Genomic DNA, 133,350 nt, shown 5'->3' with positions numbered 1-133,350 from the left:
CTCATAGACACATAACCAAAATTTAAATTATCCTAATTTCCTCAAAATGTTTACTCTGACCTTAAACAAAACTCCCATAGAAGTAACATGAGCTATCACAACCTCCTGGTTATGACATTACCAATAATGACACCTTTCTTTCTATAGCTATTGCCTAGACGTTCAGCAAGAACACTCCACTTAAACTGCTGCTATTCTGGCCTCCGCATGACCTTACAACTTCCTAGCCAATCAGCCTCATACAAGTACACTTAGGCAGCGCTGCCACCCTAAAGTAAATGTGAGTTTCACACTGTGTTTCCTCCTTCATGTGTTCTGGGTAAATCCAGCGGTACCTGCTGAGAACTGAGTTTCTACCACTTTGGCTTTGAAGTCTCCCTGTTCATAAACAGTTTATTTCTCGCTGAACAAGATATTCATATCAAACAAAGCACCCTGAATTTTCTTTTGACACTATAACCTCCCTTGCATCAAGAAGCCTGGGGTCAGGAAGCAAAGGTTCAGAGTGGGGGGGGCCTGAGTGGGGTGGGGGCTGCTGTCTGGTTGTGCCATGACGTCCCTAGCAGGAGCCCGAGGCGGGGGCAGGGCAATAAAGCGCCACACACACAGGGTGTCTGAGACACAGTCTTATACTGGTGACATTTTCTACAGTGAGTGTGCTTTATTGAGATAATGAGAAAAAAGTCTTCCTTCATTGTTGGAAAAAATCATCTATTCGTGGAATTCCTCCTTTTAATAGATTAGAGGAGAAAACGTATGATCTCCTTAAAAGATACAGATGAAAGATTTGGTACAAATCAACATCATTCATGATTTTTCAGACATAAAACCCAGGGAACTTCATTAACATAATAAATGTTGTCCTCTAAAAGCCCACAGCACGCATAATACTAAATGGAGAAAAATGACGAAGAAAGGAAAACGACAAAGCTATCTGCTACCACTGTTCCCATTTAGCATTGAACTGAGAGTATAAACAGTACAATAAAAGCAAAGAAGTTAAGTGAAAGATCTATAGTGATTGGAAAGGAAGAAATAAAATTTCATGTGATGTGATTTCTATATGGAATATTCAATAAATTTTATAGGTAAATTGATAAAAGAATTCATCCAGTTTATACTAGATCATGTACAAAAAAGACATTATACACCAACAAGAAAAATTTAGACAGGATCATTTAAAAAATATGCCATTTGCAATATAACAAAAATTAGGAATAAATCTGTTGAAAAATGATACAAGAAATTGTCTTTCTCAAGATCTTTCTCTCTAGTTGGAGTGATAGCTCCAAATAAATACTCTCGTTACAGTGGACAGAGGTCACACGAGTCACCATTAACCACCTCATTATGACATTTGCCAATAGTAATGACACCTTTCCTTCTATGCTTGGTGACTAGATCTTAGGCAAGAAAACTCAGAAACTTGTGGAGCTTCATGTATTACCTTTTCCCTTCTCCTCCTCTCTCTGCTTTCTTTTTACAGTCTTCAATTATTCAGTTAAAGTTCACTGCAGTTTTTTTAGTTACATCAAAGTAAATGAAAAGAAAAACCTGAAGCAGCTTATGAATGTAAACTGGAGAAATCTTGCAAAATCACAAAATAATTCTTGGTACATCCAGGGACAAAAGGCACTGAAATAGACCCATGTCCTCTCCCTAAGACAGTGAAAGTTGACAACCTCTGGAATTAAAGTGGACATTTGCCACCTCTTATCTCCTCAATTCCAAATGCTTTTGTCAAATGTAATGAGACATTGGTATCTTTTTAATTGTCTCATGAATACAACTCATTAGCCAAAGAAGAAAGAAGTAAAAGTGTGTGTGTGTGTGTGTGTGTGCATGCGTGTGAGTGTATGTGTGCTGTCAAGAGACTAGTGATGCTCTCTGACGTGTGTACAGCTCCTTTTAAGGTTTCAAAACCTATTCATAAGCATTATCTCATTTGATGCTCACAGTAATTTTGTGGAATCCATACCTGGGAAAAGGCTAGGAGGAAAGTTTCAATTAGCCATTTCTTCAGGGGCAGCAGGGTGATTGGAGGACAGCAATCTTCATCAGAGTGAAAAGGAAAATAATGAGCCAAATAAAAACAAACTTCATCCACGAAGAGAGGATTGATGAGCTGCATTTCATTACAATTAAAAACTTCTGTGAAAGACAAATATAGAGAATAATGCAGGCCACAGATTGGCGAAGAAATATTTGTAAAAGACATACCTGTAAAGGACTCACCCGAAATATACAAAGGACTCTTAAAATTCAACAATGAAACATGCAATCCTATTAAAAAAAATGAGCCAGAGACCTTAACAGACATCTCACCAAAGAAGATATACAGATGAGAAATAATCATATAAAAAGATGCGCCACATCATACTTTGTCAGGGAAATGCTAATTAGAACCACAATGAGATACCTTTGCACACCTGTTAGAATGGCCAATGCTGGGGAGGGTGTGGAGCAATAGGAACTCATCTATTGCTCGTGGGAATGAAGGAATGAATGGTACAGCCACTTTGGAATGCAGTTTGATGGCTTCTTACAAAACTAAACATACTCTTACCATAGGATCTAGCAATCAGGCTCTTTGGTATTTACCCCAAACAGTTAAAAACTTATGTCCACATAAAAACCTGCAGATGGAGGTTTACAGCAGCTTTATTCATAAACTCATCATTGCCAAAACTTGGAAGCAACCAAGATGTCCTTCGGTAGGTGAACGGAGAAATAAACAGAGATATATCCAGACAGTGGGATGATTTAGCACTAAGAAGACATGAGCTATCAAGCCATGAGAAGACAAAAAGGAACCTTTAAAGCGTATTACTACTAAGTGAAAGAAGCCAGTCTGAAAAGGCTACGTACTATATGACTCCAAATGTATGGTTGCTAGAGGTTAGAGGGGAGGGAGGCAGGGAGGCACAGGAGGAGCACAGAGGATATTTAGGGGACTGCAGCTATCCTGTGTGACACTATAATGGTGGATACATGTCATTATACATTTGTCAAAAGTCATAAGATGTACACCAAGAATGAACCCTGATGGAAACTATGGACTTTGGGCGATCATGATGCGTCAGGGTAAGCTCATTGGTTGTAATAAATGTACCACTGTGAGGGCGTGCTGACTATGGAGGAGGTTGTGTATGTGGGAGACAGGGTATATCGGAACTCTCTCTACTTGCCGCTCAATTTTGCTGTGAACGTAAAACTGCTCTAAAAATAAAACTGTTAATTTGAAAAGTAAACTACAACAAAAAATCCTCAAGATTTATAATTTTAGTTAAGAGACTTTACTTGCAATAACTAGGGTGGGTTCCCTTTAATTTTCTGAGAAAAAAAATGTAACAAGTCGATTGTTTACTAGTCCCTTCTCACAACGTTGGTAGAAAACGCTGAGTGGAAATTAGAATTCAATCGTCAGGTCAGTGCAAGTCAAAACCCTGAATTGCAGGGTAGCTTAAGTGCTTTACACATGTGTCAAAGATCAGCTGACGTAGTTATAGTCTTGGTTCTCTGCCCAGCACAGCAATAACCATGGTATTATTAGTGGCACCGATGTGGGATTACTTTTTCACTCCAGACATAGAAATAACTCCAGGTCTTGGAATAACAACACAGTGACTTCTCCCAAAGGAAAGGATCGCAGCATGCCTCAACACATAGACAATCAAATCGGAAATACTCAATTACACATATGTGCAAAATAGCAATCTTATCTTACAGTATCTTTTTGAGAAGCTCAGGATAAACAGGAGACAACATGCAAATGTCACACTACTTCCATTGAGGAGAAGACTAATGTGATAAAATGAGCATTTCATGAGACATATCTGTGTCCCCTGTCCCCGAATGTGCTGCTTCTACTCTGCAATGTATGCTGTTATTCTAACCACTTCAAACCTTCAGCATGTCCCTCTCCCCCCCCCCCCTCTCTCTCTGTCTCTCTCTCTTTCTCTCTCCTGGCACAATGAAAACTGTGGGCTCATAGATCATTATAAATGCATTAACTCCATCAAACTTATCATTTTATTTAAACTATAGCTCCTCCTTATAGATATTCCTTATGTAGAGTCTAACTTTTCCCATTTTCTTGGTTTAATTATTTTACAAGTGAAAATTGAGCTAGACTTTTCATTTTTGCAAATAACTGTTGTCTCTTTTTTACCCAGATAATTCTTATTATTTCCTCAGCGCAGCTCAGGCATCACTGCACCAGGAGCTCTGGAACCCCTCTGAGTAAATACCCCTCTTCCATACTTTTCAGTTATGGTTCAGTTTAACTATCCGAGATTTCGTCTGTCACTCATCACCCACTGGACTGTGAGGAACTTGAGAGTTGAGACCTGGTATACTTATTGGCATGGAAAAGATGTTCATTAGTGTTTAATGCATAAATGAATGTGTGAATCAATGATGAGAACTTCTTTTCTTATTTCTGCAGAATCCAGATCATACAAGTTTAAAAAGTTAATGTAGATTAGTTTCTTTAGACATAGAGAGATTGAACTACCATTTCAAGTTTTCTCAAGCTTCTGTGATGTATCAATCACTGTTTCTGACCAAGATTAGTTCTTTGTTGGTTTTAAAACATATAGAAAGTTACAAAACTAATATAATAAACACCCAAATTCCCACCACTAAGAATTTAACTTAACCTTTTATCATATTTTAAGCTATAGATACAAGGACTTTTCAACAGGTACAGGGTACCCATGATGGGCTTCCAGCCTCTCAGCTCCATGGTCACCCTTTTTTCCCTGCTCTGTGAAACAGATGTGGGTCCTTTTAATAGTGTTCCTTTGTCAGCTGCAACAAGACTGAGCGCTGTCAGTAGAGGGTGCAGGACAGGGTTTTGTCCCCAGGGTCAAAATGGCCTTCCCCAGTGTCCAGATCCTGAGAACACATGGCTTCCCAGAGCCCAGCTGCCACAGAGCTTGCAGCTCCCCTGTGCTCTGCGTGTTTCAGTACATGGCAGCTAGCGGCAGCCAGCGACGGCATCTTGCCCCCTCTCCCACAGCACTTAACAGGTTAAAATCAATGACCAAGAATTAATAGGCGCATTTACAAAGTGGTGGAGGTGTAGGGGTCTCTCTGGGAAGATGGTGACCTGAATATGACCTTGACATCCTCCTCTTCACCTTCTTTTGAGCAAAATAACTGCTGGGCTTCCAGACTTCTGTGGTTTACCAAAGAAACTTGATCCTACGAAGATACTTCGGGATCCGTCTGGGAGAGAGAGACTTTGCTAGCAGTCAGCGAGAGTGCTAGATGGACTGGGTGACCAGGGGCTCATGGCAGGGGCGTGGCTTGTAGAGATCCACAGATTTGAGAGGGGGCAAGATTCATAACTTTTCTCAGGATTATCTGTTCTTCTCTCTGGGTGCTGAAGACCTTTGGAGAAAGAGAACAGTTGGGCCGAATCCTCCCGAATCCCAAGGCTGGGAGAGCATTAGCCATTGTAGCTGAGAAGAGGAGGAGAAAAACTCCCCATCTTAATGGCCAAATTGCTAGGCAAAGAAGCTACCTTACCTCCTGCAGTTCACAGGATTTACAGTTGCTTAAGGTACTTCATTAGCTGGATCTGAGCCTCTAAGGATGAATAGAGCCACAAATAAACAAAAGAAAACACCATAGAAGCAGCAGCCAGAGAGGGAAACAACTACCAGAACATACTACGCCTAGTGAAAGGGAGCTACTTCTAAAGAGCACAGATGACAATTTGAACATAAGTGTCTTCCAAGTTTCTCATCTTTCCCCTCATGATTTATATCTATTTTGAGATTATCTTCCACTTGGTCTCCTGGGCCACAAATATGTGCCTCAGCAATGAACAACCTCTTGAGTCTTTTATTTCTTAAAAATAAAATAATCCTGGGGCCGGCCCAGTGGCTCAAGTGGTTAGAGCTTCATGCTCCTAACTCCGAAGGCTGCCGGTTCGATTCCCACATGGGCCAGTGGGCTCTCAACCACAAGGTTGCCAGTTCAATTCCTCGAGTCCCGCAAGGGATGGTAGGCTCCGCCCCCTGCAACTAAGATGGAACACAGCACCTTGAGCTGAGCTGCCTCCCGGATGGCTCAGTTGGTTGGAGCGCATCCTCTCAACCACAAGGTTGCCGGTTCGACTCCCGCAAGGGATGGTGGGCTGTGCCCCCTGCAACTAGAAAACGGCAACTGGACCTGGAGCTGAGCTGTGCCCTCCACAACTAAGACTGAAAGGACAACAACTTGAAGCTGAATGGCACCCTCCACAACTAAGATTGAAAGGACAACAACGTGACTTGGAAAAAAGGCCTGGAAGTACACACTGTTCCCCAATAAAGTCCTGTTCCCTTTCCCCAATTAAAAAAAAAAAAATCTTTTAAAAAAAAAATAAAATAATCCTCATGCCAGAGAGATAATTTTGCAGAAGGGCTGTGGGCCAGCGTCGTGGACCAGAAGCAGCCCTCCCTGCCCCGCCACTTTCCAGAGCGAATCTCCAAGTCTGAGGATTCTCAATTTGAGCCTGGGCTTGCAGTGCATTGTGAAGACTAATTGTCACTGTGAGTTAGAACATCTTATATATACTGCTTGTTAGTTTGATTTATAACTTTTACTGGTTTAGACAAACAGCATGTGGGTCTCCCTTTGTATTCTTTCTCTGGGCTCCATAAATTTCAGGGCAGCATTTTACATGGCAAACGATGAGCCATGCATCCAGAGAAGAAAGAGGTCATTGTGGGTTGGTGTGAGAATTCACTGCAACTCATGATATTTTAGGCTAGAAGAAGACTGTTGAGTTGATGCTAACTAAAAAGTCAGAAATCTTTATTTAGGCTCTTGGATATAGATAGAGAAAATCATTTACCTAGTATAATACTCTTATTTTACAAAAGAAGGCCCAGAGAGGTTTGGCAGATAGCAACAGAGCTGAGCCTGACCCCACGTCTGTCCCCTGGCTGTCAGTGCCATGCTTCTCCACTTCCTCATTCACTTCAGCTGGCCTGGGAGGAGCAGCAGCTTCGGCAAACAGGAGTGTGGCAGAAGTTAAAGGAGGGGCAGAGAGGAGATCAGAGCTTCAGAAACTTTTCTAACCGGAGGTAAATGAATGCCTCTCCTCTACGTTTGGAAACCCAGCGTGAAGTAGTTACCTTTGAAAGCTCATGCCTGATTGTGGGGACAGAGCCCCAGAGAGCAGTTTCCAGACTCTTGGCCTCACGTGGAAAGGTGCTGGCTCTGGTGGTAGATGGCTATTAGCTGTGACTAGTTGGCCATCAGCTGTTACCGGTTAGCCATTAGCCACTGAAATAACTGCTGTGGCTGAGCTAGCAAGCGCGGATTGCAGTTAGCAAGGGGTTGGTTGGTTGGCAGAGAAGCGGATGGCAGATTGCGGATCGTGTGTCTCCTGCTTCCTGTGTCTCCAACCCAGCCACCAGCGAGACTATAGTGGTATGAACCCCCTATCCATGGCTCCCGTGGGTGTTCCTTTTTGGCCTCACCATGTCCTGCATTCTTATGCGGGGAGCGGGACCAGAGACCCTGATGACACTGATCTTTAAAGGTAACGTGAATTGTATATTCCATTTGCTAGTAAGACTTGGGAATTAGACCCACGGTGGAACTCAGGTGCTGCTTCTTAAACATTTTTTGCGGGAAACGAGTAAACTCGTCATATCGCTTTTTATACCAAAGCGCGGGAGACAAGAATAACACATATTTTGCACCTCTTTTTAAACTAAAACACTGAAAGTTTCATAGAAAAATATCAAATAGATCGAAAGATATGAATATTTTACAGAAAGTCTAATTTTGGCGAGAAAATGTCAAAAAAGCCCCGCGTTACGATGCGATTTGGCGGGAAAATGCCCGCTTACAAAGTAATTAATTGGTGACTTTGGGCAAGTTATTGAACCATTGAACCTCGGTTTCCACATCTGTAAAACAGGAGTAACAATACCAGGGTCAGTGTGAAGAGTAAGTGATGTAATGTATACCAAGCATGTTAGTGCTTAATATTAGTGTCTGGTGAGCAATCCCTGGCATATGTGGGAGCAGACATTTTCTAATGAAAGTGTCACTCGTGGTATGGTCACATGGCTTTGCTTTGTGTATTGGGGCAGTATTATTTAGTGTTTGGAATGTATGTTGCAACTTCTCGTATTTGCTCCCTTTGGAAAATGATACGCCAGCAACAGCTGAGTTTTGAAGAACTTGTGACGGATTAACTTAGAATGAACACAGAGTAATGTTGAGGCCTGGTAAATTTACTGCGCAGCGGTTCACAATCATTTGAGATTTTTGGATGAAAATTAAGTTTTCCTTTCCAGAATTCCAGCCTATTTTTGTCAGCAAGGAGAGCTGTTATGGCTTATTTTGTAATAATTCTTGTAATCCTATGATAATATGCATGTTGATATGCATGTTCTAAATCTATTAATGAGTTGGTTAAGATGTAGTATTCTGTTTTTCTGGGTATTTAGAGGGAATATCTGAGCTCCTGGAAAAGCCATGGGATTGTTGTGCAGAAGGGATCAGGAATAGATAGATAGTTGACAGTCTTTAAGGAGAACTAGCAGACATCTTATATATGAAATTTATGAGTCTTAAAATGAAATTAGGAAAACTATAGGAATATGACTTTGGTGGTTAAGTATGTTCTCCCTGCAGAGGACGATGAATTCTAGAAGAAATGGAATGCTAATTGTGTAGTGCTATCACTGGCTGCAGCAAGTAACACAACTGCTCTCCCCTCCCCTCTCTTCCTCTTGGATTGTTTTATGACCCCCTGGACCCATTTTGCCTTCCCAGCACCTGAGGCAACCACTAATGTATTCTCTACTTCCAGGTGGTTTTTTGTTGTTGTTTTTGTTTTTAAGATTCCACATATAAGTGAGATTACATAGTACTTATCTTTTTCTGACTTGTTTCACTTAGCATACTTTTTGGTTTTTCAGCAATTGATCCATTTAATCTAAATTGTCAAATTTATAGAGATGTTTGTCGTACCACCTTATGTCTTTCAATGTCTCTGGCATCTGGAGTGATATCACTTTTCCTTTCTGATATAATTTGTCTTGTCTCTTGTTTCTTTGACAGCCTAGATAGGGATTTATCAATTTTATTGAACTTTTTATGTAACTCACTTTTGGTTTGATTGATTTTCTCTATTTTTGTTTTATTTTAAATTTCATTGATTTCTGCTCTTGTACTTATTTTCTTCCTTCTGCTTGTTTTGGGTTCATTTTGCTCTTCTTTTTTTAACTTTTTGAGGTGGAAGCATTTATCTGAGACCTTTCTTCTTTTCTAATATAAGGATTTAATGTAAGTTTCCTTCTAAGCACTGCTTTAGTTCACAGATTTGTATATGTTGCATTCTTATTTTCATTCAGTTCAGTGTATTTTTTTTTTCCTTCAGTCTTCCTCTTTGACTCATGGAGTATTTAAAAGTGTGTTATTTTTTTCAAATGCTTGGAGACTTTCCCGTTATTACCCTTCTGTTATTGATTTCTAGTTTTATTTTTCTTCCCATTATTGTCAGAAAACATACTCTGTATGATTTCAGTTCTTTTATGTTTGCCAAAAATTTTTTTATAACCTATGATATTGTTTATCTTGGTGAATGCTCAATGTGCACTTGAAAAAAATATATATTTTGCTATTGTCAGAGTGTTCTGTAAATGTCAGCTAGATCTCATTGGTTGATGATGTTCTTCAGTTATTTCATATCCTTGCTGATTTTCTACCAATTACTGAGAGAGGACTGTTGAAGTCCCCAAATATAATTGTGGATATGTCTGTTTTTCCTTTTGGTTCTGTAAGTTTTTGCTTAACCTGCTTTGAAGTTCTGTTGGTTTTTTTTTTATGTATACACAATTTAGAGCAGTTTTTCTTTTTAGTGAATTGGTCCTTATGTCATTTAATCCCACTCTGTACCTGGTAATTTTCTTTGCTTTGCAGTCTACTTTGTCTGATATTAACATAACCAGTCCAGCTTTCCTTTGATTAATGTTCATATGGTATACCTTTTTCCGCCATTTCACCTACTTATATCATATTTAAAGTTATTTTCTGATAATCAGTATAATATTTATCTACTCTGCTAATATGGCTTTTAATTGATGTATTTAAGGTAATTACTAATGTTAGGACATAAGTCTACCCTTTTATTATATATTTGAATGTTTATTCCCTCTGTTTTTTGTTCCTGTTTCCCTTTTCCTGCCTTCCTCTGGGGGGGTTACTTGAAATATTTTTGGTAATCCATTTTGATTTCTCTAAAGATTATTTTGAGTATTTTATACATATTATATATAATATATTAATATATAGGGTTGCTCTAGTAATATGCATATGTAACTAATCACATTTCATTAGTGTAAATATTTTATTACTTTACTATAGTTTCAGGATCTGAATCTGGGTTGTATTCAACGTTATAGTTCACTTCTAAAATCTTTTGTTGTGTTGATTCTAGGTGGTTTCATGCATTGGTCACTTGGGAATCTCCCTAAAACTTCATAAACATATTTAAATATTAGTAAATAGTGGAATATAGAAACCTTAACATTTAGGTCCCTTTATAAATCTCCCTTTTAAAATACACTTGTGTTAAATATTTCCTCTACCTACATTGAGAATCACATCAGAAAATGTTGTAATTCTTGCTTTCAACCATCAAAGGAGAAGGATAGTCGATTATATTTTCCATATATTCATGTCTTCCATTGTCGTTTCTTCATTCCTAACGTTCTAAGTTTCCTTCTGTTATAGCTTCTTTTCTGTTTGAAGAAGTTCCTTTACCAGTCATTTTAGGGAAAATATACTGGCGACAAATTATTTTCGTTTTCTTTCATCTGAGAATGTATTTCACCTTCATTTCTAAAAGGTATTGTTGAATATAGAATTCTGCACTAAAAGCTCTTTTCTTTCAGCACTTAAAAAACATAGTGTCACTCCCTTCAGGCTCCATGGTTTCTGATGAGAAATATACTGTCATTCTAATTGTTATTCCCCCATAGGTAATATGCCATTTCTCTCTGAATGCTTTCAGAATTTTTTGTCTTTCATTTGAAAAAATTTTGTGATGATATGTCTTGTCATGAATTTCTTTGGGTTTACCCTGTTTGAAAATTACTCAGTTTCTTCATCTGCTTTCAAATTCACAGATTTTTTTCCTTTGTCATTTCCATTCTGCTATTGAGCCCATTCAATGTGCTTCCTAATTTAAAATTTTCAGTTTAGAAAAATTCAGTTGATTCTTCTTTACATTTTCCATTTTTCTGAGACTTCATTTTTTTTATTTGTTTCAACTGTGTTTATAATTGCTCATTGAAGCATTTTTATGCTGACTGCTTTGAAATCTTTACAGATTCCTGTCTTTTCTTATTGGGGTGAAGTATTCCCGGATCTTGGTATGATGAGTAATATTTGATTATATTCTGGACATTTTGAGTATTTTGTGAATCTAGCTCATTAAATCTTCTAATTTGGCAGGTAGTTACCCTATTTGGGTTTAGAATATACATTCTGGTCCGGTTTTGCTTTTCTTTTTTGTTGTTTTTGTTGTTGTTATTTTTGTTGATATGTCAACTAAATTTGCAAAGCAAATTTGCAGTGCTATTCGCGTCTACCTCATTTCTGCTACTTAGAGGCCTATTTGAGTCCTAGTCAGCATTTCACACTGTCGTTCACTTCTAAAATCTTTTGCTGTTTGGTTCTGGTCCATTGCATGCATAGCTCACTTGGGAGTCTCCCTAGCACTTCATATACATACATGTAAAAAATAATTTTCTCTTGTTCCTTTCTCTAAGTAATCTTTCCCCCATTTTCTATGTGAGAGAAGCATTATCTCATTACTGCAAGGTGGCAATAAAAGTCTGGACATCACCCACAGTCTCTGTGGACACCTCACATGTGAGCTGGTAGGAAGAGGCATGTGTGTCACTTCATTATGAGGGTACAGGGTTGGAAGTTAGGGCTCTGTCCACACTGTACTGGGAATAATACCCCGTGAGAAAGGATGGTTTCTTTGTGGTATTTCTCTGGAGTTGGGCAGATATTATCAAAAGGATTCTGTCCAGCTCTGTACTTTCCCCTTTCCTGGTCTTTTGGTTAGAGAGCAGTCTTTTCATGGGAATTTTATTTTGTCTGCTTCTTTTGCTACTGTTTTTGGGTTCTGGCATTCCTCAGTCCCCAGGGTATATAGATGGGAAAATAAAACGAGTACTTACCTTCATATCCTTTTTTTAGTCCTGACGTTCCTAGCTAATTTGCCTTATTTATTTCCGCCTTTCAGTCTTCCAATATTTGTTTTACGTATTTTGTCCAGGATTTTTAGCTATAGTTTTAGCTATACAAGAAGAGATAGGGTACAATGTGATTATTCCATCTTGTCTGGAAACAGAAGTCGCAAACTCTAGGTTTTTTATCTGAACAGCTGGAAGGATAGAGTTGCCCTCAACTGAGATGAGTAAGGCTCTGGATAGAACAGGTTATTGGATGAAGATCTGTACTTCAGTTTTGGTGATGCTGAGTTTGGGATATCTATTATTCAATAATTAGGTCTATCATGAGGGCAATTAGATAACCACGTCTAGAATTTAGGAGAGATATTTGGGTTGGTGATATAAATTTGGTGTAATCAAACATATGCATGTTCTTTGAAGCCATGGTATTGAATGAGATGACCAAGAGGGGAAGGAAACCAAGTACATTAAGAAGGCAGGGAAAGGAGAAAGAACCAGCAAATGCAACGAGAAGTAGGAACCAGTGAGGCAGGAGGAAAACCAGAAGTTTGTGGTATCATGGAAACCAATGGAGGAAGAGCATGTCAAGAAAAAGAGAGACATCACCTGTATCAAACACTGCTCATCGAAGACGAGTCTTGTGAATTGGATTAGCACTGAATTTCACAGTGTAGAGGTTACTGGTGACTTTGGTAAGAAAAGGTTAGGTGGATGGTGGGAGAAAGCATGACTGATGTGGATTTATGAGACAATGGAATAGAGGAATGGGATCATGACTAAAGAGTTCTTTTGAGGACTTTTGTTGCAGAGAGGAGCAAATCAATAGGGAAGTAGTTGGCAAAAGAAGGGTTAAAGAGATGGTTTGGGGGTGCGGTGTAACTTTTTTTTTTTTTAAGAATAATCTCATGCGTGCTGTTAGGAATGATTCAGTAGAGAGAAAAAATGGTGTAGTAGAGAGAGAGGAGAAATGTTAAAGTGATTCCTTGACTAAATGAGAAGGAATGGGATTGAGTGCCCAAAAGGAGGCATTGGCTTGAGATAGCAGCAGGAATTGTTTATCTGTGGTAATAGGTGAGGAAGTAGATACATAGGTACAGATGTGAAGAGAGTGTGAAAAGTCTCTTCACTTCTCTGAAGTACAAAGCATGTCATCTCTTTGTGAGGAAGGTATTTGAGGTTTGAGGACAGAAGTGAAGGTATGAAATAGCCAGAGTTGGGAGTGAATGAAATATGGAAATGTACCAATGCCCACCAGAGTTTTGTTGTCACAAAATTAAAATGATTCAATTAGAGTGACTATGTGTATATAGGGTAACCTGGTGGGAGAAAGGAATGAATCCAGCTTTGTTCTCTCACTACTCAGTTGTTCCTTTGCCCTGCTCACACCACCTCTCATCGTTCTATTGTTCTTGAAGACCTGCTCTTGAACAAACTACAAGAAAAAAAAAAAAAAAAAGCATTGCAACAAACTCAAGGTGGCAGCTCCAAACATGTGCTCTGTGGCCTCATAGAATATTTTCAAATTGTGAGGGAAACACAGCGACATCTGTTGGAAACTTTGTGAACTACTGGCTCAAGGTAGTTCACAGTTTCATTATTACACAGTGAAACATTCCTTTCCATTACATAATTTCATTGTGCGGCTGAGTTGATTAGCTGTTGCTGAAATAAAAGCGAGTACTACACAAAAATCAGTGTGGGGTGTCCAATCTGATTCTCCAAGTTTGAAAGTTTGTGCAGCACCCAATATGCACACGCATCCCACTAGTGAGGAAGTAATTGTGGATATTTAAGAATGAAATCATCTTTTTCTTTCAATTTATATATATTTTTCAAACAACTCCTCAGTTGGTAAGATATAAATAATAGTTAAATTATTTGGACCTAAGCTACTTAATATTCAGAATTGTTAAGTGTTTATTTTGGTCTAGGGATGCAATGAACAAAGTAGAGATACTAAGAGCACTGAGAAAATTTGGAAACCTCAGACTTACGGATGAATTCCTGTTGCTTTCTCTATTTTTCCAAGTAATGGAAGGCCCTTGAGGGATGTAGTTGTGTGCAGAACTAGGAAATCCTCAGACCTCTGTCTAAATCTTGCAGGGACTAGCTTTTGACACACTTTCCATTCTGTCCTCCCAAGTTCCTTCGTATCCTTAAAACGTGAGCCTAAATCTCTCTCCCCAGTTTTAATGGCATATGGCTACACCATCAGCACATGTTATAACTTGGGTATTTAAAGTCAAGAGGAAACACACACCTCTCAGCTTCCTCAATCTTGTGTCTCTGAAAGAGGCCGGGCCACGTAAGTCACCAGAAGGCTTGATTTGGATGTTCATTTTGCCAACATCCATTCCAAATGGGTTATTCTTGATACGTGGCTTAAGCCAGATAACTTGGGCCTCAGAACTGCTTTTGTTTTCTCCAGTAAAGATACCGGTAGCGTATGCATGTGTGCTGGGGAAATGAGATGCCACCGGGACGTGCTTATGTATATGTGCATGAGCCTGAGTGTGTTACATGTTGCAGGAATTTGTAAAGCTTGTCTCTTCTTGATCTATACTATGAGCTTCCCAAGTTAAGATTTGTGCTTTGTTAATTCGTGTTAGGTCTGGTACCCAGGACAAGGCCTTACACATGGTAGACAGAGAGTAAATATTTGTTGCTAGAGTCTGAAAATTAATTAATGTTATGTGATTTGCATAATCAGATGTACCACAAAAGCTAAAGAAGCTTGAGCTTCAGGGCCCCAAAGATTTGTAAAAGTGAGCTATTTGAACTGCAATTAATTAAAAGTATTATCTCTTTCCACTTTGACCTATCCCCCATCACATCTGACTACATGTTTGGTGAGACGAGAGAGGCTACAAACATTTTGGGGATCAGGCTCAGGGGAAGTTGAGTTAAGATGCATTTAATTTGAATTTAGAGAGCACAATGTTTATGTGATTGACATTCACAAATTTAGTGATATTTCTGTTGACAAAGATATTTGATGTTTCAGTGCTAGTTCTTCCCAACACAAGAAAGAGTCACTCAATCCCTCCCTAGCACTTATGGTAAGACATTTTGCTATTTCAGCTCTAACAGCTCTAACTATATAACAACTGTATATAACATATGACTATATAACATCTCTATAGCTATCACAGCTCAGTTTTGCAATTCCAGAAGTGACAGGTAATCGCTGAAACAATACATTTTATTTTAAATGCTGCACACTGTGTAATCTATTTGAAGGTCTTTAAAGGAACAATTAGGAATCCAAAGTTAATTTCAATCAGCCAATAGGGACACTACCAGCAAAAAAATAGGTTGTAGGAAACTCTACAAAATGAAGAACTTGGGTTCATCAATTTGAAAAATTGCATGAAAAAAACAAGTGATAGAATGGGAAGCCTCCGGATTTAAAGAGACTTAAAAGAGGTAGCACAGTGTGTGACTCTCTTTATATCCCAATTCAAGCTATTAGAAAATCATATTTATGAGATAGTTGGAAATCATCTGTCTGAATATTTGATATTAAGAAATTACTTTTTAGAAATGAGATGGTTATAATTGTTAACTTGTAGAAACATATACAATATTTATAGAGAAAATTATGTAAGTGTGATTTGCTTCAAAATACTAAAGGAAGAGAAGTGGAGAAAGTTGGAGGGCTGGGTGAGTTTCCATCACACTATTCTGTCTTTTTTGTATGTATGTTCAAAATTCCCCATAATAAAAAATATGAAAATACTCGATTTGATGGTCAGACCCAAAGGACATAACTTATAAGATGCCAAGATCATCATATTGATGACAGAGTCATTATATGGTTGTAGTTCGTGTCTTAATGAGTTAAAGTCTTATTATTACAGTAATATCAAGAAGTAAAAATAATTTCACTGTTTCTATTACTAAAATAAAAGTTACATGTAAATTGTATATAAGATACATTGCTTAGTAAAAATAAAATAGAATGTTGTATCCTTTTTATTTTATTAAGCAATGCCCAAATAGTCCAAGCATAGTAAATACATGTTTTTGAAAGAAAAAGTAGCATTTATAGTAGAAGAAGTATTGTTATCCCTAGCCTGAATGTAAGATGATATGAAAAACTGTCATTTGTCACTGTAGGAAAGATGGTGAAGAAAATTTGCCTTCATTGGTTGATGTGAGCTTTTGTCTATTAGCTTTTATCTGTTCCTGCATGTGAGGTGATTTCTGTGCTGTCATCAGGGGTTGAGTAAACTCCCCCTTTGGTCTCATTCTCCCGAGCGGGGGAGACATGAGATGAGGTTTTCTGTTTGGTCTCATTCTCTCGAGTAGGGGAGACATGAGATGATGTTTGTCGTTCTTTCTATGTTGTGAAGTGATGGTGAGCTTAGGGTTAAAGAAATTCTTGATCAGGGATTGAGAGAATTCCCTCTTTGTTCTGTCTGTTTTGCCCATATCAGCAGATAAAGTGAAGTAGCTAAGTTATATCAGGACGACGTGACAGGCACGTTGCCAGGCTTTGGAAGACCTTGTGCTGATGGTCTCAAGCAAGAACAGTAGACATTGCTTATCCGGATGAATTGGCCCTTTGGCCGGATGGGCAACATTCATATCAGTAACTGCTGGACCCTCCCAAAACTGGCCATTCCCGGAGGGGGAGGCAGGAACAAGAAACGACTCTAAGGTACATCTGATAAAATATATACGATAGACCTCAGTTGGCAGTATAATTATAATTATTATTTCACTATCTGGTCATTTTGTCATTGGTGATTTCTCGTCATTCTATCATTTTGAAGACTTCCAGTAACATGCAGCTTACAACACCAGGGGATGTCATGAGTTCTAACAACAACAACGACAACAGCAACATTCTTCAGATTGTTAACACCTTGAAAATTTATATGCAGCTTGCAGCTTATAGCATCAGATGACGCCTTGACTTCTAACAACAAGAGCAGCATTCTGGGGTACTAGCAAGCAGCGGTGTGGGAGACACCTGAGTTTCTCTCAGCTACAGACCTGGCAAGGTTTTGATTTATGACTTTTCCAGTGCTGTTCTCCCCCAGTTTGGTGAGCTTTTGACATCTACTGTAATAGTTACTATCCTATAGAGCTTATTACTGTTTTTGGATACTCCTTACTGATGTTATTTGTGTATTTAGCCAAGTGATTTTTGATCAATAGTAAACATATGTTGGGATCTCTTAGACATATATGTATGTGTACTCTTTTGACATGACATTGTTAGGTCAAATGTATATGTAATGTATATAGCTTAGTCTTAACCACCTTTGCTTTCTGTCATCAGCACATTCTATTAATTGCCCTGTCTTTTGCTATTGCACATTGCTAAATAAATTGATTAGCTATTGCTAACTAAATAAATTCATTAGCCCCATTCTAGCGTGTGTTCGTTCTCCTTCCTTTCCCCGCTCGTCATTACAGTCATTATAATAATAAAACAATTATAGAATTTGTATGAGCGAAAATATTTTTTTTCCAAGTGAGACCAATACTTTATAACATACTAGGAATAAGCCAGTACAAAAGTCATTTTTTTTAAAATTCCCTTAGTGCTAAAAGTTCCACCACCTGCACCCCCACCCCAAGCCCATACTTCTGTGTTGTTCCCCCGACAGTGGGCAGCAGAGGGTCATCAGCCCTGAGGGCAAAGGTGAGGGTGTACTGCTCTGGGTCACACTCCAGGGTCACAGCTACTTCTGCCAACAGGCGAGCCCACCCTGCACGCCAGGGGCTGGAAGCCCAGGGTGGTGAGTCCCGTGCTGGTGGTAGTAGGACAGGTAGTACACTCAGAGGTCGTGCCCTCCTGCTTGGCAGCCCCACAGGATGGCTTCCTGTCCCTCCTGGAGATGTTCCTGAGCAGCGACAGATGCTCTGGGGTGACGTCCCAAAGCAACTTGATGCCCTGGTGATGGCAGATGGCAATTGTGTACAGGTGATCGAGCTGCTGTGGGTTCCACTTGAGGTCAGGGATGACAAAGCCAGCAGCAGGACCTGGGTTCTTAAGACCAGTACTTACCCCTGTATTTTGTTATGTTTGACATTGTCCAACCTTCACTGCTATTTGGAACTTTCCCTTTGGTCTCTATGACCTCTAACTTTCTGGTCATTTTCTCTCAATCTCATTTATAGGCTATATTTTCTCCAATTGATCCTGCAGTCATTGATGTGGGGGTGGGAAGAGGGTTCTGCATCGGTGGTCCTCTCATTTTGGGATTACGAGGAGGAAGCATAAACTAAAGGGAGATCTCATTTATGGGAGGACCAAACCCAACCATCTGCTTTCCCACCAGAGCCTACCAGAATTACAGCGTCAATCTTCTGCAGAAATAAAATATGTCCGTTTAGAAAAAAAACTTCCTGAAGAAACCGTTTGACTTGATATGATTTTATTTTTCACAGAATAGCACAATAACAAACGGCTTTCCACTTCAGATGAATATAGATATGTGGTAATATCAATTTTGATGAACTGGGTTGAAAGCCTCTAAGAGCGACCCCAACATCTTTCTGGATGAACTCCACATATTGCAAGAACTTGAAATTTTTGCCACTAGGGGAACTCTGAAGTTTCTCTTCTTTAAAGTTTTTTGGGGAATAGTCCAGCGAATGGTTTTGGGTTTAATCTCCAGTGAGTCTGCTGGTATACAGACATAAAAAAATGGCTGGTTTTGTTTTCTTTCAGAATGGAAGTTGAGATTGTCTCGATGAGGTCGTGATGCTGACTTACGTTTCCTTGGAAAATAATCTGCTGTTTCTGACTCATAATTACACACGTTCTTCTTTCTTGTGCATTTCTCTTTACTCGGTGTATAGCTATAATCACGGTCCCAATGAACATTCTTTGTAAATAAATCAAATTTGGCCTTCTTTCTTTTTTTGCTGTCTGGGTGTCTGTGAGGTTTGTCTTGGCTTTTTCTAAGATGTAATTTAATATTTGATTCTGTTAAGGGAGTTAAAGAGTAATTTGCTCTGTTTCTTGTAATCCATGAAAGTTTCTCTTCATTGAATGAAACGGAAGATGATACAAACGGAGCTTCTACAGTATTTAGTGAACTGTAACACAGCCAGTCAGGAGATCGCATTTTGGAGGATGACCTATGTTTCCTGCTTCTGCGGGATTCGTAGGAAGGTGGTGTCACAATTGAGGAATGTTTTCTACAGCTTCTACTATGATGGGAACCCGAATCTTCACTGTAAAATGGTTTCAAATCAGTGTTGAGTTTTTTCATCTTGTAAAGATTTTCCAAAGGAATGCCTTTCTGTAATTCAAATAGAATGTTTTGTGATTCCTGACTTAAATAAGGGTTGGCTTCTAAAATCATACATTCTTCACTCTCATGTACTTCAAGAGCTGAGCTTGCCTCCAAGTCAGCTGAACTCTCAAAAAATGTCTGACTATCAGTAAAATCTTCAGAAATCTGAATTGGATGAGAATTAACTAAACTAGGGACATTTTCCCGAGTCTTTAAATCAAAAGATTCATGTGTATTTGTTTCGTGAAACCATATGTGACATTGTTTATCTTTTTCTGGAGTCACATGAGATTTTAACACTGAAAAGGCTGTAGTGTTTTTCTTTACTGTTCCATGTTGTCCAGTGTCAGATGCACACACAAGGGTTGGTTCCAGGAATTTTCTGATCAATGATGAGTTTTCATGAGGACTTTGGTTTTTGAAAGAGGTATGTTTTTCTAACAGTTCTTTATCAATGGAAAGACTATCACTTTCTTCACTATTATCTACTTCTTTACATATTGCAACTGTGTTTAATTTAAGAATATGTTTGGGAAATGTATTTGGCTTAAGGGACATACTTTCTACAGGAAGCCCCAGGAAAAAATGAATGTTTTTGTATTGTAAATCAAGATTTATTTGATGAAGAGGTTTTTCCTCAAAAAGTAGCAAAATTCTGTTTTTTTGTTTTGGTACTTTGACACCAAAATGAATATATTTAGATAAATATTTCCTTCTATCCTGAGCATTGGCCATTGCGTAAGATTCCATTACAATTCTGGGAAAGGCTTTCATTTGAATCTCCAATGTTTTCACAGAGAAGTGTATGAGAAGTTTGTCTTTTTCTTCTACTGGATATTTCTGGAGAATATGAGACAATGGCATCTCATTAGCAGAAGTCATTGCAGATGTTCCACTTTCTAGCTTTTTAATACTCTTCAACTTTGTAGTATTCTCCTCGCTGCCACTTGAAACATTAACAATCAGTGTCTTCATACAGCTGATAGGAGGTGAATCTTTTTGGTATTTGTATTTTAAGTTAAGATTGACAGTATCAATCCCTTCTAGAGACGAAAAGTACATTTTTTTATGTCTTGGATAAAGCCTCCAACTCTTATCTTCTGAAACAGCCAGTTTGGGATACAAGTTGAACGTTTGGAAGGATTGTTTTGCCATCTCTGGTATCAGATTCAGTTTTATTTCAAGTGTTTTTAATTCTAAATGATTAGCGAGCTTATTTTTTAATTTGGGAGAAAAACATTTTAAAATGGGTTTTGGCTGCAATTTATGATGTATTGTTGTAGATGTTGTATCTGGACCCCAAGCAAAAGGTGGTGACTTCCAATCATCAGATTTATGGACTTTTACTTTTTCCAGTATATCAGCATAAACTTTGTTTTGGGTCATACTTTTTATCTGGGATTCAAAGACATTTTTAATTGCTTCATAAAGAAGAAGTAAACTTTCTGCATTTGTACTATCTGCCACTATTGTTATTTCATTATTTTTAACTTGGGGTGGTAGGGGTACAGTTCCTGAAAAAGTTTTTTGTTGTTGGACGTTTTGTGTGGTTGTGTTGTGCATGGGTTCACTCTGATCCCTATGCTTGGGTAGTGAGGCATACTCCATGGTATTGAATAGACGGATCTCAAGTTGTGGTTGTACTCCTGGAGGGGCAATACTCATACTTAGGGTACTTTTCATGTGGGTTTCCACATTTCCCTTTGGATCTTCAGATATGCATGCACACTCTGTGGGTGTCAGAATGGGTTTTGGCTCCTTTTCTTCTTGCTCCATCATAAGCAAGTCAGGTTCTTTTATGATCCTTGAGATATCATGCCCTGCAACACCCCTTTCTTCTGTTTCTGGAGTTAAACTTTTCTCAGTTATTTCACTACTGGGATTTGCTTCTGATTTGACCCTAGGAAGTTTTTGCTTTTGCTGTTGGTCCACCACGAAGGGGTAGGGATCTTCTGGAACTATGTTTGTAAAATTCTGGTCCCCTTTTTTTACAGTGCTTGAGTTGTTTCTCTTAGTACTTTTATTAGCATTTGGTGATTTCTCCTGGAATTTAGAAACACAGATTCTCTTTCCTCTTTTTAGATTCATCTCAGATTCTATTGTTTCTTCAGTCTGAGATGGACTCATCATGGAAATAGAAAGACTTCTGATAAATATTCCTGAGGCACCTTCACTCCACAAAGATATTTTTTTTGGTTTGTTGTAGTCATACTCTAATTTCTTTCTATTGCTTGGAGTCCCATGTCCTGTGTCACCAAGAATCTGTAAGACTGGATGCTTTGGGCTTTTCATAGTAAAAAATGTGGGGCACAATTCTCTCTTCAAATCTGCTATTGTTAATCTGCCTTTCCGGCCTTCAATTTTGTGAGAAAGAGGAATATAGGCATACAATGCATCTAGAATATGTCTCTGAAACAATTTTTGTGGCTGAATGTTTTGTTTTGCATTAGATACTTCTAGTTCCTTTTTATGTTTTTGCTTGATTGGGCAGCTGTTTGCCATCTCAGTGATTACCTGAGTCTTAACTTGAGATTTCTTTGCTCTTAGAGAGGGAACATTCAGGTTTACAATATTGCTTGTGTCCATTTTTATTTTTTCCTTCTCCAAATTGACAATGGTGTGTTTGTGCATTTCTATGTTGTCCTCTTTCAGATGGACAGCTATGTTTGTGTCTATTTTTAATTTCCCATCTTCCATTTCTAATTTTTTTTGCGTTGCATTTATAGTCGTGCTTGTGTGAGTTTCATTTTTTTCTTTAAGTTCTCCAGACTGAGGTGGAAAAGTCCAACAGAGGAAAGGAGACTTTTGAAGTGATTCTAGAATGCGTTCCTCTTGTTCTGGAATAAACACTGCCTGTTCTTTCTTCCCTTGTATGGTATCAAACTCTGTGAGACTCGTATGTGTTCCTGGTAGCATTTGTATTCCAGGGTACACTGTAGTTTGCTCGTGTACACCTATTTCTGAGGGTGTCTTCTGCTTTCCATTTTGAAGTGGAAACTTAAGAGAAAGGCTAGAGTTCAGTCCGGTGTTGTGCCCACTCTCAGCCCGCTGTACTGCTTGCTTTTTCATGGCAATTTCTTGTTCTTTTATATTTTGGCGAGTATTTGACTTTCTGATATTCATTTTCTTAAGTGATCCCTTTATCTGTGGTGCTAATGCTTTGGAAGAGAATATTTTGCTCATTTTATCATTACATTGTGCATCTGTCTCTGGCTCGTCACATTTCCATGAATCTGCAGATCCGGGTGATGGTTTTGATAATGTTTGGTGGGCGTCTTCCTCAGAGACAGGAAATCCTCTTGAATTTACAGGGGTGCCCCATGTGACATATAGTTCCTTGGAGATTTCCTTTGGCGGTGAAACTAAAGTCGGAGGACACATTTTATGGTTTAAGTTATACATTATTTCAGTTTCTTTCTTCAGATTTTCAATTTTAGTTGGATCCATTGTGGGGCAGGAAAGAAATGTAGTAAAAGTTTCTGTTTTGTACTTTCCTGGCTGAGCTTCTAGCCCTGTAAAGAAACATGCCAGGTTTTTTCCACTTCCTAGGGTATCAAATCCTGTGAAATAAATGTCCTCATGCTGTGAATTTACAATTAACGGACTCAAATCTCCTTCGGATTTGACTTGTGGAGTTTCATTCCTTCGCTGTACACTGATCATAAAGTTTGAGGTCCACTGTTGTACTTCCTCTTCTTGTGGAACAGTGTGCTCTGCCGTTTCAACAATGACTTTGCTACCAGAAACTGATTCTCTAATAGCTATTTTCTGGGTATCTAATGATTCCTGGAGATTTTTTCGCGGACAAGCGGATCCTGTAACTCTTGGTGCACCTTTGTCTGTTTTGCGCCCTAAATCTAGATAAAGGGGAGGTGCTGATGGGATGGAAAGAAAAGTTCTTGTCAGAACCATACATGGTTCATCATTACCTTTGTGCACTTTTTCCTTCAGCTTTTTAATATTCAACATAAATTCCTTTGTATTAAATATATGTGAAATTGGCGAAATCCTTGCCTCTTTGTGTTGCATCCTGATCCTCATATCTACTTCATACATTTTTTCTTTCTGTGATAGATATTGTTTTCTTTTTCTTACATCACCACCAATCGCCTCTGTGTTTTCTATCTGCTCTGCATCTGATAATGCTGAAAGCCTTAGTGGAAATAGACAGGGACTTTTCATTCCAAGCCGTTCTTCATCTACCTGTGTACCTTTATCCAATTTAATGTTAGTTGGAGGAGGTTTGGAAACATACACTTTTCTTAGCATCATACTGGGCGGTTTACCTTCACCTTCACGCGTCTCCTGTTCTTGCCTTCCGATGTTCAAATGCAATTCTGTTCTGTGGAGCATATATGAAGGAGGTGATTTCTTTGACTTCAAAGTTCTATCTGTGGTCTGCGTCAAACCTCTCACAGCTACTGGTTCTTCTCTGTCCCTCTCTTCTTTCTGAGGCATGCATTGTTTCTTGTTTTGAACATCTTTCATGATATCACCACTAATTGGCTCAGTATGTACACTTTCCCCGGCATTTGATATTCTCTGCAAAACAGACCTTTTAAGTACTAGCATTTCTCCATCTACTAGTAGTTCTTTATCCAATTTGACGTGAGGGAGAGATGGTAATGAAGTAGAAGATTGGGTCAGGAGCACACCTGGGTCATCGTTACTTTCCTGTATCTTTTCTTGATGTTTGGGGAACATGAGGTTTATTGTCTCTACTCCATCCTCTTCCTTGCTCTGTGGCATACACTGTTTTTCTTCTTGTGGACTGATCAAAATATCACTCATACTTGGCCCTACATATGCCACTTCCTCAGAATCTGATCCATGGACGTGTACTGGGGAAGCAGAGGACCTTGTTAATGTCAGCATGCTCTTTGCCTTGATTCTGGTATTCATGTTAAGGTGCAGTGGGGAAGATGTATGAGTACAAGTCTTAGTCAGCACTACACCCGCTGGCTCACAGGGAACTTTCTGAACCTTTCCCTCTTGCCCTTTGGTTTCCCACTGCAGGTCACCTAGATTGTATGTAAGTAAAATAGATGATTTCTTTGCATTTGAATACATGTCACTGGCATCCACTATACCATTCACATCCACTTTTTTCTCTCTATCCTTCTCTTCTCCCTGTAGCATGTGTTCTTTTAATTCTTTTATATTATTGGAAGTTTCTCCATCAGTTGTTTCTGCATATGCTGTTTTCGCTGCATCTGATAATTCCTTGGACTGTAGCTGTGGGAGAGTCAATTTAGGAATTCTTATCACGTACCCCTCTTCTTCTGTTGCATCGAATTTAAGATATGGTAGGGTAAGTGAAGTACAAATGCTTTTCACATTTGTAACTAGTTTATTTTTATCTTCCTGTACTTTTCTCTTTTGCTCTTTAATTTTCCACTGCAATTCTGTGTTATTGAGTATACGTGGAAGTGCTAATTTCTTTGCCTTCAGATCCATATGTATTGGGTGTATGTTGTCTTCAATATCTATTTTGAGTCTATCTTCCTCTTTTAACATATGACCATCAAATGACTTAGTATATGTTGTTTTGCCTGAATTGGATGGATCCCGACTCTTCAGTGCTGGAAAATAGGATTGTGTTACTCCTACTGTGTCTTCCTTTCCATTCATTCTAGGGTCCTGTTTCAGGTGAGATGGAAAAGGTAAGGAAGCAGAAGTTTTCCTCAGGACCACTTCTGGCTTACCTTGGCCTTTATGTGCATCTTCCCCTTGCTCTTTAAGATTCAAATGTAGTCTCTTTCTACCGAGTAGATGTGTAAGTGGTGATATCCCTGCTCTTGAAGTTATTTGGGGGAATATTCTACCTTTCCCATCTTCTACTTGTACTTTGTCCTTTGCCTCTTTACACAGCATATGTTGATTAACTTTTATTATTACATGACATGAGCTAATACCTTCATTGGAATCTGCAGATTTGATTTTCCCAGCACCTGATGACTCAGGGAGCTGTAATTGTAAAGGAGACAATCCTGTAATTTCAAGCAAGTCTTTGTCTACTTTGGTTCTGTTTTGTACTCTGTCCTTTTCTTTCTGTGGTAGCTGTTGTTTTCCTTTCTCTACATAGCTATCAACGCACTTTGTAGAGGCTGTTTGCCCTGAAGACAATAACTGTTGGAGCTCAAGACATGGCACATCATTTCTTATTATTACTGCTTCACCTTCCTCTTCTTTTATTGCATCCAATTTAAGCTGAGTTAAGGAAGTAACAAAAGGACAAATTTCACTGAGAAGCACAATTGTTTCCTTGTTACTTTCCTGCCCCCCTTTCACTTGCCCTCCGATTTTCACTTGCAATTCTTCTGTTTTGAGTATATGGAAAAGGGGTGATTTCTTTGAGTTCAAAGCTACACCCATGGGATGCATGATGTCTTTCTCAAAAACATATGCTTTATCCTCTTCTTTCTGCATCATGTATTGTGTTCTTTTTGAATCCCTTGAGACATCATTCAAAGGTGACACTATGTATTTTAATTTATCTGCATCTGATGATTCCCTCTGCCTTGAGCATGAAAGAACAGGTCTTGTTATTTCTCGTTTCTCTTCCTTGCCTTCTCTACCTTTGTTTAATTTAAATTGAGGTAGAGAAAGTCTTGTCAGAACTTCATCTAGTTCACTTTTCCTTTCCTGTATGTGTCCCGATTTTTCTTTTACGTTTGTCTGTCCTTCTCTAAGTTGGGGGCCACAGCCTCTATGGGTACTAAGTACATGTGGAAGTGGTAATGTCTTTGCCTTAGAAGTCGTGTCTTTGCAGTACTGTCTATTTTTCATATTTACTATTTTTCCTCCATTCTCTTCTTTCTGTGGCTCATAGTCTGGTCCTGTTTTTGCATCAGTTGAGATGATATCACCCCCGAGTGACTTTGTATATTCTCTTTTCCTTGCATCTGATGATTTCTGGTGTGATAGTTCTGGAAGAGAGTATCTTGTTACTTCAGTGAAATAGTCTGCTTTTTTAATTTTTGTATCCAATTTTAAATGAGAAGCATCAGGCATGGGAATGCTGGTATTGGTCAGAACCACACTTGATTTACATTGAAATTTTTGTATCTTTTTCTCTTGCTCTTTGATGTCCCATTGGATTTCCTGTGAAATTGGTGGTTTCCTTTTCTTCAAAGGTATGACTTTTGCCAGTTTTATTCTCTCATCTTTTTCCTGCATTATATGTTCTTTGGCTTTTTTCACACTCTTTGTGATATCACCATAAATAGACTTTTTATATGCTATTTTTCCTATACCCAATGACCCCTGAAATTTTGGTTGTAGAAAAGAGGATCTTGTTTTTATTAGCACAGCTGCTTCTCCTTTTATTCTTGTATCCACTGCAGAGTAAGGTGGAAAAGAGACAGAAGCACGAAATTTGCTCTGAATGCCAACCTGTTTATCTTTATCTTCCTGTGTCTTTTCCTCTTTTTCTTTGATGTTCAATTGTAATTCCTGTGCAATTGGAGATTGCTTCGCCTTCAAAACTATTCTTTTGGGATGCCTTATTTCTTCCAAAGCCATTTCAACTCTATCTTCCTCTTTCTGTGGCATATACTTTGCTGTTTTAATACTGCTTAAAGTTTCATCAGTTGGCACCTCACGTGTTCCCACTGCATCTGTTAATTCTTGGAGTGTTGATGGAAAACAGAATCTTGTTATTCTTTGCATGTATATTTCTTTTATTCCAGGACTCCATGCCAGGTAAGGTGAAGAAGGAATGGAAGCATAGGGTTTATTCTGAACTACATCCAGATCACTTTTATCTTCCTGCATCATTTTCTCTTGTTCTTTATTGTTCCACTGTGGTTCTTTTCCATGCAGCATGTGTTTAAACGGTGTCTTCGTTCCTTTAAAAGTGATACATTTGACACCCATTATGTCTTTCACACATACAATATTTTCTCTGTCTTCCCTCTTTTTCTGTGGCAAATATTGTTTTGGTTCTATTACATTGCTTAAACTATCTCTATTAATTGACTCTGCAAATGATGGTTTCCTAACATTTGATGATGCCTGGAGCTTTAGTTGTGGACGACAGCTCCTTGGTATTCCTGATTTATCTTTTCCTACTTTTATTCTTGAATTCAAATTAGGATGTGATAGAGATGGTAAGGAAGTACACAAGGCTGTCAGTTTCACACCTGACTTACCTTTACCTATCTGCACCTTGCTCTCGTGCTTTATTTGCACAGGCAGCTCCTTTCTATTAAGAATATGTGACAGTGATGATTTCTTTCCCTTCAAAATCACATTGAGATCCATTATTCCTTTCATATTGACTCCTTTTGTTCTGTCCTCCTTTTTCTGTGATATATGTTGTTTTGTTCTTTGTAAATTATTTGCAATAATCCCATCAACTGTCAGTTTATTCAATTTGAGGTGTGGTAAAGAAGGGATAAACTCATGTATATTTGTGACAACCAAATCAGGTTTACCCTTTCTTTGTTTCTTATTTACCATTTTCTCTTTTATGTTGCACTGCAGTTCTGGTCTGTTGCCTTGGGTACCACAATCAGTGATATCGAGTATATTTGGAAATACCGATTTCTTCAACTTCAAAGTTCTTCTTTTGGAGCATATTATGTCTTTCTTAACTCTTTGTTTTATGCTATTCTTCTGTATTTTACTATCAGGCAAAAGAGGCATAAAGATAGGAGAATGTAAAAACCTTCCAGGTAAACACACTTCTTTTTGCACCTTTTTATCATATGCCTTACATGATTGCACCATCTTTCTAATTCCTAGCTTGGAGGAGCTACCATTAGATATTAAATCAACTACTTGTACCCTATCTGATGATTTCTTCCCTTTTGGAAATGAAACATTCAGATACTTTATAGTTTTACTGCACGAGTCTAAAGGCAGTGTTGTATTTTGTTTTTCCATTTGCTTTGGAAGAATCGAGGGCACAATACATTCCAGTCCATACGCACATACAGTATTTGGCTGATCTTTAGAAAACAAATCTAACCCTTTTGTCCTGCTGGACACATTACCTATTTCTGCTAATGCTTCCTTTGTCTGAGGCATTAAATGTTGCAGGAGCCAGGGATCATTTTGAGGGCAAGACATATGTCCCAGAAAATTCTCACAGGGGATCAACAGATGCTGCTGTTTTTGTTCTATACTGCGTAAGTTTTGTCTTTTTTCACTTTTTTGAGTATATCCATCTATGTCATCCATTCCTTTTAATGGTTCTTTAGCTTGTGAAGTTAAATATTCACAAAGCATCATGTCTGTGTCATCTAATTTTACTTGTTGCACGGGGGTACTAATTTGAAGTAGACTTGTTTTGGAGTGGGATGCAGGCTTTGGAAGAGCCTCACATGTACATATTTCTTGCTGTTCTCCTTTTCTTGTAATAAGTGAGCCAGTTCCTTCTGCACTTGGAGTGTAATCCACAGTGCTAACCACTTCATCCAGTATCTTCTTTTTACATGGCACCTTACTTTGAAATATTTCCTTCAAAGAGTGAGCAGCAAGCTTTGTAAAAGTCTGGTGCATACATTCTGGTTGTTCTTTCTTTCCTTCTGTATTTGAAGTGTAGTATGTTGGACTATCTACGACCTTTAATGCTTTCTTTACCCATGGAGACTTAATCTGAAGTATATCCAACGAAGAATGAGAAATAGATGTTGGAAGAACCTTGCATATACTCTCTTGTTCATGTTCTTTTCTTCCTCTAATATGCAAATTAATTCCTTCTGAGCACGGAGGTTGGTCCACTGGAATCCCTGCTTCCTTTGATGACTTCTCTACCACTGGACTTAAAACTGTTGAACTCATTCCTTTTGCTGAGACTTCCTTCTTCAGCTGTTCAATATGGAGGTGATGCAATATGCAAGAGGAAATGGATACCAGAATATTTTCTTTATTCTGGCTAGAACTATTGAGTTCCTTTGCCCTCGTTTTTTTTGAAAAGTTCATTTTCCGTCTACTTGATTTTAATGGAATATCAGTTAACTTTAATTGCTCTTTTTTCCATGGATTTACATCTAAGCTTATAGGTATGCTAACATTTTCTTTCCTTGTTGCATTTACTGCCTGTTTTACATGAAGAGGTTCCCTATTGGGGCTAGATACAGAATCCAGAATACTTTCAGGGCCGTGACCTGGTTTCACTGCAGATATATTATGCTGTACTTCTAGATTTATACAGAGAAATTTCTGTCCTTGTAAGATATCAGTTTCTTTTAATCCTTCTCTTCCCAATAGATGTGAAATATTTTTTCTGTTAATGTACATGTCTTTCTCAGTTACCTTTCCTGTGTTTTCCAAATGAGGAGATTCCATAATGGAGCAGGCAGTAGACTCCAGATTTGTCACTGAAGTACTTCCTTGTTTCAGCAGTTCTTGCTCTTTGCGTATCTTCTGTTGAGAAGCATCCAACTCTGTAAGGAACATATTCTGTCCTTTTGAACTTAATGAATTATCAGTTTTCTCTGATGCTTCTCTCCCCCATGGAAATGAAACTGAACATTCGACAATGTCTTCATCTCTACCCTTTACTCTTGGTGCAGTAAGGAATTCCATTTCTGTATGTGTTCTCATTTTGGGGATGTCAAACCTAGTGTAATTGATTTCCCTCTCCCATGAAGATGGATCAAGGTATACTTCTCTTTCTAAATCTAATTTAACACCGTCAGCCTCCTTCTCCACTTGTTGGCTAATCACTAACTGATCTCTACCTTGTGAGAGAAGGTCTAGTAAAACAGTTTGGTGTTTTTCCTTTTGCTCTCTAATACATTGTTTCAGTGTTTTAATATTTCTTGATATAACACTCTTATCAGTGGACTGTGAAGATGACATTTTTCTTCTTAGTGATTTGTTCAACGTTAGCGGTGGAGGAATGTGTATCAACTTTCTCGGCTTGTCTGTCTCTCTTTTTACTACCGCAAAACCTTTCATTTGAGATAGAATAGATCCAGAGTCACAAATGGTGCTCAAAACTAAATCTGCTACAGTTTTACCTTGCTGGAATGCCTTCTTCTGTGTATTAAGGTTACATCTCATTTCCTTTTTGTTGCCTTGGGTTCCATACCCTGTAGTATTAGGCAACTGGGAATCAAGTGGTTTCTTTGCCTTTAATTTTGCCTGTTTAGTATGTACACTGTTTTTCACATCTGCTGCTTTTGCCCTGGCTTTCGGTTTTCTGATTTTAGGATACATAAGTGTGTCGGCAGAGGCAGGACTCCAGGTAGTTCCTGAGGCACGTGGTTCTTGCTGTTTGTTGTACAGGACAGGCTGCCCTCGCCCTCCTAGCTCCATTCCTTCACTTTGCTGTAATGAAGCATCACACTCTATTGTATTAACAGAATGCACATCAGCTAATGATTTTTCTGCCTTTGGAATCAGAATCTTGGGATTTGCTATTGTTTGCCAGTTTGCAGTTTTACATTTTGTCTTCTGCGTTTTGATTTGAAGTAGATGTATCTTAGAGAAAGAAACAGACTCTGGACTAAACTCTTCCACAGCTTTTATCTTTGCTTTTTGATCTATTAAATCAATGTCTGTTTTCTGAGAAGTGATGTCCTTGGGGCACACTGTTTTAATTAAGGGTGCTTCTGATTTGAAAGGACCTGGCTCTCTCATTTGATCTGCTCCAAATTCAAATGGCTGGATATACTGTGGAGTTGTTCGAAATAAAACCTGTTTTTCACACTCTTGTTTCTCCCTAACTGTTGCTTTGTTTAGGGCATTTCTGTTTTCAGAACATTCTTCATAGCTATCCCACGTATTAGGTGAATGCTCCATTTTTATGTGCAGTTGAATAGGCATAGAAGCATGTCTAAATTTTAGGTCTGCACTTAATTCAGTTTTATGTTTCTCTATATCTATCTTCTGTTCTTGTTCCTTATTAATGGATAAAGCAGAATGACCTGTGGCATTAAGTGATGGTGAAATCTCCGGCCCTTTAATTGGTAAATCCATTTGTATTGGTTGTATAGGACTAAACTTTGATACTCTGTCTATCTCTGTTTCCAATCTGCTTTGCCTTTTAATGTCAGAGATATTGAACGTGAAGTAAATGGCATTTGGAAATGTATCAGCCACATTTTTACCTCGAGGCATCTCTTTGATTTTGATGTGTAAATTGGATCTAAGTTTTTCCCTGTGTTTTGTGGTAAACTGCCTATTGATTTTAAGTATTTGTGAAATTGGTCTCTCCTTTTTCTTCAGTGTTAAACATTTAGGATTCGGTGTGATTTTCTTTTTTGATAATTGTACTGTGTTTATCTGGCTTTCAGAGTCAGATAACACAGGAAAGGTAAAATCTAAAGGCCCCCAGGAAGTTGTGGTTAAGTTTTCCCCTAATCCTGCCATTTCTTCTGTAATATGACGATCCAGACTGTTGTGAAGTGTTCTGTTATACAGAGCGCCCCTCACTGTTGAATCGAATGAGTATTTATCACTCACGAGTTTGGGTGGTGGAATCTTAGCTCCCTCAGTGGCATGGAATAATGGCTCTCCCACACTTTCATTCGATTGCCTCTCTTTCATCTTGTACTTAAATTTGTCCTGCTTTTTCTTTTTATGGCTTCCTGTAAGATACCCTGTGATATTAAGCAAATGTAAATTTGGTGGTTTCCTTACCTTCAAAGTTACATCCTTGGGGATCATTATACGTTTCTTGGCTACAAACTCTGATGTGTAGCTCTGGTTTTCAGCTTCAGAGGAATCAAGGCTGGAAAAATCTAAAGGTTTTAAGAATGTTATTGCTAAGTCATTTTTATTCCATGCCTTTTTCTCAGAAACAGGACTATCCCATTTCTTCCTAGGATTTCCATCCCAGAGAGTGTCACATTGTATTAAGTCAGTCTCTGATTTCCCTGCTTTTGGAAATGGAGTCTTTAGACTCCAAAAATACGAAAGATTTTTCCTTTCTGGAAATTTTAATACATTTTTTTGCCTTTTAGACTCAGATAAAACAGACTTTGTAGACATGGTTAGTAAATCTCTTTGCAAGGCTTCGTGTTTCTTGGCAATATGACCACCCATTTTCCTTCTACAGCTTTTATTACATGGATCTCCAAGCACTGAGTTCCCTGACTTGGCAGGTGGGATATTTTGATCAACTGTGTATTTTATTGTTTTTATGTCTTCCTTTTCTTCTTCAGATTGTAGGGAAACTGCACTGTTAACATCCAACTTTCTTGTAGGGCTCCCATCAAATGTAGTTTCATCGATTAAAAGATTATCAAACGTTGCTTTCCTTGATTTTGGACATGGAATCTTTTCACCAATTCTATGTAACATGTCTTTTTGTGGTGCGATACTCTTCTGCACATTTTTAGTTTGAAATGGAATCAGTGGAGAACAAATCGACTCCAATATATTTTTTGAAACCAGTGTTTTCTGCTGTACTTCTTGCTCTGCAATAAGCATCTTTCGATCTTTTCTGCTTCCTATACTATTCAAGACTTGTAGACGTGCTTTGAAAAGCATTTCATTGCCCTCTTCTTCTTTTTCATTTTGCCATCTTGATTCTGATGTGTTGTTTGAGGTACTCCATTTATTAGAGGAATATGTATTCAGTCTTTTCCCTTCATCTTGTTTTAGCTGTGTAATGTTGTTTTTTCTTAATGGACCTCTCTTTGCTTTTAATTTTTTATGTGTTTTAATGGCAGTTGAAACAGGTGTAGATGAGACAAAGGTATTTATAAATATATTTGACATACCTAGAGGTATTTCTTTGGTCGTATTTTCCAAGATGCGGTCCTGTTCCTTTCCACAGCTAAGGGCCCTAGACCTAGTGATGTTAACTGTCCTTGAAACTGATGCCATCTGTGCTTCCCCAGGTCTAGGCTCACGGATTTGTGCTGCACTTCCCTGCCCTTTAAACTCAGATGAAGCTGGCATGGAGAAATCAAAAGACTCTGGGGGGCTCGCTTGGAAATCCTTTTGTGACCTTATCTCTCCCTCTGGAATAGAACTACCAACTTCCTTCCTAGGGCTTTTTTCAAACGGGATGCCCCTCTGTGCTGTAACAATGAAAGATTCACGAATTGACTTCCTGAGCACTGGAGATAAAATCTTTGGACTCCCCATCACGTTTAATCTTTTTTGTGGTTTTGTTCTTTTTGGTAGCTTCTCAAATGGAAGTAAATTCAAAATAGAACAAGAAATCGAATGTAATACACTTTGTGTGAAAAGTGTTTGTTGCTGCAGCTCCTGCGCTGTGGTAAGTGATTCTGGGATTTTATTCCTTGCGGAATTCTTCAGTTCTAGATCTGATTTCACAAAGTGAGGCTCCTTCAACTTATGAGCATTGAAAGTAAAGTGCTGAGAATTCCAAAGGGCTTCTCTACCTCGGACTTCGACTTCCTTTGTGCTATTGGAGATGCTGCCCCTCTGATCACTGGAATCGGTACACCAGGCTCTCTCTCCATATGGTGATTGCTCTTGCTGTCTTGCCTTCAGTTCATGACTGAATCTCATTTTCCGTGGCATGTCTCTTTCTCCTTTTGTTCTACTATGCACTTTCATGTCAAGTGAAACAGGCATGGCAGAGGAACTTGCATTTAGAATGATATGTGCCACAGGTTGATCTTGCTTCATCATGGTTTTGAAGTTGCATTCAAATTGACTTCCATGGATTGGTGTACCACGTTTTGTGATATTACATGTCTGGGAAATTGGTGCCTTCTTTGCCTTCAAAGTCACATGTTTGGGACTCATTTTATTTTTCTTGTGTATAAGTTTTAAATTGTTACTCTTTGATGTAGGTAAAGCAAGTGTTGATAAATCTAAAGACTCGAGAAGCATTGCTGGTAATTCTTGTGCTAATCCTGCCTTTCTCTCAACTGTAAGATCTTCCAGTACCACAGAATATTTTATATGAATTAGAAAGTCAATAATCTGTGATTTCAGGGTCTTTGAAGGTAGGTTTTTTAGACACGCATTCCCTGGGATATTAAATATCTTTGAAATTGGTGTCTTCCTTGCTTTCATAATTATACCTTTGGGACACATTTTGCTTTTTAAGGCTGTACATGTAAATGTCTTTCTCTGCCTTTTAGATTCAGATGGATCAGGTGTGGTGACATCCAAAGACTCCAGGACAGTTGCTTGTTGATCTTTTTTAAACTCTGCCTTTTCCTCTTTACCACGACTATAAAATTCCTCCATAGGGCTCCCATCACTTGGGTGACTACATTTCATAGTATCTATTAACACTTCACCAATTAGTGATTCCTTTGACTTTATTATAGGAAGCTTTGAACTTGCTGTATATATTGTGCCATTTTGTGTCTGGTGGCTTCTCTTTGGTTCCTCTACCTGCACTGGATCTGTAGGCTGCATTTGTTGTGGGACGTCTTGTTCCGTAACAAACAGAATTTTCCTACTTCTTTCGTTTTCTGATTTGTGAAGATCAAGCTCCTTCCTCTGGTCTGAACAGAATATGAAATGTTGGCTCTGTTGTAGAACTACTTTTAATAATGTCTCCTGGTCATTTTCTTCTTCCTCTTCACCTTGATGATTGGATTCTTTGACATTATCTGAAGTAATATTCCCTTCATGTGATATTGCTTGCCTTACTTGTTTAGAACTCAGTCTTTTTTCTCCTACCATGTCTTTTCCCCTTCTTATATCGTTATACATATTAATGTCATGTAGAATACTCATGAAGGAGCACATTTTCTCTGCCACTTTTTTATCTTGATGCACCTCTTTCATTTTGGTTTTCAAGTTAAATCCCAATTCTTTTCTATGGCGTGGACTAGTACCACCCTTGATATTGAGTATGTATGAAATTGATGGTTTCTTTGCTTTTAAAATTTCACATTTGGGATTCACTAAAGTTTTCATGCCTAAATATTGTTTGAAGTTTCTCTTCCTTTTGGATGTAGAACAAGCAGGCATGCAGCAATCAAAAGTTACTGTCTCTTTCTTTTCAATATCACCAGCCTGTTCCTTTGGATGGTTTGCTTCAGATGGAACACCACACTCTCTTGCAGAACATATGATTTCATCAGTCTTTGCTTTCCTTGACTTTGGACGTGAAAAGCTAGCACAGTTTCCTACATTTCCAAATTGAAAATGATCCAATATGGGGCATGGAGCAGCATCCAAAATAGTTTGTATAAGATGTATTTGTGGTTGTACTTGAATATGTATATTTTCTGGTTGTTTCATTTCCTCATCTGATTTCCTCATCAGAAGGTCACAGTTCTCCTGATATGCATGGAATATGAAGTTTTGGCTATTCTCTGGAGCTGGTAGAGCTTCGTGTTCCCTTTCCTCCTCCTTCCCGGTTTTCACACTGTTAGATAAACTCACATCAATAGAATCTGGGCAACATACTTTTCTTGCATTTGGCAGTTTCTCTTGCATTAGCTGCATATGATCAAGTCTTGTTATCCTCTGCATGTCTGTCTCTATGCTTAGTGTGTTACTCATTTTGATGTTGGGAAAAATAGGCACTTTGGAGTGAATGGTATCCAAAAATGCATCTGCTACATTTTTATTTTGCTGTGGATTTTTCATCTTTTTCAAATTGCATCGTAATCCCTTGCTTTGACTATCATTAAGCATGTGTGAAGTTGATGGCTTTTCCACCCTAGGACAGTGAGTTCTACGACTCACTGTTATTTGCTTCCTTGATGTTCTTGATGTGTTTTTCTTTCTTTTAGATTTAGAAACAAAGGGCTCGACAGAATCAGAAGACATCAGGAATGTCCCTTGCAAATCTTTTGGTAACTCTGAATTTTCCCCCACAAAATAAGAATCTAGTTGCTTTTTAGGGTTTCCACTGGATGGTAAACCACACTCTGTCGTCATGTCCAAATGTTTATGAAGTGATGAGTTCTCTGCTTTGGCAGGTGGAATCTTCAGACCCATAGGAGCTGTTATGGCATTTTCTGTTTTGTTGGTTTTCTGGAGTTCCTCAGCTTCTCTAGGACCCATCTGGAGGTCAGTCTGCAAAGCAGTTTGTGTAAAGCATGTTTGGTCCTGTAGCTCCTGTGTTAAACAGTTCAGTGCTGGGTCTGGTTTGTCAAGATGGGTCTCCTTCCCTTGACATGCATCCCCTGAGAGGTATCGTGTATGCTGTGGAGCTGCTTCTAGCAAAGGTTTTTGCTCCACTTCCTCTCCATCTTGCGCTTTTGCTTCTCTGTTGTCGAATGCACTACTCTTATCAAAGAAATCAACATACCGTGGTCTCCCTTCATCTGTTAGTTCTCCTTGCTTTAACTGCACATGACAGAAGCCGTTTGCCTCTACTTGTAATCTGCTATGCATGGGAGAATAAAGGGCATTTAGAAATTCATATACCAATCCATTAGTTTGGTTGATCTTTTCAAACTTGGTCTTAAAGTTGGATTCCAGTTTCTCTCTGTGACCTGTGACATTAAATAATTGTGAAACTGAAGGTTTTGTTGTCTTTATATGTATAGACTTGGGTCTCTCTGTACAATCTATGTGTGAGAATCTTACCCTATTTTCCTTCACTTTAGAATGAGTTAAACCAGGCATATGACAATTAAAAGTCTCTGGAAAAGTTGTGGGTAAATCTTTTGGTAATTCTGTCCTTGTTTCTGCAAAACAGTAACCCTTTTCCCTTGTATCTGAAACATCAATTTCTCTTGTTTGGTTTAAAGTGTCTCCAATGAGTGATTTTTCTGACGTTGGAGGAGGTATCTCAGAATCTGCAGTGCATTTTAAGTCTGTTTGTGTGGTTAGGCTTTTCTTCATATTCTCAACATGAGATGGATCCATTATGGAGGAGGAAACAGACTCCATAATGGTTTCTGCAGATGTGATTGGTTGATGCATTTCTTCCTCCGTTTTAAACTCCATCTTTGGATGTGCATCCAATCTGAGATCCCAACTATCATGAAGGACTGTTTTTGGTGGAGTTTCTTTGTCCCCTCTCAATTCCTCTTGCAATTTAGCTTCTTCTAGTGTGTTTCCAGAGTCTTTTATTAATTCTTTATTAATGGAATCTGAACAGTTTTCTTCCCTCTCAATTTGTGATTTCTCTTGTTTTAGCTTAGTATGATTGTCATTCTCTGCATTTAAGCTGCTGTGTGTTCTAATATGAGGCAAACTAGACATGTGAGGGCAAGTAACATTCAGAAGCACATCTGCCATAATTTTATCTGGCAACATCTGTTTAATTAGGATTTTTAAATTGCCTCTCAATCTTTTTCTATGACTTGGAGTACCACGTCTGTTGATATAAGGCATCAGTAAAATTGCTGGCTTCTTTACTTTCATGTTTACACATTTGGGATTGAGTACACTTTTTGTTCCTGATATTTTTTTTCTGATTTTCTGCCTTTTAAAATACGATAAAGGAAGCATGTGGATAATGAAAGACATCAGGGCAACTGCAGGTGAAAGTCTTTTTAAGTCTTCCTTTTCTTCTGCCATATGATCATTCAGTGTCTTTCTGAGGCTTTCACCAAACGGGGTACTACTTTCTGGTGTCTCAGTGAAAACTTCACTAGCTGGTAAGTTCTCTGGCACTGTAAGGTGATTCTTCAGATCTGCAATTTCTCTGACTGTCGGTCTGCCTCTGCTTTGCTTCGCCTTCTCAACTTGAAATGGGTTCATTGTGGGGCATGGACTAGTCCCCAAAATCGTTTGTGTAGAAAGAGTTTGTGGTTGTAGCTCTTGCTCTTTATTTTGAGTTTTTCTACTTCCTGAACTGCTCTGTCCTATTTGAAATTTGATATATTTGGGCTTCTGCTTTAGTTGTAGGCTGGACCTGAAATCTTCTGTAAGCTGTGAAACTGCTTCTTGCAGAGTTTGTTCCTCTTCCTCTCTGTTATGTTCTTGTGGCTTTTTAAATACACATTTCTTCTCAATGTACTTTGCATTCCATATTTTCTTTTCATCTGGTAATGTTTCTTGCTTTACCACTGAATGACTAAGCCCTATTATTCTTGGTGTATCTGTTTTGGCTTTTAATTCGCTATGCATTTCTGTATCAGGTGGTTCAGAAATTGTAGTGTTGGTGGCATTGTGTAATGCATCAGGTATTCTTTTATCTTCCATATTTTTAATGTTGCTTTTAGTATTGCAGTCCAGTTCCTCACTTTGATGTAATTCTTTCTTCTTATTGTTATACTTGCATCTTAACTTGCAATGTTTTGAATTGTGACATACTGTGATTTGAAATACCCATGAAGTTGGTGTTTTCTTTGACTTTGGAGATGGACCTTTGAGACTAAATTTACTTTTACTGTGTAATGCTTTTCTTTTGGTTTTCTGCCTTTTAATGGCAGGTGAAAGAGACACTGAGTCATATACAGAATACTGGTTTAATTTTGATGTAGCAATTTGTTTCTGGCCCTTTGGCTTTGTACTCTTTAGTTGTGGCATCCCTTCAGCAACTGAATTTGGACTCAGAGTTAAAACTAGAAATCTGGCATTCTTAAAAATAGTGTTTTTCCCCTGGAGTGAATAGTTGATCTTATTTGAATCTTCAGACCAAACAGAATATTGGATCTCATCTCTGGGATTTTTATCACACTTTAGGCCTTTGACTGAACCTCGAGTCTCAACAGAACATGGGACTTTGACCAAATGTTGGTTTCTGTCCATATCTTGGGTGTGGAAGGGGTCTTGTGTGCTTCTGGAAAATGGTTTTCTCCTTAAATCTTGAGGTAGAACAAAGTGTCTGGACTCAATATTAGTCTGGCTGTTGATTAAGTCTTGGTGATTAACAAATTGTTGAGCTTGACTAGTAAATTGGGTTTCATAAAAACCTTGATTCTGAATAGCACTTTGTCCTGGAAAAGAATCTTGTGTTTGCGCAGAAATATCCATTCTAACAGAATGTTGATTCTGAATCAAGGACCCTTGAGATCTTGAGCACAGAGTTTTACTCTGTAATGTAGCATTGGGTTTTAAAGGAATTTGAGTTTTCACATTTTCTTCCAGAAGTTTGACTTGGTCTCTAGAAAGAAACAAATGGGCAGGAGGGCATGGTGCCACATCTAGATCTTCACTTTCCACAGTGATTCCAGAAGTTCTTGGAAAGTTAAAGTCAGAGGAAAACATTAAGCTTTTATTTTTGTTGGTTTTCATTATTGAAAATAAGTTCTTTGATGAAAATTGTATTTTATTTTCATTTTCTGGATACCCTCTGTGGCTTAGAATAATTTTCTTTATTTCTGAATGAAACAGTGACAAAGACGAGCTAGTCCCATTTGAAGATGTCGTACGACTTTCACTGAAGTAACATACTTGATGTTTACTTTCACTGCTACCTGCACACATTATTTCATCTGCTGGAGAGGCTCTTTTTTCAACATTACCTTCACTTTCTTCAGATGTAAGTGATGAAGTAATGGTTCTTTCTGAAAAGTTATCAGCTCTGAAATACAAGAAAACAATGTGTAAATGAATTGTCACGTTTATCACTTAGAACATATTTCATACAAGAATATTCTTCTAGATTTAAAGAAACCCAATATGGCACTGAAAACATAACTCAATATAAATTGGAAAGCCATGTCCATATTATAAAATAATTCATTACTTGGTTCCATTCATTTAATAAATTAATCCACTGATAAAGTGAAATAAATCACTTTCATATCTCAGAGAATGAGGGATTTTCACCTCAAAAACCTGTCCAAAAATCTGTTTTAAAGCAATGAATCAAAGTTGCAGGGTAAGATTATACCTTTTTACAAGAAATATCACTTTGTTTCTGTTCTCTGTATGAAAGTTTTGACAAGAATAAAAATAGTCTTATGGAAAGTTGGTAAGTACAACAGAAGAATGTCCAATACCATTAAGTACAGCTTTCTATAAGTCAGTTCAGATTATTTTAACAGCTGTTTATTTTTGATCAAGAAAAAAGCCTATGTTTTAGGGCAGTGCTTCTAGAGTAATGATCATGAAAATGGACTCTCCAGTATCTTGTCTAACTCAAATGATCGGTGTGGTCTAAAAATACTCAGACCAAATACATCAGCATCACCTGGAAAATTATTAGAACTGCAAAATCTCATTAATTTGGAATCTGCTAATTAGAATTTTGAATATTTTATTATTTGCTACCTTTTTTTCACAGATAACACAAAAATGTTGGGTGAATATTTAAAATGTGTTAAATAGTTTTCAAGTTCTCATAAATGTTATTTATTAGCATTTAATATATAGGCTACATACATATTTTTGTAATCTACTGGGGTAACTGTGTGTGTCACCTGGACTGAGCTGAGGGATACCCAGATAGCTGGTGAAACATTATTTCTGGGTGTGTCTGTGAGGGTGTTTGAGGAAGCGATTAGCATTTCAATCATTAGATTAGTAAAGAAGATCACCTCATCAATGTGGGCAGGCATCATCTAACCCATTGAGGGCCCAAGCAGAACAAAAAATAGAACAGTAAATTCTTCCTCTTTCTTCTTGATCTGGAATGTCCATCTTCTCCTGCCCTCAGACATCACAGCTCCTTGTTCTGAGGCTTTTAGATTCTGAAACTCACACCGGTGTTGCATCCCCCACTCCCACCCCAGACCTTCTGCCTTGGACTGAATTATAGCACCAGCTTTCTTGGTTCTCCAGCTTGCAGAGCGCAGATTGTGGGACTTCTCAGCCTCCATAACCATGTGAGCCAATTCCTATATAAATCTCCATATCTATATCTATTATATAACTATCTCTATCTATATCACCTGTATCTATATCTATGAGGTCTGACAATTTCTCGAACTTGCCACCATGCACTTACATTGGCAGCACTGTACAAACATCTCGGTAAGGTTTCACAAAAAAACCTTGTTATATCAGTGTCTCACAGCTGTGTTTGTGTGGACATGTGGTGGTGTCTTCCTGCATGGCTTTCATTATTGTTGCACGTTTTTGTTTGCCATTGTGAGAATGTCTGAGCTTGAATTAGAGCAACGAACAAACGTTAAATTTCTTGTTAAACTTGGCAAGAGTGGAAGTGAAATCAGGGACATGTTAGTCCAGGTTTATGGGGATAATGCCATGAAGAAAACAGCAGTGTACAAATGGGTTAAACATTTTTCTGAAGGAAGAGAACATGTCAATGATGAAGAGAGGTCAGGATGGCCAGTAATGAGTGGAATTGATGAAAACATTGCAAAAATTCATCGAATTGTACGTCAAAATCATCAGCTGACTGTGAGAAGCATAGCAGACCAAGTAAACATTGATAGAGAAACAGTTAGGAAAATCTTAACTGAAAGTCTTAGCTTGAGAAAGGTGTGTGCAAAAATGGTCTTGAAGGACCGCACCGATGAACAAAAGCAAAGGAGAGTCGAAGTTTGCCAAGACCTTTTGGAGAGGCAAGATAATGTTTTGGGTTGTGTTATCACTGGTGATGAAACATGGGTGTACCAATACGGCCCTGAAACAAAGCGTCGAAATGCACAATGGAAGTCAGCCAATTCTCCACGACCAAAAATGTTCCGACAGTCCAAATGAAGAGTCAAAACTATGTTGCTAAGCTTTTTTGATATCAGAGGGATTATTCATTATGAATTTGTACCAACTGGACAAAGAGTTAACCAAGTTTACTATTTGGAAGTGTTAAAAAGGCTGCGTGAAAAAGTTGAGACGACCTGAACTTTTTGCCAATAATTCCGGGCTCTTGCATCACAACAATGCACCAGCTCACATGGCACGGTGTGTGAGGGAGCTTTTAGCCAGGAAACAAATAACTGTATTGGAACACCCTCCCTACTCACCTGATCTGGACCCCAATGACTTCTTTCTTTACCCAAAGATAAAGGAAATATTGAAAGGAAGACATTCTGATGACATTCAGGACATCAAGGGTAATAACGATGACAGCTCTGATGGCCGTTCCAGAAAAAGAGTTCCAAAATTGCTTTGAAGGTGGACTAGGTGCTGGTGTCAGTGCATAGCTTCCCATGGTAGTACTTTGACGGTGACCATAGTGATATTCAGCAATAAGGTATGTAACCCTTTTTCTAGGATGAGTTTGCGAATCTAATTGTCAGACTTCGTAAGACAGAACATATTCTCCTCCACAAAACTCTACAGTGATTCCTCATTGCTACTCAGAGTAAAAGCCACTGTCTTTAACATGGCCGATAAAGCCCAATCATGATCTGGTCACCTATTACTTCTCTGACCTTCTATATGTCACTCCCTTTCCCTCTCTGCATCAGACACACTGGCCTTTTTACTATTCCTCAGACATTAGGCACACTCCCCACTCCTCCATAGAGCCTTTGCTCTAGTTATTCCCCCTGTCTGGGATACTGTTCAATCATACGTTTGGTTATCTCCCTTATCGCTTCAAGGCTTTAGTTAAATCCCATATTGCAACCTACCTCTCCTCCCCTATTTATGGTACCCTGATTCCTCTTACTCAATTCTATCTTTGTTTTACCCGAAAACTTATCACCTTCTGACATATTATATAATTTACTTATTTATCATGTTATGGTCTATTATCAGACTCTCCTCTAACTAAAAAGTAAGGCAGTGATCATTGTCCATTTTGTTCACTGATGTATCTCAAAGGCCTACAAAAATGCCTGGCACATAGTGGGTTCTCAGTAAATAGTTGCTGAATGGCCATCTTTGCCTCTAGGTTGGTGATTGCTAAAACTTGTGCACAACAAGCTGACCCAGACGTACAACCCAACCCTTTCTTCAAGTTCAATGGTGGGTGGGGGGAGTCCACATACACAAACTACTCATAAACATAACTGACTTTAATGAAAAATTGGAGGTAGAAATCGAAGGGAGTTGACTACAGCAATACAAAGAACTCCCACTTAAATATTAGGCATGTTGTTCCATTTCTGTAATGTTCTCTGGCCTCTCCCCACTGGGAAATCTCAACTGGCTTTTGAAAATCTAAAAAGAACTCCCCACACTATTAGGAAATGACTGATAGTTCTACAGCCATGGTACAAGTAAATACCAGAAGTGGTTGTAAATCAATTAAATCAATCAATGCGTATAGCATAGCCCTAGAGTCATAGTACCAAATGAACACCAAATCCGCTTTTAAACAATTTTATCTATCAATGATAACTCACTTCAGGAAATATGCTTCTGAAACCAACCATCCAGCTTCAGCCTTTGAAAGTCATGTAATTTGTGGCACTCTCTCCCACATTTCTAAGGGTGAGGTCAACCCTGAAAGAAATCTTTCCCCAAAACCTGAGCAGCGGTTTGCTTTGGTCCCTGAGACTATGGCCAGCCAGCATGGCTCTCCCTGATTTCAGATACTGAGTGTCTCGCCTTTGATGTCCTTTAGGCCATTCAGTCCTGCTCCTCCCTCCTCTCTGTCCACCCTTCCACCTTTCTCTTCTCTCCCATTTCATAAGCGAGACAAAATCTACTCTGTCTCTGAAATGATACAATATTCAAGCCCTTTTTATTTCAAGATAATTTAAGATGCTCTCCCAAATATAGTTCTGTCCCAAAAAGAAATTCTGGTGTCAGGGTAAAATATTTTTGCCTTGTTTCACATATAATTTTAACTCATCTTCATGATATTCCTCAGAAGTAATTCTAACTGCTATTTTGAAAGTAAGGAAATGTAGGTCTATTGAGTTTAAGTCATTTGTCCAAGGCATTAAGAGGCAGAAATATGATATAAACCTAGACTTTTTTAAATTCAAACTTTGTGCTTTTTTCACTAGAATATGCTGCATGATAGTAGCCATATTTCTCTTCCCTATCCTTTTCCCTCAACAACCCTCTGCCCCATCTCCTCAATTACTTTTCCCGAATGCCGCCTAGAAAGGTGCCACATAAGGATTAAATTCCCCCTAGGCAGGAATGAAATAATGGCACACAGGGATGGGGAAACTCTGAGGTCGCCTTGATTCTGAAGTTGAAAATCCTTTTCTCCCCATTTCTTCTTGTGGCTTCCTCTCTTGTCTACCTATCTTCTGGTTTTTAAATGTTACCAAATTTCAACCATAAAAAAAAAAAATCTGGTTTTTAATTACAGACAGTCCCTGACTTGTGAGAGTTCGACTTATGATTTTTAGACTTTGCAATGGTGGGAAAGGGATATCCATAATTACAAGTATTCAACACTTCATTATAAAATAGGCTTTGTGTTAGATGATTTTGCTCAGCTATAGACTAATATAAGTGCTCTGAGCACGTTTAAGGTAGGCAAGGCTAAGCTATGATGTTCTGCAGATTAGGTGTATTAAATGCTTTTTCAACTTACAACATTTTCAGTTTACAATGGATTTATTGTGACATAACCCCATCATAAGTAGAGGAGCATCTATACATATGTGAACCTTCAATACAATGCACACCTAATCCCTGTGTACCTGAAACACTGACTCTGGGCCTGTCCAATTGACTTCTGGGTAATCACTTATTCTGATTGCACTACTGAGGTGCTCTAGTGTTCTCTGCCATTCCTGTTCCCAACCAGCTCTGACCAGCATTCTACCTACCCGTACCTCCAGATATTGTTATTGCTTCCCAGGGCACCCACCTTACAAACTGGAGTTGTTAGTACCCAATGTGAAAATTGAGCAACCACATTAAATGAATAAAGCCCCTTTATACCTGACAAATGAAAGACATTATAGTCAAGTAATTGCCAGATTCATTTCCCACACAGCTAATAGTTATCTAGCAGAAATACAAAACTGTGTCACTCCTACACTTAACCACCTTCAGCGGTTACAAACTATCTACAGAGTAAAATCCAAGCTTATCAACAGGGTACAGAAAGTCCCCCATGATCTGACTCCCACCTATATCTTCACATTCATCTCCCACTACTCCTTAACTCAATCTTAGCATTCCAGCCACTTTGAAACAATCATAATTTATTGCACATACTTTGCTGTTTTTGTTTCCTTGCCTCTGCACATGTCCTAAAAGGCCTTACTTATTCTCCTAACCTGCTGTCTTTTTCTGGCCAATTTTCATATACCATTTAAAATTCAGTTCCAGCATAACCCTCCTTGTGAAGCCATCCCACTACCCCTGTGCTGGCTTAAGTATTTCCTAAACATTCTTATAATATTTCTATCACTGTTACCATACTGCGAGGCAAGCATCCTTTAAGTATTATGTCTCCTCCACAGGAATATAAGCTTCTTGAGAACAGACTCTCTTATTGTTTGTATCCCAGTACCAAACACAATTTCCATTGTATATCTAATGATTGTTGGATGGATTTTGATGAAAACAACTAAAATATCGGTAGCAACAAGAGTAGCGATGTCAGTATTTAATCCCTTGTACTGATATATCATTACAATGCTGATGAATTCTGATCGTACAAACTCCTTTTGTGTCACTCCTGCAGTACCAAGATCAGGGTTTGCTTGGTTCACAGTAGTGTTAAATGAATATTTTTCTAACTGAATTATCAGAACTGGAGATTACTACTACGTTGTGGGTACTGGAGAGAGAGATTGGGGCAGGGAAGCAAATCACTTTAACCTAAGCATTCCTCATTTGTAAAAACAGCAATAATACTACTTATTTGTAAGGATAATTTTAATAATGTATGAAAAGCCATTAACACACCTTGGAACAAAGCAACCATTTAAAATCAATGTTAGATTGAATTATGATGTTGAACAGCTGTGGTCCTCTATACACATGAAAACACCTTCTTCTAGTACTCAGATACAAATTAAGTTTTGAATAGAACAAAACAACCTGTTTCATTTAATTTCAAAATATAACACTTACCTTTCTTCTGAAGATGAGTGAATTGACCAATTATCTAGAGATAAATGTGAATAAAACAAAGTCAGAGCACCAATGGGAGAAGCCCAGGCTGAACAAGTTTTATGTTAAAATATGATATTGTATATTTACCAAATGTCAGGCTTTTCAGGGAACTGTCGTCATTCTATTTCAAGGGAGACAATAAAACGTTAGAGAAGTAATCCAAATATCAAATTTATTCTTATGTGTGATTTTGAAAAACAGTAGAGAAGGAAATCAACCATTGTTTCTTACCTCCTGGGAATCTGAACTACTCTTTTCTGGAAGTGCAGGCTTTTTCTGAAAGGATGTACAAATCTTTATGAGTATGATCTCAAAAATAATTCCTAGGAAAATTATAAAGAAGATTGCCAGCCAATCATTTTGAGAAGTCCAGGACTCTAGAAAGTCCCATAAGGTAAAAAATATATTATCTTCCACTTCACCTCTCACAGCTTTTTTAAATAAATGTAATTGTTTTGACATTTTTATATAATATGTGAAATCGATTGATATCTCATTCTGAAGTCGATTTTGGATGCCCCCAAAAACAAAAAGGTGACCATAGCCACATGCAACTCTCTGCCAGAAAATTTCCAGTGCTGCTCAGTGTCTTACGAAGGGCAGCAGTGATTGCTCTAGGCCTAAGTAAAGTGACGTACGTGTCATAATGGGTGTTTCAGTGACCTCATATCAACTTACTTTAGCGATAATGGAAGTTCATTTGTGAGTCATGTATGGTGCTGTCCTTTTTTTAATTAAAACATTTTTAAATAATCTCTTATTAATTTCACAAAAAGAAACACAATTCTATGAACAATCCCTTAGCATAGTTGGATTATCACTGCTCTGTAATTTGAAAAATGTAGAACAAATTTGACCTGGACATAACCATTTCCTATTTCCACCAGGAATAGTACATTTATGCTTCTTTGTGAGCAGGAAAACATGAATGTAAAGTTGTCAGATTCAGAAAACAAAACTAGCTGTCTCCGTTTAATTTGAATTTTAGATAAACACCAAATAATTTTTTAGTATAAATGTCCCATTGTTACTATATAGGACATATGATAGCTTGTCTCTAAAGGCCTGCCTGATTTTTTTTTTCCCCTTAAAATACAAAACCTCATTTTATATTTCTTTCTGCTAGATGGATATGTTGGCAATGTTCTTCTTCAACAATCTACTGTTATGCTGAAAACCAAAGTTAGATTTTGCAATGGTCTGGTGAATTTCCTTTTCACTGTCTCTGGTGATTCCAAGGGGTAAGAACTAGGGTGGGGCAGAGCCAGGTTTAAGTCCTGCTCACTTTCCTTCGCAGTCTACAGAGTAGTTTCGTCATGAGTAGACAAGAGTCTGGACTACTAATGAAAATGTGAACACTGCCTTGGATTTAGAGTACTTTCCCTTTGAAGATGTAATTAATACTTCTTCAGTTATTCAAGGTGGATTGAGAAAAAAATATTATCTTTAAACCAGAGTTAATGGTTCCAGCCTCTCCAGTCACGTAAGTGTGACTGAGTGCAAGGGAAATTTATGGGACTCTTACTTTCCCTGAGTATTGAACAATGAGATCAAAGACACATCCTGAGTGTCACACCAGTTTACTGGACCACAGCCTACACGTGGTTTTGATCTTGATTTAGGTTTAACTGTGATTACGAAGTTTGTCTTTGCAAAGAATAGCCTTCCAGGATGCATGGTAGGCACAAATTAGATCTAGAAAAAACTTCAGCAATTCTTCTGGATATGTCTAGGGTAAAGTACACCCTCCTCTGAGACCCCCCACCTACATACACAGTCGGGGATTTTATTCTGCTGTGTTTTCCTATAAAACTTAATGCAGCTGGCAAAACGCTTAATTTCTCTTGCCTTATGGCAGTCATTCTCTAATTCATTTAATGTTTACCTTAAAGGAGATTCAGTGTTTTAACATTTTACTCTCTAGTTCCTTAGATCTTTAAGAGCTTTATGGCACTGAATCCCTAATTAGTATACCACTGATTAGCTCTTATAAGAACTGAAACGTAACTTCTGTATAACACTCCTGCTGACAGTTGTTTGCAGAGGTGAAGAGTATCCTCTCCAGGGCTTTGTCATGTTTGTTACTTTGTACTTGGCTATTAATAAAATTATACAATTACCTAGTTTTCAGCATAGACACGTCCATCCTTTACACTAGGAAACTCTTATATCATTCTCAAGTGAGCATTAAAAGTAAATGCTAAGCTAGAGCTTTAAAAATCACGAAGACAAAAGCAATGAACACCAGAGAAATCCCATTACTAACAGTAATACAGACACTAAAAGAAAACACTCAGAAAAAAATTCTATTGAAGTTTTAAAAAATCTATTACTTTTACCAATATCACATTCTTTGAACTATTCGGACATTTTGAACTAGGTTTTTGTTCTTTATGTATGAGAAAAAATAATAGGTGCATAAACAGCAATACAAACCCGGGATTGCTCATTGGTGAAAAACTCTTCTGTAAATATCTTAGTTCAATACAACAAATATTTATTGAATAATGAAGGCATGGCACTGAATAGTAACTAAAAAGTGCTTTATGGATACAGAATAAGTAAAAACTATTCCCTGACTTGAAGGAGTATATAATTTAAGTGGTATGGAGCAAATATGTCAATAACCTTGAGAAGGCAGAGTGCGCTTAACAACAAAGAGGAAAACACTATGTGGGTTTGAAGGATACTTGGTTGGGGTAATACAAAGAAAGCTACAAAGAAAAATAGAATTTAAGGGCCTTACAAGATGAGGAGGATTTGGTAAGAGGCAAAGACTAACAAAGAAGAAAGTTTCAGGAAGAGGAGACAGACTTGTTCCATAACTCTGCGTAGTCCATGGTAGCTGGAGTATTGTATACTGATTCAGAGCATAGGGGAAATGAGGCTAAAACGTTGACAAGGCCTATTGTGGAGAACCTTGAACAAAGGGCTTTTATCTTAATAGTCACCTTTGGAGATCCATCAATAGTTTTAGAGTTGGAGGTATCAATTGGTTTATTGAAGCAAGAAGACAGTAAAAAGGAAAATCAATTAGGCTACTGCAATTATACAGATGAGAACTGATGAGGGCCTGAATTAGTGACTAAATTTACTATGGTAAAACAAGTGTTATTTTCCTCTATTAAAGATGACTCCTGGAAAACTAGAGTACTTTCTCAGTTGCACCGCAATAAGACAAAAGTTCCACTGTAACAAAATTCCAAAGTTTATTTTTTTTCAAAACTTAACTATATTAATGAAAATAAATTATATTTAGACCATCTTCAATATTCGTGCATCATCTTTATAGAACTATGCTTTATGCTTTCAAAAGACATGTTGTAAAAGACATCCATTTCACAATTAAAACACGTATTAAAAATCAGGGAACACTAAAGAACATTAAATTAGTCAGAAATATATCTCATAATGCTGAGATTTATGCTGTTCTTTATCAAATTAACTATATTTGTATTCAAAATAACATGGCTTTTAACTAAAGACAATTATTTCTTGTTCATTTCAGTGATTTCCTGGATCCAATACAAAATCTGTGTATTTATTTCTTTGAAAACATCATTTGTTGACCGTCCTTTCACTGCCATGGAATGATTTGCCTTGTCAATCCAGTGGATTTTATTAGGAGCTTGCATTTTCTGTGCCACTTTCTCCAACAAGTTCTAAAGAAGGAAAAAAAAAAGGATACCAGACTAATGCTTTACTAATGTCCAATAAACATCCTCTCTCCCCAGTCCCACCTATACTAACATCCATTCACTAAATATTCATTAAATACCTATTCTACAAACAACTTTTGAGGCAATGGAACGTGCAAGGAAATGTCCACAGAAGAGGCAGGCAGTCCACATCTCTCAGACACAGCCATACTACAGAACAAATATTCATTGTTGATGATAAAAATTAAGTAAACTGGAGAAAAAAAATTCTTCTAAAACTATTTTTCCCAAGGAAATTACATGCTCTGGGAAATACACTAATGTTTACTAATAGGTACAAGTCACTAATGTTTTTTCAAGAGTCAATTTTATAAAAAAATTAAAAGATCTGCTTGAATATTGAAATGCTAAATCTAATGTACAGTCTGGTAATCCCCAGATCACAAGATTCAGATTAATCCTTCATTTCCTAATAAGAGAAAATCTATTTACCTGCTCTCTTTCCAGAGAGATGAATTTTGTCATTATGCTTATATTTTTAGGTTTTTCCAAAGCAATAGGGTAGCTAAGACACAAAACTAGCATTAGTCAAATCAGCATCTTTTTAAAGACTGAATGCTACAGGTTCCCAAGATATTCTTTTTCCCTGTCTTTTATTCATTCTCTCTCATTCACATAAATAATCAAGTTGTGATTCACCTTTTCACACATTTCATCTGCTGAGCCTGACACAAATAGTACAGGGTATTTTATACGAAAGAGATCTTCATCTCTAAGTTTATGCTGCTGCTTTGGATGGTGCAGTGGATAAGAAATACAAATGAGACCTTGAACAAAATCATCAGCATCATCTGGCTCAATATGACACATTACAGAAGCAGCTGCTCTTGAGCCCATTGAACGACCTAAAACCAATTAAAATTAAGTTCAGTTTGAAGTATAAACATTCACATAAAGTAACAGTGATAATGTGGCAAATTAGATTTCATTTACTGTTCATCATATTTGTGTATCGACAAGTTAGTTTACTCCACAAGGTGGCAATTAACAAGTTGCAATAGCCATAATGGACACCTACAGTCTTGTGAAGTAATACAAAAGAAACCTAAGTCAATTTTTTTTTTTCCAAACGGAATTATTTTTCTGAAGGATCATGAGGACAATCCTTGTGAAGGGATTAAGAAAGGGTGAACCAGGGATATAAATAAAAGAAGTCTTTGGGTTACAATACATATGACATTTAAATTTGCTTTAAATATGTAAAGTACCTTGATGTTATACAAGGAAATGACTTAATAAAACAAAAAAAAATCCTTCAATTAGCTTCTTGTCATCAATAAATTTTAATTTTCAATTACCTGTTCCTATACTACTAGTAGCAGATTTAAAAACAAGTCTTCACAAGTATTGCACCTTACCTCCAAGGAAAACACCGGCAAGTCTGTATTCTCCTGAGGTCTTTAGGTAACTCTAGAAAAGTCAACCAAAAATTTATCAATTCTTCTCCTATAAAATACTCCACTGGAAAATCAACATATATTTCTCATCATTACTGAAATGTAGGAAAATCTTTGCAAAGACAACCACAAAATCTTAAGGGATTCTTCTTGAAAGAGCTAACCAGTTCTTTGCTTTTCTGGTCATGACTTCACTATCAAATCATATGTTGGGTAATACAGACAAATATGTGAGCAAAAAATCAATTCACCTGTCTAAAAAATTCAAATACTAAAATATTTTTAAAGAACAAATTACACTACAAAAATAAAAAGGGCCAATAAAAGATTCCAAGTAATACAAAACTTGATACTACTACTACTCACATCTAATTTAGAGCTCTGAAAAACTTAGCAAGCTTGAAGTAATTTGAATTTAAAGAAATTTCAGATTTGCTTTATCCATGGATTTTACAGTTTCTAAATAACATATATAGAAATCCAAGCTATATTTGTATATTCATACTAAGCAAAATATCCAGAACTGTATTCTAAAGTAATATAATTCCAATAAGAAAATTATGTCATACATGGCTTCCTTGGCAGTATCATGGAGGAACATTTATGCTGGGAGCATTCATCTCCATGGAAACATCATGTACTGCTGAATTTCTAAGAATACTCATTAAAAGATTTTTAAATTAAATGACTTCTAACATTTGTCTTAAATTTATTATGAATTTTAAAACAGAATTCTATTATAAGTAAATATAAAGAAATTTTCTTACCAAAACTGATTTATATGCCTTAATTCTATGTACAATATTAAGGCCTTTACAGGTAAATCTCAGGCAAAAAAACCCATGAGATGCAAGATGGGATGCCAGTGACATCAAATGAGGAAGATTCATATCTCCTGATGCTCCATGTGTAAGAATTACTCCATATTTTAAGTTCTTGTTAGGTACCAAACAAACAGCATCTAGTAACTTATTTCCAAAAGGTATTTTTAATTTAACCTGGAATTCAAGAGAATAAAGGGATCAAAAATTACTTCCTTGCCTATTCAGACAACTGAATAGCTATATGTCTGTTCTGCAAGGCCCATGAATCAAGTCATGGCCTCCAAATAAAAAGCAGTGACATTAATAATGGATAATATTTAAGAAGTACTTATGTGTTAGGTACTATTATACGTTCTTTATATGTATTAACTCAATTAACCTTCCTAATAATTCTATGAAGCAAATACTATTATCTCCATTTTATAGATGAGAAAACTGTGGCACAGTAGGTTAAGTAACATGTCCAAAGTTATATAGCCACTAGCTAGGATTCAAACTTGGGCAATTTGCTTCAGTCTTACTCTTAACCACTAATGCTATACTTGTCTCTCATAGTACAAGTTGAAAATAAGAAAATTACTCTGGAGTCATATACCTACAAAAAAAAAAAAAAAAACCCACAAAAAAACAAAAAACTCTGAAGATGCAGAACATACGAAAATATGTATTACCTCTGTATGACTCATTTTCACTGTTGAATAACAAACTTAAAGTGCATTACATCTGAGAAGCAAAGGACATCTCCCTGAAAAGAAGACTGTTGTGAAAGATGGGTTGGCAGACATGGATATGATACAAGAACTATGAACATATTCAGTAGCTTAAATAAACACATTCAGAACTACTACTCTAAACTAATATCTTTACATGTGCATTATTTAATCAATTATTTTCAAGGTTCCTATGGGCACTGAAAATTGGTTATAGAGTGAGATGTGGGGCTGGCAGATGTCACATAATATAAAGTCAATGTGATACCTTAATATGGAAACCTTAAGAAAATTCTTATCTAAGTAGGATGTTGTATGTTGGCACATACATACGTAATTTTTTTCTACGCATCTTTATTCTCATCCAACTACACTTCACTTAATTTCACAGCATCTTTTTATTAACCCATTTCCTTCATTATTGTTTTCAACTCTTTCAACCATGCAATAGGAGTATACATTCACACCCTTTGTCATGTGACTCTGCAGAGCCTCCTAGTAGGAGGAGTGTACATCCCCACCCTATTAACTTTGGATATGGCTATGGGACTTGCTTTAACTAATGGAATATACATAAAAGTTTCAGTGTGCCACTTATGAACAGAGAGGCATGGCAAATTTACAGAGGCCCTCTTGAACTCTCACCCTCAGCCATGAGAAAAGCATGCTGCAGATATTTTTGTTTTTTCAGCCTGGGCCCCAGTATTAAGACACATAGAGCAGATATGAACACAACACTAAAGTATGGAGTCCAGTCAAAATCTAAACAATTGAAGAACCATGAAATGTTGACCTGAAGAATCAAGAGCATGAAATGTAAGTCACTGAGATTTCGTTATACAGCATTCCTTAATACTGTAAGAAATCTTTTATTGTTCAGGATATTGTCAACATCAGGATCTCCGTCATTCATCTATTTTTCCCATTAACATTCTATTCATTCATTGAATAGATAACACAATTCAAAGTTCAAAAGGTACCAAAAATATACAGTGAAAAGTCTCCCTTATTCCATTTTTGCCTTGCCACCCAGATCTCTTGTCCAAAGGCACATTACCTGCTTCTTGCATATCTTTCCAGATATTTTATAATATATATGTGTATGTACACACACACACACACACACACACACACTTTTTTTTATAAACTGGTGATATTTTTTCTGACCCTTTCCCCCCACTTAACATATATCTTGGTGATTGCTCTTTTCTTTATACAATGAGATTTTGTTTTTATGGCTGCAGACTATTCCAAGGAAGGATTGAACATAGTTTATTTCACCATCTATTAATGAACACAGAGACTGTTTCCAATCTTTTCTAAAACAGTTTTCCAACGAGTGGCTTTGTACTTACATCATTTTCAAATGTGTATAGACATATATATAAGATAAATTCCTAGGAAAGGAATTGCTGTGCCAAAGGATACTCATATTCACTTGTGATAAATTTTTTAAGGAATACATTTCATTTTTCAATGAGCAATATATGCACATGGTACATTTTAAAAGAACAAATTGTAAATAGATAAGTATCTTCAGATTCTTTTCCCCCAGCCACCAAGTTCCTTTCCCTTCCTATAAGCTACCACTGTGATCAGCTTACTGTGTATGTTTCCTTCTATGTGTACGTGTGTGTAGAATTCTCTTATTAGAGTCTGAAGGGTATTAGTCTGGCTGCAAAAGTTCTGGGATTTGAGTGGGAGGAGGATGAGGGACTTCAGCTTCAGTGTCCATTTTCATAAATGTAGCCCTATAATTAACTGTAACTGGGGTCCCCCGTTTCAAAGATTCTTTTTTTAAGTTCTCAAGAGAAAAACAGCCTCTAGTCTTCTACTGGGAGAAAGGCAGTCACCTACCAGTGTGAAATAGGGAAGGAGATCTAGCTGTCTAATTATTCATTCCTCAAATAGATTTCACCTAAGTCATCTTTATTGAAGCCCTCCACATCCATCCTTAGCACCATTACCTTCATTGCCAGTTCCCAAGTGTCCAGTGCTGCTGCTTCCTGTGCATTTTGAAGATTCGGTGGTTTACATAGAATTGTTGCACAGTATTCCCTGCTGCTGGCTCAGAATTAAGCTAAGATTTGCTAAAGACATTTGCTTTCAAGTGCCCAATATTTTATTGCTATTGTTTCCTTCCAATTCTCTCCATTCCTGTGGGTTTATATCTTTTAAAAAATCCCTTTGGTATAATTTTAGTGCGATTTCAGGAGGGAGTAAAATTAGACACACGTATTCAATTCACTATCCTTAACCCAGAATGCTCTAAAATTCCTCAATTATATGGGTTTTTGTTTGTTTTCAGGAAAACTCTTCTCCTTTCCAGACTTCACGATGAACAGTCTGTGCTTCACATCTGGTGTACAAGTTCCGGACTACTTGGGAAACACTCAAGTCGTTCCTACATATAAGCCTACCGCAACCTGCTCTAGGAGTCGGGGTTATAATATCTGGCTTTGGATTCCTACAGAGCAGGGTTTAAAACCTGGCTCAGCCTCAATATCTTCATCTGCAAATGGAGAAAACACCACCAACTCAGAAACGCCGATGATCAGGTGATAATCTCTATACTGTAGTAGTGTCCCCACGTCAGCATTCGAGAGTGATTGTTATGACTACTAATACTCCGAATGCCATAAGCGATCACATCAGATGCTGAAGGATCAAACTGCCACAATCACTGTAACTTTCAATTAGAAAAACGTTCGTGAATTATCTATTACTTCGACAGCAGCATGCGGGAAATCACGGGGCAAACAAAAACGTCAGGAGTTCAGTCTTTCAGGGCGGTGGATACTCTGGCCCGGGTCAGCAACACCAAACCCTAGAGTAAAATTGCGAAGCGGGGTCTCTCAGAAGTTCGGGATTCAAAAGCACCTGAGAAACCGCTTATTTTCGCTCAAACGATGCGCGTGCGCCGGGGCTGTGCGGCGGCCGTTCTGAGGACCCCGGGCGACCGCTCAAAGCTCGGAGGCTGTTTCGAGCCGCCGCCTGTGACAGGCTCTTGGGACCCAGGCTGGACCTACTCAGCTTTCGTTACCCTCACCATCCCCACAGTCTGGCCTCCTAATTACCCAGGTGGACGAAGCCCCAGCGGCGGGTGCCCGTGAGCACTGAACTTACACCGAACACCTCAGGAAGCCGACCAACTGCCCAAGAGGCGACGGCCGGCCGGGAGCCCGAATTACCTCAGGCGGGGCCAGCAGGCACACTAGCAGGAGCTTGGGAGACCACTCCCCGCCTGGTAGCGCCAACCGCCGCCGCCGCACTTACCGGGGAAGGGAAAGTGGCCAGAAGCACCTAACCGCCCTCACTCCCTTCAGAGAGCAAACTATCACGCTCGAAGTGACCGCCTTGCCGTACAGCCAGAGCGTTCCGCTACCCCGCATGCGCGCGCAGGCCCCACCCCCGAGCGTGCTGGCCGGCGCGCGGGGCACGCTGGGGGCGGGAGTTTTCCTGCTACCGTCCGCCGTGACAAGGCCCGGTCGGTTAGCAAACATGGATGGCAGACGAGAAAACTCCGGTTGCTGCCTCGCTGCCAACTTGTTCCACTCTAGGCCCTTCCTCATCGCGGCCACTCCATTCTCACAGTTGCACAGGTCAAAAAACGTGTGATCAACGCTGATTATTCTCTTTATCACACCTCACAATGAATCGTTCCCATTGGTTCTATTTGCAAATACATATAGAATTCAACCACTTCTCATTCCAGGCCGGTCAGAGCCCCATCATCTTTGCCTGGATTACTGAAATAGTCTGCTAGATGGTCCCTTGTTCCTTCCCCCAATACAGTGGGCAGTTGGACCCTGTTGAAATATAAACTCTTTGGCTCAAAATTTCGCCCATAATTAAAGGCCAAAGGCCTTACCAAGGTTTTATATAGTCGGTCCCCTTACCTCTTATCTTTCTATTTCCTATTATTCGCCTTGGCTCCTTCAGCTCTAGGCACCCAGACCTCACTTCTAGTCTCACACCCAAACCCACCAGACATGGCCCCACTACAGGGTTTTTGTCCTGGCTGTTCCCTCTTCTTGGAGAGATCCCAGTGGCTAGCCCTACATGTCTTCACTCACATGTCATTTTCTCAGTGAGGCCTTCCTAATTACCTTACTACACTTCCTATCCTTCTACCCTAACCACCTAATATAATATGAAGTGTCTTTGTCTCCTCACGGGACTGTAAACTCCCCATGAAGGCAGGGATTTTGTTGTTTACTTTGCATCTCCTGTGCATGGACTAATGCCTGACAAGTCAATATTTCTTGAATGAATGAATCTTCCCCAAGCCCAAAGCAGTTGGTAACTGCCCACTTTTCTGTCACAGCACATGAAAGGAAACACAATCCAGAAAACCACTTGCTATTTATCTCAATAGTTTTCCTGAATTACAAATCTGAACATTTTTTGTCTCTTAATTTTCTAGCTATGTTTTTAAAAACAACCTTATTTACATGCCATAAAATCCACTGTAAGAGTACCATCCGATTTTCAGTAAATTTACAGTCAGCTGCACTGGAGGATGGGGGATTCCTGTTCAAAGGACTTAACAGGCTTCTTGCTGTAACTGGATTTTGTAAGTGCACTGAAGTGCCTAGAAGGTTCAGGAGTCTGACTAAAGTTTGTCAAGCAAAGAATCTTTGTTAGTAGTTACATGGGCGTTTTCTTATAATTGTTTTTAAACTGCAGGTACATATTTATATATTTCTCTATATAAGATAAAATCCACAATTAAAAACATTTCTAACAGACTATTTAACTGGAAGATGGAATGTAAAGGACCAGAAAAAGGACTGCTTATTTGAGCCAAACTGATGACATATGAAAGGGAGCTAGATCTCAAATGTTCCTCCCAGACTCCCTCTCTTTTTATTGCTCCATGGTCCAAACACAGCTAATAACTAGCATAACACAGGTCTTTAAAATAAAAATGGTTTTATTATAAAATTCTAAACATGTGCTTTACATGACAGTCATGGGAATACTGCATAATAAGAGGAAACATATCTTCATAACCCAGACAATCACATAGCAGATTTTATATTGTTCATGGAATATTAAAAAAAATACAACATTCTTTTTTTCAGTTAAGAAGAGTCTTCAGAGCACCATTATTTGAAGGGAAGGTATTTTGCATATCAGAGTTCATCTTTGGTCTGCAATTAAGAAGCAAAATATTTAGAGCCATGAAGAAGTCATCTATGAGTCAGGAAGACTTACATTAATCTATTAATTGTTTTCCCCTAAAGATGAAAGAAGGAAAAAAAAAAAGGCAAGTTACTGCTAGAGACTTGTAGGATCCAGGATTATTTTTGGAATCACCTAAGGGTAGAGTTACATTGTGTTTTATAGGGGTACTGATGTGGAACCCGAACATCTAAGGGTCTGTGTTTCTGTAAAGGGCCTTGTGCTCTGAATGCTATCAGTGAGGGGCTACGGTAGACAATGAGGAAGAAATAAACAAAGCTGTCATTCTAGCTCCTAATTTCTACAAATCAGTGGAATCATTTGGCATCCCTTGAAATCACTTCGACAAAGATAAAACATAAAAAGAGGAGTGGAGAAAGGAAGCTGCCCAGTTTCATTTGGAGCCCACAGAAGCATTCTGATATCAAATCATGAACTTTATGAGAGGGTACCTTTCAGTTCTGGCCATTTGTTTCGTCACTGGCTTTAACTATTTTATGGCACTGCAGCACTGACAGGGGTTCAGGTTGATATGTTCCACTTTTGAGGGCTAGTTAGTAGCAAATGAGTTCACAAAACAAAACAAAGCGAAAACAAAACCAAAACTCTAATTTGTAGCATGTGCTGTTGTCATGGTATAAATACTTCCATCAGGCGGATTCCAAGCTACCAAAATTTAACAACTATGTAAAATTTTAAAATATTTAACAATCAGTGAGCTTGTATGAGCCGGTTCCATCATACCACTGGGCCTATGGTTACCTTATTCCTTTTAAACCCCCTTGAGAGGCAGACATATAATTGCAAAATCTGCCTTCTCATTTTTGGTTATAATACTACAATTTTGAGTTTATCCATTCAGAGACATGATGCTGCTTAAAAAATGTCAAGCCAGCACATTATATATATAATCAAAATATATATAAAATCACAATTTTATACAATATACGTTCCTACAAACAGAAAACAACTATAATGAAAACAATCGTCCCCTGCTGCACTGTCTTCATACACAACTATACACACAATTTGAAGAGGAGGCATTGGTTTTTGGTTCTTGCTTTGCTATAATCCAGACAGATGATTCTGAACTAAGTTCTCCTTTGGGTTCAGTTTTGTTAACTGAGGCACTTACTGGATGACCTCGAAGTTCCTTTTTAGCTTGCCAAGTCCATATGTGAATCTGCCTTTTACAAACAAAATCAGTACAGAGTGCTATCAACAGAGATTGCTTTTCAATGAATAATCTGTTAACATGAACAATAATGGTTACATATTTTTTCATCTCTGAATTGGAATGATAAACTTTGCCAAACCTTTCTCACAGGGAGATGAGGCTATTATATTAGGTGATGCATGTGAAAATATTTTTCAAACATTAAATAGCTATTCAAATGCCATGTGACTGAATTCTCACATTAAAAAGGCTTTCCTCTACTTTGCCAGAAACTCTTCTCACTTAACTGAATCTTAGCGCCCTTTTTTTTGCCTTATTATCTCCTGTTCTGTCTCATAGAATGAAGGCTCCAGGAGAGACTCAACTAGTTTTTCCCTGACTGAATGACTAAAGGAATGAATGAAAACGTGGATCAAAGTTAGTTCTTACTCTGACACTGGCCAGTTACCTTTTTCCTAAGGCACGTGCAAGGAAAGAGGTCATCCTCCGTCTGTGGTTCTACCCTCTTCATGCCCTCTCGGATTTGGGGCTCACTCTCTTGTAAATTGGCATATTCCTACATAGGCAACAATATGAAAACATTCCTTATATAATGCTTAAAGTACAATTACTAAATTAGACATGTTAGAATTTGCTAGAATATGGTCCATTTAACTCACACGTATTAAGATACGACATGCAAAGTCCTCCATGTTCCCCTTAAACACCCAACAACAGAGCTTCTGAGAGGCAGCTGTTCTTTGGACCCTGATCACCTATTTCTAAGGGATCTCTGCTTATCCATCCTTCATTTACATGACTTGTGTTTATTTAGTTTTAATTCCCTTTTGCCTTGCAGTGAAAATAATTACATGATCTTCCCTAGACTGAGAATGTGAGGACAGAAATGATTTCTGCCTTATCCATCATGGCTTGCACAGTGCCAGTAACCATCTTCTTTCATTATGTGCTCCCTTTGTGCCAGGCTCTGGGCTAGGTGTGTATGCTCTGGTATGTGTGAGTTGAATGAATGAACATTACCATGCAGATCTTTTGGAATTTAGATAGAGAATCCTTCCTGCTCCTCCAGTTTACACACTTCACTCTCTCTATCCCTTCACCACTCCCTAGGAAAGGTTATAAAGGGGAAGGGGCCAGTGCAGACCAGGACAAAACCCAACATCTTTTTGTGGCAGAGCTTAACATATGGTGCTCAATATCTGCAATTCTGAGATTTAAAAAAGTTTAATTTAGATCTAGTGCTATTACTAGCAAATTACTTGTTTATTATTGCATTTAGGGATTTCAATCCCTAAATGTTTAGGTCCATGAAAACAATTTCCAAGATAAGTCATGGATCAGCACAATAGTTATAAACATACCTTGCACAATGTAGACAAAGAAATACTAAGGCAGCAGCAATATTGTACTAAGAGAAAATATACGTATAGTAACTTTGCAAAATCAGATGCCAATTTCTTAACTACTCACCACATAGTTCTAACATTAATACTTTTCCCTTAACATTACAGCATTGTCCATTAGCTAATCTTTGGTTTTCTACTATTTTTATTATTATTAAACATTTGTTCTTGATTTTTGCCTACAGTGGTGTACATTTATCTCCTTATTATACTTTTAACAATTGTTAAGTGAAATATTATTTGCTACTAACATAACCAATTACAAGTTGAGTCTATTTTCTTAGAAAATACTGACCTGGAAAAGTTTAAAATAGTAACAGAATATGTCATCGCCCATGAGATTATTTCTTGCAAATTCTTGTCCTGTTTTTGCTATCTTCTTTGCCTAAGGGAACAACAAAAAATCATTTAATGAAACATATTTTTTTACATGCAGACATAGGAAAACAGATCTTCAGAGTACATGTTAGAGGGACAATAGTCGGAAAAACATATTTGGGGTAGTCTTTTGTGGGACATTTAACAGGGTATGTTTGTTTGAATTAAAGGGAGGTTTTCAGGACTTGAAAGTTTGAGAAGTCATATTAGACTGTCTAGAATTAAGCCTCTTTTGGAGAAAAGGTACACATTAAATGAAGTAACAATGGCCTTGTAAAGTAAAGGCAGGATGAAGCTTAATGCATTGCCTTAAAAATTTTCAGCAATTAGTTCAAAGTTTATGTCATGTAATCTCTCATTTTAATCCACAGGACCTCCTCCTTCCAGGCTGGCTATTTTAATTTTCATGTTCCTAGTAGCAGTGAGGGAGTGCTTGAGGCTCAGATCTACTTGACTGAAAGAGAGAGCATAGTCAAGGCCAAGGTTTAGTTTTTTTGTTTCATGAACAGACTGGACAGTTAATCCAAGTCGCAATGCCTGCGTTCATCCTGAAGGCAACTGTGCTATGCATGGGGAGGTGGCTTCCCATTGGCAGGTACGAGTCTCCATCGGAAGGCTTTCTGAGCATCCTGAATGCTTTCCAGGCACAAGACATTTAACATGAGCCCATGATACTGGGGTACAGGAGACTGACCTTACCTCTTCATCGTGATCTTTCGCCCATTTAAGTTTTTCTAGGAGATCGCTCAGGTTGCTTTTAACGGGAATGTAGTGTTTCCAGGGCTGCAGCTCATTATAAAAGTGCTCGTAGTAGATGGAGTCCTGCTTCAGCACGACACTGTCGCCAACAAGCAGGTACGGAAGGCGATAGGCCGCGACGGTGCCGTCAACGTTTATCTGATACTTATGCTGGGAGACAGCGGTGAGGTGTAAGCATCGCCATTAAATTTCCTGCTTTTCTATTCTCTTTATTTCTCCTACCCTTTCCACAAAAACAGCCTCACTGTCCTCAGATACAAACTAGCTAGCTTTTGCTCTCCACGTTCACCATTGAGGAAGTGCTGTTATGTACCATGCTGGCCTAGAGGAAAAGGCTTACTTTGATGCTCTCCTCACTTTCACAAAGGGGCCACAAGTTTGATGTTGAAGCAGCCAGTAAAATAATAAAACTGTTGTCCTCAGGCTACAACCTAAGGAGAGATAGATTTCTGGTGACTTTGTAATCCCTCTACTACTTTACTGGCCACATGTGAACACCTGATGATGGCACATTCTATGCCATGTTAACCATATATGTAAACATCAGATGGCCACGCTCAAGTCTTAAGGAAATTAACAATGTTTGAGACAAATACGTCTATGAATAAAAATATATCACTGTGGTAATCAGTAGTCTTTAGTTGTAGCAAATTCAACAGGGAGGAATAAAGCAAAGGCATGACTGAACACCCTCTGAGGAGGGATGGTTGGCATCAGCTCTCCTTGGTTTTAACCATTTCTTTAAAAAAAAATCTTAGCGATATGCATATGGAAACACTGACGATTGAACTCTGGAATTCCTTAGGGGTACCTGTTGCCATGTACAGGTACCCATCAAAAAAACCCCACCAAAACAAAACAACTTAGCCATATAGAGCATAGACAGAGCTCGCTAATCACTTGCCTTCCCACCTATAGGACAGGTGACTACCTCTTGCTCACCTTTCTCCCCACCACATGGGACTTCAAAAACTACTCTGTGGTATAGAGAACAGGGCAGTGTCCTACTGCATGAAAAGTGGAATTCTTAGGAAAAGGATCACTCCCCGGGAAACGTGAGCAATCCACATTCTAGATATAGAAAGCACTCCCTAATCCCCAGAATTCCCAAGCAGACCATTTGTATGGATTTCACTTTATATCCCCACCAGAAGGCCTGATAAGAGACACCTGGTTTATATTTCCCGTTGTCTATTGTCATGGTATGGCTCTGGGGAGAAGTACTAGTAAAATCACTTACATGTATTTATCAATAAAACAATGCTTTGGAGCTGAAATGTGCTTGAGGGTCAACTGGGGAAAAAATTATAGCTCTCTGCGGGCTCCAAGGTCCATGATGTATATTTAATGCCAGGGGTTGGGTACTGAGTACAGACCCAGGTTGCCAAACCAATCCTGGGGGCCCCATGTCTTGGCAGTCACTAGGTTTTGTGCTCACCTCTCCTACCCCCTGTAATTTACAGGCCTCTATTTTCCTCTCCCAAATGAGATACAGCCGACCCTTTAAAAACATGGGGTTAGGGGCACTGACTCTTCCCACTTCCCCGGTGCAGTCAGAAGCCTGCATATAACTTTTGACTCCCCCAAAACAGATGTCCCTCGGTATCCAAAGGGTATTGGTTCCAGGATCCCCGCAGATTCCAAAATCTGCAGATGATCAAGTTCCTTATTTAAAATGGCACAGATCAATGCACATGGTCAGCCCTCCACATCTGTGGATTCCAAACCTCGGATGAATATACCCTTGTACTGTTTTTGATCTGTAGTTGGTTGAATCCATGGATGTAAAACCTGGGGATATATAAATAGAAGGCTGACTCTATACCGAAAAAAATCTGCCCTTAAGTGGACCCATGCAGTTCAAACCCATGTTGTTCAAGGGTCAACTGTATTTGGAAAAATGAAAAAGGATTGGCCATGGATGATGTCATACCTTGAAGAAATCAAAAAATGAAATGTGTTTCACAATGGGACCATACAGGCTTTCATCATGTTTAAAGAAGAAAAAGTTGGTAAAGGCAGCATCTATGAGTTCTGGGTGTTTTCTGCTGAGTTTAACCAGCTCGAGTCTCTCTTTGCGGCTGTCTCGCCCTCTCCAGACAGCTGTCGAGTTTTTGCTTTCCCACGGAGGACCCGTGTTAGCTTGCACAGACATCATATCCAGACTTACTCTGGAAGACAGAAAGTGCAACAGATTTTCCTCCCAAACCATCACATTGCAAAGGTTGTTGGGAAAGAACTCACCACAGAAAGAAAACCAAGGCTGTGGGTTATCTTTGACCCATCTCTCACCGGCCCATGGTTTCTAGAACAGAGTCAGTAAGGTCGTAGGTAGGCATCACGATATCCTTGGAATCCGTGGAGCCACACCAGGAAAAGATTGGATGGATGTGTGAACTGGATTTCTTTTTTTCCAAAGGCCAATCTCCCAAATTAACAAAAAATTCCACATCTGGCATCTTCACCTAGAAAAATGAAAATAAAGAGAGTATTCATATTTTGCACTGGATAATGCCTTCTATTGATAAATGTGTTGGAAAAGGCAATCTCCTACAGGCAGTATTTCATGGCCAAATAAGAATAGCCTAGGGGTGGCCGGATGGCTCAGTTGGTTAGAATGTGTGCTCTAACAAGGTTGCTGGTTCAATTCACGCATGGGACCGCCCCCAACTAGATTGAAAACATCAACGGTACTTGGAGCTGAGCTGCGCCCTCCACAACTAAGATTGAAAGACAATGACTTGACACATTGTTCCCCTTCCCCAATAAGATCTTTAAAAGAAGAATAGTCCAGGGACTGGTACATTTCCTTACCAAGAGATAAAGAGCCCTCCTTCACTGGCTGGGTTTATCTCCTAGTGAGGGAATATACTTTTTCTGTTCTGGTTAAACACAGGCGTCAGTGGCCCTCAGGCATGCCCTCAGCTTGCTGTGTCTCACACCCCAGGGAGCTTCCACTGCAGCAGAAAGTGGGACGTGTGATTGGCTGTAGAGTGGACTGGCTGGCCCTGGGAGAGGGACACATTGAAAGGGGCTGAGTCTTATGCACATTCCTCTGCTCTAAGTAAATGCTGGACCACGTGAGCGTGGTGGGCCTGTTGTCTGTTCTCAGAAATCTGAAACCATGTACTGGTCTCTTTCCTGTGTGGCACTTACTGGCCTTGTAACCTTGGCCACACTCATGTCATATTCTGTCTTGCAGTACAACCTGACCACCCAGTGAGCAAAGAAACACAATAAAAATTAGAAATTGTACCAAAGGAAAGGCCAAGCTTCAGGTAATGATAATTACCTTGATTTGAACAGTGGGCGGTAACTTTTCAGAATATTGTCATATGTGTAAGCATACTAGATTTCCTTTCTAGGGTGCCCAAATGGGCCAATTGACTTGCTTCATTAGGGATGAAATGACAAAGGTAATCTCTGTCCTATTGCCAAGAGAGTCTAAGATGATCAAGGACAGAAAGAGACTATTAGAAAATAACTACAACACATAGTACTTGGAACTCTTAACTCTAGTTCCTGGTGAATAAGCCAGATGCTTCTATTTAAAAAATACTCCCCAGGTATGTGATGGGATTAGGATTTGAATTTAGGAAGCCCAACACTATAGCCAACACTAGTAACTTCCAAGCTAGACTGCCTCCACTGGCACACACAGGTTGAAAGAACATGTTATATGTAGGCCTGGGAAAATGGGTGGGGTATTTGTAAAATAAGAGATATATTTTTTTAGGCAAGAATGGCACTGGTTAGTTTGAGAAGCATCCTGAGAAACTGGAGTCCTGAAGAATACTTTTATTTTCCCATGGTCTGACACAGCTGAGCAAGAAAAACTTGCTTGAGTTCTGGTGTCTTAGCTTAAAGAGGCAGAATACTAATGCTATATAACTACCCATGTTTGGAAATACTCACTATAAATGCTTTGCAATCTTAAGAAAGGTACCATGATTTTCCACGAGTAAGTTAGCCAAGCTATGCACACAGGTTATTCAATAAATAGCTAATGAGCAATTAGTAAAAATGATGGTATAGTTTTTCGTATCAGCCATTTTACTATCGCTGTCAAGAACTCCACTAGAATCCTGTTAAAGCACATTATACCAAGGAACAGGATTCAGAACATGACAACTCTTCTTTGGGCTCAAAGTACCTGTAGTACCAAAATAATATTATTATAAGGCATTTTCTTCTCTAAGGTATTGTTATGGGTTGAGTGTGTCCTTCAAAAAGATAAGCTGAAGTCCTAAACCCCAGTATCTCAGAATGACCTTATTTGGAAATAGGGTTGTTGAAAAGATAATTAGTTAAGAGGGGATCATACTGGAGTAGGGTGGGTCCTTAATCCAATATGACTTGTGTCCTTGTTAGAAGAGGTGAAGACATAAAGACACACAGGGATAGCACCATGTGACGACGGAGACAAGAGACTGATACACAGCTGCAAGCCAGGGAATACCAAGGATTGCTGACCACCACCAGAAGTCAGGAAACGCCAAGGACGGCTTCTCCCCTCCAGGTTTCCGAGGGAGCACAGCCCTGCTGACACCTTGATGTGGGACTTCTAGTCTCCAGAACTGTGAGAGAATAAATTTCTGCGGTTTTAAGCCACCCAGTTTGTAGTACTTTGTTATACCAGCTCTAGTTAATTAATATAGGTATCCCACTTAAAAGTCCAGAACAGTATTTTAATAAAGCTTCAGAATAGAACCCCTGATAATGTTATTTTTATTTTGAAAAAACTATTTTGTAAAACCAGGGCTTAAATTGTCTACAATACATAAGAGAAAAAAATACTTACTTTTCTAGTCAAAGAAAGTAGTATGGCATCCATGAAAATTCTGAAACCTACATGTTCACCATGAGTCTTGATATAAACCTAAAAGAGAATTGAATGTTTATTACATGAGTCTAAAAGTACTAGCAGGCTTCTCTGAAGTCAAGCTTATCATAATGACACTCACCATGATTTTTAATAAAGGTTATGTTGCTAGTTGTAGCCAAATGACAAAACAAAACAAAAATCACTAATACAAACAAGTAAATCTCAATTATGAATTGTACCTTGTTATCCTTCAAGGTATAGTGACACAAACTCTGCCGTTGTCCAAATCTCTTTGGGATTTCTGTTGCAATCTTTTCTGGATTAATGGTAGGAAAATGTGCCAGGTCTCTCTGAATCTGAGCAATGGTTTCTGGGCAGTTCATCTCCTGTAGCCAGGCTGCACTATCTTCCAAAGGACAGTCACAATTCTCATGGTAAACTGGTCCTAATTACACACAAGTAACAAATTACACAGTAGCAATTTCACTCAGCATTTGAAACATGTAACAAATATCCATAATATGGCTTCATAAATTTTGCCTAGGTAACAGGAAGGGCATTTTGATATAAAAATATTTTAAAAGAAACATTTTTTTATTACATTGGGGTATGACTTAGTAAGTCAGTATTTTGTTCTGATAGTTCTTCACAGTAGAGTCTTTTTTCAGAGTCAGGCATGCTTTGCAGGAGTTCAGAAGAAAGCCAGTGGGTACTATGTATTGCTCACTGTGGCTATTATACTGCATGATTCTTTATGTTTTTTGTACTTAAGAATAACCAAACATTGGTAAAAGGATATCAGAGGAGTATACTCCTTTTACCGAAAGACAAAAGTGATATGAGATTATTATTTCAATGGTCTATTATACAAACAGGTTCTTAAAGGGTCTAAGGTATTTCCCTCAATGAGTAAATCATCATCAATAACAATACAAGTAAACAAAGGACCCCTGCTATGTGTTATTTTTTAAAAGAATTATTTTAAAAAGGTAATCTTCAAAACAGTTCATTAATATTATAATGAATTAATTATATGTGTACAGAAATAATACTAACAAAGTATCGCAGAATCTGAATTGAGATTTTACTGTCATTCCTTTCTATAATTCTCAGATTCCTACCTCACTCATGCAATAGTAGACAATGGAATATTTTTATAAGGTTTCTCAGGTTATATTGTATCATGTGGTCCTGGTGGAATGTGGGAAAAGCACCTAGACACTTGTTAAAACGTTTGCCTTTCTTGGAGGTGGGGAAAAAGGAAGATTTGTGTCTCTGTATAATATACTGCTTTACCACTGTTTTAGGGTACTATCTCCACTGAAAGGGATGGATATGGCTCTAGGTAACAAAGCCTCTCTCATCCTATATAAGCAAACACCAGAGAATTTCCCTGGAAAAATACTATTGGAACGAAGACCAAAAAACAATAGTCAACTTCCTCCCTCAGCATTAAGCCCTCTCTCTTCCTGAAGTGATGAATTTCAATAACACTTATCAGTTAAGTCATATACCTCCAATTAAGAAAGTGTCATCTATGACCATATATAGCTTGATTAATATTGCTAATGTTGTGTCTTAAGAGAGCAAATTCTCTATTAATATGTTTCTTCCTCTTTAGCAAATTATAATTTCCATTCAAATCTTGCATTTCTCTCTAGGACTCTCAATTTATCTTTTGGGTAGGAAATATCTCTTTTATTTTCTTTCAGTGAAAAAATATCATGCTAATTTGTTTTTATCGATTGAATAACATGTATCATTGTATTCAAAGAGTTGTTTTAAAATATGTTCTAAATTACCTTTTAAAATATATGGAGATTTGGCCACATGTTGACCTTGGAATTTAACTTCTACTTTCAGATTTTTGTAGCTTGCATACATTCTGTATCTTACTATAAAGGACCCATCCTTTCGGTCCAAAACCTGGACTCCAACTCTAGTGAACTGCTCATCTGGTGCTGAGATTTTAATCTGGAACACCTTTTCACCTGGAGAAGATGTGAACCTGTGATGGGAAGAACAATCATATATAAAGATTATTTGAAGGAACAAATGCACAAAGATTATGCTCTCCAGTCTGTGATCTTTACTATTCTCCATGTGCCCCCTTCCCCTGCCCCAACATATACTTGCTTCTTCTCTCTTATGCTTTTAGTACCAGTATACGATGGGTCAGAGATTTTTAAAAAGATGATGACAATGGCCAAGATAACATAAAACAGTTTCATTAGAAAATTGCAAGAGAATAGATTCAGACTACTGATTTATGTAAATATTGAACATATTTATGCATTCCATAAATAAGAATATAAAAATATTCTTGTCAACCTACTACTTATTCCATGCCCATCACATCTAGAAATCTGTGATCAAATGGTGCCTTTAACGATCTTTTGAAAAATCTCTCAATGATTCTTTTAAAAAATCAGTAGTATCAATCTTGCCCAGCCATGGGCAAAAGCCAGTACGTAGTGTATCATTCAAATGACACTATATAAAAGTTTTTTTGAGTGAGTATGCTTGCTATTAAGATTGTTAAGGTGGTATTTCGTTTCCCCAATTGTACTATTTATAACCTCCCTTTTCTTCATTTTGGAAAATTTATTCCCAAGATTTTTTCCCCCACAAAACATACATGGTCAGCATCTATCAATAAATAAGACAATCGTTTCAGAAGTATGTGAGTTCTAGAAATAAGTTTTGCATATAATTTCAATTGTTGAACTGAGTGGGAAGAAATACACACATTCGTTGCAAACACATAGGAGCTTCATACTTTGATACTTTCCCTCTAAATTCTAGTTTCAAATAGTGCTTGACTTTTATTTTCTAGTTTCAAAGCACACACGCTTACCTGCAGATGTCTACCTGGAAACAGTGCAGCACCAGAACAAGATGAAACCAAGTTTCTAACAACTGGATTTAAATTCTTTATAGCAGCTTATGCAAAAGCAGTTTGAAGTGGTACTTCCAGCAAATACTGGGGCTTTGTTTTTCTAGTTATGGGAGGATCCCTATCAAATTAGCTAGAAGAGCTAATTCGCAATTATTTCTAAAGCTACAGAGACAGATTGGTTGGTTGGGACGGGCAAAGACTATTACAACCAGATGTGGATAGCACCAAAATATGTGGAATTTAAACTGCTGTGGAGAAACGAGTTCTTGGGTGGATAAAACTTGAAGGAAGAAACCAGTAAGTTTAACTGCATCCCAATATAGTTAAAGAGCTGTTTCTTGACTTACTTGTCTCCTGACGTATCCACCGCCTGAATATAGAAATAGCGCGCGGGAAGGACAACAGCTGCTTTTAGCCCAGGTCCCCATATTTCGCTCTTCTCCGGGCTCAGTTGCCTCTCTTCGCCGGTCTTGGCAAGTGCTGGAACTGGCCCCAGAAAGAAGCAGTAAAGCAGCAAAATGCTAAACATTTACAAGACGGACTATCCAAATGATCCACGTATAAATTAAGTGTGAGAGGTGGATGAAACGAGCCGCGGTTTGGGCAGGGGCACGTTGGCCGATTGCAGCAGCAAACACGGTTCCAAGAGGTGTTGCTTACTGTGCTGGGCAGGCGTGCTGGTCTCCACTTGCCCCAGAAAAATCACAACCCGAGCGCTGGTTTGTATAGCTGAAGGAAACCAGTCGTTCTGCCGAAATGGACAAGAATCACGCTGCTCCTCTTTCTCCGGACAATGATAAATTTGGGTTGCTCTTGCAACTGGAGCATCATTGGGGGCGAAACCGTCTCCGGTTCCAGCTCAAGGTGCGAGGCAAGGCGATTGGCCTTGGGCGTCGGACCGGGCTGAGTAAGGCTCTCTGCAAGTGGATGCTGGAGTGGACATGCGTCCCAGAGCCAAAGCTTCCTGGGACATGTAGTTTGCGGCAGGACTAGCGGAAATCCTGCCAGGTTTTGGCATCTCTCATTTATTTACGTTGCGGTCACCGCTTTCAGAGAACAGATTAATAAATACTAGGTGCCCGATTGCAGGGCTGGCGGCTCTGGAGGCACAGCTAATATTTTTATCCAAATTGCTACAATATCCTCCACACGTGCAGGTATAAAACACAATGAAAGGAAGGTGTTAATGATATCTGACGACGGGTCTCCGGCCACAGCCGTCCAGCGCGCTGCCCCCGCACGCTCCGATGGGACTGGAGACGAGATCCCCAGGGTAACCCAAGGAGTGTCTGGGGCCGCGCGCTGGATGCTGTGATCCGGGTCTGGGTTCCGCCGCCGAGTTTCGTCGCGGCACTTGCGACCCGACCCCTGGACAGGCTTGGAGGTACCTGGGGCTGTGGGCTGGACCGAAGTGGCGGCCCGCAGCTGTGCACCCTGCAGTACGGGCCTTGCGCGGAACCCGGGCGCCGCAGGCCGGGCCTAGTGCGGCCCGCCTGCCTCAGGCGCCCCCAACGCTGCCTAAGCTGCCAGGGGCCATGGCCGCTCCGGAGCCCTGTGGCAGTCCGAGTGGAGGCTACTGCGTCGGTAACCGATCTTCCGGGGAAAAAGTGGGCTGAAGAGTTGGGCCGCAGGATGGAGGGAAGCACTAGGGAGACAAGGGACGAGTCCTCCTGGGAACAAAGCCTGATTTGGAGGCGCCCGCGCCGATTCTGGTGGCTACTGTCCGGCGCGCGTCTCCCGCCACGCTCACCGGGGCCCGGGTCTGGAGCGTGCCGTTGCCATCCCCTTGCCCCTGCTCGTCAGCCCCGGGGCCAGGGCGGTCACCAGTAGGAGTCACGGTCAGCTCCGGAATCAGACTCGGAGCCTCCCTCCCTCCCTCCCTCTCTCGGACCTTGCCAGCTGCCGCGAAAACCCAGACAGGCCCGGTGGTTCCGCGACCAAAAGGGGCCAAGGCTGGGACCACGGCGAGGGTTTCCTTTTCTGTTTTCTTATTTGCAATTGTCATTAATAATGATATGTACTCGTGCATTCCAAAGCTCGAATCGGGGCTCCCTCTTCTCCGGGGGAAAACTGCCCGCGTCCCACCCGCCCAGGCGTCTTGAGCACCCCGAACGTCCCAGGGCTGCTTGGAGGAGGCCACCGCGCCAGCCTCCGCCCACTCCCCCTGGCGGCCAACTCCAGCTTCCGGCCCGGGAGGGAGGACTGGGAGAGGGACCAGGACGCCGGGCTGCGGGGAAGCAGCGGGACGCCGGGCCCTGGGGAAGGAGGGCACGCGGGCCAGTGTGGCGGCCGGAGGGGTACGGACAGTGGGTGCAGCTGCGCTCCTTCCTCTCGTCTGGCGCCGCTTTCGCACCGCACACACCGGCTCAGCACCGCAGGTGCTGGTCTGCGCTACTGCCTCCTCCATCCCGGAGGCCTCCAAGCCCGACGGTGTCGCGAGCTTCGCAGAAGAGGGCAGTGGGAACTCCGCTCTCCTCCCCGGGAATTTAGGCTCGACACTAGCCGGTCCACGGGAGGACCCTTGGTATCTACCCGAGGCCTGCGGCCTCTGCCGGGCGAGAGGCTCAGGTCTGATGGAGGAGGAGGCCCGGGGGGCTTTGGGAGGGGTCGGGGGCGGACGGGGAGTGGGGGTAAGGACCGAGACCAGACCCGCTGGGGCTTAGAGCATCTGGTCTGGCCCTCAGGCATTTCCCCCTCAGTAAGTCACTTACCTGCTCCTGAGTTTCAGTGGCCTTACATACAGAGTATAGATCATAATAGTCGTCATATGTGTAAAGCTTTACTGAAGAGACTTTTTAAGATGTTTAGTTCTCTAAGCAAACTTGATCCTTAAAAATACTGATTTAAAATGTAACTGGAAAAGAATGTAACCTAGGCAATGAATATTGACTTTACAAATGGAACATTTGTTTTGCAAAACAGCTCCTGTGACTTTTAGAAATGGATACTCTAGCGGGGCATTTAGAGCTGGCTATTTTATGAAATTTTGTTTGCGCACAGTTAAACAACACTTTTGTTGCTTGTCCCATGATCCTATAAATATATCATTAAATTGAGCCATAGGTCCCGTAGTCATTCTTATTAGTAAATCTTAATACAGCGTTGCCTCTCCTGGATTAGGGAACCTCAATTATCACAGGTGAGAACTAGGGAGAAAACTAGGGAGTAGAAGAAGAGGGCCTCTGGCTAAAACTCCTGTTCTTGATTTTTAAGGCCACTCTTGGTAAGCCCTCCTGGAATCTAGGCTCTTAAGCTTGGGTTTACAACAATGCCTGGCATGATGTAGGCACTTAAAAATACGTATTTGTTGATGATAGTGATAGGTTGGCCGGTAAAGGAACACGCACGGTCAGGCAAGTTAAGAAAGTTTTTATTGTAAGAGACAAAGGTTTATCAGGCTGAGCAAAAGATGGCTACAGCCCAGGCTGCAGGCCTAAAGGAGACTTGCAGCCCCGAAGGAAGGGTGAGGAGGGTGTTATTGGGGCTGTGCTGACAGGGTAGCATTGTTTGAACAGAAAATGCTGACTGCCTGCAAGCTAGTAGCTGTTTTGTGGTGTTTACTGTTATCGCAAGTTTGGCTCTGTCTACAGGTGCAGGCCAACAGACATTTTGTTGTTTTCTTGCAGACATGGCTCTGCCTGTAAGTCAAGGTCTCTGAGACCCAGCATTCAGAGACCTAACGTTAAGTCAAGGTCTCTAACATTGAGAAACTTAACAGTTCTACAAATACTGGGCCCTATGGTTACAATAATCAGGAAAAACAGACTTGCAAGAGGCAGACATTCATATATACACACATATAAATATAAAATGGCACCCTGGTTAAGACCTGAAAGAAAGGTACCTGAGCATCTATACAGGGTGACCTGGTGTATTTTGAGGAGCAAAGAAAGTATCCCCAGAAAGTGAAATTTGAAGGATATCTGAAGGATAAATGAAAATTAACTTAAATAACGGTGGGTGAGTGGGAGTAGATGGCATTCAGAGAATGGAAAATTGGTCAGGTTGGGGGAGTGCAGAGGGAAAGGGGAGAGAGGGGGAATGATATGGGGCCAGATAAGAGTTGGCTTTTGGGTCTAACAGCAGAGAGTTTTAGGCTGAGGAGTTATACGATCATGTATGTATACATACTTTATTTTCTAATATCTATGCACAGGTCAGATTAGAAGTGTCAACTCATGGGAATGAAGTGAAGGGGGGGCAGAGCTAGGATTGGGAATGGTATTGGGAATGGTTTATAAATATAGGGACCAAAGAAGATACAGGCTGTGACAAATTGTGAGAGCTGAGGGCTGTGTAGTAGAGGAATAAACTGCTTCTCTAGCACCTCGCTATTTCCTGAGGCTATAATTATAATATAATGCAATAATTTGCGTCTGTAGTGATTCTTATCAGTAATAACTTGTGCTTAGTTCACTGGTAAGAAAGCCTGAGGATACAGTAATTCTAGTGCCCTTGGCCTCACGAATATTTCACTGAAGTGGGGAGGAAAGACAAGGATCAGACAAATAACCGTAGTATGGATTAAAAAAATAACACTATAGCAGTGTTTGGGTCATGGGATTTAGATAATTTTCACTTCTTCTGAAATATCTTTTGGTACTTTGCAATATTTTCTGTAATTTATTTTTACTTTTGTGACAAAATATAAATATTACAGTTTTTCAAAGAGAAATTTCCGTAAACGGTTCAATGAGAAAGTTTTCATCCCGCTAAGTTTCCTCTTGGGTTTTATTGACCATCAATATAAAATATGCTGTTATGTTGAGGATCTTCACTTTTTGGTAAAAGTGCAACCGAAGGGATCGTTCTTGGTCGGTGATCCCTATTTAAAAGCAAAGAAACCGAAAACAAATGAGAAAATGAAACTGTTAAACTTTTTATTAATCAGGTGCTATGTTCTTTCTTGTCTTTAGCTTCCAGGAAACTTAGCCCCTTTTGTGTACAAATGCAGTAATTTCCCTTTGCATATGTTTTTGATAGACATATTCTCCTATATATGTTCCAAATGAGCATCTTTCATAAAATCCCCACACTGCCACTCAGGGAGCTGGTCCCACAGACAAAATTCCATTAGCTCGGAGGAAGGAAGCTCTGGTAAAGTGGAAGCTAAGCTTGAGATGAAGAGACAACTAGGGCAGCCCCTGGAACAGTTCTGTCTCCCCCACCAGACGAACTCCTGAACCCTTTGCTTATTGCTCTACCATGACCGTACAGTCTTTCATGCCTCATCCTACTATAACCGATCCACAAAACCCCGATGCTACAAATAATAAACCACACTGGTTCTTAGAGAAAGGCATGAGGATAACAGATATGTAGAAAATGTTCCTTTAGGACATCTGCTCAGAATCAGAAAAAAAGAACTCAGAAAAGCCCCGAGTTTGGTCCGTACAACCTTAGATGCTCAGCTTCTCTTTGCGTCTTCCTCCTCTGGCACCATCATACCTGGAGATGAGGAAGCAGGAGAAAGCATAACAGATTCCTGTCTGGAGATCCACTATACTTACTCCTGGGATTTCTTGACTAAAAAATAAAGTTTCCAAAGTGAAACCATGAGAGGTTCCATCTTTGGCGGTGAAGCTCCTGCCGAGCAGAGCCTCCTGCCAATAACTATAAACTCTGCACAAATTACTAAAAAATCACTACCTGAAGGTTATAAATAGAGAGCATTTACGCATTTCTTAAAAAGAAAGAAAATGGAATCTGTTCTAGGATATGTGGAGTCCTCCTCGTATGAAGGTCTATTTCCTTAAGTTACATGGAGGACATGCAGGACTTTTCATTAGTTTGTTCTCACACACTCAGGGTAATCATCTTCATAGGTTTTTGCCATTCAATATTTGTATGATGGTTTTACATAATTGTTTCCTGTAACCTGTGAAACTTATTTCTAATTTTTTAAAGTAAGCAAATGAGCAGAGATATTAACGGGTAAACATCAAACTGGTCACCCGGGGTGAGCTGAACCTCTTGAGTGCTGCTCCCTCACTAAAGCCCTCGATGCTTTGCTCTGGCATCAGGTTGCCTTGTATATCACCTGTAATGGGTTCCTTCACCAAGGTCTTTCTTTTGTGTAAATCTTCAGTTTCCTTGGTGCTCCTGGCTGTTATTTAAACTTTTCTCTCTTTTCTTCCCTAAAGGAATCAATTTAGACTTGAAATTCAGTTTTTCCTGAAACTGATCAGAAGTTGGTGACAACCTGGATTGGATCCTGTTTTTTGTCAGGTGACAGATATTTAAAACATTTAAATTCTGTATTTTTTTGTTGATTTAAATCTGTGCTCATTATCCATTATATATCCTTTATGCCTGTATGCCTTTTAAAATAACCTTGGATTTATTTTTCTAGACAGCTTAATTGAGATATAATTCACACACTATACAATTCACCCATTTAAAGTGTACAGTTCATTGGCTTTTAGTATATTGACAAAGTTGTGCATTCATCCCCACAGTCAATTATAGAATATTTTCATTACTTCAAAAAGAAACCCATCATCCCCCAACCTCCTCTTAACCTCCACTCATAGGTAACCATTACTCTACTTACTGTCTCTATGGAATGGATTTCCTTATTCTGGACACTTCATATAAATGGGATCATACACTATCTGGTCCTTTGTCACTTAGCATAACACTTTCAAGGTTCATCCATATGGTATCTTGGGTCAGTACTTCATTTATTTTTATTGCCCAATAGCATTTCATTATATCGATATGGTATATTTTATTTATCCATTCATCAATTGATGGATGTTTGGATTGTTTCCACTTTTTGGCTATAGTGAATAATGCTGCTGTGTACATTTGTGTAGAAATATGTTTTTACTTCTTTTGGAGATATACCTAGAAGTGAAGTGGCTGGATCATATGGTAACTCTAAATAAATATTTGAAGAACTGATTTCCAAAGTGATTGGACCATTTTGCACTTCCATTAGCAATTTATGAGCATTTCAATTTCTCCGTATCCTCAACAACCCTTATTATTATCTGTCTTTTTTATTATAGCCATATTGGTGGGTGTTGGTTGGTATCTCATTGTGGTTTTGATTTGTATTTCTGTGATGGCTAATGATGTTGAGCTTCTTTTCATGTTTTTATCTGCCATTTCTATATCATCTTTGGAGAAGTAGCTATTCATATTCTTTGTCAATTTTTTTAAAAAATATTTTTTTATTGGGGAAGGGGAACAGGATTTTATTGGGGAACAGTGTGTACTTCCAGGCCTTTTTTCCAAGTCAAGTTGTCCTTTCAATCTCAGTTGTAGAGGGTGCTTCTCAGCTTCAAGTTGTTGTTCTTTCAGTCTTAGTTGTGGAGGGCACAGCTCAGCTCCAGGTCCAGTTGCTGTTTTCTAGTTGCAGGGGGCACAGCCCACCATCCCTTGCGGGAGTCGAACCGGCAACCTTGTGGTTGAGAGGATGCGCTCCAACCAACTGAGCCACCTGGGAGCTCAGCGGCAGCTCAGCTCAAGGTGCCATGTTCAATTTTAGTTGCAGGGGGCGCTGCCCACCCTCCCTTGCGGGACTGGAGGAGTTGAGAACCGGCAACCTTGTGGTTGAGAGCCCACTGGCCCATGTGGGAATCGAACCGGCAGCCTTCGGAGTTAGGAGCATGGAGCTCTAACCGCCTGAGCCACTGGGCCGGCCCTCTTTGTCAATTTTTAATTGGGCTATTTGTCTTCATTATTCTAATACACTATTTTCAAGTAATTTTTTGATAGGACAGACGGTCATTGATCATAAATCTAGGCATATAGTACATATAGTACTTGAAAAATAAATGCTTACTGAATGAAGGCATATAAAGCACTTAGTGTATTTTTTCAGGTTGTTTTTAGTATCTGGTGGATTGTTGATCTCTCTTCTCTCTCCCTCTTTTCTTAGACCATTTTTCAGCTCTCAAGTTTTTGTAGAATGCTATAAACAGTTGTCACAGTTATTTTTCAAGAAACAGAGAGTTGCAACTTCCTCATCGTAACAGAACTTTTATAATTGCATTCAATGCCTAACGTTGCAGAAGCAAAAAGGGCAAATTATTCTGGAAATGGTGAGCACAAATCTGAGAGGAAGTCTCCTGAAGAGAACCTACAAGGTGCTGTACAATCTTTCTGCACTCATGCCTCAGGAGCACCCTTGGGTCCCAAAGGAGATGGTCATTATCCGTGGAGCTGTCCCGTGACCCATACTCGAGAGAAAATTTATGCCATCTGTTCAGACTATGCCTTTCTCAACCAGGCAACCTCAATCTATAAAATGCCAAATCCAACCCACTCCTCTTGCCTATCTGATAGTACCTCTTTATCTGCTGGAAATAATTCATCAAGATATATTGGCATCCCGACCAGTACATCAGAAATCATCTACAATGAGGAAAATAGCTTGGAAAACCTATCCAATAGCCTGGGCAAGCTACCTCTCGCATGGGAAATTGATAAATCTGAATTTGATGCAGTGACCACAAATTTGAAGCACAAATCAGGTAAGAAAGGAGCCATGAAGTTCACATGTGAACATAGTAAAAAAAAATATATTATCTTGTTCAAACTTGCCATTAAACATGCTTTCCTTTTATAATACTGAACGGGGGACATTGCTATCATTTTGTCTGTCATTGTAGTTAAAAAAATAACCTTATAATAGGACATGTGGTTCATTGATCTGTTGCCACTGGAAACTTCAGATGTTTTGAAAGTTTTGAAAAATCTAGGGTGCTGTAGAATACAGATTTTACAGATAAGTACATAATTTAGAGATGGTTAGTGAGGTAGCTAGAATAACATACCACTATTTCGTAGTTTTGCAGGGACATGAATTTATATTTCCCAATTAAACACCTAGTTTTCTTTTCTACCATATAACATTGAGGCATTTTTGTTGTTAAAACTTTTTGTGTACCCAGCAAGGTTTCCAGGTACCACTGAGTAGGTTGTGTACTGCACAATTTGAGTGATGTTTGACTAGGGAGTTCACCTAGGGTGCAAAACCTTCACCGTTGCAATGTGGTGATCCTCTGGCAGATACTAATGCTTTGCCTTCTTTCTTTTGAACTCACAGTAACCCAGGAATTTTATGAAGTAGGTACTGTTATCCCCATTTTTTAGGGGAATACATTGAGGTTCAGAGGGGACAAGTTGCCTGCTGAAATTTTCATAGCTGGTAGGAAGAAGTAGTAGTAGAACTAGGATTTGTATTTCACTTCTAGGGTTCTCTGATCATTTTGTAAAACCACCATTTGTCTGCTTGTTCATTTGTAAAATCAACTTGTTTCATGGAATGTTATGTAAATTGTAATTGTTGGGGTATCAGGTTATTTCACTTTGTGTCTATATTTATGAGTGATTGGTCTATGATTTTTATTGTAATGTCTTTTTCAGGTGTTGGACTTAAGGCTATGCAGGTCTCTTAAGACAAGTTGGAAAGTGTTTTCTGAAAAATTTCCTGTTTTCCTAAAAATCTCTCACTTTTATTATGGGGTTGTCTTGATTCCCATTAATTATGTCAAATTTTATTTTGTCTATTTTATCTAAGTTGTCAATGTGTTGGCATAAAGTTGTTTCTAACAGTCCATTTTATCTCTAGATCTAAAGTCGATATGGTTTTTAGTGATAACTCCTCTTTCATTCCTGATGTTGGTCATTTATGTTCTTTTATTTATTTATTTTTTCTAGCTAGAGGTTTATTGGTTTTGTTCATTTTCTCCAGTAACCAGTTTTCAGCTTTGTTAATTTTCTTGTTTATTTTCTATTTTATTAATTTCTGCTTTTTATTATCTCCTTCCTTCTTCTTACTTTGAATTTACTTTGCTCTTCATTTTCTAATTTCTTGATTCAGACTTCTACTATAAGCATTTAATGCTCTAATTGCTCTCTAAATACTGTTTTTAGCTGTACTGCATACATTTTGATACACTTTATTTTTATCATTTAATTTGAAGTATTTTCTAATTTTCCTTGTGATTTCTTCTTTGACATATACATTATTTAGAATGATGCTGTGTAATTTCTAGATATTTGGAGTTTTTCTAAAAATCGATTTCTAATTCAATTCCATTGTGGACAGAGGACATACGATCTCAGTGTTTTTAAATTTATGGAGACTTGTTTTATGACCCAGTGTACGATCTGTGTTGGTGAATGTGCACTTTAAAGGAGGGTGCATTTTGTAGTTGTTAGATGGAGTGTTTTCTAAATATTTATTGAGTCAAAGTGTTTGAAAGTGTTGCTCGTACTTTTGTGTCTATACTTAATTTTTGTCAAGTTTTAGCAATTGCTGAAAATGGGGTGTTAAAAATCTCCGACTATGATTTTGGAGTTGTCTTTTCTCCATTTAATTCTGTTGATTTTTGTTATCATGCAATATGAAGGTCTGTTATTAGGTATGCACATGTTTATGCTTTTTTATTTCTTCTTGAATTAACCTTTTTATGATTATGAAATGTTCCTCATTATTCCTGGCAATATTTCTTGTTCTGGAAGCTGCTTTGTTTAATATGTATATAGCGACTCTAGCTTTCTTTTGACTAGTTTTTGCATGGTATATCTTTTTCCATCCATTTATTTTCAACCTGTGTCTTTTTTTATATAAAGTACATTTCTTAAAGATAGCTAAATATGTTCAATGAATTGTTTATTTCAGATATTGTGTATTTTAGTTCTAGAATTTACGTTTTTAAATAGTTTCTGTTTCTTGTATTGGATTTACTATTTTTTCATTCATTACTACAACATTTTATCTATCTCATATAGCATAATTATAATACCCACTTTAAAATCTTTATCTGCCACTTTTAAAATCTGGGTCATCTCAGAGTTCGTCTTCTCTTTTTTCTTGAGAATGTGTCACATTTTTTTCAGTTTCCTCACATGTTCAGTAATTTTTGGGTTATATCCTAAATATTGGGAATGTTATGTTATGATAACTTTGGATTCTGGTATATTCCTCCGTAGAGTGTATTTGTTTGGTTTTGTTTGATTTAGCAGCAATTAATTTGGTTGGATCCAGTCAACTCTGTCTCTTGAAGACATCTTAAATCTCAGTTCAGTTCTTTTAGCCTTAGCTGTACTGTTTGGGATCTGCTCCGTGTGTGCATGGTTCAGGGGTCAGCTTAGGATTTGGACCAAATTTATACAGAGAATTTGGGCCTCCCCTTCTCTGGCTTTCTTCTTTCTGGGGTCCTTCCTCCTTACTTTCCAGTGATTGTGATTGCCAGGAAGATGGTAGGTATTCTACTTTTATTCACTATCCTCATGCCTTTCTGTGAAAGCCAGTGTGGTGAATATGGGCATATAGATGTATGTATATATGATGTTGGGGCTAAATGGGTGTGTTGTGGGCAGTGTGAGCAATGGAAGAAGGAACATGGCAGTGACCAGGGGCAATGAGTTACTGGAGTTGATGGGAGAGGGGGACAGTCTTCAGGCATCGCTCTTTTATCTTCCTCTCTCAAACTTAGCTTCCACTTTGACAGAGAGCTTTCTTTCTCAAATTGAATGGAGTTTTGTTTGTAGGACCAGCTTTCTGTGTGGCAATGTGGGGATGTTATGAAGGATGCTTATTTGGGACATACGTGTATATGCTTATTTAACCCCAGGGGCTCATGGGCATAAATAAGAGAGATCAGAGGGCAGGCTTAGGTAAGTATTAGAGGAAAGTATGTGGGTAAAGACCGCTTTGGGTTGCTGAGGTCACAGATTACCATGCTTCATTAGCCTCTGAAACTCTTAAGTAGCTGGGAAAACTCTGTAGGGAATTAAGGCATTATTGGGCAATGAAGACATGTCAAGAAATGGTGGGAAGTAGGTTTTCCATCTCCTGGTTCTTTAGAATTTACTTACTAGTAATGGAAATTTGTCAGAGTGAGGTTTAGCTCATGTTTGCCAATGGTTTAGCTCTGTGAGAAATTTTGTGTTCTCTGTGAAGACTTACAAAGAATAACTAGAGGGAAGGGGAAAATATCAACTTGTTTCTAAATATTATAGTGTTTGTTACTATGACACCGTACAAAAATTAGAGAAATTCCCTGTGTATCAGTAGTTTTTGAATTCCACCCGGTTTCGGGTGCCAAATGATTTCATCGTAGAGCATCCTAAATGAATAAAATGAACAATTTTCCATGTTTGTTTTCTGGGCATATAGCTATATAACTTGTTTCATATTTTATGAGTAACTCATAAAAATAAAATACTAGCTTTTGTTTAATTTTTATAACATTTGATTATTTCATTATATTTGTGATATTATTAAAGTATTTGAGCATACACAGCTGTCTGAAATGTTAATGGTATTTTATTGAAATGAGGCTTGGATGTTATTTATTATTATATAGTTTTTTCACTGACTAGTCCATTAGCATGGTTCAGAAATAAAAAGCATAAAAATTAAACAGTATCTAACTCATTTTTTGTGTTCCTTTGGTCTAGCTACCAATTCCCCTCCCCCCGTAGGTAACCACAGTTCTTTGTCTTACCTGTCTTTTTTGGTGGGGAAGGGGAGAGAGAGAGAACGAATATACACGAAGACAGGAAACTTTGTTTCATTTTTAATCTATTTTGTGGTCTCTGTAGGCCTGGAGATATTTTTAAACATCACATCATTGCATTATGGGATCTAGTGTTTTTACTTTCTTAACGGAGTTACATTAATGTGGTCTTATTGTTTTATAGAAAGGATTCAATTTCTGGAAAGTGGGCTAGTTAAATGTTTTACTGTTGGTAATTTGATTTTCTAAATTAAAGATTTTGTGATTGATTCTTTTACTAGCTAAGTGACTGGCTTGGGAATTAGGAAATGCAAATCTGACAGGAAATTATATTCATGGTTGTTTAAATTTGTTTTTATTCTCTCTCCTTAAAGTAGGAGAATATTCTTGAAGATATATACAGAGGGTGCCCAAAAAATGTATACACATTTTAAGACAGGAAAAAACTGTATTAAAATTGTAATACTCAGTATATACCGATAACAAAAGATGAAGACAAGTCATGTGTATATATTTTTTTGGCACCCCTGGTATATTTATTCAATATATTTACAAATATCATTTTTAGAACTAGTGGCAGTTACTTTTTAATTTTGTTTCATAATTAATTGTATTGCCCTGGCAGTTTATTTCATCTTAAGCATTTTGCTTATTTTATACTCTTGTATTCTAGGCAACGTAAAGAAACAAATTTCCAAGAAAAAAACTTCAGATAAAAAAGGAAGACATCAAAAGGAGTGGCCTCAGTATTCTCCTCTTGAAGATATTAAGCAACGAAAAGTATTAGACCTCAGACGATGGTAACCACTAAAAATTGACTTTTTTCCCCTTAACTACAATACCATTGTCATACCTAATAAAGTTAACAATATTTCCTTAGTATCTAATTCCCAGGCTAAATTTAAATTTCCCAGATTGTTCTGAAAATATCTTCATGTCTGGTTGTTCAAAGTTGGACCCAATCATGAACAATAATACATTGTGTTTGCTTATTGTGTTGTGACCCATCTGTCACTCTTAATCTAGAACAGTCTCTACCTCACTCTCCCGTCCCTTTTTTTAATTCTAGGAGTTTGACTTAGTGAGGAGACTTGGCTGGATATCTTGTAGAATGTCCTACCTTCTGGAGTTGTCCGATTTTTTTTCCTGTTGTCTAAATTATTCATATAACCTCAGTATTTCCTGAAAACTGGAAGTTAGATATAAAGACTTGATTAGATTCTTGTTGAACACTTTAGGCAAGAATACTGCCTAAGTGATCCCGTGTCCTTCATATTACCTCAATATCAGGAGGTACATAGTTATCTGTTTATCCAATATAGAGATTCTAAGAGTGATTACTAGATTTAGGAGGTGACAGCCTTAGCCCACATTGTCAAGTTAGTTTTTTCCCTCTGCCACCATCAAGTAATCACTGGGGTGACAGTGGCGTTAAACTAATACCCTGTCCCTATCAACTTTTCCACCTAGTGATTTTAGCCAAATCCATTGACTATCCTTGCCAGAATCCTTGTTGCAAATGGTAATATCTCAAAATTCTATCAGTTTTTTTCTGACTTTACTAGCTGGCATTCTTCTAATAAGAAGAGATTTCTCTTTTAACAACTAGGGCTATTTGGTTACCTTAAAATACAGCTTTAAAATTACTAACCTCTGATGTGAGGTTTTAAAAATTCTTTTGTATGAGTTTTTAGAAATATTAGATTTTTTTTTCACTTATTTAATAAATATTAGATCCTTAGCTGTGGGCTGAGAATACAGAGATGCGCAAAACATGGTCTTTGTTCGCTTGAGGTTTAAAATCTAGTTGAGGAGAGGGAACTAAACAGAAAAATATAAAATATTTCAGGTAATTTGTCTGATGGTGGGTATGAATAAAGAACCAACATGAGAGGAAGTAATGATTACCAGAAAGCTTCACTGAAGAGCTGGATCTGAAGAGAGGAAATCTGAGGGAACTAAGGGTCTAGGGGCCTTGAATGAATGCTAGGGACGTGTCTGGCATGTTGGTAATGACGGGTAGACCAGCTTGTCTGGAGTGAGGCTCTCAGGGAAGCTAAGAAAATTGCCCAACATCACATGGTGAATAAGTAGATCATGTACTGCAACCTGAGAGCCAGATTCTGCAGTCCTTTTTCATGATCTATTTCTTGGATATCAGGCTAAGGGTTTAGATTTTTCTTTCCCTGTGGGGTAAAGATAAGCCATTGATGATTTCTTAACAAAAGGATACTTACAAAGATAAATTGGTAGTAGTTTGTATGAAGTGTATTGGAGAAGAAATACTAGAATCAAAAATATTTTAATTTCTTTGGGGCAAGGCTTTGCCCATTTTTGTTTCTAATTCCTTAGATTTAAGATTTTTTTTAATAACAAATATGGGTAATTATGTTTTAAGAGAGTAATATGTGAGACCATAAAGACTTGAATGAGGAAGGAAAGATAGGAGAAATAACCCCCGGGAGAAAATTACCAGGACAACAAGCTATTCCTTTCCCACTGAGAATATTACATGATTAGGGTTGGAATGGAAAGACCCATACAAGATAGTAGAATGTCAGTAAAAGTTTTAAGCTGGTCAGAGCAAGACCAATAAACAAGTTTAGATTGATAAAGAAATATGAAAAATCTTAAGGATGCCTAGGGTTGATCCCAAGGCTTTTCGAAGAATTGTTGAAGATGAGAAGGGGAGATTTAAATATGATAGAATAAGGTCTTTCTACTCCACTCCTTTCCTCAGACCCATGAAAACAATAAGATGAAAAATAGGGAAAACGCTGTCTTCCCTGAAACAAATAATGAAGTCCCTAAACCACAGGCTCTAATACATACTTATCAAATTCTGTCCATAAACTACTACTGGCCTCAGACAGTGCAGGTTTCCCTAAAGTTCATGTGACAATCCTGAAACCATCCGGTGATCCCTCCGTTTAAATCTTGGGGTGTGAGCAGTTACATCAGGGGAGAAACATCTGAGTCCTTCGTGGAGATCCAGGTCAGCACTGCAGAAATCCAGGGAGGGGTTGTGGAAGGAGACATGGTGTTGATTGACACTTCATTATCTTACTCCTGAACTTCCACCTGAGGACATTGCCTCTAATGAATTGCTGGGAAGGTGATGATTGCAAGAGTTGAACGCATGGCCACACGCTTCCTGATTTTAAAACATATTACAAAGATATACTAATTAAGGCTGGCCCGGTGGCTCAGGCAGTTAGAGCTCCATGCTCCTAACTCTGAAGGCTGCCGGTTCGATTCCCACATGGACCCAGTGGGCTCTCAACCACAAGGTTACCAGTTCAAGTCCTCGACTCCTGCAAGGGATGGTGGGCAGCGCCCCCTGCAACTAGAAAAACGGCAACTGGACCTGGAGCTGAGCTGTACCCTCCACAACTAATATTGAAAGGACAACAACGTGAAGCTGAACGGCACCCACAACTAAGATTGAAAGGACAACAACTTGACTTGCAAGAAAAGGCCTGGAAGTACACACTGTTCCCCAATAAAGTCCTGTTCCCCTTCCCCAATAAAATCTTTAAAAAAAAAAAAAAAGATATACTAATTAAAACTGATACCAGCGTAAAGACAAACACATAGACCAATGCAACAGAATAGAGAGTCCAGAAATAAACCATCATGTAAGTGGGCCAAAAAATCTTCGTCAGGGTTGCCAGGACCACAGAATAGGGAAAGGATAGTCTCTTCAGAAAATGGTGCTGGAAAAAGTGGATACTAACATGCAAAAGAATGAAGGTGGGCTTTACTTCACATTCATATACAAAAATTAACCCCAAATGGATTAAGACATAAATGTAAGACCTAACGCTATAAAACTCCTAGAAGAAAACAGGAAAAGCCGTTGGATTTGGCCCTGATTTCTGCGATCTGACAAAAAAAGCACACCTAACAAAAGCAAAAATAGATGGGACCACATTAAAGTTAAAAACTTACGTGCATCAGAGGAAACTATTTAAACAGCGAAAAAGGCAACCTATGAAATGGGAGAAAATATATGCAGATCATATATCTGATAAGGGTTTAATATCAGAAACATAAAGAACTCTTACAACTGAAGTTGCAAATAATCATGTATGCAGATCAACTAGGAGGTTGCACTGAAATTTTAGTACTTGGTGTCTAAATTTATATGCCATTTTTTTCCCCATTGGTTTGGATAGCATCCACTTTAGTAGTTATACTTAGCTATCTTTATTAAAACGAATGATTTATTGTTATGCATTTATGATGTTTGAAAAATATAAAAATATTTTAAGTGAATAAAGATTTTATATTAGTTTAAATGATCAAAATTTTCATTATGTTGACACTTTTAGTTGCCATGAGTGTTATATTTCTCCATGCATATTTTGTGTTCATTCAACTGAAGAAAACAGTCTTTTATTTTCTCAGGTACTGCATAAGCCGACCACAATATAAGACTTCTTGTGGTATCTCCTCCTTAATTTCTTGTTGGAATTTCTTATATAGCACAATGGGAGCTGGAAAGTAAGTATGTTAATTTATTGGTATCTCTAAACTTCAAATTCAAGTTATTCTGTGTTGTTTTTTCTATAATGGAAGGTTTTTAAGAATAGATTTTTCATAAATTGAGATAAAACTACTGTATTTTGTTACTAAGCCTTTTAGGTGAAAATATATGCGTGTATTTTTGATAAAATAAAAATTTTAAATATTACTAAAATTGTTTGCAAATCAGACATATTAACACTGAGACAGGTTCTATTTGCATATGATTGGAATTATAAAATGAACGTCAATGTTTCTTTTGTAGTCTTCCACCTATTACCCAAGAAGAAGCTTTACATATTTTGGGCTTTCAACCCCCATTTGAAGATATTAGATTTGGCCCTTTCACTGGAAATACAACACTTATGAGGTACGAAGCCCTTGCTTAGAGGCAATACCTTATTTCTAGTTATGCAAAATAACAATGGTATAGATGTATATTGATGGTAAACTATCCAGCTGCCAGGCCCCAACCTCTGGTAGGTAATGCGAAACGTGGGCTCTGCTTGAATTTCTCTAGAAGTAGAATAAGACTATCTTTGTTATAGAACTATTGCTATGAGCAAATCTTCTTGTTATTTTCAGATGGTTTAGACAAATTAATGACCACTTCCACGTAAAAGGATGCTCGTATGTTCTATATAAGCCTCATGGGAAGAATAAAACAGCTGGTGAAACTGGTAGGTAAACATATTGAAGACTTACACACATGCACACGTGTGCACGTGCACACATACATGTATATGCTTTAGGTTCCATCTCAAAGATTGGCTGTTTTGATTAATGGGACATTATGTAATCTGTAAACACAGTGTTATATTTATATCTTTCTATCCAACAGTAAAATCATTATAGTAATCTGTGGGGGCACTTTTCAATATACAGTTTAATATTTTTAGCTGTTCTTACCTTTGCATGTAGAACTTTTAGATCTTCAAGGTATCTCATAAATACTACTTTGACACATCCCTGGTGTGTGTGTGTGTGTGTGTGTGTGTGTGTGTGTACACACTGGTGAAAGTTTCAGGAAGCAGCGGGGAATTTATAGTTCCTTTTCCTAGAAGGGAATGCAAGGATATTAGGATATTTGATGTTAGAACTGCATAATAGCATAAAACAATAGGAAAATGGGCTATAAATGTGACAAAGTTCTATTATAGAATAGTCTTGGTTGTAACAGAATAATGGAGTTGTTTTTAAGGATTGTTTTAGTCGTATACTAATTAATTTGCATTATTTGACAAGTTTCAGTTTTTAATTTGACAATAATTTTTTGACTTTACAAGCCAGAAAATTGTAATACAGTGTTAAAGAAAAAGTTATTCTGACATTTGTTAAAATGATAAGGAAGACTTTATTCAAGACTGCTGTAATAGGCGTATTGCAATAGAGGAAATTGATGGGCTCAATGCTGAATACGACAAAGGCAGCTGGGAATGTATAGCCAACTAGCAAAGTGAGGGGTCAGTGAAGGAGGCAACAAGGGTAGCAGGATTCTTGCTAAACTGGTCTAACAGAATTTTACAACAGGCAGGCCCAGGGCTTAGACCTCAAGGGTGGGGGATGAGTAACCTGATCAGATATCAAGGGTGAGGGATTCTTTCTAAACTAACTTAGTAGGAATCTTGCTAACTGGGTTCTGCAAGGATGGACACAGAGCCCAAGTTGAGGCCTAGTGAAGAAGAGGGCTTAGAGGAGCCTAACTAAAGTTTGGTGAAGGAAATAGTCTTTGTCAAAAGACTTCTTGTTTACTTGGTATATAGTTTACCAAGGTCAAGGATTGAACATAGAGTAGGATATATTTCTGTTGACCTGTATCAGGTATGTCAAGTTGGTTACGAGTCAAGCAAATTTGGCATTCACATTGGTTTCTACACATACTGGTCTTGTGACCTTGAACAAGGCAGTTGGACACTCACTTACTGAGCCCAGTGTAGACCTTTGTCTTTATATATGTGTACCTACCCGATATGGTCACTGTGAAGATAAAGGGAGACATGTTTATAATACATTTAGCCCCTTATTTGACACAGACTAAGGACTCAATAAATGTTAGCTTTTCTTCTTACTGACTAAATTCTGTGCATTTGCAGGAGGTCTGTTCCTGTGGAAAGGGCAGCTCTAAATGGTATGTTAGTATTTTTTTTTTCCAGTTTCTAATGAAACTGTCAACACACTTCTCTCAATAATTGATCAGGCAATTAAAAACTAAGAGAGGATGTACTTTCCAATAGATATCAGTCTTTTTCATTTGAGGAATGGAATAAACAACCTATATTCCCTGTCTCCCCCGTCTTGGCAGGGGGAGAGGAGTGGTTGCTGCAATTTCTTCAGTAAGTTTTAATGCTGTGTTTTCCCAGTTTTATTCCTGTTTTCCTATTTCCTATTCCTGTTTTTCCTATTACAATATTTGACTGTTTCTTTTTCTATGTGTATTTCCTGAAGGATGATTGATCTGCCTTTCTCCTTGGAATTGTCTTTCTCTTCAATAATCAGTGGTCCTGTGCGAGCTCTGCTTTATCTCTGAAGTTTTCCCTGCCACTGTAGGGGCCAATTCCTCTTAATTCCTGTAGTACTGATTATTTGCTTTTGTCGTGTGGCATTTGGCATATGCAGCCTTATATTATATTACATCTTTTTTTAATATGTCTGTCCAACTCCCTGACCAGAGAGACTGCCCTCAGTAGCCCTTTGATTCCATATATGATGCACTATGACCTCACACATATTACCCTAGAACGTCTGATTGTATTCAGAAGAGGAGTGGTACATGTGTCAAGTGAAAAAGTGTTTTCTGTTCTCTCTCATTGTGGAAGAAAGAGTTGCAGAAAAAAGCTTTTCTCATTTATCTCTGGGATATGTAGTAGGAAAAACTGTTGTCACTTGTTGCTGTTTGTTTAAAAAATTCTTTGAAGTGTACCTATCTTCTCTTTTTATTACAGTTATTTTTTAAGGACTGTTAGGCCTGTTTTCCACAATGGGCTTTAAGTTTTCCTGGGGCTTGTGCTTCTCTGATTTCATAACTCCCCAGCACTTGCTGATGTACTGATTTCCACTGGACCCTCAATAAATGTAAACTGAGCTCACTCATGGAATAAAAACAAAATCCAGGGATTTTTGATAAAATTAACAGATTTAATTGTTAATATAACTTGAAGTATTTTTTTCAGAGATGCAATTACAATAAAAGTTTGTGCTAAAAGTTGTCAACATTAGTTTCAAGCGATGCTTCACTTCTTATTCACTTAACATTATTATTATTATTTTCTTACTATTATTTAGGTAACTTCAAACTGTTGGTTCACTTAGCTACCAACATCTGTGCCAGAGAAATCTAGATTCATTTTTTTTTAATCATCTAGCCGGAAAATTATACTAATGTTCATGTATTTCATTTCTATTCTTCAGTAGGTAGTGTAACTCATTATTTTTGCTTAACAGAGAGTAGTCACTTCTGCCCTATCCCGATAAAATTCATATATACCCTCACTGTGGCCATTGCTACCAGCTTACTACAGTGCATTAGCACATCTCAGGTGGACTATGCATTAAGATTTCATTTTCCTCAGCCACTGGTTTTCTCCATTTCATATTGGACACAAAGCCAGATCAATCTTCTTAATGTGCAGTGCTAATAGATCTCTTTCTTTTTTAAGAGCTCTCTAGTGCTTGCTTAAAGCATAAATTCTTTAGCATCATTCAAAGCCAATATAGATTGGCCTTCCACGGCTGTCCTACATGTATCAGTTGTATTTCAAAGATGTCAAGGGAATAAGAGCCTTGCAGGATGTTATGTTGCTGGGTTACAGAATCTGATTCTTGTCTTTGAAGGTGTAAAAATACATTCAAATAAATTTTTCTAGAGTTCTATATAGTGCTTCTCCAAATGATCAGGTTCTGTAGAACAAACTCACAATAAACTCAAAGGAGATCAGAATGCTGAGATACTAACTTAGAGTGAGAACTACAGTATCAAAAGCACCAGAATTCTCTTGTTGGCTGCTCAGGACATATACTCCTCCTCACAGGCCAGCAGGCCAGCTATTCTAGCAGATTTTTTTCCTCCTTCCTACCATATAGATCAAGGCTATGCATTTGGTAGCAACTGCTTTGTCACTTAAGATTTTTTAGATATACTCTAGTGTGAACTTCTTTCTGAATTTGGTTTCCATCGGTAACACATTTATGTGTCTTGTAAATAGAATTACTTTCTTGCATGGCCATTTTAACGTGTTAAATACTATATTTACTGTCTTTTATTTCAGAGGGTGACCTTTTTATGACCTTGTCCTGAAATTCTGGGGGATGCCCTATGGTAGGCTTCTCTGTACTATCATACCCTATAGTCTAAACCAGACTACTTGCTGTTCCCTGATGAGATCCTTCCCCTCTGGTGATTTTGTTTTCTCCTCATGCTCTTTCTTCTGTCTGGATTGTTGAAATCCTGCCACTTCATTAAGTTCCACCTTGGATGCCACCCCTTCTTGATTTCTCAGATCTGATGTGCTCATTTTCTTTTGAATTATAGTATATCCCTTTATTGTGGCACTTTTATTTCACCCTATGTTAAAGTTACTTGCTTAATCTTCCCTATGAGGACCATTGGATATTCTACTGTGTATCTCTTGTTTCCTGCAGTTCCTGATATAATTAGTAGGTGCTCATGAACGGCTTACTGAATTGAGTTAAATGAAATTTTCTCTCTAGACTGGTGTCTCTCAAAATATGGTCCCTGCACCAACATCAGCATCATCTGGTAAATTGTTAGACATGCAAAGTCTTGGTCCGCAACCCAGACCTGCTGGGTCAGACACCAGTGGTCTGTTGTTTAACAAGCCCTGCATGCTCAAGTTTGAGAACTACTGCTATAGTCTTTCTAAAAGCTGCTATCCATCCTCTTTAGGAAGAGTTTGGTCTTCTATTGATAGGATTCATTGAACCCTGTGTCTATTCCAGGACGTTAAAATAATGACCAATCATGTTATACTAAAGCAGTCAACTGTTTTGTGTTATATTTGACTTAAGAAAGGAGGAAAATATAAAATAAAGATTTCCATTAAAAAGTTACAATAAAAGTTCTTTCATTAAAAGGCTTAGTTATTTGGGAAGAGTATTTGGCATTTTCACAATTTTTAAAAGATTTTAAGATTTTTTTCCTAAACCAATTGTTTTTGTATGAGGTATGACAATTAAGTTCGTGAACTTGTTGCAATGATGTTGTTAACCTTTTTTGATATCAGAGGGATTATTCATTATGAATTTGTACCAACTGGACCGTTAACCAAGTTTACTATCTGGAAGTGCTGAAAAGACTGCATGAAAAAGACGAAAACGACCTGAACTTTTCGCCAATAATTCATGGCTCTTGCATCATGACACTGCACCAGCTCACACGGCACTGTCTGTGAGGGAGTTTTTAGCCAGGAAACAAATAACTGTATTGGAACACCCTCCGTACTCACCTGATCTGGCCCCCAATGACTTCTTTCTTTACCTGAAGATAAAGGAAATATTGAAAGGAAGACATTTTGATGACATTCAGGACATCATGGGTAATACAACGACAACTCTGATGGCCATTCCAGAAAAAGAGTTCCAAAATTGCTTTGAAGGATGGACTAGGCGCTGGCGTCAGTGCATAGCTTCCCAAGGGGAGTATTTCAAAGGTGACTATAGTGGTATTTAGCAATGAGGTATGTAGCATTTTTTATACGATGAGTTAGCGAACTTAATTGTCAGACCCTGTAGACATCTTTTATATTTGTTGAATTTATGAGGAGTCTAAATCCACATATTTAAATTTGCTTACTGTCCTGGAACTTACCTACAATCAAGTACAAATAAAATATTGACCATCTTCTGAATTTTAGTTCTTATAATTCTTCGCTTAGAGCTACCATGAGTGTCAGTTTTTAATTTGTCAGGGGAACTCAACCAAAAACTGCAGAAAGACTTATCATTATGAAATAGAGATTTTAACAGAAAAGATCATCTTGCCATTGCAGGTATGCCTGATGGAGGCCATGAAGCAAAAATCTATGGGGAAAGTCTGGAGAAAGAGTTTCAGACAGAAATGTTATTGTCTCCATGGACTTGCAAATTCTGTGTGTCTGCAGGGGTGGAGGTGGGGTCCCGCCTCCTTGGCTCTGCTACTGCCATTGACCTGCTATTCTTAGTGGTCTTCAGCTATGTCAGTGGCCAGAAAGTCGAACAGAGAAACAGCGACATGCAATGTTTCATCTTCTTCAACTATTTTTAGGATTTCCAGTTTTAATAGGCCATTTGTTAATGAATAATTTAGTTTCTTCCAGGAGATGCAAGTTACTGAAACCTCAGTTAATGGCTTTAAGTATTGAGTTCTGGTAAAAACTTGTTGCTTGTGGTACTACTCTTGAAATGGCCTCACCACTAATCTAGCTATGGGAAATACACAAGCAGTTAAAAGAGGATGCCTTGGTACCACCAGTCTGCCTCTACAGATGTTCTTATCTCATCACTTGGCTTGTGGAAGCTTTCCTCTGGTGTGTGTGACTTTTGTAGGATGATTAAATTGTGTGTTCATGGCACAAAGATTCCATGTTTGGGACTTCATTATTTGGAATTTCTAGTTATCCATATACCTCTGTGGTCTTCAAATTGGGATGTATTCACTACAGGAGCTGTGCGAGTTGGTCACTGTGGGAATAACGAAAATGTCTACATTTCATTCTAATTTAAATTTCCTACCTTTGTATATCTTTTATAAAGGCATATTAGTATAGTAATATATGCACATAGTTTCTAAACAACTGCTTATAATAGGCATGCTTATTTGGAAATTTCTAGTGACAGGTGTGCACAACTGTAAAAGATGAGACCATTGCCGTATGCCCTAGGTATTAGGTTTCATATGGTTACTAAATTTCATAGACAAGCTTGTGTGTTATTAGGAGGTTTTGGTAAGCAAGGCCATGTTTCAGTTCTTTAGTTTGCTATTTAGTTTATCTGAATTTCAGTCTAACGGGTAAAGCTGAAAATAAATTCATTAGTATTCTTTTGTATCACCAATAGCTTCTCATTTTTCCCTAGCGATGTCAGTGTGTTCTGAGTAATGTCTCTTCTGTCTTTCAGTCCTTAACTGTCCTGTGTGTAAAACATGGACCGTGCTGCAGCTCCCTGAGTTTGTCTTTGTTTTTGTAGCTTCAGGGGCCTTGTCAAAGTTAACTCGTGGATTGAAAGATGAATCACTGGCTTATATCTATCATTGCCAAAATCATTATTTTTGTCCAATTGGCTTTGAAGCAACCCCTGTTAAAGCTAATAAAGCATTCAGGTAAGCATTTCTGTATTTTATGTGATACTTCACCATAAAATGTGTTGTAGAAAGCATTTAAGAAATATTTAATGCTTAGAATTGGGAGACTTGGTGATTTGCTTTCCTGTTGTAAGGTTATTCTTGAAACATTTTAGCTTCTTCTTTTGCAGAATTGCATTTGGTTAATTGTACTTTGACATTATCCACTTAGATACTGTTGATCAGAGTCATGACAATAGAAAGTCATTTGAAAAATCACCTTTATGTTTAGTATAAAACAGTTGTAAAGGAGTTTATATGTTATGTCTCAGTATCTTCATTCAGCATCCTACATGAACAATGTGTTGTGGAATCTAGTGTCAAGAAGATTGTCACATTCTGAGTACATTAAAAAGCATTTCCCTTTTTGTGGTGAAAAACGTGGAATTTATCAGTGGTTCCCTTTTGTCCTGGCTACAAGGAAGCCCAGAGCCAATTTTTGTTTCCAATATCAGAACTCTATTACCTTGATGGTTGTATTTGTTTCTTTATTTGACCCAGAGTTTCTATTTTATTAATTATATATGTTTACATACAGGTAAACTTGTGTCTTTTTAGAAGAGATGGTCCATAAATAAGAGAGGGTGATCACATTTTATTTTTTTAAATTAATTATTTATTGAATAATTAGGGTGACTGAATTGTAATATTTTTTTTCCTCCTTAGCAAGTTTTCTTCATAATGGGTTAAGGTAATGAATGCCAGCATAGTTCAAAGCATAGAAAGATGTGTCCTATTTGAGAATGGTGAAAACAGAAGCCTTGCATACTTTGAGTGAAAGTATTGCTAAATATCATTATCCTCGTCCCTCATGTTCTGTTTGTTCACCCCTGAGTCGGCGGCACTGGTAACTGAGGAGGAGGAAGAGGCAGGGCCGAAGGTCGGGCTGGGAGAATGTGGCTTGGTCACCTAGGGATAGGATGGGTTCTTTCAGGCTGGAGGCCATGTGGCCTTTGTGTCCCACTCAAGGCACTTGGTGGGGGTGGGGTTGGAGGGTTTGGGGGTATCCTGAGACAGGCAGGAGTGACCTGGGAGAACCAGGAAGCTGGACATGGCATTTTTGTGAATGTGGAGTAAAAGGGAAATGACTTGTTATCTCCAAATCCTGAAATGTTTTATTCATCTCTCTGGAGGTGAGGAATATTGTTTCTTCTGTGGTTTCATCCTGCACCTTCACCTTACTCTAGACACCTGTCACAAGTAAATCATGAAAAAATAGGTGCTTCTACTTATCTTCTATAGAAGAGAGTTCCTCACCTCCACCTATACCTAAGGATCAACTGACATGCTTTATTTTTTTAATTAAAATTTATTGGGGTGATAGTGTTTAGTAAAATTACATAGGTTTCAAGTGTACAGTTCTGTAATATATCATCTATATATCATATTGCGTGTTCACTACCCAGAGTTAGTTCTTCCATCACCATATATTTGACCCCTTTTACTCTTCTTTCACCGCCCTCCCCCCTTACCCTCTGGTAACCACTAAACTATTGTCTGTGTCTATGAGTTTTTATTTCTTTGTCTTGTTCCTTTGTTGTTTTCAGTTTTATATCCCACATATCAATGAAGCCATATGGTTCTCGACTTTTTCTGTCTGACTTACTTCGCTCAGCATAATCATCTCAAGAGCTCTCCTTGTTGTAGCAAATGGCACTCTTTTTTAAACTGTGCAAATCCTTGCCTGTGCTCCACTCCAGACCTATCTGAATTAGAATTTCCAGGGGTGGGATGAGAGCATCAGTGTGTTTAAAAGTTCCATAGGTGAATCGCTGCTTTAGGGTTTTATTTTTAGGATGCCTTTTGAAAATTTTTAAATGCACAGTGAAGGAGAAGAGTAGCTGAAGAATTCTGGTAGCATGCTAGGATTTTTTTTTTCCCTCTTAGATGCTGAGAGGTGCTTTATTTAAACTCTTTTAGCCCTAGATTTTGTAATTGGGGATCAAGACCTAAATTTATGCTTTCTCTTTAGTCACCTTCACATATTTGCTTATGCCTAAACTCCAATATCTATTCTAGCATTAACAATTGTCACATTTGAATAAACCGTAGTATATGTTTTATTAATATATAATTAAAACAGAATTTTCAAGAGAGGAAATGACCTTTATTAAGCTTACCCTGAATGTATTTTATATTTAGCAGGGGTCCCCTCTCACCACAAGAAGTAGAATATTGGATCTTAATTGGAGAATCAAGTAGAAAACATCCTGCTATTCACTGTAAAAAGTACGTTAACTTCACTTTTTTGTTGTTTTTCAAATTTCTGCTAAAAAGCCTGTTGGAATTTTGATTAGAATAGAATGCATAGAATCTATAGTGTAGTTTGGGGAGAATGACATCTTAACAATATGTAGTCTTCCAATCTGTGAACATAGACTATACCTTCACTTATCTAGAGCTTTCATTTCTCTCAGTGATGTTTTGTATTTTTCAATATAGAGTTTTGTGTATTCTTTGATAAAATTTTCTCTAAGTGTGTTATATTTTTTGATGCTTGTAAATTGATACGTTTTTTCATTTCCAATTTTCTGGTTGTGTAAAAAAATGCAATTGGTTTTTCTATATAGGCATCTTTACCAAATTCACTTATTAGTTCTAATAATAGTTTTGCAATCCAAAGCAATTTATAATTTTTAGTTTCTACACAATCATGTTGTCTGTAAATAAAGGCATGTTAGCTTTTACATCTTTGAAGATGTACTTGACTCTAGTTAAAAAGGAAATAATGGAATGTTTCTACTTTAGCCTGCAGGATGTCATCTAATAGGTTGACATGTATTTATTTCATAGGGAGACTAACCATTTTAAACTGAGAATTTTGGCAATGGTTAGACAAACAATTGTCATAAAAACAATTGTCATATTAGAGCTTAGTAGGTGGAATAATTAGAAGAGAATTATTGCCATAGTAATATTGTAGAATATTGCTCATGTGCGTTCCATTATAATGGTATTTTGTACTAAAGAGAAAATTGTGCTTTATTTTTCTTAACTATAGATGGGCAGATATTGTTACTGATCTAAACACTCAAAATCCAGAATATCTAGATATCCGGCACTTAGAGAGAGGGCTGCAGTATCGAAAAACAAAGAAGGTAAGAACACCATTGTATTTGGAGGTATTTCTCAACTGGCCAGAAAGCAGTGTTTTACTCAGCACTCTAGATTATAAATAACAGAAACCCAGTTCAGAGCATCTTAGACAGAAAAGTGAAAAAGACTGGTACCTGGTAAAAGAATGTTAGCAGGGACCAAGTATCTAGTCTGTCTCTTTTGGGGGTTACATGTTGTTCCTCTCTCTCTTTTTGTCTGATTATTTACTTCCTGGGGATAGGATCATCTTTATGTCTCTCTTCCAGATGAACAGTCTACACTGAGACTGGCCTGCCACTAGCCTAGTTCCATAGTCTTGGCCTAGCTTGGGTCAGGAGTTCCCTCCTGAGCCAAATTAACGGTGGCCATGGGGCAGAGTCATGTGTACAAACAAGACTGTTGGGGCAGTTCTAAGAGAAAGGTAGATTCTGTGGATTGAGTCGACATCCCATTGATATCATCTTACTAACAAATGAAGAATGTGTAGGAGAGGAAGAGGAATGATAGTGTTTGGATTAAGCAGATGGGGAAGTTATAGTGTATGTGAGTGGCATATGAGGGATTGGCTCCTGTGGGCATTGTAGTATTTTTGTAAAGGAAGCTGGTTAGGAAAGATTCAGGATACTGTGATCTGATGATGTCTGAAAGGATAAGTACTGTATTGAGGCAGGTGAAGGCAGGGGTAAAAATAAGGGAATTCACAGCAGCCCATATATTGCTGTAATTCATTTCCCATCATTTTCTTCACACAACTTTTTTCCCTTCTCAGGTTGGGGGAAATTTGCATTGTATTATAACATTCCAGAGACTTAATTGGCAAAGATTTGGCCTTTGGAACTTTCCATTTGGAACCATTAGACAAGAGTCACAACCTCCAACACATGGCCAAGGAATTGCCAAATCTGAGAGTGAGGACAATATCTCCAAGAAGCAGCATGGGCGTCTGGGTCGATCTTTCAGTGCTAGTTTCCATCAGGACTCGGCGTGGAAAAAGATGTCCAGCATCCACGAGAGAAGGAACAGTGGCTACCAGGGTTACAGTGATTATGGGGGGAATGACTGACTACTATGGGTACTGACAAACTCGTGTTATAACACCACTGGTCTATACAGGACTGCATTAAGACAGTAGAAAATTTTATTAGTCTACATTAAATAGGAACAGGTCTTGTGGTATAAAACATAACCTTGTAGTTCTCCAATAAATAAGCTTGTATGTGATTATGATGGGTGATTTCAGATATATAAGCAGATAAGCACAGATTATTGTCCTTTTAAATTTAAGAGTATGTAACTATTCTGGGCAATTTAACAAAATACAATAAAATTACATATAAACAAATCAAATTCACTTAATAGCACCACGATTTGAAATAGTTAAGCATGACATGATTTCTTATGACTTGATCCCCAGACATTTGTTGTAGACATTTATTCCTAAGCTCATGATGGAAGGCACCATTTGTCCTTAAAAACAAAAACAGAAACAATGGGGGCTGTTGATTTCTAGTTTTCTTTCATGGTTAAAGCTCATTTAAAATTATTCAGTGTGTCTAGTGATTCTTCTACTTGTAGCAGTATCTGGCCTGCCTCATTTGTCTCCTGGTTAACTTTCTCAGGATTCTCAATAAAGAGGCAAAAGAGAAAAGATTCAAGAAACTAATCCTTTCTGTTGGTGCAAATGGATGACTTAGTGCATTGATTCAGGATATTCTTGACTTGGTATGTTACTATCAAATATTGACAAGAACTTTAGGTCTTGAAAAGACTTCTGTAAGTCTGCAATAAACCCTGTTTTAGGGATAGAATAAAGGAACAAGTGGCATCTGTAGTTTCTATACCCAAGATAACCTGTGAAATGAGATCTGACACTTGATTGATCCCTCAACATGGAGTCATGTTGATAACAGCATTAAAGATGCCTTAGGAATGCCACGTCACTCAGAAGGCAACTATCCATATTCCAAACTCTGGGCTGTTAACTTTTTAAAACCATATAGACAATTAGTTGTCTGAAGTATTAAATAGTTGAGAAAGTGTGGATTTCATATATTTGAGCTTGTCTCTAATTGCTGTCAATTTTTCTTACGCTGTCAATCTGAGACTCACAAACGACTAGGATCTCTTTCATTTCAGGGGCTGTTCCAGAACTCAAATCAGTAACTTGATTATTACAAGGTGCTGAACATGTTGGTAACCATATTGCAATACACCTCAAGGAGAGGGTTCAGATTTTTATTTTTGAAATATTTTCATTTTCTTCTCTTGAATTTTATATCCATTTATCCACTTAGACATAGCTAGCCTACAGAAGAGGATATATATTAAGAAAGGGTCATTTTTCTGAAGAAAATATTTTGCTTGAAATGCAAAGGACTGAAAGATTTGTAGGTTGTTGATTTTGTTACTTCATACTGGAACTTTTAAGACGTTTTCATCAAATAAAGTTTTGTTTTCTACTTTTAATCATGTGAATGTTTTGAACCTTTCTTTTAGGAAGGGAGCCATATCCTGAAAATTTTGTTTGAAGTACATGACAATCAATTTGTCAGTTCTACCTAAGTCGTGTGTTATAAGAAACCATCTTGTATCTGACTTATATAATCAATGAAACAATATGCATTATGACTATAATTTTATATTTCTGTAAGACTTTAGGAAAATAGACAATTTAATTCTTGTATTAGCTTGAAACAAATGAAGTTATAAGTTTTGTACGTCAAACATGGTTGAATATCTCAGCAATTTCGTGTAGTTTAAATATTTCAGAGAAGAGGTAGATAGGAAGAACCTGGAGGAAAGACAAATGCAACATCAAGAATACAGTGACATGTAGAAAATGAGTTGATACAGATTGCTTATTGGCTATGAACACTTTTTTTTAATGAAAGTCTTGATATGATCACTTGATAATTTGGCTCGTTAAGTTTGGCAGTTATTAAGAACACACTGAGGTTTACAGAGACTACTTTTCTAGAAACTATAAACAAGTTACTGCATACTTTTCTTTCAATTATTAGTAAATTCCTGTCATTTATTTTCTTGGTCAACTCTTCTTAGGAGTCTCCATAGAAGCACTGAGGGTTCAAATACTGGCTCTGCACTTACTGTATCACCTTGGGCAAGTTAAGATGAAATTTTCTGTGCTTATTTCCTCATTGGTAAAATGGTGGTAATAGTATATTTTATAAATTGTTTGGAGGAATAAATCAGTTAATACATGTGAAGTATTTGAACAGTGTTTTGTAGATAGGAATTGCTATTTAAGTGCTTGCTATTATTACTTCAAAAGATGTATATTTTACTGTTCAGAAACTTGATAGAGCCCTTTAACAGCATCTATAAGAGGCAATGCTTTGTATATCAAATATACACCCCCTCAAAAGGGGTGTTCCTTCAAAAGAAGTTGCTGTTCCTTCAAAAGAATATTTTGTATTTTAAGAAATATTGCTGTGGTTTTAAAAGGACTTATAGCATTCAAATGTCATATTGGCTATTTGTTTTCACCCAGCTGTCAAACAGTAAAAAATGTTGTCACTTAGATAAAATCCTGAAGCTGTTCATTTCCCACAACTATGCCCCATCATTAGGCCCCAGCTGGTACAGCAGCCATAGCAGTTCCCAACTTGCCTACTCCCAGACACTGGACGGGCTCAGGCAAGATGCTCTAGGATGCGGTGAATTCTGTATCTCAACTTTACACATAGTGTTTTCTCCCTCGGTCATTCACTCAACAAACTAATTTCAGCACCATTACTTACTAGGTATTTCATGTTAAATTGCTGATCTCAGAGCAACCCCAAGAAGATGGCATTGCCATTTTATTCAGACTCACTGGTGAAGAAACTTGCTTAGGATCACAGGTGTCTTAGTTTCCTAGGACTACCATAACAAAATATGTGTGGCTTCAACAATAACAATTTATTTTCTCACAGTTCTGAAAGCTAGAAGTCCAAGATCAAGGTTTGGACAGGTTGGGCTTCTCCAGAGCCTTTTTCCTTGGGATGCAGATGGCTGCTTTCTCCCTGTGTTTTCCCATAGTCTATTCTTTGTGCATACATCCCTGAAGTCTCTCTGTGTTGTAATTTCCTCTTCTTATAAGGCCAACAGTTAGATTGGATGAGGCTCACCCTAATGATTTTAACTAAATCAGCTTTACAAGGCCCAATCTCCAAATACAGTCACATTCTGATTTACTGAGAGTTAGAGCTTCAACGTAAGAATTTTGGAAGGGAACACAATTTAGCCCATTAACACAGGGCTATTATGTGGCTCAGATGGGATCTGGAGTAATGTCTGCCTGACTTGTGAGGAAATTCTCTTTCAGCAGGGTGCAAGGTGCACTGGAGAGCTTCAGACTAGAGGCCGAAGATGTCATTTAGGTAATATTTATGGAATTCCTGCTAAATGTCAGAAGTGGTGGAGGTAAGTCAACAAGATAGTTCTTGGCTTCAGTAAGTTTGCAGTCCACTATGGAGGGAGACAGAAGTTAAAAACAGTTACATTAAACTCCATAAAATACAACTAAAAACAATTTCTGGGAATTACTTTACACATGGAAGAACCGTAAAAAGCACTTTGTCACGATTATCCCTGATAAACTATTAGTTTAAACTACTAGGTCAACTGAACATGGCTACTGTGACCATCTGGGCATAGAAAGGTTTTGCTAAAAACTAATTTTTGATATTGTTCTTTTTGTCATAAGGGATTTATTTAACAAAATTACCTGCTCATTTAAATCAACCTTTCCACCGATTTGAATCTAGTTTCAATAGTTCAAATTTTAACCAATATGTATAAGACTATCATTAACTACTAATGTTCAGTACTTTGCATACAATCACCTCTGATCCTAGCTAGAACAGTCTGCAAGATTGGTTTTATGCGCAGCTTACAGATGAAACAGACGTTCTGAACAAATGTTAACTGACAATACTATATAACACGGTGTGGTGGGGAGCTAAATCTTGGCCGGAGGGTTCCAGAGCCACCTCCTTTCTAAGAGCTATTCTGGCAATTAGTTTCTCGTCGTTTCTGACCTACGCGCCATGGAATCCTGAATTTCAGATACTGGAGAAAATTAAACAATTTCAAAGGTTAAGGCTTTACGTTGTGTTACTGTCTAGTTACTACGTTATCGAACAAATACTACTTTAAAAACACCAGAAAAGCATCCACCTTTTCTGTTGTCGCTTTACGTGTAAAACAATACTTAGTATTAAGTTCTCAGTGGTGAGAAGTTGATCCCGAAAAAGCGCGTAGAAAACCGTCACCCCAGCAAGTAGACACTTTGCTCATCGTTTTAACGTTTAACCGCCAAAGTACGCCAGCGTGGAAGACGCGTGGTACTAACAACACGGAAACACGGGGGCTGAATCGTTCCCTCACTTCCGGAAGGCAACGGCACAGCAAATATACGTAAGCGCGGTGAGGCGGGACTTCCGTCCTACTCACCGTATCAGACGGAAGCCGGGAGTCCCCATTTCCTGTGAGTTTACGCACCCACTCGATAAGGTAGGTGGTGTCGGAAGCACAGCTGGCTGTTTGTCTAGCCTGCGCTGTCTCCTCCTTCCCGTCTTCGGTTAAGAGTGCAAAAGTTTGGGCCAAAGCGCTGGACGAGACGCGAACCTGCTCCTCCCCGCCGTCTGCCATTCTCTGCTCCCGTCTTTCTTCAGGGAGGCGGTGTCACCTGCTGGGAAGTGAAGTCCCGGTTGGTGCCGGTTTTCCCTGGAAAACCGCGATTAGTTCCATCTTTCCTGAGTTGGAGCTCTTCCCGGAGGCAGGGGAGGTTGTGCAGCCCGTGGTAGAATAAAAGGTCTCTCGCGACCCGCCGCCGAGTTGCGCTCTGCAGACACGCCTGCCTCATGGGAGTCCATGGGCTCTGGAAGCTGCTGGAGTGCTCCGGGCGGCAGGTCAGCCCGGAAACGCTGGAAGGGAAGATACTTGCCGTGGGTATCCTTAACGCGTGGTCAGTACTTGGGATGCCGTGATTCGCTTCAAGGACTTGACTCACTCTCCATTGGGCGCAGACTGATGTGGTGGGATGTCGGTCTCACCCAACGGGTAGCTGTAGCATCTCCTCGACGTTTGCTTTCCCGCGGCTTTGCGATCGTACCGCTCTGGATTGGAGTTTTGGTTTTATCACTTAAGAGCGGTGCTTTACGCCTCTCTGTGCTTTAGTTCTCTTATCTGGAAAGTGGAGTTGAAAGTCGTAGCTACACGCACAGGGTTGGTATGAGGAATAAAGGGATTATTTAAATGAAAGAAGCTTGGAATAGTGTCTGGCACTGTTAATATTGCAAAACTTAAAAGTATTGTCCCTGCTGGGGAGTCAGCATGGAGGAAATGAAATAGGCTTCCTATCGGTAGTTTTGCCTGCTGTTCTAAATCTTGCTCCACCTTATGTTTGTTAGAGGAAAGATAGTGTGGTCAGGTTTTGAACTTTAAAAAAATTTATATGCAATTTTTGTTATGATTTTTAGAATAGGTAATTTATATGGTACTATACGAAAAGATTTCAAAAGATGGATAGTGAATTATTTTCCTCCCAGCCCCTATGATGGACTTTACAAGGACTTGTTTGTATGCATGTTTGGCTGGTTTTTTGTCTTTGGAATGAAAAAATTTTTTTTCATTATCAAAACGTGAATGCTGTTTCTGAAATTTTGATTTTTTTATTTGTTAAGCATTCTTTTTTTTCCCTTTTTTTTTCTGTTCTGTTCCAGAAGAGCTGGTGGTACCTTACACTAGTTTCTTAAATGGGAACCTTAAGTAAGATGGTGCTGATTATATTTTTTGAATTGTGAATAATCTTAAAATATATCTGTAATGAATTTTGGCTTAGAAGTTTTTATGCAGGGTACCTTGCGGGCGACAGGGAAAGGTTTTTTGTTTTGGTTTGGTTTGGTTTTTTTGTTTGTTTGTTTTGAAGGCACGTGTGGTATTGCTGCCCTCTGGTGGTTCCTCAAATCACTGCTGTCTAGAGATTTTCTTTATGTAACTAGTATATATGTGAATGAAATCGGTTTTCGGTGATGGGAGCCATTAAAACTTCGGCAAGGACTTAGGTAGTTTTATGTTGCAGCCCATATGAAGAGTTAATAATTTGTAAAATCATTGAGATGACATGAAGTTCAGCATTCCAGTTCTTTAGGAAGTTGTCCAAAGTAAGGAAAGGTAAAACATTTAATTTAGATTATCTGTTTTCAGGTGACTCAGAATCTCTTTTGGGACATGAAGTCATTTTCATGGGGTTATTGGGCTTTTCTGAAAGAGCAAAATCACTTAATAAGGACTGTCACAGATACTCCAGTTATAACGATAATCTCTTACACATGTATGTGTGTATGTATATATGTAGAAGGAGAATATTTGTTTTATAATTGATTTTACTTTGTGTATTTTAATGGGCATTTGAATTCAGATATCTGAAATATATTGTTTTTTTTGTTTTGTTAATGAAGAAATTACCCATGAGACACTAGGTTTATGATTTATTCTTAGATTCCCTAAAATAAATTGTTTGGTCTTTTTACCATCTATAGCAAAGTATTTTGTTTGTTTATACACTCTAAATGTCTTTGTCAAATAATAAAGAATGAACAAGTTATAGACTAGGTAGAAACTTATTTAGTCCTATGTCATGTCTCCACCACTGTCACATTGTCATCCACTTTCACTTGGGCTATTGTAACTAGTTTTAAACCTGGTCTTGTTATAGTTTATTCTTCACATGTCACCTAGGGTGATCCTTTAGTCCCATTCTAGAAGCATTCCCGTTGACTACACACTCATTAGCGGCTACTATTGCTGCTCACTGTGCTGCTCCTGCCACATTGTCCTTAATGAAGCTTCTGTGCCAGAGAATTCGCATTTCCTGCTCCGCTTGCCTCCTGATTTACTGCCTCTTACTGCTTCGCGCCTCGTGCTCATTCATGTGTCTTACTTCTATAGATTGACCTTCTCTAACTACAGAGCTATTAACCCCTCATCTGTCTTTTGTCCTTTACTCTATTTACTTTTTTTCTTGGCACTTACCAACAACCTAACATATATCTGTTCATTGATTTTTTAAAAATTATCTGTCTTCCCCATTAAAACGCAAGCTTCTTGGGGACAGGAGCCATATCTGTTTTGTTCACAGCTGGGTATCTTGTTTACTGTTCTGTCACTAGGATCTTGGATATGCCTGATACAGTAGCCCTCAAATACAAAAGTGATTATAATAGCTTGCTTTCCACTATTTATTTTGTTACATGTTTGTTAAGTTATTGTTGATGGGCCTGATTTCTTTTTATGGTAGTTAGGTAATGTACATTCATTTAAATTTTTAACTGTTCAACTCACTTAATAGCAGATTTTTGTTGCCTCCTATATGACCTGTGAGAAGGAGAGCAGTGCCCACAAGTGTGGTCTGGAAAAGTGACAGAGCTCACAGTCTGATATTTTCCCCCCAACTAGTCTGTAAACTCCATAAGGGCAGTTGCTTTGTTTTATTTAGTGCTGTGTCCCCAGTGTATAGAAGAATTTCTGCCACATAAGAAGCACTATGTGTTTGAATAGGACTGTGTAAGTGTAGGTCTTAATCTAGGCTGAGGAAGTGACTTATAGACCGAGACCTAAGAGTAGCTGATCACTAGGCTAAGAGAGGGAGAAACTCTCAGGGAGAAGAAGGAGCAAGGAGCCTGTGAGAAGATCCTGGAGGCATGAAAGAGCTTAGTGATTTCCAGGGTTTGGGAAAAGCCTCGTGGCTTGAAATGAAATAGGAAAAATGAACAGAGGCCAGATTATTAAGGGCTTCCTAGGCCATGGGAAGAAGTTTTGGATATTATCCTAAAGGCAATGGGAAACTTTCAGAGGGTTTCAACTGAAAATATATTGGTGAAATCTACTATATACCTTCAAGATCGATTAAAAAGTAGAATTGATAGGACCTGGTAATAGTTAGATGAGAGGACTATATGGGCTGACACTCAGAGTTCTGGCTCTGGTGGATGGGGATGACATTCACTGAAATGGCGTGAGCAGCCTAGTGAGGAGATCGGGAGTTCAGCTTTGATCATGTTAAATTTGAAGTGTCTGTGAGGCATCAGGTAGAAATGTCAACTAGGCCATCAGTCTGGGGTCCGGGGAGACCTTGGGAGAGGGCATGGAGTGGTGGGCTGCGGTGGCCTTGGTGGCTAGTGCAGACAGGAGAAAAGGCGAGGGCCTGAGAGGAGAGATCCTTGCTGAAGTCAGTCAACCCGTTAATGGTGAGAGGAGCAGGAAAACCAGCAGAGTGCCATGTCCCTCTGTCTTAGGCACAAATAGAAAATAATTTGTTAAAAAGCGTTTTTTAGAAAAGTTTTAAAATATAAAAAAGCCCTAAGAAGAAAGCAAATTACTTGTAATCACAGCAGAGATAACTGCTCTTAATATTTTGATGTCTGAACTTCTAGTTTTTTATATGTAACTTAATACATATATTACAAAATGGAATTACACTTTCCATACTTTGTAACCTGTTTTACTTTTATGATACTTTGTGACTGTCATGCTGCAACTTCCATTTTTAAGGACTCTTTGGTAGTCCAGCAAATCAGTATATCATAATTTAGTTTTAAAAAAAGACCGGTTGGAAAACTTAAATTTAAAAATGTTTTCATCATACGAACAAACATTCTTATAAGTAATTTATTGTAAACCTATGATGATTTCCTGAGGGTAAATGTCTGGAAGTGGAATTCTTAGGTAAAACAGAATACAAGTTTTTAAGTTTTTTGCTATGAATTGCCAAATTGTTCTCCAAAAGTTGTGTTAATTTATTACAATTCTGTAGAGATCATTTTTTCAAAGAAAAGTTTTTTTTTCAGTTAGACTTTTTAAAAGATACATCTATCTGTGTTAGATTTTAAAATTCAGTATGTGAATAGTAGTAATAACGGTTCAAATAAAGTTAACTGATTTTAGGTAGATTCCATCAGGGCTAAACATTTTTCAATTTCAAATGAATTATGATGAATCCTTAGTTTTAATGTTTGGAAGATACCAGTTATTAGGAATTTAAAACTGGGAGGATGAGGGAAGAATTTCCAAAATGTTTTTCATTAACAATTCTTCCAGATATTAGCATTTGGTTAAACCAAGCGCTTAAAGGAGTCCGAGATCGCCATGGGAACTCAATAGAAAATGCTCACCTTCTCACTTTGTTTCATCGGCTCTGTAAACTCTTATTTTTTCGAATTCGTCCTATTTTTGTGTTTGATGGGGATGCTCCACTATTGAAGAAACAGACATTGGTAAGAGTCATCAATTTTTTTCCCTCCACATTGTTAGAAAGAAAAGTTCAGATAAAATTTTAATTTTCTCTATAGAATTTTGAAAACCAACACTTATTTTGACATATATCCAACTTAATTTCTACTTTAAAAATTACCTTGAACAAATAAACACTTCTTTTAAACACCTTTTCGTTATATATGAGAGTATATCATGGGTACAATGATAACATTTAACTTTTAATAAAACTACTAACATTCTTATAATGGAGAGTTTTAGAGTATCTTCTTAGGTGTTCTACATTTGTTCCAGTTATGTTGCTATTGCTCAGAGCATTATAGAAAACCACAGGGGAAATGCCTCTCTGAATCTCAGGTCAAGGATCCTCCGTGATAGTGAGCCATTTAAAGGTAAATTGGATTTTAGGTTATGTGGTGCCAAGTGTGACTAAAAAGGATTATCAGTGAAGGAAATTGGATGAGATATAAAAGAATGAGAATGAGTTTCTTTATTTTGAAAGTAGTTTAAAACAATGTTTGAACAATGTTGTGAACTTTGGAGTAATTACTCCCCAGATGACAGCATCCATTGGATATATGACCTTAAATATTGAAAATGTCAGCTCATCACCGTATAATCCTACCAGATATTGTCTAAGGAAGTGAGGACATAGGATAAATGTACGGATTTGTAAATGTTTGGGGACATTTGTTGCCTAAGTAAAACATCTAGACTTGAATGTTACAGTTTTTAAGTATCTAAGGCATACTCTATGTCAGGTAGTCTTTGGAAGGATTAGAAAGGAAAAGAGAACCCCAGAACTTATTTATCTACTAGTGGTAAGTTTGTACCCTTAAACATCTCTCCAATTCCCTTACCCCATGATAAAGGTATTAGCTCTACCGTAGCAATCACATTGTAATAAATAGATTTACTAAACCAACATACTGTATACCTTAAACTTATACAGTGTTATATGTCAATTATATCTCAATTAAAAAGAAAAGAAAGAATGTTTTGGTATTTCTGCCTTATATTCAAACATGGAGACTTCTATTTTTCCCTACTTGAATATTTCTTACAGGGTATCACTATACATTTTATGATTTCTTATGACGTAATCTTGAATGTTGAAGGATAGAGTTACATATAAGTAATGTATTTTTATAAAATGCAACAACAAATTGGTTTTGGCATAACAGTGGCATTTTAAAGAATACATTAGTTAATCCTTTTGGGAAACATTTACTTAATTGTATATCATTACATTGTAGGCTTCTTGACATTAAAAGACATTTGAAAGAAATAATAGTTTCCCAAATATATTGTAGAATAGTGAGTCCATTAAGTAATAGATAGATGGAAACTCTGGGTGTTCCTTACATATGAGAAACCTGAGATGTCCACTGATACGGCATTTAACAGGACATTCTAAAGTAATCATACTCTGAAAACTCAGACAAACCAACTTCTATGCGAAAAAAGTTACAGAAATGTTTTTAATATACTAATATTCTGGAGTAAAGTCCTGTGTCCTTTCTTTTCACAGGCTAAGAGAAGACATAAAAGGGACTTGGCAACCGATGACTCCAGAAAAACTACAGAGAAGCTTTTGAGTACATTTTTGAAAAGACAAGCTATAAAAACTGCCTTAAGAAGCAAAAGGCAAGAGGGAAATTACATTAATTTTAAGGATTAATTTTTGCATTGGATTCCTGTGGCTGCCTTTCCCTAATTTTAACTCTCAGCAGAAAATAGAAGGTGAAGTAAGAGAAATAAGTGGAATGTCCATTTGACATTGTAATTTGAAGTTGTGACTTTCTCTGTTCTGTGTGAATTAGCTTTGATAATGAGAAAGGAAAGTGGTGGTGTTGGCCTGCATGCAGGTTTTCCTTTTATCATGCTCTTCATGCCTGCACCTGAGGCTGTGGCCCAGGTACTGAGAGGTACTGAGGAGCTGTAGCAAGTTTCCTCTTCTCTCCAGGCCCTACTTAATTTTTCACAGCAGCTGCTTGAGCAGCCAGGTCAGCAGGGGAGAAGCCATTCCCCCCTGTGCGTCCCCCTTTCTTACTTCCTCAGCAGGGCTTCTCTAAACCATGGGCAAGTACGTTTGACTCAGAAAACTGTTTCATAATGTCTGTTTAAGCCTCTGTGTACTTTTCAGAGATGAAGCACTACCCAGTCTTACTCAAGTGCAAAGAGAAGATGACATCTATGCTTTGCCACCTTTACAAGAGGAAGAAAAAAACAGGTAAATGTTTATTTTAAGGTATTCATTATTACTGTATTTAGACAGACTTAAACCTTTATGTTTGATCCACATGTTAAGGTGTGTGGGAATTAATGCATCGGAAATAATGCATTCTTGACCCCATTTAGAATACTTTTCAAAAACTGCATTTTTAATTTGCTCCCTTGTCTTTGTGTTTTGGTGGTTTGTGATTTACTTTTCATTTTGTAGAACCTGTGCTAGCACTGTTGTCATATAATTTACAAAGACATGCATTTTAGTTTGGCTTACCCTTGGCTTATACATGCTGTCTCTACCTGTCTCAGCCCAGTGTCTTCTCTCTCATAACTGCCACGCTGAAAGACCATACGTAGCATCTTCCTTGATAAATTCAGTAGACGCTTTGCAGTTTTCACTTTAACATGGTGTTTACTGAGTGCTTGTCTGACCACTTTTTTCTGAGTTTTCTTTGTGGACTCTTTCTCTGGCTGGCTGTTGTCAGCAGGTTTTGTGGTTGAAGTGCAAGTGGAGGGCTAGTGTGAGTGTCCTGCACCGACCCCCATTCCTTTCTCTCGGGTGTCCTGAGAGGCCAGGGGCGTTTGAATCAGCCCAGTTCTCTTTACCTTTACTACTACCACCTTACTGTTGTCTCTAGGTTACTGTACTGGCTTCCCAATTTTTCTCTGTCTCTCTTTCGTCTTTCCCTTTAGCAGGAACCCCTCCTTGCCAAATCCAATCTCTGCTTTGCAGTGTAGCCTCTAATAAGACCCAAATCTGACATTGTCATTTCGTTGCTTAAAACACTTTCTATCTTCTGTTGTTTTTTAAAAATTTTATTTTTATTTAGAATAACACTTTAACCCCTTCACATGCTTCCTCATGTAGTGTAATTGCAGGAAATTCCAGAAAGCTTTGAAGACCTCCAAAATTGATTGGGGTGGGGTGACTCTCTTTTCCACCCCTTTGGCAGCCTACTCTTTCTTTGCTTTGAAAGTTCTTAGATCACATTGTGATTGCTCACTTACTTGTGTCCCCACTAAACTGTGATACCAGTGACAGCTTATATCTTGCTATCTTAGTCAGCATTGTATCCCTATAACCAGCAGCACCGTGAAGTCAAGAAGTATCATATGAATAGTCATTAAATCATAGATATTGTAAATGTATATTTGACTTTCAGTTCAGAAGAGGAAGATGAAAAAGAATGGCAAGAAAGAATGAATCATAAACAAGCATTACAGGTATTTAATTTTTGAATTCAGAATTTATTATTTGAAATGAATGGCATGGAAATGAATAATTTTAATGAGGTAGTATGAATTTATGAAAGTTACTGATAAAACTAAAGACATGCCTTCTTTACTGTGTGTGTGTGTATATATATGTATGCAGATGCATATGTATATATGTATATGCAAAATTCACATGTTTGTAGAGTATGTAGAATTACGCGTATCTAGCTATCCAAAATAAGCCATTTTTCTTTTACAATCAACCAATAAATAAAAATAAATAGTTGTATATGCTTGTGTAAAATATAGGAGTAGAAAACATACCACCCATAAATAACTTCTAGTAATATTTTGGTATGTATTAGTCTTCCCTCCCCCACCCATGTAGTTGAGTGTGTGTGTGTGTGTGTGTGTGTGTGTGTGTATGTATGTACATGTAGCAAATGTACATGTATACATATATATGTAGATGTATGTTTGTGCATCAGATGCTGCAGTTACCTATTGCTGTGTAACTTAGTGGAGTGAAACCAGTTATTTATTATCAACATCTCACCGTTTTGGGGGTTGATGAGCTCAGTGAGGCAGTTGCTTGTGAGTGTCTCCCATGTAGGTGCAGATTGTAGCTGGGGCTGGAGTCTCCTCAAAGGCCTCCTTTCTCGAATGTCCAGCGATTGACACTGGCTGTTAGCCACAACACTTGCCTCTCCACATGGCCTGAACTGTTTGACAGCATGACACTGTGTTCCTGGGGCAGGCATCCCAAGAGCAAGTGCCAGGCAGGACCTGTATTTCCTTTCTAGCCAGCTTTGGAATCTCTGCAGCCTCCGTTCCACCACATTCTGTTCATTACAAGGCTAGTTAAGGCCAGCCCCTGTTTAATGGGAGGGGAGTTAGACAAGATGAGTGTCAGAGAACTGTGGACATGTTTTAAAACCACCACCACACACATTTTAATGAATAACATGTTTGCAAATTGAAGTACTGTATATACAAGTTTTTGAAATTTTCTTTATGTTTCTCAAAATAGGTAATATTCTTTGATTTCCAAGTTCCCTGTTTCTTGTTTGTTCATATGATTTTGATACATCTGATAGAAGACTTTTGAACTAAAACTGCAGGATCCCCCAAATCGTGGAGGTTCTGCATTATTAATATGGCAAGTGATAGCAATCTTAGTGAAAAACATGACATTGTGTTTAGAAAGACCTGTATTTAAGTGCAGGCTCTACTGTTCACTAGCTGTTTGATCTTAGACAAAATTAACTTCTCCAAGGCTTTATTTCCTTTTTTTGTGAGCAAAAATAATATCGATGCCTTCCTCATAGGGGTGATGGGAGGGAGCATCAGTGAGGGAAGCCCTGAGCATAATGACTGGCCTGTCCCAAGTGCTGACTGGTTTGTACATACACACAATATAGATACAGACAGGAAAGCAAATTATATTCTTTTCTTTACTGATGAAGAGTTTTAAAATACTTTGAATAATCAGTTAAAATTTAGAAAAGTTTTACATTTCCATGTCTGAAATTTCTAACTTTTTCTGATTTTAGGTTAAGAGCAAACTAAGAGAATTGCAAGTACTGTTCAAAATCATAAGACTCATCCCTGCCTCAGGGCCTTTGACTTGCTAATTCCTCAGCCTGGGCTGCTCTGTCTCTGAGCAGGCTTTTTGGTGTCTTTCATTTCTCTGCTAACAGTCATTTTTTTAGTGGGGTCTTCTCTGTCAATTTTTATTCTCTTTCTATTCTTTTAATCAACTTTTTTTTTTCAGATTAACCTGCTTTATTTTCTCATCGTTATCTTGTTCATTTGTTTGTTTATCATATGTCTTCTTTCATTCCTAAGAGTAGGGACCTTATCTGGCATGATGTGCGTAGTACTCTAGCACCTAGAACAGTGCCTGATACATTAGAGGTGCCTGGTAAGTATTTTTTCTTTTCAGTGAATGAATGAGTGACTGGACACATTCCCTAATCTGCCTATTCACTTTGATGCCCTTTGTAGATTATGTAGAACTTTGTTTATTATGTAAGCACAAAAAATTATCTGTCGTAATGAGTAGCATTAGGTGTATGAAATGTAAATTTCATGATGTTGCGTTTTTCTTGTTATAGGAAGAGTTCTTTCAGAATCCTCATGCAGTAGATATTGAGTCTGAAGACTTTAGCAGCCTGCCCCCTGAAATAAAGCATGAAATCTTGACTGAGATGAAAGAATTTACCAAGAGAAGAAGAACGTTATTTGAAGCAATGCCAGAGGTGAAATATACAACAGCACGTTAATGTGTAGAATTGAGAACTACAGCAAAATTTTTTTTTAGAAAAAAGAGAAAATTGATAAGCATTACTTACACAATATCTGTTTCCAATAAACAGCATTTGTGTGTCTCAGAGATCCTGTAAAGCCTCATCATATATCTATAAGTTTGAACTTAAAAATGCTTACTGCAAGAAGCCTATCTTGATTTCCACCCAAGGTCAGGTCTTGTCTCCTGCTCTGTGTTCTCAAAGACCCCACTAAAGAGACCCTGTAATGTTTCTTTAAAGTTCTTAACACCCAAATATGCCTATCTTGCTCACCTCTGTATTTTCAGCACCTAGGTCAGTATCTTTCAAATAGCGAGTGCCCAATATATGCTTAGTGGTTAAACTCTTAGGTGAATTTATAAAAGTTATTTTAACCCATAATATACATTGTAGAATGTAATATAGACCCTAATCACAGTGGAAAAGTTTGTTCTACCTGGAAATCCCAGGTATCTCTTCCTGTGTGCTGCAGAGCTAGGCTTACAGCTGGATCTCCATATTCCCTCTCTTTCTTTCTGGACAGTGGTAATAGGGAATTTAGTAGTAAATTCCTTAACTTAGAGCATAATGGTGGCCCCACAGCCACAGAAATACAGAGGAGGGTATTGTGCAGAGTTAGGTTTTGTGGAGCCTGTCTTCTAATCATGCCACACTCTTAATTATTACTCTCTTCAGTTAGTGAATGAGTTGTTTTCCTTTCTACTGCTGTCACCTATTATTTCTAATCTTTTTTAACTCAATGTAGGACAGGATATAAACTTTTATGTAGCATTATTCTTAATGAATGGATGTGCTATTATTTTATCTACAGACTTTTTAACATTTCTTAACTTGATACCCAAATATATGAAAAAAGCAGGAGGTATTTTCCCATCACTCCTTTCTGTTTTTCCATGAAGAACGTGAACATAGGAAAATGCTAAGGTATACAGAAATGATATACAAAGGACAGAAGTAAATTTATTTTCATTTCGGGAAAAATCCAGGTTCAGTCGCTCAATCATTTTATTTCTTGAGTATGAAAAGATCTTGGGCTGGTCTTGGAGGAAATAGAATTTGGATTATATAACCAACAGTGGGAAGGAAAGGGAGAAGAGAGACAGTTCTTAATGATTTGTTCCTCTTCATTCCCTTTCTGCCAAGCACAGGGCCTCGGGGATCAGTACCCTAGGATGGTGGTAATTGTGCAGCAGCTCACGGGATCTGTAGTTCTGATAGATAAGGGACGTTCTTAGTCATCCAGGCTGGACCTTTCTATCATGTGTACATTGGGCAAGTGCATTGGTAATAGTAATGATGATAAGAGGAGTAATAGTAATAATCATAATAGTGATGGGAGCAACATAGTATAACGTTAATTGCCAGATCTGCTTTTGCTCCTTGGTCTACCCTTACTAGCTGTGTGGTTCTAAGGAGGTTACTGAACCTGTGTAAACCTCAGTTTCTTCGTTTGTAGAATGGAGATAATGATATGTGTCTCATCGGTGATTGAGAATAAAATGGGGTAATGTATATAAAAGCACTTGGAAGAGTGCCTTACACAGGAAATGGCTTTGTAAATGTTAGCTGTTATTAACTGTGATTGCTATGATTTATTGTGTTTTTTATGTGCCTGGGACTGTGCTGAGTACTTTACTTGCATATTTACTTTCATTAGAAAGGTGTCTGTTAAACCATAATCAGAATGTCACGGTGCCTGGCATGCCCTACATGCCCAATACATGTTTTTTGAATAAGTGATTATGTCATAGATACTATCCGTGGTTTCTTTTCTTTTCTCCAGTTCTTTTTGTTTTAAAGATTACAGTAAGTTATAGTTTTTCCCTGTGTTCAGATTTTACTTTTATAGTGTGAAAATGCCACCCATGAAAAAAATCAATTGCTCTTTATCCACTTTTGGGCAAATAGAAATATGGTAATATCTGTGTTTAATATAAAAATGATTTTACTTATTTTGCTTTAGGAGTCCAATGACTTTTCACAGTACCAGCTCAAAGGCTTACTTAAAAAAAACCAACTAAACCAGCACATAGAAAATGTCCAAAAGGAAATGAATCAGCAACATTCAGGACAAATCCGAAGGCAATATGAAGATGAAGGGGGCTTTTTGAAGGAGGTAGAGTCAAGGAGAGTGGTCTCTGAAGACACTTCACATTATATCTTGATAAAAGGTACTGGGTACCATCACTTATTTGATGGTTAAAAACTAAAAATACATTGTATCTCTGAATTGTATCAACTACCACCCCTGGGTAATACTAATGATGTCTTACTTATGTGATAATTGTATGTAGCGATTAATGGATTATTTACTATTGTACCAACCCACAATACAATAATTTTTATTGTATTTAAAATTAATGAATTAACTTTTAGTTGCTGATTAAATGAAAATACATAACTTCATTTATGAGAACCAGGATACTCTTGTTCATGTTATTAAAAGTATATTGTTATACTGTAAAACTACATAGTGAGATTGTTTTAATTTTTCTTAAGGTATACAAGCTAAGAAAGTTGCAGAAGTGGATGCAGAGTCTTTTCCATCTTTCAGCAAAATGCACAGCATGTGTTCTGACATGAAGTCGTCTCCATGTGAAAAACTGCAGCCAGAGAAAGAACCTGATGCTACCCCTCCTTCTCCACGAACTTTACTGGCTCTGCAAGCTGCCATGCTGGGAAGTAGCTCCGAAGAGGAGTTGGAGAGTGGGCATCAAAGGCAGCACAATAAGAGCGATGCATCTGCTACTGTAGAAGGAGGGTCCATATCACCACGGACTCTCTTAGCTATTCAGGGAGCTCTTGATGATGATGATGAAGATGTGAAAGTGCATGCCGGGAATGATGTGCAGACGGGAGGGCCAGCAGTGAGGAAGCTGCTTATAAACAGTTCTGATGAGGAAACTGATGACGGACTTAAAACGAGAGATGGGAAGGGGCTACTGCTGACACCAGTACCTCATTCAACCAGTGTGAACTTTGTAGGGGAACATGTAATCAACACTAATAACGAAAAAGAGCTGGCAGACTCAGCTCCTTTGTCAAGTACAGGCTTTTGTCAGGGCAGTGAATCTAGCGTTCCAAAAGAACAAATGCCATTTGTTTACATGGTTAATGAAGCCTTTCAGACAAGCGATGAGCCTACTGTTAATGATAGAGAAGCTCTAACTCCTTTAGAAAATGCAGTGGTTGGACCTACGAATGCACCTGGGCTCCAGAGTGGAAGGGAACTGACCTCAGCATCTCTGACAAGTCCAAGTTCTGTGTCAAGGCACGAAACATATACCAAAGTGCTTGAGCTACAACAAGATCTTTGTCCAGCTCAGAATAAATATGATTCTTCTGTTCTTTCAAGTGATGATGAGACAGAGTATGAAAAAAATCCTGCTTCTGAAATTACTGGCACTGCCAGTTTGCAAGAAGTGAGTAACACACTAAGTGTCCCTTCAGAGGCAATAAGTAACTTAGAAAATCCAGTATCACTTAATGCTAGAGAGCCTGAGAATTTCCTGAAAACCATCCAAGGACATGAGATCATGGAATCTGCAGGCCAGGATTTAATTTCAGTTCCAAAGTTCGTGGCATCAGTGGAAATCGACTCTGAAGAAAGTGAATCTGATGGTAGGTGCTTGTTTTCTTTTGGAGATAAAGAATGATAGGAATTCACCTCTGTAGGAACTGAGAGTTCTTTTAGGATGGTCCAGTTCCCGCTCTCTTCAGCTGATGAACTGGAGACCCAGAAAGGTGAGATATCTTTGCCTAGGAAAGGCACAGCTAGTAATGGCATATTGCCCTTGTCTGTTTTGCTGTTCTTTTTGTTGTTTTTAAAGGGAGGGAGTGCCCTAATTGGTAAAGGTAAAGGTGAGTTTCCTTTTAGTTCTTTTAACTTTTTATTTAGAAATAATTAACAAACCTAAGAAAGTCAAAAGAATGTTACAAAACATTCGGGTTCCTTCACCCAGTACTTGAGCATCTAGCATTTTACTACCTCTGCTTTATCATCTCTCTGCCTGCCTGCCTATCTGTATGTACATATGTATATTATATATCTATATCTATACACACTTTTGTATGGTCGATCCTCAGTCTTCAGATTCCGTATTTGTGGAATTACCTACTCATTAAAACTTACTTGTAACCTCAGAATCAATACTCCTATGAGTGTCATTGTGGTCATTCGTGGACATGCACAGGACAGCTAAAATTTGAGTTGCAACACTGTTCCCAGCTGGGACTGAGCAAGGTGACACTCTGCCTTCTTGCTTCAGCTCTCCTACAGAGATGGCCAGAGGCTGGAGATGGGAAAGAGCGGTGTGCGGTGTAGACAAGAAGCTCTGGGGCCAATTGGACAGGGTTTGAATCCCAACTCTGGCACTAGTTAGTAGGGTGGCCTCAGAAAAATCTCTTAACACTCCTGAACCTTGTTTTCTTGTTTGTAAAATAAATAGAATTTACCAAGATGAGTTGTTTTTAGGATATAGGATTATATATATATTTCCTATCGGAGCAAATATTCAGTATTCATATATTTAGTGTTCTTAGTGACTTTATAGAACATAACTGCTGCAAACAAAAAGAATTGACTGCACACACATACAACCCCCCCCATGCTAATTTTTTTCCTGGTGTCTGCTTGATTTCTCTACTTTAAGGTTGCTATTTCCCCTTTGTAATTAGTAAGTATTTTATGGAAAGGATTTTTGGGGGGCTGTGTAAATAAATGCTGTTTGTGAACAGACCTTCACCCACTTGTTTTAGCATCCATTAATGATTTTTACCTGAATAAATTATGCTGTGATGGTTGCCAAATGGTTGTTTTCTAACTCCATCGTTTCTTACGTATTTATTAGTTGGCATCCTACTAGAAGGAAGCTCTTTCCCTTCTCCCCACTTAGAACTTTTTTGTATTAGTTTAGACTCATGGATTCCTATTTTATTCAGTGAGTTATACTACCATACTTCACTTTGTTGCCCAAATTGTCCCAGCTTTGGCCAGTGGCCAATTTGTCCCTTCAAGCTGGCTCCCGTGACTTTTGACAATTCTCCATTATATTTTGAACGTTACTTTCTGGCCAAGATGATTTAGGTTTATCTTCTATTTTCCCTGCCCTTCCCCCGGAAACTAGCCATTTCGCCAAGAAGCCCTGGTTCCTTGTAGTGGCCTGGTACTTAGAAATCAAGATCTGGGCATGAGTGTGCTTAATTGTTGTTGGGGTGTCATTGCCTCAGGCCCTCTCAGCCCCAAAGCCAGGAAATGTATTTAGGTATATACCTACACACATCTAATCTATCTGTATATTAAAATTCATAAATTCACACTGATGTCTGCAGTTACAATTCAACATCACAGATTTCATTCTAGCCGCCACCTTTGTAATTTCCCTTTCTAACAGTGAGAAACCTTGCTCCCATTAAGTTTGATATAGTTACTTACTTGCTTATTCTCTCTCTCTATGTCACCATCTCCTGATCTCACTGGCCTCTTCCTTGGCTTAGGCTGTCTCCTTGCCCTAGCCCCCCGGCTGAGAGCCCTTGCCCCCTCCATCCCGATGGTGTAGCCCGCTCTGACCTAGCCCCCTCTGTCCGAAGGGAAGGAATGGAATCAGTACATATTTTTTAAAGAAAAGACAGGAGAGGAGGGAAGGAAAGTGCAAGAAGAGCTGTTTCTCTTGGGTACTTACCAGGGTTTTTTCCACTAAGTCACAGATTTATTTTCTATGTTCATAGTGAAATTGCATATAAACTTATTTTACAACCTCCACGATTATTTACATACCCCAGTATGTCTCCCTTTTGAATTTTGAAACAGTATTAGTTAAAGAATGTATTTGTATAAAGCAGTATGCAAATATTTGAGTGATTGGTTCCTAATTTCAAAGACAGTGCCAGTTTATTTAATTGAAAAGGCTTACTTTGAAGTTATAGGCATTTATTATTAAATTTAATCAGTAGTATGCTACTATTACTTGTTTTCTGTTACATTCAGATCTTTCCTCTCTAGGGTAAACCGTTTTTCAGTATACTTTGGAAAGCTCTTGATGAATTCAGGATGATTTTAATGTTTCAGTTGTAAATAAAGTGACCTTATTATTTTGGTACAGGAAGTTTCATTGAAGTGCAGAGTATAATTAGTGATGATGAACCTCAAGCCGAGTTATCTGAAGCTTCCAAATCTTTCTCTGGACAAAGTGAAGAGGAACCAATAGGAACTAAGAAAGAAGAAGCCCCTGGTGACTCTGAGGGCCTCCTAAGAGACAACCCTGAAAGCGAGGCCTTGGGTATTGAGCCACATGAGGAGACTGAAAAAGATACAGACACTTCACTCACTGAATGGCAAGATATTGACTTGGTAATAATGTTACGGTGTGCTTTAACTTATTGGGAAGGAAGCCATCCATGTTAAATATATTGTGAGTTTCAAAGAATTACTAGATGAATATTTATTAGCTATTTGCATGCATCTTGTTCTTGTTGATAGCTCCTTTTTATGTAGACGGCTGGCTGAGATAGTCTCTACTTTCCATGTTATTTATTGAGGTAACTCCAAAGATATTACAGGCTTGCTCAGGAATCTAAGTGGAAAACATAAGGAGAAAAACTTATTGCTGATTTTAGTCAGACTAAATGCAGGCTTTTGTAACAAATGAATTTATTTGTATTAGTATAATTATCTACAAATGAAATTCTCTTATAGGAGGAGCTGGAAACTCTGGAGAGCAGCCTTTTAGCACAACAGAATTCATTGAAAGCTCAAAAACAGCAGCAGGAACGGATTGCTTCTACTGTTACAGGACAGATGTTTTTGGAGAGCCAGGTAGGTGTATCAACTTGGGCCTCTTAATAATACCTATTGATAGTTTTACTCAGTCAGATTCCCCCAGGGCATGTGTTAAATGCTTAAGCACTCCTTCCATTTCTGGGTAAGGACCTGGTACTGCATTTCAGTCAGGGTCGTTGTGTTTCTCTAACTCTTTAGGAACTTCTTCGCCTGTTTGGAATTCCCTACATCGAGGCTCCCATGGAAGCAGAGGCTCAGTGCGCCATCCTGGACCTGACTGATCAAACTTCCGGAACAATCACCGATGATAGTGATATTTGGCTATTTGGAGCACGGCACGTCTATAAAAACTTCTTTAATAAAAACAAGTTTGTAGAATACTACCAGTATGTGGACTTTCACAACCAATTAGGTAAGACTTCAGAGTATGAGTACGATTATTTTCTGAAATTTCCCTTCAGAATTTGTAGTATTATTTGTTTCTTTCCAAGGAACTAATTTGATGTATTAATAGAAATGGTAGTCTGTACAAGTTTTTATATAAGTGTTTTTCTGCTTATTAGAGGAATAGGATTTTTAAATTAGAATTTAAGAAATTAAAATCCTAGTATGTTTAGGCATTTTCTGCAGTTTAATCATCCGAGTTGGTTCAACTTTGACTGGTTACCTGAGATCTCGAGAGTGAAACAAAGGTGGTAGAGAGGGGAGGAAGGTAGGAGTCACTCCTGTTGGAATCATGAACCTCACGGCCCTATACTTGTGCTTCCAGCAGTCTTTCACTCTCCCATTTACCCAGCAAACACATACTGAGTGATTCCTTGTATGCCTGTTGTTGTTCTTGGAAATGAGGAAACATCAGAGAATAAAACAGTCCAGTAGGAGAAACATGATTAAAAAAATACATAAGTCATAAATGGACAGTAGTATGTGCCATATAAAAAATAAAGCAATGAAAGAGAGAAGAGAGTCACAGGAAGTGCATGTACTGTTTTATGTAGAATTGTGGTCCAGAAATGCTTTACTAGTAGGTAACTTTGGGTCTGAGGTCTAAAGGAAAGAGGAAGCAAGTGTTATATGTACCTTAGCGATGAGTATGTCAGACAGAGATTGGCATGTGCAAAGGCCCTTGGGCAGAAGCTTGATTGGTGTGTTCTAGGTAAGCAACAGGTCCTTCTGGGTTGAATTGTGTCCTCTCAAAATTCATATATTGTAGTCTTAACCCCCGGTACCTCAGAATGTGCCTGTATTTCGAGATAGAGTGTTTAAAGAGATGATTATTAAGTGAGGTCATTAGGGTGGGCCCGAATCCAATCTCACTGGTGTCCTTATATTGCAAGAAGAGATTAGGGCATAGAGGGAAGAGGGAAGACCATGTGAAGACATGTGGAGAATATGGCCATTTGCACGCCACGGAGAGAGGACTTCAGACGAAACTAACCTGCCAACACCTTGATTTCAGACTTCTAGCCTCCAGACTATGAAGAAATAAATTTCTGTTGTTGAAGCCAGCCAGTCTGGGCACTTTGTTGTCATAGCCCAAGCAAATTAATAAAGGCTAGTGTGAGTGAATGAGGAGGAGAATGGCAAGAGTTAATATCAGAGGAAGGAGGATGCCAAAACCAAGTGGGATCGGATCTATTGCGCGATAGCAAGGATTTGTAGATGGACTGAGTGTGTGATGTGAGAGAAGAACAGTCAGGGATGACTCCCCCCCTGAGCAGTTGGTAGAATGGACTCACCATTAATAAGAGGAGGGAGACTGGGGAGGAGCAGTGGGACGAGAGAGAGGAGATTCCAGGCTTGGATTTGTTACATCTGACGTGCCCAGTAGATGTCCACATGCAGATGTTAAGGTAAGAGTTGAATATGTGTGACTGGTTCAGAGGAGAAATCCAAGCTAGAGAGCTAAATTCGTGGATCAGAATATAGATGGTATTTAAAGCTGTGAGGGTGGATGCGACTTTAAAATTCTTAACGATGTTATTTTTAAAAAAGGATCTATTTTCAAATAGTAAATAAGAGATATCTATGTTGGATGAGAATGTATATACACATATATATTTATACAATAAAATATTTATAAATGTGTAATAAATGTTTATAAAATAAAACTTAAATACATATAATAATTTTTACTCTTGTAGGGTTGGATCGGAACAAATTAATAAATTTGGCCTATTTGCTTGGAAGTGATTACACAGAAGGGATACCAACTGTAGGTTGTGTTACAGCCATGGAAATTCTCAATGAATTTCCTGGACATGGCCTGGAACCTCTCCTAAAATTCTCGTAAGTTCTTTCTTAATTTCTTTAATTCAGATATCTATATAAATACTCAGATTAACAAACGGAACCATTGTTTATGCCATGAACTGTCACAGATCATCGTTCATTGAGAAAACAGAAGGAGGTATTGGTTGGGGTTACTAAAGTTCGTTTCTAGAATTCTGATGGAACCAGAGACATTTTTCTTTTTTTTTAGTGTTGCCAGGCTTATCCTAATTCAGAGGTACAAAGCCTGTCCTGTAAGATTTCCTAGGTGTGTAGAAGTTGTTACTTTATTCATTCATCTGTTTATTGAATATGAGTAGCTGCTTTATACTAGACACTGGGTTAGGTTGGGATAGGAAAGATGACTAAATTCATAGACTGTGCCCTCATGCAGCTCCCACACTCTTGGGGGTGACAGAGAAACAAACACGTACTTGTACTTCTATGTGTTGAGTGTTCTGAAAGAGGTCGGCCAAAGAGGGGCATGGAAATGGAATGCCAGGAACTTTATATCAGGACTGCTACCCTTTTCTTACCGCATGTACGCGTATACTGTGATATATTCAGTGGGAGGGTCATATTCCACCCATGACGCAGAGCTGACCTGTCCTTGGGGTACACTTTTCAATTTTGGAGATTCTGAGATTGTGGTAGTTAGGATTATGTCTGTGAAAGTAGTTCTTTCTTAAGGTTGCCCCTTGATAGCATCTTTTTAAAAAATTTGAAACATACATACCATACATTTCACTTCTTTTAAAGTGCACAGTTTAGTGGCTTTTAGTCTTTTCAGGAGATTGTGATGGCATTTTTAAACCATCAGTTTGTCATGAGGTACTATTTGAAAGATTATTTAATGATTCTTTAGTGTTCTCTCCATTGTATCTCTTCTGTTTGAAAGATTTTGGGATGTTCTGGTCTGAAGAATCAGTGATTAGAATTACAACTTAAATACAAAATTGTTTAATAAGATTGCTATCCTCCAGCCTTAGCACACATACCAATGTATTTTACTTTAGGCTTTCTTTATCTCTCTTTTCATAATTTTATTTATGAGGAAATGTATATCCTGGAGGTACGTTATTAGGTAGCTTGTGTGTCATGGTATTTAAATAACTTGTAAAACTAAAAATAACTTTTATACAAATACTAAATACATAATAGAAAAATTATAAAATATGGATTGAAAAGATTACAATGAACATTTTGGTTTATATAATTTTAGACTTTCCACAGTAAACTCATTATATACAGAGGGTTCCAAAAAAATGTCTACACATTTTAAAAAGGAAAATTGTATTAAAATTGTAGTACTCTATATATACCGATAACAAAAGATGAATACAAGTCACGTTTGACTTCTGCAATTACAAGAGGTGCTCAAAGTGGTTACCTCAGTGTCCAGACACTTCTGATTACGGTGAACTACTGCTTGAGTACCGTTGACCAAAGTGTCCACTTGTATACGTTTTTTTGGTACCCACGACACACACACACACACACACACACACACACACACACACACGGTGTATATACACACATACACACACATCTGACCCTTGAACAACATGGTTTTGAACTGCATGGATCCACTTATATGTGGACTTTTTTCCAGTGACTACACAATATTTTCAATCTGTGTTTGGGAATTGGTGGATACAGAAGGCTGACCGGATGCATTGCTCTAAGCCATTTTATATAAGGGACTTGGGCATCCATGGGTTTTGGTATCTGCAGGGGATCCGGGAACCAATCCCCCTTTATACCAAGGGATGACTGGAGTAATTTTTGGGGAGTCAAAAGTTAATAATGCGGATTTTCGGTTGTATGGGGATCAGTGCCACAGACCACCACATTGTTGAAGGGTCAGGTATATACATACACATGTATACTCATGTAAGAGTGTATTTATTCATTTTTTTACAAGAATGGGATGATGCTGTATACTTTATATATTACCTGGAACTCATTTGGTGATAAAACAAGGCGTATTATCAATATACAGGTTTATTTCATTGTTTTTTAATAAATCCGTAATAGTTTTTTAACATATTATGATTAATCAAATGCCTATTGTTATTTCTGTTTTTTTTTAAAGTATAAACAGACATTGATTTGAGTGTCCTTATGTTTAGGTTCTTATCTGAGTGTTGTAGGCTAAGTGAAAATGATATGTAACTTTTCAATTTGGTATCCTAATTACTAGCGAGAGTGATTTATTTCATGTTTATTACAACAGTTTACATTTCTGATTTAGTGCCTGGGCTGTTTATGCCATTTTTCTTTTCTTTCAACAATTTTTTCTCGTTTGCTGCCAGTTGAACGGCTTACATGTTTACAGTCAGTGTTAGCAATGTCTGCCCTTGGTCCTCTAGCTTGCTGATGATAAATAGGGGCAGCCTTAGCTGTGCATGGATCAAGAGTGTTAGGACAAATGCAGAGGTAGAGAACTAAAGAAGCAGTGGAAAGCATGTTGCTTTGCTTTCTTCCCTGCGTTCCCCTTTTCTCAAGCAGATTCAGGCTGGTCAGGTTCCCTTTAAAGTAGAGCTTCTCTGGGCCTGCAGGCTGAATTCAGCCAGTTGTGTTTGATTTGGCCTACACAGTGCACTCTTCTTTCATTTTGAATTGGCTACCAACATTTAAATTTGGGGGAAATTTCACGGAAAGTTTTGGATTCTCTTGGGGGAAAATGAGATCTGAAAATACTTGCTCCAAATCCTAAATAAACCCTGAAACAGCTGAAGCAGAGAACAGCAATTCCACCCTACTGACTTGGCCCGGGCACAAATCCTTCAATTTTATCTCAGATGTTACCACTGTCTATTGTGTCCCCACAGCCCAGGTGATTGGCAGATGCTGTCTTTCATCTTTACGTTAAGTGCCTGGCCCCTTGCTTTACGGAGGGGGTGATCCTTTTGTTTTGATGAGCTCATAGAATGTTGTGCCAATACTCCTAACTGGCAATGATGATAGCTATTTCAAAGAGGAAAACTAAAAAAAGAGTAGGGGAGAAATATAGGTATCTTCTCAGTGCACTCTTGGAAATACTGTTTCCCTGAAAATAAGACCTACCCGGACAATCAGCTCTAATGCGTCTTTTGGAGCAAAAATTAATATAAGACCCAGTATCATATCATATGTCATATCATATCATATCACATCATATCATTGTATTATACCTGGCATTATATTATAGTAAAATAAGATCGGGTCTTATATTAATTTTTGCTCCAAAAGATGCATTAGAGCTGATTGTGTAGCTAGGTCTTGTTTTTGGGAAAACATGGTAGTACTGTAAAATTGATAAAGATCTTTTTTTCCTTTTTTGTATTTTGATCTACAGTGGATTCTGTAGTTAGTCCTTTTTAGTGCTAGATGGCACTCCTGCATCGGTGAAGCGAAAAAATTGCTTAGCTCACAAATTTGAGTCAGTGGCTAATATGGAGTATGTGAAGCAGTGGAACATGTGTGATGATTGGATGTGTAGACCAGTTAATACAATGCCAAGCACAGAGTGAGCTTTAATCAATGTTTGCTATCATTATACATTGTGATTAATAGCACTGAAAATAATATTTGTATTCTTTAGGTTATAGGCATTGTTTGGGAATTAGCATTTGAGTTTATGTTGCCTAACTTTAAGTTTAGCTCTTTATCTGCAGTGCATCTACTATGTCTTTTTGCTTTATAAAGACTTGTTTCCTTTGCCTTATAGAGAGTGGTGGCGTGAAGCTCAAAAAAATAAGAAGATTAGACCTAATCCTTATGACACTAAAGTGAAAAAAAAATTACGAAAGTTGCAACTCTCACCTGGCTTTCCCAACCCAGCTGTTGCAGATGCTTACCTGAAACCTGTGGTGAATGACTCCAGGGAATCGTTTCTGTGGGGGAAACCTGATCTTGACAAAATTAGAGAATATCCTTTTACGGAAAACAAGGAACACTGAGGCAAATATGTGTTTTGGTTTAAAACATGAAGTTGGATCGGTTTTTTCCTTAATATTCCATTCATCTAAGACATTCCTTTAGTTCCTTTTTCTCCTTAGGTTTTCTTTTTGGTGGTAAAATGCACATAAAATTTGCTTTCATAACCATTTTAAGTGTGCATTTCAGTGGTATTAAAATATTCACATTGTTGTGCAACCATCGCCACCATCCATATCCATAATTCTTTTCATTGTGTGAAACTGAAAATCTCTATCCATTAAACAGTATCCTTAGTTTTAAAGAGGATTTTTATTTGAAATAGTAGTGATAAGCATTCATAGATATAACAGCATACTTAAGTATAATTTATTTGGAAAGATAATTAGTTTTGTTCTTTTTGTTACTGATGTTCCTTTTCTACATATTTAAATAATCATTTGATTAGGTGTTTAAAAGTTTGCAATACAATTAATCTAACTACAGTTTTTATCTTTCAAAGATATATGTCTAATATCTGCAGCCTGTTATTACCCTGGGTTAAGGTTTTTCAATAGCCACGAGTCTTTGATGACCTGAAAGGAGAGTTGGATATGTTTTTGTCTTAGAGGATATTGAAAAGTACATAGTGCCAGATGATTATGTTAGTTATTTGTTTTGCTACTCTTTATTTTACCACGTTTAATCTTTATAAATATGAAAATGTTTGGAGATAATGGGAAATGGAATGAAGGATGGGCTCTTTGGACCTCTGTATTTATCACTTGTTTAAATATCTTTAGAAACATGTATGAGTCTTTAACTGCCTGCATATTTTGTCAGCGATATTTTGGCTGGAATAGGACGAAGACTGACGAGTCTCTCTTTCCAGTGTTAAAGCAACTGAACGCCCAGCAGGTAGTCACGGCAGCTCTTTTCCTAAGTTCAGGATAAAGAGTAAACCCAGGAAGGCTGTGAGTGGCAGTTGTTAAAGACCAGTTACTCTTTTATTTTAGAGCATGTAACATACATTTTTGAATGATTATACTTCAGATAAGAGAACAGAGGAAAACAGAAAAATTGGACTTTTATTCACTTTCTAATGTCACCCTTGGGCTAGACTTTGGTGTCCTTTTGATTCATTCTGTCTTTGAAAAAAACCAATCTAATAATGGATTTGTTTTTATAGTTAAATATTTTATCCTTTCAGAGCTATTTTTACATTTAACAAGTCTAGGAAGTATTCAGTCCAAAGTATTTCTGATCATTAATATGTTAATGCTCTTTAATTCTGTGGCTAAATCATCAAAGGTAGCAGTTCAGTCATTATACTGTATCGCACAAGAGATTTTTGAGGAGAAAAAGGCCTTTATGTGGTCCTCAGTTCCCCTATGTAGGTAACTGTCTTGCTTCCTCTGCGAGTGTGTTCCTACCTACACAGAAACCTTCTCTTACCGCAGAGGCAACCCACAAAACATACATAAAAGTAAACCTTTTAGCAGAAATGAGACCGTTTCTTAGAAGATATATTAGGTTGGGCTGATTTTGGAAAAATATAAATAAAACTGAGACAACAGTTCCATAGTTTCCCATTGTTTGATGATGTTCCCTACTGGAAACATTGTACGCCAACAGATAAGTCTCCTCGGCTTAGTGATTGATCATTCCTTAATTTCAGATAAATTTTGTTGTAATAAAATTTATTACTTTGTAGAAGTTAATATAAGTTTATATCACCCCAAATTAGAAAGTGGAAAAATGAATTAAAATTACTTGTCTACTTCCTCTAATATAGATATTAACATTTAGCTTTATTTTTTTAATGTCCCGTCTCCTTCCCATATATATTTGTTATCATAGATAAATGCAATTTGATATATCTACCCTCCATCTATTATCATAATATTTTCTTTCTGTGTATTCCATAATTTCATAATTTCAAATGACCAGATTACATTTCATCAAAGAGATTTGTCTTAATTGGTTCAGTTCATTTAGTGGACATTTAATTTTCAGGTTTTCATAATGGTGTGCAATCAGGCACATAACCTTCCCAAATGTAACCATTTTTAAAGAATGTCTCCCTAAAAGTGAATTTGCTGAACAAAAGGCATAAATATTTCTTACTAGTCCTAACATATGATACTGTGAATTTGCCTCCTAAAGGTTTTGTGTCATGATAATATTTTTAAAAGAAGGAGATAGTGAAATTTAGAAATGAATCCCATTAACTTATGTTGCTCCAAAAGAAGATGATATATTTGGCTACTGAAAAAAAATATTTAACTTTATTTGAGTGCCTAAGAAGGGATTTCTTATTTGAGACGCGGACAGAGGACTTAGTTGACAGAGGTGGTGTAAGTACTGCATTAAATATGACCTAGAAAGTAAATTTACTGTGAGTAAATAATTTGGGAGACTGGCTTTTGAGAGGGAATGAATTAGTATTCTCTGAAAGAGTCATACAATGCCAGTGATCAAGGTGGAGCTCTTTGATTTGCTTTAGAAACTTTACTTGTTTGTCTGATTTATTATTATTTTGTTTTATTTTTTAGACGCAGCTCCGAATTGATTCTTTCTTTAGATTAGCTCAACAGGAGAAACAAGATGTTAAGGGTATTAAGAGCCAGAGACTTAACAGAGCTGTGACATGTATGCTGAGAAAAGAAAGAGAAGCAGCAGCCAGTGAAACAGAAGCAGTTTCTGTTGCCATTGAGAAAGAATACGAGTTCCCTGATAAGGCAAAAGGTAAGACCCAGAAGAGAAGCACAGCAAATAAGTGGAAAGAGTCATCAAGCCTGAAAAGAGCGAGGCTTTTGGATTCTAACCAAGAGAGTGAATGTGGTGGGTTTTTGGGGGAGGCCTACATCTCCCAGTCATCTAATACATCGTCAAGTGAGGATGCTGAATGTTTGTCTGTAATGAACATGCAGCGGGGAAAAGCAGCGGGAGAAGCAAAAGGCAGCTCTGTAGGTTTGCAGAACACACTGGAACTTGATCCTGTAAGGGACAAAGGTGAAGGTTCGACTTCGAGCAGCTCTAGTGATGATGACCGAGAGAAAGCAAAACAAGTCCTGGTGACTGCCAGATCTGTGTTTGGGAAGAAAAAGAGGAAACTGAGATGTACAAGAGGAAGAAAGAAAAACCTAATTTAAATGTGTATTCTCTGTATTGGGTACAAGTTAATATTTTGTAATGAATTTGTTGTGAGGAAATAATAAAATTAAATATCTGCACAGTGTATTTAACTTGACATGTATTTATTTTTAAATATGTTACATTTTTCTAGTGTTTTCTACTTCATGAATATTTCCTTGTATTTCTTTGTCTGTTCATGTTTCTATTGTTGTACAATGTCTGATATTTTATGACGACATTTAAAAAAAAAGGAAGAAGATTTTTATTGATTAGTACTCACTCTCGATATGCATCCCTCTGACTTTCCAATCTAGATGAGAAGAAAGGTATCCTTATTTCTCATTTCACAACAGTGGCGGGTCTACCCAGCTACATAAAGTCTTGTCCCCCACTGCTTCCCACTTTCTCTGAGGGTCCACTTAAAAGGATAGCAGGAGGGAAGCTCACTGCTGCAGCATACTTGAAGAGTATGTCTGCTGTGGTTATAGCGAAATAATTAGAAAACCTAAATGGGGTGCATGATCCCAGCTGTGAGCATGAACTGTACATGGGGACCTCAGTACCGTCATGGTCGGCTTTTAAAGCACTTCAGTTGTCCCACACTGACTTACGTGTAAATGCACTTGGGGGCTCAGGGCTGTAGTTAAACTGTTGAGTAACGGAGTGGCATCCAGAGGATTATTGTTAACAGCCGTTTCTTTGGGGTGGCCCAGCCAAGGGTAGTTTATGATTCCTCCTGCTGACACCTGTCACAATAACAACTCCAAAGTTCTGGATATGTGGAGTTAAGAACAATCTGAGGATAGCATTACCACTTACTTTGAGTTTGGGTTCTCTGGGCTTCAGGTCCTCCTTCCCAGTCTGTCTTTTCTGACATTTTTGTATTTTCAATTTTTACTGATTCCCTTCCCTCAGTCTTCAAATAGTTGAAAATCTTTACCAGTGAAACACAAATACAAATAAGTATCTCAATAATCTTTGAGTGACTTCTGAATACTTTTCATAGACTCTCATATTTATTTTTGAGCCCAATTTCCCACATATTTGGACTACAGCTGCTGTTTTTCTTTGCTCATTATTTATTCCTTCCTAATTTGAAATGTCTTCTGCTTCTATCGGTCTTCTTTAGAAGCCTTCTAAAGTCAACAGTAACTCCACATAAATAAACTCAAATCTTTTCTTAGTGCATCTTTTCTCTGGAGGTATTTGAAGCAGGATTTTTTTTGGGGGGGAGGAGGGACATTTTCATGTTATTTTCATTTCTCTAAGCTACTTATAATTGGGAGTTTTCTGCATATGTGTTTGTAGGTAGGATGATAGTAGTTTTGCTAAAGAAATTTTATTGTTTTTGGTTGATAATTCACATTTGTTTTGCACTAATAGTGGGGTGAAGGCTAAGCTGCTCTAACAGAGGTGTTCATATACAGCGGCCTGAATGAGCTGGAACATGATTTATGTCTTACTCAGCAGTCTGGCCAATCTAAGCTGGTAATGCAGTTGTGTGCCATGAGGCCTTTCAGGGTCTCAGGTTCAGCCATTACCTAGGCTGCTGTGTCACTTGAGTGGTCTACTCTGGGTATTGCTACATCTGCATTTCTATCCACTGGAAGAGGAAAGAACCAAAGTCCAGGGCAAGTAGAATGTTTCATGTTAAAGGTGACTAGAAAAATCACTTTTGCTGCCATCCCATTGACCTGAGTGAGCATGTTCTTCAGAATATAGTAGAAGTACTCAGAAATGTCATTTCTACCTGGGCCAGGTACCCAGGGAGAGGAGAAAAGGGGGATATTCAGGACTACTAGTAGGACATAGATGCAGTATTTATGCCATAGGTACAGTATTTATACCATAGGTACAGTATTTATAGAACAGTTTATTATATCCTTTTTTCTCTTAACCCTGTCACCAAGTTATATCCTTGTACAAAGGAAGAAACAAGTTTACCAAATTCACCCATCTACTAGGAAAACATGGCCTGAACCCAAATGTTCTAACTTGAAATTCAAGGTGCCATTTTACTTATAAAATAGGTAAACAGCAGCAATGCAGATTTGTCATTATATAAAGCAAGTTGGTATACCTATAGTTTACTTAGGATGATGACCATCATACACATTTTTTATAAAATTATCTTTCAGCTCAGTATTTTCTTTACCTTTCTCTACATTTGCTATTAAGCTAGTGAGCTCTTTATTTCATTTATTGTATATTCAGTTGTATTCTGTCTGTTTGACTCATTTTTATAGATCCCAGTTCTCTGCTGTAATTCTTGTCATCAGCTTTTGGACATCTTAATCACCATTACTTTGAAGTCTATTTCAAACATCTCCACCTGTGGAGTTGTTCACCTGTGGATTTCTATTGACTCTTGGTATGGCTAGTAAATTTTTACTGAGTGCTGGACATTATGTAGTAAAAATTGTAGATGTTCTGGATCTTTCTCTAGAGAGGATTCCAGAACGTTTTCTGACAGGCAGCCGTGGGGATGATCACCTCACTGTGATCAGAACTGAGTGGATTCAAGACTGGTTTATGGTCTTTGTAAGACTCCATCTTTTAGTCTCCCCTGTTTCTAAAAAGCAGTTTCACAGAGGTACCTGGAAATGACAGCCAGAGCATTCCTCTCTTCTTTTGAGCTTTGCTCTGCTTTTAGCCACCTTATGCTTGGAAAATGAGCCTCTTGCCCTAAACGTCTTGCTGAGCAAATACATTGAACAAGTCAGTGCAGAGTGTCAGGATTACTCCTCCATTCCTTTCTGGGATCTTAGGTCCCGATTCCTAGCTGCCTTGCCAGCTTCAAACATTTTTGTCTTCCCAGTTCTGAGGTATGTAGCATAAAGCTTTGCTGGCATCCCTCCATGTTGTCCTCTCTGGCTTGTCAGCCTCTTTACACCAATAATCAGCAAAAGCATGGAATTCTTGGCTGCTTTGGCAGCTCTGATGCTGTGTGTGTGTGTGTGTGTGTGTGTGTGTGTGTGTGTGTGTGTGTGTGTAAGATCTAATTTTTTAGTTCTCAATATAAGCAGAGCTATAAGCTACGTAAAGTTGGAGGCAAAAGTCGGTACACTTTTAAAACTGTACAATATAGTTGAAATAATCATTGTCATGACGGTTTAGATGATTGGTTTAGGGGTTCTGTCAAGAAATTCAGCACTGAGGTTTCATCTTTTAAACATCTCCTTGAAAAAGGTGATATTTTTTTTTTTTTTTTTTTTTTTATCAAATGATTCTTTATTCTTCTTTTAAAAAGACCCAGAAAGAGAGTATCCTCTGCCCAGAATTAACTGCCTATGAATAATAGTTTTCATTGTTTAGGATTTTGCAGTTTCCAGAATGTTTTTTACCTGCTGTATTCATCTCACAAATATATATTGTGTGCCTTTTATGTCCGTTTCTAGAAGAGGAAGCCAAGAAACACTAAATGCCAAAATCACAAGCTGATTATTGACAGGAATAACTAAAATCAGGCTCCCAGACTCCTAGTCCTGTCTGATATATTAAAGTGACCTTAATTTAACTTTGTATACATCATGGTATATAAAGTATTTCTTAGAAGCTGTACCCACACAAAGTTTGTTTAACTTTACACTATTGTGTACTTTTGTTATCTATAACAACAATGTTACCCAATAACGAAAATTACCCGGAATCGTAAGCTATTAAGAACAGAACTACCATATAATCCGGCAATTTCTCTTCTGGGTATTTACCAGAAACATACACACTTATTCGTAAATATATATGAGGTTGGACAATTAAGTTCACGAACTCATACCTCATTGCTCAATATCACTACGGTCATCTTCAAAGTACTCCCCATGGGAAACTATGCACCGACGCCAACGCCTAGTCCACCCTTCAAAGCAATTTTGGAACTTTTTCTGTAATGGCCATCAAAGCTGTCTTCATATTACCCTCAATGTCCTGAGTGTCATCAAAATGTCTTCCTTTCAATATTTCCTTTATCTTTGGGTAAAGAAAGAAGTCATTGGGGGCCAGATCAGGTGAGTAGGGAGGGTGTTCCAATACATGTGTTTGTTTACTAACTAAGAACTCAAAGACAGTGCCATGTGAGCTGGTGCATTGTTGTGATTTAAGAACCATGAATTGGTGAAAAGTTCAGGTCGTCTAACTTTTTCATGCAGCCTTTTCAGCACTTACAAATAGTGAACCTGGTTAACTGTCCAGTTGGTACAAATTCATAATGAATAATCCCTCTCGTATCAAAAAAGGTTGGCAACATCATTGCAACAAGTTCGCAAACTTAATTGTCAGACCTCGTATGTACCCCCTATTTTCATCACAGCATTATTTACAATAGCCAAGACATGGA

The 133,350-nt window shown here is 38.2% G+C and overlaps 5 protein-coding genes and 1 long non-coding RNA gene across 23 annotated transcripts; 2 read left to right on the top strand and 4 right to left on the bottom strand.

The window, feature by feature from the left end:
* Nucleotides 1–18,452: 18,452 nt before the first annotated feature.
* On the bottom strand, nucleotides 18,453–46,878 carry LRTM3 (leucine rich repeat transmembrane protein 3). The gene is given in 9 exon segments (XM_088793443.1): nucleotides 18,453–21,088; nucleotides 21,182–28,866; nucleotides 28,996–30,102; nucleotides 30,178–30,718; nucleotides 30,833–32,373; nucleotides 33,169–35,718; nucleotides 36,307–39,815; nucleotides 46,142–46,175; nucleotides 46,402–46,878. Coding segments are annotated over 9 exon segments (19,611 nt in total). The 5' UTR covers nucleotides 46,646–46,878; the 3' UTR covers nucleotides 18,453–18,688.
* Nucleotides 46,879–49,367: 2,489 nt separating this feature from the next.
* On the bottom strand, nucleotides 49,368–56,572 carry TEX30 (testis expressed 30). 5 transcript variants are annotated; one of them, XM_088792754.1, is made up of 7 exons: nucleotides 56,110–56,572; nucleotides 54,801–55,660; nucleotides 52,795–52,868; nucleotides 52,067–52,297; nucleotides 51,261–51,312; nucleotides 50,542–50,747; nucleotides 49,368–49,845 (listed from the first exon to the last, which is right to left on the bottom strand). In XM_088792754.1, exons 3-7 carry the CDS (start codon nucleotides 52,807–52,809, stop codon nucleotides 49,672–49,674), a joined length of 678 nt encoding a protein of 225 aa, XP_088648880.1. In that variant the 5' UTR covers nucleotides 52,810–52,868; nucleotides 54,801–55,660; nucleotides 56,110–56,572; the 3' UTR covers nucleotides 49,368–49,671. The 5 variants fall into 5 exon arrangements, with proteins under 5 accessions (XP_088648880.1, XP_088648881.1, XP_088648882.1 ...); XM_088792755.1 differs by having other exon boundaries at nucleotides 54,801–54,839; XM_088792756.1 differs by lacking the exon at nucleotides 54,801–55,660 and having other exon boundaries at nucleotides 52,795–52,880.
* POGLUT2 (protein O-glucosyltransferase 2) lies at nucleotides 52,793–70,479 on the bottom strand. Of its 5 annotated transcripts, none has more exons than XM_074329512.2 (10): nucleotides 69,809–70,479; nucleotides 68,365–68,570; nucleotides 66,802–67,007; nucleotides 66,539–66,616; nucleotides 64,030–64,202; nucleotides 63,671–63,908; nucleotides 61,678–61,887; nucleotides 60,896–60,985; nucleotides 59,646–59,753; nucleotides 52,793–52,868 (listed from the first exon to the last, which is right to left on the bottom strand). In XM_074329512.2, the coding sequence occupies exons 1-10, from the start codon at nucleotides 69,988–69,990 to the stop codon at nucleotides 52,812–52,814; spliced, it is 1,548 nt and encodes a 515-aa protein (XP_074185613.2). In that variant the 5' UTR covers nucleotides 69,991–70,479; the 3' UTR covers nucleotides 52,793–52,811. The 5 variants fall into 5 exon arrangements, with proteins under 5 accessions (XP_074185613.2, XP_019586600.3, XP_088648876.1 ...); XM_019731041.3 differs by lacking the exon at nucleotides 52,793–52,868 and adding an exon at nucleotides 57,752–59,207; XM_088792750.1 differs by lacking the exon at nucleotides 52,793–52,868 and adding an exon at nucleotides 57,752–58,076.
* A 5-nt stretch (nucleotides 70,480–70,484) lies between these two features.
* On the top strand, nucleotides 70,485–99,365 carry BIVM (basic, immunoglobulin-like variable motif containing). Of its 5 annotated transcripts, none has more exons than XM_074329510.2 (11): nucleotides 70,485–70,618; nucleotides 75,605–75,689; nucleotides 77,350–77,944; nucleotides 82,617–82,743; nucleotides 86,354–86,449; nucleotides 86,736–86,840; nucleotides 87,056–87,150; nucleotides 93,650–93,782; nucleotides 95,946–96,032; nucleotides 96,805–96,901; nucleotides 97,669–99,365. In XM_074329510.2, exons 3-11 carry the CDS (start codon nucleotides 77,467–77,469, stop codon nucleotides 97,960–97,962), a joined length of 1,512 nt encoding a protein of 503 aa, XP_074185611.1. In that variant the 5' UTR covers nucleotides 70,485–70,618; nucleotides 75,605–75,689; nucleotides 77,350–77,466; the 3' UTR covers nucleotides 97,963–99,365. The 5 variants fall into 5 exon arrangements, with proteins under 5 accessions (XP_074185611.1, XP_074185610.1, XP_074185612.1 ...); XM_074329509.2 differs by lacking the exon at nucleotides 70,485–70,618 and adding an exon at nucleotides 70,710–70,845; XM_074329511.2 differs by lacking the exon at nucleotides 70,485–70,618 and adding an exon at nucleotides 70,934–71,045.
* A 392-nt stretch (nucleotides 99,366–99,757) lies between these two features.
* Nucleotides 99,758–102,554, bottom strand: LOC141571020 (uncharacterized). 2 transcript variants are annotated; one of them, XR_012495487.2, is made up of 2 exons: nucleotides 102,081–102,350; nucleotides 99,758–101,369 (listed from the first exon to the last, which is right to left on the bottom strand). It is a non-coding gene; the product is annotated as an uncharacterized LOC141571020 (long non-coding RNA). The 2 variants fall into 2 exon arrangements; XR_016019141.1 differs by lacking the exon at nucleotides 102,081–102,350 and adding an exon at nucleotides 102,357–102,554 and having other exon boundaries at nucleotides 100,077–101,369.
* Nucleotides 102,555–102,675: 121 nt separating this feature from the next.
* On the top strand, nucleotides 102,676–129,122 carry ERCC5 (ERCC excision repair 5, endonuclease). 5 transcript variants are annotated; one of them, XM_088792744.1, is made up of 15 exons: nucleotides 102,676–102,854; nucleotides 107,004–107,179; nucleotides 108,709–108,824; nucleotides 109,324–109,410; nucleotides 110,570–110,630; nucleotides 112,739–112,882; nucleotides 114,894–115,101; nucleotides 115,430–116,551; nucleotides 119,032–119,279; nucleotides 119,625–119,744; nucleotides 119,907–120,120; nucleotides 121,853–121,997; nucleotides 125,692–125,894; nucleotides 126,715–126,797; nucleotides 128,435–129,122. In XM_088792744.1, the coding sequence occupies exons 1-15, from the start codon at nucleotides 102,767–102,769 to the stop codon at nucleotides 129,032–129,034; spliced, it is 3,615 nt and encodes a 1,204-aa protein (XP_088648870.1). In that variant the 5' UTR covers nucleotides 102,676–102,766; the 3' UTR covers nucleotides 129,035–129,122. The 5 variants fall into 5 exon arrangements, with proteins under 5 accessions (XP_088648870.1, XP_088648873.1, XP_088648874.1 ...); XM_088792747.1 differs by having other exon boundaries at nucleotides 126,715–126,853; nucleotides 128,435–128,571; XM_088792748.1 differs by lacking the exon at nucleotides 126,715–126,797 and having other exon boundaries at nucleotides 125,692–125,924; nucleotides 128,435–128,564.
* The last annotated feature ends 4,228 nt before the right edge of the window (nucleotides 129,123–133,350 follow it).

Source organism: Rhinolophus sinicus, chromosome 16, assembly GCF_057876585.1.
Source record: "Rhinolophus sinicus isolate RSI-liver-muscle chromosome 16, RSI-T2T, whole genome shotgun sequence".
Taxonomy (NCBI): Eukaryota; Metazoa; Chordata; class Mammalia; order Chiroptera; family Rhinolophidae; genus Rhinolophus; species Rhinolophus sinicus.
Note: the sequence above shows the minus strand (reverse complement) of the source record. Positions and strands in the feature narration are given on the sequence as shown.

What these genes read in the sequence shown, in the direction of transcription:
- TEX30 (XM_088792754.1), bottom strand. An exon ending in AGGCATATAAATCAGTTTTG is followed by an intron (nt 51,313 to 52,066) that starts GTAAGAAAATTT and finishes TGACTTTTCTAG; the next exon opens with AGTTACCTAAAGACCTCAGG. An exon ending in CAGATGAAATGTGTGAAAAG is followed by an intron (nt 49,846 to 50,541) that starts GTGAATCACAAC and finishes TTCCTTCTTTAG; the next exon opens with AACTTGTTGGAGAAAGTGGC.
- POGLUT2 (XM_074329512.2), bottom strand. Translation starts at nt 69,990, where the DNA reads ATGTTTAGCATTTTGCTGCTTTACTGCTTCTTTCTGGGGCCAGTTCCA. An exon ending in CGAAAGATCACGATGAAGAG is followed by an intron (nt 60,986 to 61,677) that starts GTAAGGTCAGTC and finishes TTGTTCCCTTAG; the next exon opens with GCAAAGAAGATAGCAAAAAC. An exon ending in ACTATTTTAAACTTTTCCAG is followed by an intron (nt 59,754 to 60,895) that starts GTCAGTATTTTC and finishes TTGCCTATGTAG; the next exon opens with GAATATGCCAATTTACAAGA.
- BIVM (XM_074329510.2), top strand. Translation starts at nt 77,467, where the DNA reads ATGCCTAACGTTGCAGAAGCAAAAAGGGCAAATTATTCTGGAAATGGT. An exon ending in CCTGCTATTCACTGTAAAAA is followed by an intron (nt 96,033 to 96,804) that starts GTACGTTAACTT and finishes TCTTAACTATAG; the next exon opens with ATGGGCAGATATTGTTACTG. An exon ending in AGTATCGAAAAACAAAGAAG is followed by an intron (nt 96,902 to 97,668) that starts GTAAGAACACCA and finishes TTCCCTTCTCAG; the next exon opens with GTTGGGGGAAATTTGCATTG.
- ERCC5 (XM_088792744.1), top strand. Translation starts at nt 102,767, where the DNA reads ATGGGAGTCCATGGGCTCTGGAAGCTGCTGGAGTGCTCCGGGCGGCAG. An exon ending in TATTGAAGAAACAGACATTG is followed by an intron (nt 107,180 to 108,708) that starts GTAAGAGTCATC and finishes TTCTTTTCACAG; the next exon opens with GCTAAGAGAAGACATAAAAG. An exon ending in GAACCTCTCCTAAAATTCTC is followed by an intron (nt 121,998 to 125,691) that starts GTAAGTTCTTTC and finishes TTTGCCTTATAG; the next exon opens with AGAGTGGTGGCGTGAAGCTC.